The sequence below is a fragment of the Condylostylus longicornis genome, unplaced genomic scaffold, assembly GCF_029603195.1.
Source record: "Condylostylus longicornis isolate FDR11 unplaced genomic scaffold, ASM2960319v2 ptg000027l, whole genome shotgun sequence".
Classification (NCBI taxonomy): domain Eukaryota; kingdom Metazoa; phylum Arthropoda; class Insecta; order Diptera; family Dolichopodidae; genus Condylostylus; species Condylostylus longicornis.
The window spans coordinates 8,753,362-8,897,540 of record NW_026577996.1 but is presented as its reverse complement, the minus strand read 5'-3'; the positions used below and the strand labels follow the sequence as shown (position 1 = coordinate 8,897,540).

General features: G+C 24.6%; 3 protein-coding genes across 5 annotated transcripts in view; 2 read left to right on the top strand and 1 right to left on the bottom strand.

The window, feature by feature from the left end:
• The window catches only part of LOC129607294 (rhythmically expressed gene 5 protein), a 50,583-nt gene extending 4,283 nt beyond the window's left edge, over window positions 1-46,300 (bottom strand). The window contains exons 1-3 of one of the 3 annotated variants that reach the window (XM_055518195.1): window positions 45,823-46,300; window positions 45,411-45,640; window positions 1,628-1,817 (exon numbers count right to left, since the gene is read on the bottom strand). In XM_055518195.1, the coding sequence (XP_055374170.1) occupies window positions 1,628-1,817; window positions 45,411-45,515 (295 nt within the window). In that variant the 5' untranslated portion in view covers window positions 45,516-45,640; window positions 45,823-46,300. Of the gene's footprint in view, window positions 1-1,627; window positions 1,818-45,410 lie in introns of all 3 variants that reach the window. The other 2 variants (XM_055518196.1, XM_055518194.1) reach the window with 2 other exon arrangements.
• A 28,188-nt stretch (window positions 46,301-74,488) lies between these two features.
• Window positions 74,489-75,536, top strand: LOC129607397 (retinol dehydrogenase 13-like). The gene is made up of 3 exons (XM_055518394.1): window positions 74,489-74,752; window positions 74,832-74,988; window positions 75,048-75,536. The coding sequence occupies exons 1-3, from the start codon at window positions 74,496-74,498 to the stop codon at window positions 75,522-75,524; spliced, it is 891 nt and encodes a 296-aa protein (XP_055374369.1). The 5' UTR covers window positions 74,489-74,495; the 3' UTR covers window positions 75,525-75,536.
• A 4,021-nt stretch (window positions 75,537-79,557) lies between these two features.
• On the top strand, window positions 79,558-137,865 carry LOC129607242 (uncharacterized). Its single transcript, XM_055518096.1, has 8 exons — window positions 79,558-79,735; window positions 134,407-135,228; window positions 135,290-136,182; window positions 136,250-136,497; window positions 136,566-136,760; window positions 136,832-137,177; window positions 137,249-137,316; window positions 137,413-137,865. Exons 1-8 carry the CDS (start codon window positions 79,570-79,572, stop codon window positions 137,597-137,599), a joined length of 2,925 nt encoding a protein of 974 aa, XP_055374071.1. The 5' UTR covers window positions 79,558-79,569; the 3' UTR covers window positions 137,600-137,865.
• The last annotated feature ends 6,314 nt before the right edge of the window (window positions 137,866-144,179 follow it).

Genomic DNA, 144,179 nt, shown 5'->3' with positions numbered 1-144,179 from the left:
AATATACTTAAAAAATTATCAAAATTTCAAGTGATTATGTTAAATTTTGCAATTATTTTTAATCAAAAACGTTTTTTTTTAATTTTAATTTTCAACCCACAAAAACCAAATTTATTTTTGTGAATTGAAGATTCTTTTTTCACACCCTATTCAAATGAAATACAGTATGCATATATAGAGAAAATCTTGTTATTTTTAATGTTATTGTACACAATTAAAATAAAAATAATTTTGAAAGTAAAAAAACCTAAACATTAAAATAATGTCTTTGAAAAAGTTCTTGAAAATTGCATTTTTGGAAAGATTATTGATAAATTGTTAGGCATAATACTTAAGTATGGTATAAAATTAATTACTTAATATTTAAGAAAAATTGAAATAAAGAAAAAAATTTGTGTTCGCTTATAGGATGGCGGCCCTACCCATTAATATGGTAATCATATTGAATAAAATGAATAAAAGACCTTCTTAAAATATTGTGTTGGGTACATGTATTTAAAATTATTATATAAATTACTACTTTAATAAAATATTTGAGAAATAAACCATTCTAATATTAGTTTTAGGATGGTTCGAACCCTACATTTTGTTTTCTTAAGATCGATATACAATAGAAATTTATTTAAGAAAATATAATAAAATGCACTATAGAATGTGCAGTAGAACCCACAAAATAACCATCGTTATGTTGCCTCTAATAAATACCTGTAATCAGATAATTTTAATAAATTATTTGAACGAGCATAACATTTTATATTTAATTTAATTTTATAATACCTTGTCAAATATTTTCAATTAAATATACAATGTTAAAACAATGTATCATACTTAAAATACATGACAATTATACTTCAATATTTTATCGCCCACCATATTTCAATTAAATACAATTAAAATCAACTTAAAAGATGTTAATTTTTTTACCGTTATAATCTTAAAAACAATAAAATCATAAAATACTCAAAAATATTAAAATATTTTAAAATATACAAATTTGGCCTCACAAATCTTACTGCATTACAATAAAAACAGAGAAAAAAAAAACCATAAGCATTTTTAAAAAATTTCCCAAAAAAAAATTAAAAGAGATGATGCGCTACAATAAAACACAACAATAACTAATAATTTTTTATATTGACAATAACAAAGTGATTTTCTTTAAAAAAAAACAATTTTGACCATGGACCTCTAAAAAAAAACCAAAAAAACCACGAAATAATAACAAACTCTTGTTGTTAGAAATAAAAAAAACTTATTTGACATTGAATAATTTTTTCGAGTACTTGCGTTTTCTTTGGAATATATACACTACGTATGTATGTTTATATATGTATCAAGTACAGAATGCAACTCTTCTCTAGCAGCTACTCTACAAGAAACAAAGAAATAACAACAAAAAAATTTTTTAGAAGACTCTATGTGCGTAAATCCAAAACAAAACAGGTAAATATTTTGAAAAAGGTAAAGGAAATCACAATAATTAAAATGATTATGTTGGTGTAAAATAAACAGTAACAGAGTTAAAAGGTTGAATATTAAAGAGTTGTTGAAATATAAACACAAATTTTCTATTGAAAAATTACTTTTTAGGTTTTTTTTTGCTGTGTATAGTACAAAAAATACTTACTTAAATCATTAGCACCTCTTTGATATGGATCCAATAAATCTAAATTTGTATCAGGCATTTCTTGTAATTTATCTGATGCATAAGTTAGTAAATCACGTTTACATTGTGCAACTGGTATATTACGAACTTCATAACTTGTTTTACAATAATCACTTACAAGTTTAGCAAATATTGAATATAGATGTGACATCTGTAAGAGAAAGAGAAATAAAATATAGGTATTATAAGCAAATATTTGATTAAGTATGAAAGTTAAAAAATATTAAAAAATATTTAAGTTATATTTCATTTTTTACGAAATTTACTAGAAATTTCGATGGTAATTTAACTTAAACTATTCAATATTTCTAGCCTCTAAAATATATTTGAGAGTCTCTCGACTGTGCTGTTAGCAATAAATTCCAAGAGAGAGGGAGAAAAAAGATTTTATGACTTAAGAGTGTTAAATAAAGTTTAAAAATTCCATCACGTTAGGGACAATGTAAATTTGGCCTAATTCTTGTAAACAATATTTTCCATTACACTATAAAAATTTTTTTAAAAATTTTTTTAAAAATTTAATTTATAAAGCTATATCAGAATAGATTAGATTAAACATGGGGTATAATAAAGTACCGCGACCTAAGATGTGCAAATTCGACTATCTAGTGTGGATCGAGCTTTCTTGCTGCAAGGACGCAACCTCTCAGAACCTTTCATTCACCAAGAAGGTGCATCAAAGTCTCTTTCATTTACCCACAGAATTTGCAAAATCCCTCGCCTTCACGTGACCCTTGAGTGAAAACGAGGGTAGTATTTTGCTAGGACACCCATGATGATTCTAACCTTGCTCCTACCCATTCGTGTTATTTTCATATTTAAGAAGCTACAAAGGTTAAAGATTTCTTTGTCAGATGAGGGTAGTGTGAGTAATTTTAAGAATTTCAAAATAATTAGCCCACGATTACATTAAGTACAAGTAATTTTTTTAATTAGCAAATTATTTATTCTGTAGAATTCAACTTTATATTTTGCTTTAAACAATAACAAATTTCGTAATAATAAAATTTATAATTAAATTAACAAAAAAAAATTATAAAATATCGAATTACGATACTATTGCATTTGATTTAAAATTAATGTAATTAATTCATAACTTTGTATACTCAAAAAAAAATATAACTTTTACTTATAACCTTTTATACTCAGAAATTTTGAGCGACCATATATTATGTATATGGTAGTTTCAGCCTTAAATAAAATTAAATTTAAATTTAAAAGATATTTAATGCTGAATATCCAGTCGTTTATGGTTTCTATAATTGTGTGTATTTTGAAATTTTTATTGTAAAAACAGAACCAAAGTGGTGAACGGCAATGGCCGACGATTCTTCAAATTCATTTAGCATTATTTACAAAATTAGTTGCTAAAAGTGTCATCTCTATAAGTGAAGAAATTTTGAAATTCTTCCCTCTTAAATTTTTTTAAAACATATAATCATAAATATGAGATCAAATCCTCTTAAACTAGACTAAATCTCATGAAATAAAGTTTTTATGATTCATTTAAGAAAATAAATATCTGCACTTTACTGTTATTGTAAAATAAACGGTAATGCCTTAACACTTAATACACATATATACTTATAAATTGAAATCTGTTGCAAATTCCCCCAATATATACTTGTGCCAACAATTAAAATAATTAAAATCTTATAATTTAATGAACCTTAAACAACAATATATTTTATATATTTAATCATAACAAAAACGAGATTCTCTTATACTAAAAAATAAAGAGAATTTAAAATTCTTTAAAAATAATTTTAATAAATGCAGTCAGCCATAATTTTAAAATATATGACGGAATAAATTATACGACAATAGTTAATTTAACCAATAATAAAAATTAAGAAAAACAAAAATGTACTAAAATAATAATAAATTCAATTTGAAAAAGAAAAACCCAAAAAGAGCAAAAGAAAAATATTAATAAAAATTTCCCTCTGGCTATTAATAAATATGTCAAAAAAAAAATTTTTTTTTATATTTTACATATTATTACAATATTTTGACTCTATAAAAATTCGTAATTGTTAATTTACCATCTCATAAAACTTAATGCTTTCATTTGCTCCCCTGCATATTATGTAGCAGGTTGTATATCGCTGTAATATGCATATATAAGGACGTGTTACCACTATATTCAACAACTATGCTCTTCATAATATATTTCGTATTTTAAAGTGCCATATAATATAAAAATATGTAAATGCAATGTGTTCCCGAATACAGAATTCATTAATGAATCTTATAATATCATTTAATATTCAGAGCTATAACACACTTTAAGTACAATATAGTCATATTATACTCAATAACTTCCTCATACAAATTAATAAAGATATGTAAAAGAATACACATTCTATATGTACATACATACAATGTTGTATTAAATAATATTTATGTACAATAAAATATTTAGAGTTTCTATATATACTTTGAAAATGTAGATGATGCACTTTAAATTTTTATATTGCTAACTATATACGAGTGCTCATTTATGAATATTGTTGAAATATATAAGTATACATTATGTATAAGAGAATTTTCAAAGTGTTATACTATAAAATATTATGCTATAAAACACGTACTTTACTTATGCAAGTATTTTTAACGATTTTAAATAGATATGATGGCACCCATAGTGATGTATAAATGAAAATCATAAAGACGATAATGTCTTTTACATATTATGCATACATACATACATATATATTGCATTAAATTTAAATAATGAAGACGAACTTATAATAAAAGTTGAAAACACATATAAAAAAAAAATTAAATATTATAATGGAATGTGATTTGAATTTAATAAACCTTAATAAAAAAAAAAAAATTTTAATTTCTTAAGTAATGCAAAATAATTTCATAAAAAATTATGCAGTGAAAACCTGAAGCGAAAATATGTACCTAAAATAATAAAAAATTAAAATGGATAGAAAACCCGAGACAAAATTTTTTGTAATTATTTTTTAAAATAGTAAAGGTACCTGTTGCGTTATAACGTTAATATTTACAGAAAAAGAAAATGCAAAAAAAAAAAAAAAAATATTTCTAAATTTAGATTTGAAATCCCAACAGAATGCTATTTTTCAGTCATCAAAACAATATACTGTGAACAGATATTAGTAATTGAATATTATTTTACTACATAGAAGTTGATAACTCCTTAAACAGGTGTTTATATCATAATTATTTAATATTTTTTGTGGCACTAAGGCAAAACTGCTGATTTTGTAGAATTTTCAATTCAATTAATAGAAGTAGTTATACGCATATACATATATTCCAGTAGAAAGTCTAAAAACTTTTAAGTTAGTATGTTTTCTTCAAAAGAGCTACTCTTTAGAACTCTAGAGTAGAAACCTCTGCTCACATACGGTTCACATGCCAATAAAAATGTGGCTAAAATACGATCTTACGAAATTGAATGGCCTCTTAGCGATTTCTCGTCTCCTAGCGTCTACACAGGTTACTTCTAGTGGGAAAGCATGCGAAATGGACTAGAACGAAACTATTTTTCATTATTTCAACGATCTCGGCGAAGCAAGACTGGTCACAGGGGTGGGAAAAAGCGTGACGGTACTGGACGTGATATCGAAGATTGTTGTCGGAGAATTATACGGATTGGTCAAGAGAAACGGTTGGCTTAAATAGGCTTCGAAATATAGGTTTACGATGATCTGTAGTTACCACGGCTTGCAAAACAGCACATTTTAGAAGTGCTAATTAGGGTGTGGTACTAATTCCAGAGTTGTTCAGTGGGTTATGTTACGTATTTTTTTAAATGGAAGATAATAAAGCAAAAAATAGTTTTATTGGTTATAACCTGAAATAATTACTGCTACCACAGTAACATAAAAATATTAATACACAAGCTTTTATTTGCGAAGTTCAAACTTAATTTTGTGTTTAAATTTATAAATATAATCCATAATAATTTAAGTCAACAATTCATAATTAAAATTTATTACAAATGATAATTAAATTATAGATTAAAATAATTTAAAAGTTTATATGAAATCGTAATAATAAATTATTTGGTAAATGAACCATATAAAATCAATGTACAATAAATACATATATATCGTTATCAATACAAAACATATAAATATAAATACATATATATCTCAATACAAAAGTGATTTCTACCTTATTCTATACACACACACATAGTATACATATGTATATAAGTAAATTAAGCAATAAAAATTATCTAGAAAATTCACAATTAAATCGATTTGTAATGTAAATTTCGCATGAATAATAACAATAATAATGACATACAAATAATTTAAATCAGATTTAAAATATAAATATGGGTGCTATAACTGTGAACGAAGCAATTAAATAATAAACAAGAAAAAAAAGTGTTTTTTTTTTTTAAATAATTTCACAGTACATTTAACTCTATACAATATTGTTTGAGGAATACAGAATTAATAAAAATGCAATGCAATTTGAATTTTATAATTTCTAAGAAAATGCATTCCTATTATTAACTGTTATAAAAAAATAAAAATAAAAGTTCTCTTTTAATGGAGAGAAATTACAGTATATGCAATCAGAATACAAATTATACAATGAATGAATTTTTAAAGCTATTAAAGTTGACAAAGAAAATAACAGAAATTTTTTGTAAAAAAAAATAAGTGTGACAGTTGCAACTGAATACAAATTATTTTCAATGATAATTGATGGAACAAATTGAAATTGGAACATTATTATTTAAATTATAGTTCTATAAACCAAGTAGAAAATGGCACTTTTAAAACTTATAAGTCGGAGTAGAATAACGCACACAAATTTTCGGCATACTAAACCAATTATCCCGGTAGGTCAGTTTGAAAAAATTAAAAAGTTGCGAGAACTACCCGTTCCCGAATAAATCAAAGTTTTAAATCTCTTATCAAAGCTTCAAACCGGCGCATATATCAAAGATGTTTTAAACCGGCCATCCTTCAACCCATGTTTCAAACCTTCAAAAATTATTGCATATTGTAGTAACATTACAATTTATGAAATCAGATTTTTTAAAAATATTATTATTTTTTATATTATAAATTTAATATACACATTCGTACTGATTTTAGAATTATAATTCGCTAGTAGAAGTTTATAATAACATTTTGTTGTTACCGCCAAATCGTGCGTGACTTTAATCTATGTTATTGCCATCTATATTAATCTGCGAAATATTTTCACATTATTAACATTATAAAATAAAAATATCCCATAATTTTTATTATTCACATAATTTTTAATTCATTGCTCTAAAAAACTAATTCTATATATTTTTTTTTTTGTTTTCTGAAGTTTCTCCTTATGTCGGAATAGTATTCGGAATATAATTATAGTGTATATGTCATTAAATAAAAAAAAATAACAATGCAAAAACCATGCAATTACAATTTTTTTCTCTATTTTATTTTAAAATTAAAATAATAAAACTTTTTAATTTGTAATTCACGCTTTAATTTTTTTATATAAAAAACAAATCTAAAAAGCACGTAGATTTTTCTTTAATTTTAATATTACGATAATAATGAATGCATGAATTTAAAAACATTAAAGCAAATATTTTAAAGCATATAAAAAAAAAAATTGTAATCTAAGTCATTTACTAAACCTACTTACATCGTAGATGAAATAGCCTAAGAAATAATAAAAAAGCGAAAAATTTGAAAACAATTGAAATGAGGAGTTTAATAAAGGAGTGGAAACAATAAAGTAAGGGAATTTCCCAAAAATAACAAAAAAAAAAACATAGTGTGAATTACTCTAAAAAATTTGCATTAAAATTTAATTTAAAATAATTTTTTTTTTTATTTTATTTTTTGGTTTTATCTTTTTGAAACAATAATTCTTCTATCATTAAGCATATAATTGATTATTTCAAGTTTTGATGTAATATATTTTATAAATGAAGGCAAAATTTAATTTTTCCACGGCTTAAAATTTCAACATTATTCAATGTACATATTTCTCTTGAAAAAATTTATTTTGCAGTACTTAGATATTATATAATATGCCAAGTTCGTCATAAATACAACATCCAAGTTCTAAACTTTACTAACATAGAATTGATATTGAATTTCACGCAAAATTATCTAGAAATTCCTAAAATTCTAGCATCAAGTTTTAATATGAAAATATTACAGAAAATCTGGTATAATCGGCATATAAGCGTTCTCATTGTAAAAGTGTTGCACAAAATTTTAAAAATTTCCATTTAATACTTGTTTCAAAATCTATGAAAGGTAATATAACCATGCCTAGTGAAAACTAAATCCAAAGACCCGATATTCCCGAAAAATTGACTTGTTCATTTTTTTAATAACCATAGTTTGCATATTTTTGTTTCTATATAGAAACAAAAATACAATTACAGTCCATAGAGGTTCATTCAGCCTCTGAAATCTGGCATTTATAAAAATTTGGTCAAACCGCCCTTTCCTAAAAGTAAACTCAGATATAAATTTTTGCGACAAAATGTTCAGTCGAACTTAATATGCAGGAGTGCCCAGACTAACCGAAATCTGTCTGAAAATAGTTTATTTACGTGTTAGTTTTTAAAGTAAATCAGTTGGCGTCCGAGCTGAGGCTCCAGTAATTTAAAACTTAATATCATTATGTTTAATGAAAATTTTCAGTAATAAAATTCCATTTGTATAAAAGGGATTCGGTCCACCGCTAAAGTATGTGATTATTAGATCAAGAACTTCGTTTCGCTTCCAAACATGTTCGAAAATTCATTAAACTATTTTGAAAAACAAACAAAAAAACAAAAAATTTTTCTCATATTTCACCTTACAATTTTGAAGCCTTGGATTTGACACAAGAAACGAAAAAATCAAGAATGCAAAATCACAACCTTACCCACTATACATTTTCGGATTATGTTAGAAAGTGGTGGTATGGTATAAACCTCATTATGAACAAAAACAACATTACGGTAGGTAATGTTGTTTGTTTTTAGTTTAAAGACTGAAATTTTCACAACATCTAGCTTTACACAAATATTTATGTTAAATGTATAAAATAATGAAACTGAAGAAAATCATAATGTTTTCCTATATACCTGCTATATTTTTAATGATTGACGTAAGGAAAATGCAAATTTATCGTTTATTTTGTGTGACTTTTTAGTTTTAATATTGTTCACAATAGGTGACGTTAGTATGAATAATGAATAATGGGTATAGCAATCGAAAAATATACGTACTTTTTAATGGAAGGAGCATTAATAGAATATACCTAGCTATATAGATAACAACAGATATAAATATAAATTATTATATAATAATAAAATAGAATTCTGCACATACATTTATACAAGTAGCTGCATATAGTAAGTATTCATTGAAGATCTCATTAAATTATCGATTGTAAATATAATTATTCATATATTGATGAAGAAAATCTCTATTGTATAGTAAATAGGATTTGCATTAAAATTTTAGAATTGAAAATTTGCATAATTTTCTATTAATATTATAAATGTGAATATGTTACATATATACATATATACATATAATATATCATTTGTAAATAAATTATGCAATAAAATTAGGTTTCGTATATTATGCGAAGATCTTCCATTTAAATTGATAAACCAGGATTAAAAAAATTATAAAATATCGTAAAACTTAAGTGATGAGGAACAAAATTTCTAAATGAGAGCTATTAGTCTTCCCAAAATTAAACTTTGGGAAAATAAACTATTATAATATGGAAACGTTGAACCAGAGCTGACGGTTATTGATACATCACGTTGGAAATTAGAAATGGGAATCATTTAAATCGAAATTCTGATATGTTAAGAATTGAAATTTCAATTGTAATCCGTTAATCCCGGGATTGTTCATACAGAACATATGAATAAATATTTTTTAGTAACTACATACATATCTCACGCCGAATGCCTTCACGACAATTTCAACTCATTAATCCAAATATGAAGTAATTATAGAAACAAAATCAGAAATAAATCAAATATTAAAATCATTTGACACATAAGAATTCAAATATTCAAATACCCATAATTAAACCCAAATCAATAAAACTCTTAAAACATATTATTAAAAATGTACAAAAATATTTTATTTGTAATACTGAAAACTCACCATCCTAAACCATTTGAACAACATATACACGTGTTCTATATTTCAGAATGAAACACAATATTTTGAAAATATTCGGAAATATTGTAATATCCTTAATATTCCTAATATTTATTGATCCCAAAAGTTAAAAAGGAATAAATAAAAAAAATATTAAAATTTAAATAAAAAATTTGCTGTCACTTTCAGAAATGTTTTCAATCAACAGCTCACTTGACCTTTTTTCTCTATATTTTTCTTTTTTCTAAAATATTCAATAAATTTTTAAGAAATTTTCAAGTTTTCAAGTCCTCTGTTCCTAATTATATACCCATACATATCAATAGCACATAGAAAATTTTATATTGTTTTCATGTAAGTAGTACGATTCTAACTTATTATTTCTGTACATTATTATTTTTTTTTTTATTGTACATTATAAATTGAATTTTCCATTAAATTGAACATAAAAAAAAAATTAATATTTTTTTCTATTCATTGTGAAGAACTCTTCAAAAAATCATCAATTATAATAGTCATCATCATAAAAACAATAATAATAATAGAAAAAAAAGGATATTACAACATTAGAGTACAAAATATAAATAAAATAATACGAGGACACACATACTCGTACCTGTACGTGGATAAGTTCTCATTGTATGTACGAGTATATTGAAAATTCGACAAAGATTGCATATTGAGTAAGTATAATCAATTCTAAAAGTTGAAATTTGTTTTCTTTTATTTAATCAATTTAATTTTTTGGGTTCGCTTTATTTTCAAAAGACGAGAAGCAGCAGTTTGCAAAATTTAACGCTTATTATACTATACGTATATAGAACGAAAAACTATCGCAAGGATTTGATATTTTTAAGAATATCTATGCCATCTATCGGAGTAAGTGTTCACATTCCAAAACAAACTATTCTAGTCTTGTAAACTACTTTTCTTAATTTTTTTAAATAAAGTTTGGGACAGCTAAAAGTGTTATACATTCATAATTAGAGATGAAATGCGGTAACCTCTTTTAACTTTTTATTAGAAATCCCAAACCATAACATTATATTGTCAGAATATTAATATTTTTCTTCTTATTTTAGGTTAAGTTCAAAATAAAAATGCGAATCAAATCATCATAAATATAGAAACTATACCGAATCTACAAATCTGAGAAAAAATACATGGAAAAATTATGTAATTACAATGCTGTTTTGTAATACTTTGTATTAGGAGTAAAAACTAGCCTGTAAATTTTAATATTGAGGATTTAGTGTCCATGTTTCACAAAGAAATGTAGAGAAACATACCAGAATAAATATGCATAGCTATTCTCTTGAGCTACTCTTTGATATAAACTGATGAAGTTGGGAATTTTACACATACAAAAAATGTTCACAAACAGAAATTGTTAAAATATTCATATTACTTTTAGATTCATATTACTTTTTGAAAATATTTCGTCAGAAATATATATTTTTCGAACATACAACAATTTGTAATTTCATAGACCATAAGTAATATGATATCCAAATAAGAATATTCAATACAAAAAATATATATTTAAATATTTACAGTTTTACATACTTATTAGGTTCATATGTAAAATGAAAGAACACTGAAGTGTCTATTTATATTCCTTCAATTTTGATATTATAATTTATATTATTGGAAGACCTTTGGCTCCTATTGAAATTTATTGTAAGGCATGCATATGTACACAAATACATAAAAAAAAAAGAATTTAGACTAAAGGTTAAAAAAATAATTTGGTTTCTATTTTTTTTTTTATTCTGAAAGTTGAAAAAGATTAATATTTGCATAAAATAAATTTATATAACAATAAATAAATGAAATTATATTGAAAAAAATAATATGTAGAAATTCTATAAAAATTCTCTTGAATTATGTGAAAATTTTTAAAGTTTAAGGGTGAATTCAAGGGTTTGTTACAGTATATTGCATGATTGGAAAGAGATATGATAGTGTTGAGGATCAAAATGTTGTGTTATTGAAAAAACAAAGATGAAATCCTGAGTAAAAAGCAGTTAAGAAAAGAAACTCCACCAGAAATTAAACAGTTTGTTAAATCTTTGTAATTTTGAATGTTCTAATACCTAACACAATAAAATTTATTAGGAATTTAATTTCCAATTTATTATCATTCAAAACAATGTATGTGTGTATTTTAATAGGTAGTGCTTACATAGTAATAAAATTCAATACAATATTTAACACAACAGTGCCCTCATTCAATATAACAGTATGCTTTCATTCAATACAATAAATTAACAGTCAAACAGTAAAACAATATTCTCTTTTTAATTTCTTAATAAACTGTTATGAGAGAAAGTGTATATATTTAAAAATCATTTAACATCAGAACAAACGACAGCATATATTCAAGCTCGTATATCTGAACATGCTTTGTAAATATCAATGAACATCTTCTCACATTTTTTGTATATTGAAAGAGGCAAATAATACATGCTAATTAAGTAACAAATATTTTAAAATAATATTAACTATTTATGCAGTACTATTTTAAAGAATATAGCAATAAAAAGAGAAAGAAAAAATTAAATTCGAGGTATATTGTAGATAATAAAATTTTTCTACAAAAATAAAATTAAAATGGTAAACAAAATTTTATATTATTTTTGTTACTTTTTGTCTAGTTCGTTGCTACTTTAAATTCCGATGTGTCAAAGTTTTCATAACAGTTATACACAGTTTTATAACTCTATAGAGTACACAATTTTTTTTTCTCTCATTCAAATTATTTGTAAAATTAAATAAGGTAAAAATTTTTAACAAATAATGTCAAAATAAAATTTCATAATAATTTTTGTAGAAGAGAAATACAGACATTTCTTTTATAACAATCAAACAAACAAATAAATAAACAAACAAACAATGTTACCATATAATTTCGTAAAAAAATTATTTTCGGTACATACGTGTTTTCTTTTTTTATTTTTCAAATAATTGTAATGGTTACTTAAATATACGTGAAATGAAAACAGTTAACTATTGTTATATTATATACTAAATTCGTAAAATGTCCATAACATACATAAATAAAATTATATTTTACTAAACATTTTTTTTTATATTTTTTGGCTTTAAATGCAAACAAGTTGCCAAAAAATAATTAATGCCAACTGGTATGTAACAATACAATATGATCAAAATATAAAAGAATATACTTTTATATATGAATACTTGACTTAAAACAAAATATATGAAAAAATTAAGTCATCAACACCATTATTAAATCATGTGATTATTATAATGTTAATCTCATCCTCATAATTCGGGCATTAAAATAGTTGTTAATATAGTTGTAATAATTTTTTAAAGAATATTATAAGCATAACTTGTCATAAGCTTATTAGTTAGATAAAAATTATAAAATATGATCAATAGAAGCTACTGGTTTTTTTTCATAATAATAAGTATAACATAATTTATAATAACATAATTTACAATTAGAAATTATAAGGTTCTAAATTTTGTGTTCAAGAAGTCAGGAGGCATTTTATAGACACTTGTCACTTAAATATTAATCTATATATTAAGTTCAGAAGTATTTATGCAATTTAGATTTTTATATTAAAAAATTTTTAAAAAATAATTTAATTTTAGTCATTTTAAGATGGTTATACATACTGTTATACATTTAGTGTTATACGTTAATTGTTATACATAATATTATTCAAACTGTTATACATACTGTTACACATTTACTGTTATACATTTAGAGTTATACGTTAATTGTTATAAATACTGTTATTCAAATTGTTATACATACTGTTACACATTTACTGTTATACATTTACTGTTATACGTACTGTTAAACATATTGTTATACATATTCGTTTCATTCATCGTACTTGCCTTATAAATTTCTACAAATTTACTCAAATTTCAAATAGTACAATAACCTGTTATATAAATTCAATACATATTCTTATTTAAAAATAATCAAGAATTTTAACACCTGTTCAATAAAATTACTATTTCAAAAATTTTCACAATTATTAATATTAAATCACACCTCCAAAATTCATTTTTAATTAGTCATTTTAGACACAAACCTAAAATAAAATATGATTTTCTAATTATTAATATCAAATGAGAAAGGAATGAATATCAAATGAATATCTCACAAAAAAAATAGTGAATCATAGTCACATATCTTTATTCGTGAATCATTTTTCATTTTATAAATCAAAATTTGGCGAATCAAAAAAAAAAAAATAATTTCTACTTTGTTTTACGAAATTCCATATAAGGAAAATTATCAATTTACACCTTTTCTTATCTTAATAAATTTGAATTTCATATTTCACTAAAATGTGTAATGTGAGCACAGTTGCAAAAAAAAATTTGTATATCATCAAGTACAAAGTCTACACTGCAAATTTACACTATATAGGGGTGTGCTTTGCATTGTTATCACAAATAACTCATCTTATGAAAAATGAATAATTATATTGAAATTATTTTTTTATTTTCTGTGAATATTTCATGCATAACAAATTAATTTTCATGAAAAAAAATTGTGTAGTAAAAGTAATTTTTTCTGCAGATATATTGGAAGCTAAACATATGAATATGGCAAAAAATCAGAAGGTGTGTGATAGTTTCAACATAAAAGCATTATGAAAAATATTTAAGGTTTGAATATCATTAATAGAGAGGCAAAAATATAGATAACTTCCTTTTTCTATTGTTTGTAATCCTTAAAAATATTAACAATATCGTTCGAGAGAAAATTTTTCAATTTTAATTTAAAACATTATCAAAATATTAAAAAATTAATATTATAAAATATGAAATAGATTTACATAAAACCATGACTAGCCACAATTACTGAAAATAGATAATTATTTAAAATTATATAAGATAATTTTCCAAATATTTTGATCCTATTGGTAAGCAAACTTCAATCATTTGCCTCAGATTGTAACCTTGAGTAAACTTTGCAAATGATAAAGAAAAATTTTGTAATTTCTCTATATTTATTATTTTGGATATAAACCAATTTTTTTGGAAGCAAATTGCCATATATGAATGAATCTGATTTAAAAGTGAGCTGTGATTGCATATTTCTCATATACTGTACGATAACACTTATACAGATTCTGCCAAAAATTTTAGAATAAGAAAATTCAATTGATTCAAAGAGCCATGGATCCTTACACGTTTCCTCTTCTAAAAAGCACAATAAATTTTTTTTTTGTTTTGAATTTTTTTGTCAGTAATTAATTAATTAAATATTATTTTGTATATAAAATATAAGAAAGTAAACGATTCACACCTTTAACATGAATTAATAATTGAAGGAGAAACAAAGAAATAAAAAAATTAACTGAATATAATTGCGTTTATGAACTTTGAACTCTTTTACATTTTACTGTTATGCTATTCGCGTATACAAATTTCTTATATTTTTCATCTTCAATGCAATATTTTTCTCATTTTTAATGAATAATAATGAAATGTTACATTAAATGAACGTCTAATAAAAAATTTACATTTCCTTAAATTTTCTATATGTATAACAATTTTTAATGTAAATTAAATATTGTATTTTTTTTTCTTCAATACTTTGTTATTGTTTATTTAAAATAGCGTGAAAAAAAAATAATTTTTTGTATTATTTAAATTATTTTTTTTTTCGCATCTAAATTTTTTAATTTATTGCAAATATTACAAGTCGTTTACATGACGTTAGATTTTTCATCATTTTCAGCATTTTATTTTAAACTAGATGGTTTTTTTATTTATTATTATAGACTAAATGATTCAAAAAAATCTCCATTTTCTTTTTTTCTAATTTCCTACCGGAAACAGCCTTTGTACAGAGCAAAAGTACTTGAGTGAAAACATCTTTTCTTTTTTCTTTGTCGTTTCTGTTTTGTTTATTTTTTGTTTGATTAATCTGTAATATGTTTATTGTGTTTTGTTTTGATTAATTGAAATTTGTTTATTATTGTATTTTGAATAGGAAACTCACTGTCAGTCATTATTTTCTGTTTTTACAAAAAAAAAAAATTTAAATTAAACTATAATTACATTTCTTATTTCAATTGTTTATTAAATTGTGTGAAAAAAAAATTAGTTTTATTTTATGTCTCCCTTTAAACTAAATTTCTTTAATATTATATTTATTAGGATGTACCGATTTTGTATACAATATTCCAATTAATTAAAAAATTAAATTTATTATTCTTGTTTTGTTTTAAAAGTGAATCTTCTCAATTGTTGCATAAATATTTAAGAAAATAATGTGTTGCCATCTTAAGTTTTCATTAAATTTGACATTATTATACAATGTTGAAGTGTCATGCGTGTATATTTTATATTATCCTTTCTTATAATTTCAATTGTTTACTAAAAAAATTATAAAAGCATTTTTAAAAAATTGTTAAATATTTATTCAAGCATAATACCTTCTATATAAAATATGAGATTTCTAAAAGTTTTGCAGGTAATATTTCACCGGAAAATGCTCGGTTAAGAAGCCAGTAGTAGTACGAACCCGATTACGATCCATCCCAAATAGTTCTGAAGAAAACTTCCTAGAGAAGTTTACGAAATGACAGGAACAAGATTACGTGATGGGATTTCTCAGTATAGCTGCTCAGCGAATATTTGATTCGGCCCCAAACAGAACGTTAAGTGCGCCATTAATGGTAGTCATTGCTAGTCATCAGAAGGAAACGGCCCGCATAAAAAAGAATTCAAATTCCCCCACGATAACGCGTTAGTACGTAAACGAGCGTTGCTCTGTTTCTTAATACCAGTTGCACTAGTGCGAGCTCCAAAATAGTTTAGGCGTAATCTGAACCAATTGGAGAACCAATAACGTCGCCCTACTGTCTGAGAGCACACAGTTGGTACGATTTTTATATTCTCTTTTTTGATTCACTCTCACGCAGATATTTCATGTATTTTAGCTTAAAGCTCTAAGTAATATATACCTAAATATATTTTCAAAACGAGTGGTAATAATTTGAAGACATCTTACAAAGCTAACGTCATTATAACAAAAAATAAATTTAAAAAAAAAAATTACTATTATGATCAGTGTGTTCAATGTTATTACGTAATAATATTTTTTTTGTAATTCTAAGAAACTTATTTTAGAAACCTTCTGTCAAATCGAAGAGAAAATGTCATATTAATAAAAAAAAAAGTGATGATATTCCAGGGAGTTAATTATTAACGACTTTGGGAAGCTTATAATATCAAAAAAAAAAAATAATTTTATATTCTATAAAGAATTTTAGAATTTCAGAATTTCAATAGAATAATTAAAAGAAATCTTAATACAAAATACTTAAATCTTTTGTGTTTGAGGACTATATAGAAATATTAATAGATAATTATGCGATATTAATGACCAAAAAATCAAAGAGTTGCCACCTGTGGTTTTTAAATAAATTATTAATGGTGTTTTTTTTAATGATCTTATCTTTCTCTTATATACAAAATATACAAATTTGCTAATAGGTAGACACATAAAATGACAAAAATAACTTTGATTCTTCTACGTTTTTGCTTAAACAACAATATTTTATGAGTACAAGAACTTTATTTCTAACCATATTAATTTATTAATTATATAGATAATACGCATTACCTTTATAAATCTAAAATCTGAAATTTTTTAAATATCTCCAATTAGAAAATCTTTTTATAAATAAACTATTTTAATAATACCCAAAAATATTTTGAATTTATCATAAATTTTTTGTTCAGTTTTTTAAATCTTAAATTATTATAATGATTTTTGTAAAATCACCCACATATATGGGGAGTTTTTTATTCACGTCATTTATTTACGTACATATGCGATAGTTTGTATGTATTCCTTTGTATTTAATGGTATTTAAAGTTAATTTATAATATTTTTTTACTGTGTTTATATTTTTCAGTTTTCTTTATTATTTTCTCTATATTTAATGATTAATTTATTTTTTTTAACTTAATATAATCATTAAAACAGAAGCTTACAATATTTAAAGATGATATCATCTTCTATATATTTTGTTTATTAACAAACTTCAATTTTTTATATAAAAAAATTACAAAAAAAAAAAAAAAACCATCAGAAATTCAAGATCACAAGGTGCCTTTTTATACTTGTAATATTTTAAATAAAATATTTAAAACAATGCTCTGTACACTCTTAAATAAAGAACGTTTATAATAGTTCTTAAATAATCAATCGTATAGCATGTGACTGCCTAAGGCAAATCATATTATTCTTGAATTCTTATGCTTTATTTTAATTAACATAATAATGAATTTTCAGTACTATAAGATCGGTCTAATGTTACTTATACTTATAATAACAAAACAATTATTCTTTAATGAAATTAATTTAATCCATCCTATATTTTTTATCTTAGATACTAATTTTTTTTTTCATAATTGCGAAAAATTTCAATTAAATTTTAAAGCATTTATTATATACATATGTACCTAGAGACAGCTATAAAAAGTGAAGAAAAAATTAAAATTTTATTGCGTCTAAAAAAAAAAATATATAAAACTTTCAAAATATAAATTAAATTCTGTAATCATTTATGTCAAATCTTTATTATTTATGATTCAGTAAAATAAAAACCAAAAATTTAAATACTTTGTTAAAAACGTGAGGTAAATAACAAAAGGGATTTTCAATTGAAATTTTTAAAAAACCTCAAATTTAATTAATTTTAAATAATATATTCGCGATTGATAGCAGATAATAATAATATTGAAAAGTATATACATATTTAAATGTAGTAAATTATGATTTGTCATTAATTTAATTGCAGAATAATTTTAGAAACAAATTTAACCCTAACATTCTCACCACACTATTTACTCATCATCGCTATAATTGTACTTTTAAATTTTTATTTATAATTTATTAATGACTAAATGTCAAAATGGAATTATCATTTCTGTGAGGGTTAATTTTATTTATTTCAAAATTAGGTGGTTTACAATCGAAATTATTGAGTTCATTATTGCTTTTTTCTAATGTGCTTTCAAAATCGTTATGATTCCACGAGCAAGTCATTTGCCTTTAGCAATTTTAATTATATATTTAAATTTCAATCCAAATCCATATAATACTAATATAAGTATAACAAATTTCCTAGAAACTAATTATAATTATTCAAAATGTTAATTAATAATTTTATTTAAATAATTTAATTAAGATGAATGCATTTTACGTTGCTATAGATGCATCAGTTAATTTTATTATTGAATTATTACAAATATTAATTAATGACATATAATATTTCTGTTATAAGTATAATACAAAAATATAATCAATTATTAAAAATTGTCATAAAATATAGAAAATTTTGTATCAGATATTCCTTATTAAAACCTTATTAAAATACCTTATACGGATGATTACATAAATATTTTAATGATTATATTTTAAAAATAGTAGGTATAATAAGGCTTTGCATGAAGGTGAATCTAATTATTATTTGAATGCACGTACATACATTATATTTTTATATTAGAGATAGTAATGGAAAATTATTTAATGATTCACCATTTTAAAAAAAAGTTTATGAAAATATAAAACTAATTTTCCTTGACATATCACAGTATGCCGTGCATAAAAATAAACATATATGTATGTATGTGTTTTTAATGAGATGAATGAAGGTGATTTATGTAAATAATAAGTGAACAAGATTAACTATTAAAAGAATGGAAATTATAATTATAATTAGCTTATTTGTATGTCATAATAAAATTTTATAAAAAAAATTTATACAAATTTGTAATTAAAATATTAATGAAAATTTAAAAAAAAAGTATTTGTCATGCCTTAATTAACATTTTTTAATACAACATTTTTTTACTTGAATTAACCTAATCGTAAACCCGTGTTAAATTTAAACTATGTTAAATTTTTCACTTTAAATTTACAGGATTTTCAAATCGAATGTATAGGTAGCTCCTTAACAGCAGCACCAATAATATTGTCTTATAATATTGTGCTCGCCAATATCACAAAATATTCCTACATATTACGTAACAATACAGGACACATAAAATATTTATGCGGACGTACGTACGCATACAAATATTCAAGCATACGCGTAAGTATGTACCTAAGTATTAAAAAAACTGTTCTACCACCATAAAAATTACTACTACAGAAATAAGCACATTATATGTATATTATGCTCACTCAATTCAAACATTAAAAGTAAAAAAAATATTAAAATTTCACCTAAATCAAACTTTTCCAATAACCGTGCTGAGCCGTGCTGAGCTGTATATGGATTTTGTATTGGAAGTAAATAAATTATTTTCTCACAAAGTTAAGTTGTAAAACAAAAACACAAACCAAAAATGGCTATATTACGTTAATTATAAAAGAAAAGGCAATCTGTAGACCTATCTGTACAATACGTACATACATATGTGTTTTTATACACGTACATACATTGCTGATTATCGATAAATTGAATGTAAGGCATACCAAAATCCATAAACTAAAAAAATTTTTACTCTCAAGAGATGAAAAACCACAAATCAAAACTTAAAGCATGTTAAGAAAAAATGTTGAACATTTACACACATTAACTTATAACTTGTAACCAACAAAAATATGCAGTGACATGACATAGTAAAGTGGCAGAAAAACAAAAGCAAAACAGAAAAACTGAAACCAAAAAAAAAAAATAAAAGGCAAGACAAAAACTTTCACTTTTCTCCGAATAATCGCGACGTTTTTATTTTTTTATTAATTTTTTTTTTTTTTTGTTTTCGATTAAAATTTTTGCTTTCTTTGAATTTTTTCTCTTTCTCCTTTTACAATTTTTGTTTTTTTTTCGTGTACAACATTGAAATAACACCGTTATTTACTATATACTAACTGTATAAATAACAGCACACACACACACACAATATAAAATAATTTTTATAGCGCCACGTTGAGAAAATACCGAAAATAAAAAAAAAACAGTTACAAAAAATAAAAGAGAAAAAAAATCATTTAATTAAGCGGTATTTTTAGACATCTAGTTAATCAAACAAAAAACAAAACAGCATCACAAAATAAAACAAAAAAAACGCCAAAATTATTGAAAATAAAATCAGTGAAAACCGAAGGCGCACAACCATCAACTCTCATACAAAATGGAAAAAAATTGGATTCAATTCGAATCGATTGATTTTTCATACTCAATGTATCAAACTTTGGTCAAAATTTAATTTTTTAAAGTTTTTATTAAATCTGTAATACTCGTAATGTTGTACCCCAACCGCAAGATTAAGCTATAACTAAATTTTACTATATTAGCTATGTTATATAGATCTCTTTGATTTTGTAAATAAATAATATTAATAATAGTAATTCACAAAAATAGATCTACTTATACATTTAATTCTCGTCACCAAAATGCTGAACAGTCTATAGTTATGCTAACTACTGCAAACCTAATCCCATTCTGATAAATTTGACAATGTACATGTATAATTTGTGATTATCAACGATCTACAGCAGCTCAACTACTCTAAATTCAATGATCGCTTTGATTTTAGTCCTTCAATTAATTCTTTATATAGTTTAGCTTTTGATTTTAAGGCTTGAATTAATGAACTCTGATTTGAAATTTGATTTTCAATTAAGCAATCAAGCCCTTAATTTCAAAAGTTCCACAATGAAGTTAATAGTATTTTAATCCAAAAGCCTTATGAAACTCATCTAAGAATTCAAGAGCATTATGAATCCCATCTCAACACTAATTATGAAGCTAATAAATCTTAAAATCAACACTTTTTAAATTCGAGAGTGCGAATAATTCAAAAAATTAAAAGAAATCGAATGTATGTAAGTATGTAGATGTGTATATATTATTAATAAAAAATTTAAATAAATATTTTTAATGTTAATGCTATTTAATCTTTTGTTGAATGTTAAAAAAAAAATCGGATGTAAAACCAAAAAAATAAAATAAATAACAAAAATAAAAAACAAAAAAAACAACGAATCGGAAATGAAAATTTTAATCAAATTTTATTCGGTTATTGTGGCAATCTTTTAAAAATTATTTTTAAACTCAACTTAAATTTTTGTTCTTAAATTATTATTTATAAACTACGTTAATGGCCTCTATTAATTACAAAAATTAAAGTAAAGGTATAGAAACTGAGAAAGTTAAAATGAAATGTGTGTACTTCTAATTAAGAGGTGTGTATGTGTGTGTTAAAAATTATGACAAAAGAATATTTTTCTTGCTTTTCTCACTCTCGAATTATATTTGACTTTGAAAACTAGAAAAGTTTTTGTTTTCAAGGTCATAATTTTTGCCGGCATTTTAAAGAACTTGTTTTTACTTTTTTTGTTTTTTTTTTAACACTAAATTTTATTAAGAAATTCTATAAATTTTTGATATTAATTCAAATATTAAGATATAGGCGCATTTTTATTGTAACCGGCTACCAACACATCAATGAACCTTTTAAAATAAGGATGCCTAGTGGCTTATATAGAGTTTACATCCCGTTTATTGAACATAAATATAAAATATATTGAACAGTTTAAAATTCATTTTTTATTATGTAATTTGTTTCGGCAAAGTGTATGTGAGTTGAAGAGTATATAAGTCGGGTTCCTGCTAATGTAATAATAAGAGAGATGAATTCAATATCTGCTTTTACAGAATTTGAAAGAGAAATTCCTTTTTGTAACCTAATTCTGATTAGGTTAAAAGTTAACCAAAAGTTGAAAAGTAAACCAAATAGAACTTTTCGAACGCTAGTAATCGTAACCTTTTATCTGTTTTAAAAGTTTTTTGAGGTAAAATTATTTATTTACATTTTTTACAAGTAAAAGCTATAAGAGACAGACAATGATATTTCAAAAGGCTTACATATAAATACAGAAAGTAAATATGTATATATAATTAAAATTCATATATTGATCTTAAACCATTAAAATTCAACATTTAATATTTTCAAATATTATGTCATACCCACGTACATGTATCTTTTAATCATTCACAAGTTAATATTTAACCAGACTTTTTAAATTTTTATAATTGAAAATATTGTACCTATGTATACTTTTTAAGAAACCCAATACAGGAGATTCCAAAAATAATAATAAACTATCAACAAAAAGATGTACGATAATATTTAATCAAGCATTTATATTGTAGGCATATTTTCATTTCATTGCATAACATTTAAAAATTTATCTTTAAATAAAAAGTGGTTTTTTAAAAAATAAATAATAAAATGAAAATATTTTCACTTCCTATAACAAAAATATTTAATTTTTCTTTTTTTTTTTTTTTTGAAAATTTAAATTAAACATGAAGATGAATAATTTTGTATGTCCATAAATAATGACTTAACAATTTCATTTTTACTTTAACATTTAAATTATGCAATTGTAAATTATTAATCCTTTAGTTTATAATGTGAAGTCCTCAATTATAATTCAAGAAACGTTGTGTAGTTTCGAAAAAACTTCAATGCATTCGGTTATTGCTGAATTTTGTGTAAAATTACATAATGTTTAAATTAACAACTATACATAAATACATTAAAAAATTTATTATAAAAAAACGTGAATTTGAAGGCGTGTATTGTAAAAAGCATGATTTTTTTGAATCTCCTTAAAAAATGTATATCCTTAATAAATTATTAGTTGTAGGAGAATTAAATCAGGAGCATGTACTTCCTTGGATTAATAAATTTAGCATTGTTCACCGTTTTGAATTGTAGAATAAAATAAACTATTGCCAACAATATTCAGATACAATTCGATTCGGGAAAATAAGCGGTCTCAGTTAAAAACTTCTAATATATTCGTACAAAATACATGATAAAAGTGGCATTTCCAGCTTAAATTTAATACAAAAGTAAATAGCATGAAGATTAAATTTCTGTTTTTTAAATTTTTTAACAGTATTGGTCCTCTTCACCTCAACTAAACTCTGTCACCTGTTGCTTCTCATAATTACTTATTAATACTAATAAAATGTCCTGTATTATAAGAAAAATTCTTACCAGGGTAGCAGGTAACCTTATATTATCACAAAATAAATTTGATTATATTCACCTGGAAAGAAATAAAAAAGATTTTTAAAAATTAATTTCCTTCAACTTTTATTGTCAATTTTAAATAACAAAAATATTTATTTTAACAAATTTTATTAAAACTACAGCACTATTGCTTATCTTATTATTGATTTCATTTTAAAATTCAACCTTATTCATTAGAATTTTATAATTATTTTATGCATATGTACATCACTTACGAAATTTTTATGTAAAATAAACCACTAAAGACAAAAATTTCAAATAACTATTTATGTAGGCATTCTCCTTCTCGAAATACCCATAAATTCTATTTAGACGTGACATAATCTTCAATTAAATTTTATTCATTGTATACATAACTATACACAACTATAAAATGAGGGTTAAAAATTTTAACGCAATTCACATATTATGGTTACATAGCACATCATTAATACTTTACGGGATTCTATTAAATTTTATTTTCAGTTCACCACAATTTGTAGGACATGTACTCGTATATCTATAAAATTTGGTTATTACAAAAAGTGATCTACTAAACGTTTTTTTTCAAAACCCACAAATTAACATTGAAAAGTTTATGAAAAAAAAAACTAAAACTTTGAAAATATTGCATAATTTGCTTAAACATGATAAAAATCATGTCTTCATTTTTATAATATGCAAAATTTCAATTGAAATTCCTGTTAATATTGAATTTTACTACATTTTTGTATTAAAAATTGTTGCAGTACTGACATTACTTTGAATTATTTACTTTTAATGTACACAATTTATTTGTAAAACTAAAAAACTATTAAAACTTAAAAGACCTCATACAAACATACAAATACTTTAATTACAGTTTTTTACTGATTAAGTACAATGTTGGACTTGTATTGAAGATTTCGGTTCAAGCAACTGAATCCAAATAGGTTTTAATGAATAAATTTTAACTTATGTAAGTGAGTAGTGAAGTCCTAATTTATGCCGATGGTATTACAATTTTTTAAAAGATTTCTTTAAATGACCGGTATAAAAGCTACTTATTGGCTGAAAGAATAAACAAATAGCTGAAAGAGTTTATTGATTCCCACACATTATGATATCTTTACCCTTGTTTTCTACGCCCACATTTTGAAAAAGAGTCGCAGAATCTCCAATTAACAATGTTTACAATAATTGAATTAAAGGTATATTCAAAAAGCTTTAAGATTCGCTGTACGTCACTTTCTTTGGAAAAATTCAATAATTTTACCCCCTCATTAATGTATTATAAAGCTCATTGAAATGCCCACCTTGACACAAGACGGGAATTCGCTTATGTAAAGTTCATTTTTAAAACGGATAGCTTTAAGTCTCATATCCTTCCAAGAAAAAATTTATTCTTCAGAAATGATTTTTCCTTTAATATATACATAAATCGTCTTCCCCTAATCTTGTACCTTTTAACATATTATGTTAAACCCTAACAAATTTAAGAAAAAACAACAACAAATTAGGAAAATCAATTTCTAAACAGGTGCAAATATAAACCGATTAAAAACAGATTAATTTTATCTTACTAAATATATGTACTTATATGTATGTACATTAATTCTAACACTTGTTGAATTTTAACACCATTTTAACGCACCGTTTTTCATTAATTACTCATTAAAGCTAAAATGTTTATGTGTATAGAACAGCCTATTTGTCTAATGAAATTACTTTGCGGGTAGTAAAGTAAAGTAAAACAATTATTTTTAGGCTTTTTTCCCCTTTTAACTATTTTGATGTTCTGAAATTTTTGAGGTTTAATGTAATTATTTTAATATCTGTGGGTAAGCAAAGCAAATTTAAAATTGTTACTTTATACACAACGGTTACAAATAAGTAGTAAGTGGCATATAACTTACTATTAAATTTGTTTTTAAAATTAAAATAGTTTTGTTGTGTCAGATGATACTTTTTTTACCTTTATAACTTTTCGTATTTTATCTTGGATGTTCAACGTGTTTTCCATTACACTGCAAATCGACGTAATTTGGTTTACCATTCCATCATACGGAAGGATTGAAACCTAAACCTTCCTTTTAAATTATTCAGATTAACAATCAGTACTCGGTAAATAATAATTTCAATTTCTTAACAACTTGCCGATATCATACAATTTGAAACCTGAAGCTTCTTTTATTTTTCTGGTTTTAAAGTGTCTTACAGATACCAACCATTCGGTATAGCTTTTGTGGAATTCAGCTTTGAAAAACAATATTGAGCGTGTGCCGCCATTAATGATATTTTGATCGAAAAATAATATAAAAAGATATTTTCCATAACTGTGGTCTTCGACTGCACCATATAAAACATATAGACTTCCGCACTATATTAATTAACAAGCCAAATTATTGATATGTTTTTAAAAACTCTGACGCTATGACTGTTGGTAGCGGTGTAAAGAATTTTTTCGTGTAATATCATTTAATAGAGCTGTATGTGCAATTCATGTACCATGTAATATATATAAAAACCCACTAACTAGTGCATATTTTGACATCGAACAATTTGTCCGTTCACAATATGCCACTTTGACAAATTTTCAGGAATGCCAGAAGTATTTTTTGTCTAACTATATTTGTATATAAATTTAAGATATTTTCATTTTGTGATTTTAGAAATGGTTGCTTGTGGCAGAGTTTTGCATTTGGCTGCGTTGGGGGTAAATTTTTTATTCCTTTTAAACGAGTGTTACTTATAAACATGTTGCATATATAAATATCCGACGTATACAAAAAGGTAATTATAACATCTATGTAACATGCGCAATTGCTTAAATAAAAATTGAAATTAACCGTTGGAAATTTCATAATAGAAGCCATCTACAGTTTTTGAAAGGCACATACCATTTGTTATAATTACAAAACTACCAGTTTTCTATGCAAATAAATGTTACTTAGTCATAGATTATATTTTAATGATAGACACTATACGCTTGTTGTACAATATACCAGAGAGTGTCTAAAAATACATTCATCCATCTCAATTATTAAAAATAATTCAAAATTTTTGCCAGTTTTTATCAATTAATTAAATATGTACACTTCGAAAAAATTTGAACCATTATTTATCAACCAATTAATAGGTGAATTATTTATTTTAAATTTTAATTTTATTTAAACAAAAACTAAATAAATTAATTAGAGTTTTTTTTTTCAATAAAAGGAAATTTTTTTTGTGACAACAGATATTGCCATAATACACATAATACTCATATATATAAAAAAACCAAAATGTCAAGTAACTGTCAAACAATAAGTTGTGAATAATATTTATTAACAGTAAAAGTGTATAAATATTACATTAACGAATTGTGAATATTTTGCCCTTCAAATTTATTTTCAACCAATAAAACAAAATATACAAAAGAAAATTTCGCTTTAATAATTAATTTAATAAAATTTAAAATCATGTATGTATAATTTATTCAATTTTACAATATGTATAATTTATAAAATATAAAAATAAATTAATAAACTATTAATTAAAGTTAAATTAGTAAAATTATTATTAAAAAAATTCATATTTAATAGTAAAAAAATTTTTTCTTTTTGTCTTTATTTCATTCATTTTATTTAAATTCATCCGTTTTTATTTCATTCATATGCGACTTTAATCGGATTAATAATTTATAATGAAAAATATATATTTTTATAAGAATAACGAAACAACGTCATTCTCCTGTTTTATCTCAAATTCATTTCGGTAACAATCGTGTATATAACTTCTTCGAGGAAAATACAAATCGGTTAATAAATTTGATACAAATAGTGAAATTGTCAATAAGTATTTGGCAGGAACTTCAAATGTCTTTCTTCTCCGACAAGTGGATTATACCGTTTTATCTTAAGATGCAATAATTAAAGTGTTTTAATTGAAAGAGTAAAAACTAACCTATTATTTTAAATGCCCAAAACATTTATTTTCCAAAATGTTGTGCTATCTACCGGAATTATTGCAAGTGCTATTCCTTAAATCATAAAGAACTGCTTGGTGCACACAGGTGGGCCATTAACTTTTAGTTGCTTTATTCCTTTTACAGGAATATAACACTATCGTGAAACACTTGAAAATGTAAAAATCCCTAACTAGACCGTGTAAAGGAGTAGATGAAAAGGGTAGTTAAGTGTGTATATGAAGAATAACCGTCGAATATAGTCAGTAGTATAAGAAGCTAGTGTTTTTATGTTATTGTTTTAAACGCCTATAATGTATAATACACTTGCAGTAATCAAAGATCCCTTCAAAAACCAACCGGGAAAATCATAAAGAAAAATACAAAATAAACTGTGCTTCAATATAATATTTTGATGCATAGTGTCACTAATAATGTGTCAATTCATTTCCTCAATATCGTAAAATACTTTTGATATTAATTTTTTAAATTTTCATGACAATAATATAATCAAAAGAAAAAATACTATATTAATCAATTTACTGTTATTGAAATTCATTTTAACTTCTTTTATTTTTATTTTTTTTGATTAAATAAATCGATGTAATAAAATAAAAAATCAACCAAACAACAAAAATTTTATATTGCAGTCAAATATTAACATAAAAAAAAAACCAAAATTAAAATACTAATGATTATTGATAAAAGTTTTAATTAATTCAAAAATATTGAAAAAGATGAAATGATATAAAAATTAGTATTTATTACAGATTTATATTAGTTTTTACCGTAGATTGGTTATCAAATTTTGGCATTAGCTTTATATTTTTTAAAATAAAATAATTAAATGTTCGTCATTGATCTAATGAATTTTGCTATTAAAAAAAATTAGCTTGTAGGTTTTTCTTAAAATGTTAAAAAATGTTTGGGATTTTTATTTAATGAATTTTTGATTTTTATTAAACAAGAAAGCTAAAATTAAAATTAAAAATGCAAAATATAATTTATGTAGAAAAAAAAATATTAATTATACTGAAATTCTTTGAACATTTTCTAAATCTTTTATTAATTCAATATTTTTCAAAATTTTTTAATTATTTTTATAACTATATTTAATTTTATATTAAATATGATTTATACATATTTCTATGTACATATACAAATATGTATACGTACTAAATAAAATCAAAGAAATTTTCCTATTTATAATGACATTATTTGTAGTACCATTAGTTTATTTCCCGAATTGTGTTACTAATTTCCTATTCGGCACATATTTCTAAACCAAATAATAAGGCGCACAAAATTAAATCCCGGACAGTTCTACAATTTCGGAACAATAAATATTTGTCGCTGCAAGATGCGATGACAATTTAATGTAAATATAAAATATGCGAGAAAAACGATTCCAAAAATAAAAAATAAAAAGAAGGCAATGCAAACTAAATCATTGCCTTCTTTTAACTTAAAGGAGAAGAAATTAAAAAATTAATGCAGTTTTTTTAGATTGTTTTTGATTAAATTATTGTCGTTATGGCTGCCAATATATGTAAACTGAATTGCAGCAATGACATTTTTGTGACACCTCGTAAAACTCTCTCTGTCGCAGTGTCGCATCAATCTGAACAGCGGCGCATTAGCTAAAAACATTTTTTTCAAATACAGTTAATAAAATAACAATATCATTTATTTCAAACGCAATTAGGACAACTGTGCTAGAAAGTTCAAAATGTTTGGCATTGCTAGCTTATAAATACATGCTTATAAGAGAACTTTCAAAATATATGATGTGCCCAGCGTTCCCACTTGGATACAATTGTATCCATTTGGATACATTTTTTGATTTATATTTAACTTGGATACAAAGATACTCAAATTTGCTAAAATGCCGAAAATGGCTACATTTCAAAATTTTGCTGAAATATGGATACACTTATTTCTCAAACACTAAATAAATGTTACAAAACTGTAAAATGCTGCTAATATTAAAACGCGAAATTGCTTTATCTTTAAAAAGTGTTATTTGCTGGCCTTTCTAAACAGGTTTCCGAGTTTACTAGAAGAAAGTAAGAAATCTGCTTTATTAAATGAGTACTGCCTCTTCCTGTATTCAAATTTAGAACATTTAGACAAGAACGTACCAGAAATATTTTGGTGTAAGCTAGTTGTAATATAGAAAATGCATTGGCTGTACATATTTTTTAAAATTTTTCCGTTTTAATGGTGAATTGTCTTTGGCACATAATTCAACTACTACAGAAGGCATATATGCATATGTTTTTTCTGACCTTAACTTTCACATTAAAAATATAATAGAAGTTGTATATGATTTCTTAAAGAATTTTTTAATTTACTATAAATAAAAAAACCAACAATAGGACGGCTTGGTATAAAAATTATACTTAATGAGTTTGGATACACTATGGATACATTTTTTCCTTGAAATTGGATACATTTTGTTTTTACCAAGTGGGAACACTGGATGTGCCTCTACCCTTGACATTACAAAAATCAGTCAGCCGTGGTCTCTACAGATGTCTCGTTTGACAAATTTTTGCTATTTTACTGAACATTTTTTTTGTTGTTTTTGCTAAAAATTTGCATCGACTGTATTCTTAAAAATATTAAATTTATAATAAAACATAATTCGGCAATTAATGTTCTAAATTATAAAATCATAATATTTCCCTTGATGAGTACATATAAAACTTGAAATAAGCTGTCAACGTGTCTAATTAATTAAGTATTTTTTGTGATTTTAAAATATTTTACCTTAAAACGAACATTATATAGTCAATAAGTATGTATAAACAATAATATTTTTTGAAAAACGGAAAGTTTTCATTAAAATCTTCAAAATCACAAAAAATAATAAAAACATTTTATATGTTCAACGAAAGAGGTCACGACTTATGCTATAATAATAATATTAAATACATAAGTCATATATGTATGTATGTAGATATTGTCAAAGAATTCATACCGAATTGCCGTTGTCTAATTCAATTTATAACAGTTGTTTTCTTATTTGATTTTTCTTTTAACACCATACTTATTAAGAATATTAAAAAAAAATACCTACATAATATTGTATGAGGTTTAAAACCTTAATTTTTGGCCTTCCTTGCTACTCACAAAGAATACTTTATAAATTTATATTTTTTTTTCAAAAACGCTATTTTCCTCTTATTATACAATCTATACTACTAATTAGAAATCAGTTAGGTGTGTACCTAAAATATTAACATTTATACATAAATATATTAAATTTTTATGTGTAGGTATGTATGATTAGACATATATATAACATAAATACATTCATGCATTCATTCATACATGTGTATATTATCTATTTTTTAAAAAGAGTACGATTTACATACGAAAGGTGAAAAAAAAGGTGAAAAAAAGCCAAAAGTTGAAAAAGTAAAGGCAGCATAAAAAAAGAAAATTTTTTGTGGTAGCGTTAATGAAAACAAATAACCGTGATTTAAACAAAACTTTTAGGATAATTGAATAACGTTTACAATATCATTACAAAAAAATTATAACAAAGTTATAAAACTTCGACTACACAAATCCAACACTGTTTTGTTCGATTTATGACGAACTCTAAGCCGCATTTACCAAATTTGGGAATAGGACGCGGGTTGATTTCAAATAAATGATTATTCTTCCCTTTTACGCTGTTCTTATACAATATTTTAACGTTCTTACAAAATTTTTTGAGGATTTTCCAGAGTATCGAACAAGGTGACTTCTATTAGCAGCATTATTGTTTACACACAATCATTTTTATTACATTAATCATTCAATTTGGATTTCAATTACCCTGTGAATGTAAAGGTAAGTTTTAAAGTATATTGAAGAAAAAAAAATTTTTTTAAACACGTGCTGCGATCTACCTGTGTACCTGTTTATTTATTTATATCGATAATTCAATCAAAAAAAAAACAAATTTATTATAGTAAATTTGTCAATCTAAAATTTTTAATTATTGTAGTTATGAATTATTACTCAAACATGTATATTTATACTTAAATGTGTAAGTTATCAATAAAAACTTGTTAATTATAAAAAAATTAATATATTTTTATAACTGATTTTTTATGTATTTTTACATATTTTTTTTTTATATTTTAGTTCCGTTCAGTTCCGTTTTATCTGGCATCTTTTTGATCTCCTTGCCCTTCCAATTTGTTCAATTTGTCAAAAAATTATTGTATTATTTTTTTTTTCAATATTTTTTTTTCGTTTTAGAGAAAAAACAAAGAATTATAGCGTGCCAGGTTAATCAACGATGCATATAGCTGTTATTTCCGATATGGTTTCCAATTTTTATCAGATTTGGTGTATTTTCTGCCACACCATAATTTATTAGTTTAAAATATTTTTTATATATAATACAAGTTCATTTACACGATTATCTACGTAATTATGAAGCTATATATACAAAAACTATATGGAATATGATCGTGTATATCAGTGATGTGCAACCGTTTTTTAAATTGGGCTAAATGAGAAAAAGCAATCGTTTCCCGGGCCGCAGTTATAGCAAATTTATTTTCTGGTTTCAGTAATAAGTAATTTCAAGCATTTTGTAGTTATTTTTAAATGTTTATTGAATGTATCTTAGATATTATAATTATTTTCTTAAACTTAAACATATTATTATAAAAATAGTGATTGAAAAATTATAATAAGAAAAAATAAAAATAAGTATTAAAAGTTTGAATGAGAAATTTGACTCTTCTGTTTCCTGTCGAAAAGTTTAGAAATATTTGCGGGTGTATTAGAAACTGTGACACGTACCTTTCCAACCTTTCATCATTCAGTCGATTTGGAGATGATTTTTTGATAATTTTCATTTTTGAAAAAAGCTGTTCGCAAAAATATGTACTTCCGAAGAGACAACCCATCTTTCTTACATGATCAGATAATATCGGGAATTTCTCGGCGGGGAACTGCGAAAAGCCAACATTTAACCAAAAAAAAAATATTGTCTTTGGGAAATTTTTTTTTTAATCAATAAGTAAATAAGTGAATAGGTGAAACAAGCTTAATTTTTTTTTAAGTCGCAAAAAAACATTTGTCGGGCCGCAAAAAAACTTCAGTCGAGCCGCAGGCGGCCCGCGGACCGCTAGTTGCTTATCACTGGTGTATATAGAGAAGGCTATAAAAATATATTTAATAGTAAATAAAATTGTTATTTGAATCAAAGAGCGCAGACTGTAATTTTAACAATTATTTGTTTTTTTTTTTTAATTTTTTATTATTTTTTTAGTTAAAATTATTAAACGTTATAATTATGATTTTTTGAATTGTTCATGTTTGTTTTGTTTGTTTGTTTTTTTTACGTTCAATTAAAATTATCACCAAAAATATCATAGTTATCTGGCGTGGTTAGATTAATTAATCGGAAGTAAATTTAAAAAGAAAAAAAAAACAATTTTTTTTTTATTGTGGTTTTTGTATTTAAAGTTTGTTTTTATTTTGTGCAGGTGTATATTTGCATGCGTTTTATATTTATATAAGTATGTTTGTATATACATATATAGAAAATAGAAGGTAATAACAATAATAATTATTAAAAAAAAAAAATTTTCTCTTACCTACTCTTTTTATTTTTTTCGGAAACACAAATTATAAGTATGTATTTGAATAGTCATACAGTTATAAAGTAATTAAAAATATTGCATGAATTTAGTATTTAATTGTTTAGTTATGTATGCGTATGTATGAATAACAATATAATGATCATTAAATTTCCATAATAAGAATTTTAAAGGTTAAAAAAGACTTTTAAGATTTTGTATAAAGATTTTTGATTTTTTAAAATTAAAAAAAAATTATAAATTGAAAATTAAGTTCTTTATTATTATATTTTGTGGGTTACATGCATATACATACATAATATAGCGTTGTATGTACATACCATTAAATTATAAATTGAAATTTAATTTCAAGCAGAAAAATTAATTTAATTGAGGAATTACATTTTAACCTTAAAATTGTTTACTTAGAAATTTTCAAGTGTTATTTTCAAAAATTTTTCATATAATTAAATTATAATACCCTAATATTATGTGAACAACTCATTTCAAAATAATGCAAAATTCGAATTATTTTAAAATATTTTAATTTAAAAATTTTTGTCTTTAGGCTCTTTACGAAAGGAAGCTGCAAATTGTTAAAACCACAAATCTATTTGCGTATCACATTTGTAGGTATTACTAGATACGTATTACTAGATAGTATGTATAAGTATTTCTATTACTATTATACCCGTAAAATATGCTAAACAAATTTAACACATTCAAGTTATTCTAAAAATTATTGCAAGCTTTATAGACTAATTATGAAAACGAATAAAATGAACCGCAATAAAATTTCATATTATATTTTATCGAATTTTTATATTTAGCATATTATTACGGTATTTTATATATATGAAAATAATTTAAATATTCCCAAATATAAAAGCATTTTAATACCTTACCTATACAAATAATTCGTTGTGGTATTATTTATATTAGATTTTATTTATTTATAATGCAACCGTAGACTCTCACTTTTTGCATTTTATCACCATTTTGTTTTTTTTTTTATTATTTTTGTGTTTCATATATAAACCATGCAAAATTTTAAATAAAACTTTAATATAATATTATAATTTATTCTATATATTATCTTCATTTAATGCCACAAATGTATAACAGTAAACGAAAAATTATATAATAACATTGAATATTATAATCGGTCTTAATTACATATATTTATAAAATAATAAACGTAAATTAGAAAAAAAAAATAATTTATTAAATAATATGCAAATTTAATCAATTAACAAGTTATTGTTAGATGGTATTTATTAATATAAATACTACACGCTATATCATACACAATTATGATTTAGTTATAATCATGTCGAACTTCCATTGTGTGAGAATATAGTACTTAACTTCATCAATATGCTCTAAAATAATAAGTAAATATTCATTATTCTCTGTGCTGAAAGCAATGCAACACAATTCTTTAATTTACCGTTTTATGGATTACAATGCAACCCGTAATTAAGATTATATTTCGTTAACATATAAATGGTATGATTCAAACAGTGTGATAATCAAACAGTATGATACTGTTGCAAACACCTGGTCTAAATTCTATTTTATTAATATTAATTTAAAACAGAAAATAAATAAAATCTGAAGCATAACAAAAACCTATTAAAAATTTAATTTTTGAATAAATATCGTAAATATTTCTGATAATTATGGAAAATTAATATAATCATTATAGCAACAAAAAAAATAATTTTTTAGACCCATAAATTTTTATATATACAAAAATTTGTTTGACAATATTTTAGTCAAACCTCTTGGGTTCAATTGTTTTTAATTTACTTTTTCTGAAAGTTCCAGTCAATAATTTGTAGAAACCTGAGAATTTTGCTTATATGTATTTAGTCAAATATAGCATACATTTAAAATTTGTGCATTAAATTATTTCATAAATGTTAATATAATGAGAGAACAATATTGTTACGACCCATATTTGAACCTTTTGCAGGTCTCGTATTTTACTACTTTTGTTAAAGTCCAAAATTCGGAAAATTTTATTTTTAAATGATTATTACCCAATTAATTAATTGATTATTGCAAAAAAAAATTATCAATTAAATTTACAGATGTACAAAAAATTTTTTAATTAAATTTTTACATCATCTTCGTGTAACAGTAATGTACAGAGTATATTGAATAAAAAGTAAATTTTCAAAATTTTCTTGTGAATTTTCTAGAACAATGATTTCTTTTTCTTAATATTATTAAATTTACAAACTAAAAACGTTACTATTTTCTCATAATTTAAAAATCTAATCTAATTTTTTTAAGATACCTTCTTTACAATCTTTTATTTTAAGTTTGCAAAACTACTTACATGAGAAAAATGTAAGTACATATGTATGTACACGTACATGTAATGAAAATTTATTTGAACATCTTTATTTTGCAATATGAAATATATGGCAATATATTACAAATTTTTTGTTTATAATCAAAAATCAATTCGAATCGAAAATTTAAATAGAACTTATCTTTTAAAGTATATCTTTTAACCATTATAAACCTTCAGGGTTAAACCGCTACTATTTTCTTTTGTTTTAAGGTTTTTAAATTGTTCAAATAATCTAGATCAAATATTTCGTGTTTAGATATAAATTATTCAAGAAGATTTGTTTTTTTTTTTCAATAAAATATTTTCAGTATTTCACAGTATAACTACTATAAATTTGTAACTAATGATCCACATATTTTTCTATTGTTAATCAACAATTGAAATCGGAATTTTTGCATTATTTAAAAATATTTTTATCTAGTTCTACCTTTCTTAATATAATATACCTATATGAATAGGTATAAGGTGTGTTCATTTTGTGTCTAAATAAATTTCTTAATGGGAACATATTTGTTAACAGCAAAAACGAGAGTAGATTTAAGAATAAAAGAAGAGAAACTAAAATATGTTGGAATTGATGGAAAAAATATTGGTACAATAAAATATTGAATGGCTTTGTAAATGTAATATTTAAGTACTCTTACTATTTTTGTATATTCAAGTGAAGCAAAGAATTTCAAAAGTTTAATAATCCCTTGCAAAATTTGTCTATCGATTTAAAAATCTGAATCTCCTTCTGTATGCTACATTTATTAACAAAATTTTAAATAACATACCAAATCTAGAAAACAAAAATACCTTGAAAATAATAATTAAGGTATTAAAGTGCATTTATTATGCAAACTACTTGTTTATTTCTAATTTATAAAATAATATTATTAAAAACAATATTATAAAATTTTTTATAACTTCCTAATGAATTTTACCTTATACGAAAAACAGAAAGGTCATTAACTTATAATCAATAAAATTATTATGTAAGTCAATCTCTTATTAAGTTTTATTAATAAAAAAATTTTTTTGCGCCAGACTATATTATTCATATTTCATGATTATTTTATTATTCACATTGTAAATAAAATTAAATTAAAATCACGTACTAATATGCAACCCTCATAATTGAAAATAATTTCTATATTGCTTCGACAGACCTTTTTTTTTTATTAAAATATTAATTATGAATTCCAAATGAATCTTTTACAATGCAATAAATCATTAAAGCAAAAACTGCAATCACATGCATATTAAGAAATTTATTTCTTAATATGCATGTCATAAAATTTTCTTAAACATTTCATGTGCAGTCAACACATTTGACAAGTAAATAAATTTTCTAAAATTTTTTCTTCATACTTTTTGATCAGCATATGCAACATATTTTTTTTTCATACAACATAATTAACGGGTGATTTTTTCTGTTGTTTAGTATGTTATAACAGCGCTTCCAGATTAGTACTTAACAATATTAATTAAGAATTTGTTCGATATATGAATTGACGACCAAAATTATACTATTTGACGTCTTTAGAATGTTTACTTGAAAAATTCTTGAAATATTTTGTTAATATTGACCATCCGACATATGCAGTCGAACATGTTTAATTGCAATACGAATGTAAGCAAAACTTTCTTATATGCATTGCAATTTTCACCAATATGTAATTTTTCTACTGAAATATAGATTGCAGCTCTTTTTAAAGTTATATGCTCAGTATAATTGATGAAATTGAGCTGAAACATACTAAAAAGTATAGTTGTTCAAATGAACCACCAAACGGTTTATTCTTGGCCAACAAATCTACAATATAGATTATAGGTTTGTAGATCGGCAGCGGTCATTCTTAGACTAATTGTAAAATCCTACCATTTATGAAGCGCCAGCTGGGCCCTATAATCTTCGCGTTATTACAAATTCTTCTAAGCGCAACCTCCCACTTCGCCGCAATCCAATCACCTCCTGGACAATGCTTCATTCTACTGAAATTTTATAGCAAATTGAAATTATACTAGTGATTTGCTTTAAATTTAAAAATTATCATTACTTAGCTTGTTACAGCCATTACACATCTACAACATCATTTAAATCACATTTATGTGTTTTTATATCTACTCATTTTTTATAATTTTATTATAATTGTTTCATTAAAATTTTAAATTGCTTTCTTTATTCCATAAAAATGTTGTCGTATATAGTCAATAAATTTAAAGTAGTGAGAAAAATTACTTAGGTGCATACCATGAAACATGATACAATTTTCTTTTTAATTAATAAGCAAGTATTCTTGCATTATATTTTGTGCATATATGCGTTTATTTAGTTATTTTATATATGTAATCAATTATTATTAATGTGGCGCAAAAATATATTTAAAAATATTAGTAAAACGCTATAATAAAATCGTAACCTACAACACAAACATGCATACATAGTTTGTGTGCATAAAACGTGAAACAAAAACTTCATATAACAATTTTGTATGTATAGTTGCAAATTTTCAAACATATGAATATGAAACATGGAGTCTACGACCTTCCATAAAGTCAATATCACTTATAATCGTTATAACTTTTATAATATAATATAAAAAATAAGTATAGTATAACTGAAAACCACACATATAAACATAAGTATTTTAATATAAAAAATAGTTGATTTGCAAAGAAAATATAGGAAAAAACACAATAAATTCATTTTTAAATATGAATAACCACTAATGTACACTGATTTATGTAGGTATGAAAATAATGTTGAACCACAATATTCACATTCATACACACTTAGCTATACTGGACATACAAAGTGCTTAATGTTTAATATCTACTTTGTTAAAAATTAAAGTCTAGCTTAATATTTATTGCTTCATCCCATAGTATATACAGCATCGTACACGTCCATAAGTATACACACCTGTATACATTTGCTTACATACATACTTGAGCATAAGCAAGCAGCAATAGTCTGATTGATACTATCGCACGATCATCTTTTTCTATTTTCATGTTTATTTTTTGTTGTTTTTCCACAATTTTGTTTCATTCAAACTAAATTTTTACAATATAACCTCTATATTTACATATTATATTGTATATTAAGAAATTCGATGTATGTAAACAGTATGAGTCACAAAATATTTATAGGAAAAAATCAGTTTTAAAAATTCCTGCTTATACATACGTACACATGATTTCGTATTCATGTATATACTAATGTGCTTTTCTTTATCGAAATTATGTTAAAACTTTAGAAATAATGGCTTACAATGCAGTTATAAAATATAAAGAAAAAGTCTATTCTTAGAATAATTTCAATAAGAATCAATGTAACTCATTCCGACCGTCCGTCTGAACGTCTGTTTTCAAAACCTGTACATCCCTATAGACAGGAAATTGAAATTTTAAACAAAAATAGATCTTTGCTAAACATCTACTTTTCTATACGACATACAAAATAATCTTTGAAATTAGGTCTTATCTTGAATCCAAACCATATTTGTTAGAAAAAAATTTTATTATATTATCTTTCTATCAAATATAGCTAAATTTAAATTTTGGCCAACCAATTTCGTTAAAACTATAAGCTTTTCCTCCTAAAGGTATGCTATAATACGATAGATTATTATGTATTATAACCTAAGAAGAATAATTTTAATAAAAAACAACTTTTGTAAACAAAATGTTTTTGATAGTTTAAGGAGAATGTGCTATTTTGCGAACCATTGGTTTCATTAGAATTTGAAATAGTTGATTTCAAATGTAGATAAAATTATTTACTACTGCTTATATGCATGTTAACAAGGAGATTATACGTATAATGTGACAGTTGAAATTTCAAGTTGGTGTAGGACTAAGCTACAGAAATGTTTTTTAAGAACATTTTGATGTTTATGAGACTATTAAAATAATCTTTTAAAATACTGCTTGCCATATTAAGAAGAAATAGTTTTATGGCCCCCCAACAATCAAATTACCCAACATTTACCAACCATTTTGAATGCTTTTTGGAGCGAATTTTAATAAAATTAATGTTGCGATTTAATATAAAATTAAATGAATAATGAAGGTTCAATTCAACTATGTGGTGTTCTCAGATTCCTCAAAGGCTAGTATAACATGTGGATCAAATAGAAATAATTACAATAAGCCAACATGCAATTAACAAAACTTAGTGATTATTCTTTCATTTACCTCCACTCCAACTGGATAATCTCAGTTTCCTATCTTTATAAATTTATTTTTTGCTTCCTCTTCAATAGACGCAGGATAATTTTTAAAAGCTTTTTATTTTAAATTTATTCACTTTTCATATTTACAATTGATTTTATTTTATATTAATTGAGATTCAATAATAGTAAAAATAGATGAAATCCATAAAACTAGACTCATTAAATTTAAGAGATTTTTTATTACATATGTATGTACATACTCAAATATTTTAAGAGATAGCAAAACATTAAGTCGCCAAAGTGATGAAGTTTTTAGTTACAAGTTTTTATTTTTGTTTATAAATAATGAAAAATAATAAAAAAGCAAATATCTAGCAGAGAAAAATAAAAATGCAATTGTAATTTTTTAAAATACTAAAACAGGAAGATTTTATTTCTTATATACGATATGTTAAGGTCTCAAATATACGAGGCATAATTTTAATTTTAAATTATAAGTATAAGTAATATGAATAACAAATAAATATTCATAGAGATTTAAAACCGGTTTAATTCATTATAAATATTTGCAATTTTAGAGGATTTTTTCGTATAGTTTTGATTTTAGTTTTAAAATTTAAATAAAATATAATTTTATATATGTATATATATGCAAAAAGCACAATAAACTATATATTTACAACCATTAATATGCAATAAATATATTAAATACAATGTTATTATACTACTTATTTAATTGAAGTAAATTTACAAAACTGCGAATTGTAGTAATTGTTTATGGTAATGTGAACGAGGAGAGCGGAATATAAGACCGAGCTCTGCGAGTAGTATCTGAAGATAAGGATAGAAAATCAAGAAACTAAATTAAATAAGTCTTATGGTGCAAATTTCCAAAAGTAATCGAAAAAAGAAAATTTTTGATTTAAAACAAGTGGAAACAATACGTTCAGCTTTTTCGGAAAAATGACGAATTTATTTACAGCGAGTTCAGAAAAAAACCCCCAACTCTTATTGAACGAGAGTCATTTACAAGTACATTTGATATAGAAAATAATGCTAAATCAGATCTTTATGATCTGCAAGGTCTATTCAATTAGTATCTGAATATAAGTACCAAAAACACATTTATAAGTATGTTTTCAACCGAAGGGCGTAAAATAAAAAATATCATGTTACTCTATTTGCACTTTTTACCTCATTACATTCAGTTCTAAGTCCTGCATTTGTGTCATACGACAAATTACGAATTGAAAATCAAATTTTGTTAACAAAAATTTTAAATATTCGTGATTCATGCAGCAAAATTCAAAATAAATTTTCGCACTAACTTCTTTGTAACTTCTATCAAATCACAATAGAGCAAAATCCTAAAATTATTGAAAAATTCCATTGTTGACTTAATCCCACAAGTCTATATAATTAATACTTAAAATTTTTGAAATTACTTTTAAAAATTCCCTTTCAGAGAAAATCTTAAAAAATCTCAGTTTTTAGAGAAATTTACTTTTCAACTTTACAATACTTTTAGGATAGCATTTTTAATATTTTCAAAATTTCCAATTTATTTAAATCCAGAGTGATACTGAAAATATCAAAATCAATAAATAAATAAAAAATCATCAATTCAAATATAAATACCCAACTTAAAGTCAAAATAAATCGATTTCTTTATACTTATATAAATTTCACTTTAAACTGTTATATTGTATAATCAAGCACATATGTACGCATATGTATATTATGTATAAATATTTGACTGTACATAAATTGTATTGTGAATAAAATCAATATGAAATCATTTTATATATGTAAACATTAAACCAAAGTCCACTTTGGTATTAATATACTAGTGAGTGTGATCAACGTCGTCTATTCTTTATATGAAATAAAATATTTTATAGTATATATGTAAGTAGATACTCGCATAGTATTGTATACAGCATAATATTCACAATAATGACTATTCAAACATAAAAATAGTATAGGTTAAACTTTTAGTAAATTTGTCCAATAAATTTTGTATTGTGATTTCTATTTTTTTCCGAAACTCATGGTATTAATGTTTATACAATTGAGTTGCATGCATATATATACTTAGTTTTGTATAGCTTAGTCTCATTCGTCCATAAAATTAAATTCATTTTTATATTATATTAACTATATATATATATACATATATGACATAAAACCACTATATGACCAAATGATACACTATATTGTGTAGACCCATAGTATTTGCCAATATATTTTAGTATTAATAGGATTTGTTCATAGAAATTGTAGGTAATCATTTCACATTTACGTACTACATACTAGTATAGTAAGAATATACTTTTTGTTTCCATTTTGACCAATTGTTAGAATATTGATATATTCGTTTGATTTAAAGTGAAATATTTTTTGGAAAAAAATGTAAAAACGGCCATATAACAGTTTCTTGCATAATATTCTGTAAAAAATTTTAGATGAGGTATATAATATTAATTCAAATATGAAGAGAGTCTACAATATAAAGATTTTATAACAGTCATATATTTGCAATTTAGTAATAAAATATTAGGATTTCTTGACAAAGTTCCTCTAAAATTAAATTCTTCAAAATTTCAATTTTTGGAAAATTAACAGGGTTAAGGATCAGGCAGATATGAAATTTTTAGTTTTGCAACTGTTGTATTGCTAATTTGTACTCCATAGGTTTGTTTTTAAGCGCACACACAGACAACTCTATGACCGTATGCAATTAAACAATCAAACAGTTTGTAATTTAAACTGTGAGGTAACGGTATTCAAGAATTTTGAGCTATAAATTTTCTTTAATTGTAATATTTTTTACAATTAACCCCCGTGCATTTTTTTTAAACAAGTTGCACGTTAAGATTCAGAGCTTACTTGCAAAACAGTTTTTTTATAAAAGTTTCGGCCGATGTAATTTTGAAGCCAAGATTTTTCAACAGGTCTCTCTGATTTCTAATTCGGTTTTTTAGTCCGTAAACTAAATTTCAATTTCTACCAATATAAAAACTAAAAAAAAAGAAAGAAGAGAATAAAAAGAAAATTCATATCATAAATCTTCTGATAAAACGATTCTTAAATGATTCCCAATAAATTTTTATAAACACACACACACACATGATACAACACAGATCTTATATCGAAATCAGTATTTGAAAGTTTTTTTTTTGTATATTTTTAAAGGTTCTTATTTCAATTCAATTTAAAAGTGTTATGACTGTAAATGTTTGCTTGTATATATATATTTAAAAAGAACGACTAGCTATTATACAACAAGTGATTTCGATTTTTATAAAGAACCTCATCCGGTTTAAATATTTATGAACATTGATACATAAATATTTATATAAAAAAAATATCAATTTATCATCTTTAAGAACTTTTTGTTTCATATATAAATGTACATGGTTATATATAAAGAATTTTATATTAACGGTATTAGAAAAGAATATTATACGATACAGGTATATAACAATATAAAATGTACCTACATATATGCAATATTTTCAGATTATTAAGGAAAACAAGAATCATAACAGCCAAAAAGATTAAATTTATTGATTATACTACTTATATATAAACAGAGTTGTGATATTATTATATCATCATCATCATAATCATAATCAATAGCAACATAATCATTATTATTGTGATCTGGTAGCCCAATAAATTAATGTATTCATATGCAAATATGTATTTTATTGATAAAATGAAACGAAACGTGTATTATGAGTAAATTCCCAGTATAACATTATCGAATCAAATTTTGAAATACGCTTTTATATTGTATAATATTTTAAAAAATAAATTTAAATTATTTATTTGAAAAATTTTTTAAATAAATAAAATGAATGAGTTTTCAAAACTTTAATAATAAATTGTAAATATTTTACTGTAATCTATATACTTAAATACTTAAAAAATTTTGAATATAACAAGACTACTACATATGTATACTACAACATAGTATATAAACTATTTATATTATATATAAATTTAAAAATTTGAGTGAATGTTAGGGAAATTTCTTTTGTACTTAATTTAAAATCAAATTGTTGCTCTATAGCAGTAAGCAGGTACAAAAAAAATTTAATGTACCTACTAAAAATTAATCATAATCCCAAGCCTTATAATAGTTAGAAATTTAAGTATAACAATTATTTTCGGTGTGCTTTATCTATGTAAGTCTAAATATAAATATAAACTCAAAATGTGTCTTAGACTAAACCAAAATATATGAATTCAATAATTTGGAAATATAGAGTTGGGGTCTTACTATGCAATTCGATTTTAATATTCGCAAAAATAGTATGGTAGTACTAATCAATTTGTATGTTGGGTAGGTACTACCTTTCGATTATTGCAAATACGAATTATTTAATAAGGCCCCCTACCCTGTATACTTATTTAGTATAAAACAATTATTTGAAAATATGATAAACTATACTATTGTGTATATTTAAGGTTTTTAAAACTTCTAAAACTAATAACATGCTTAAAAATTATTAGAATCTGCAATAATGGATACTACTAAAATCATCACTGTATATGCGTGATATACTAAAATTGTCAAAATATGATTCAGAATTATATTTATATTATAAAAAAAATATTTACATACATACATACATACATACCCATTTAATATTTCAAGATCAAAAATAAAAAATTCCAGTTTTTAAAATAAAATTTCTTGCTTTCTTATTCGCAATTATAAATTGAAAACTTCTTAAATAAAAAAAACCAGTTATAGAAAATTACGATCTATACTTCGGATACTATACAGTTATATACTTGTATGTATGTATGTATGTTATTTATGTTATTTAAATAATATTTGAATAGTAAAATTTTTTTTACATACATACATAGGTACATATAGAGTTTTATATTTTTGCAATATTCTTAATTATATTTAGTGCGAAATTAAACAATTATTTAATATTGTTTTCAAATAAATATTTTTTTTTTTGAAAATAAGTATATGAAATTCAAATTAGAAGTAAACAATTTATACTTAAGTACACTTATATGTAGAATGAATTTAAAATATTTTCGCTTTAGTATTCGAAATCATCTCTTCAGTATAACATTATTTTTATATCATCATTATCAATATTATTAGTATACCATCGTCTGCTGATGGTAACCCCATTTCTAGTTCAAATTAATATTATTACATAATGCGAAAATTTATGCCTATGTAGGTACGATTATTCAATTATTGAGTTCTAAGTTGTAGTAAGAAATTAATATAGAATTTTTAATATACATAAATATTAGTAAAATTTAAATTTCAAAAATAATTTTTCCATTACAGTGTTATTTTCTCATATATAAGCTATAGTGCACTCTTTAATTAATTTATAACTTAATCTTCAATTCTCTTAATATTGTAAAAAGGGTCTATTATAATATTATTTGCCAATTTCTTATATCAATGCAATATACTTAGTATTTTGTAAATTTTAATTAAAAAAAAATTATCGAAATTTACTGCTTACCTTTTCATTACGACTTAAAAATTCCCACATTGGAATTGCTGAACCATAACATAATTGTGTTATTGTTAATGTTAACATTAAACAAATTAAAATTTTACTAGCCATGATTAAATTGAATTTTTTTTTTAAATTTTTATAAAAAAATAAAAATGAAAATGTTATTTAACCAAAACACTTTTTTTTTTTTAAAGAAAATTCGTGTAACGTGAAAATTTTTCCACTTAAAATCCCTAAAATTCAAAAAAAAATAAAAAAAAATAATTTCACTTCATGTAATAGAAAAAAAAAAGTTTTCTAATATTTTTTTTCTTCTTTTTTAATTTCTTTTTATCTTCCTTTAATTTTCACTAAAAACCAAAATTCCTTTATTTTTTTTTTTATTAATTTTCTTAATTAACTTTTCTTTATTTACTTTTACCTGTACGTACTACGTACACAGACAGCACCTTTCAAATTACACAATTTATTAGCGTTTGATTTCGCGATTTTAATTTTTGTTTTTCTCTTTCTTTCTTTCTATTTTCTTGTTCAATTTGACTTGCAACTTTCTTATATTGCACGCGCTTAATTTTCTTTAATTATTGTTAGTGTATTTTTTTTTTCTTTACTTAAAAATCTTATCTCGAAAGTTAAAAATCAAAAAGAAAAAAAAAATTAAGCCTTTCTAACAGTTAATGAATTTTTCTTTTCACCTGTTTGTTTTTTTTTTTTCTTTATGTTTTTCTTTTCTTCTGCTAAGTATATACCTTTCTTTTCACTTTCTCAATATTTAAATTAAAATATCAAAAATTATTTTCTTTTAAATTTAAGAAAATTCAAAAAGCAAAACAAAAAAATAAAAGCTGCGAAATTATTAAAAAAAAACAAATTTTTTTAACTACCACAATGTTTAAAATCTCAATACGAAATGAGCTGAAGATCGCACCGGACATTGCATTATATATGAATAAAAGATCGCAAATAATGTAGAAGAATATAAATTGTAAACAAGAGAAAGACAGAGAGACAGAGAGAGATTGAGAGCGCCCACAGTGAATTTTTTTTTTTCCCTATTTATTATAATTTTGTTAGTATTACTGAATTATTATTTTAACAGTATATTTTACTACATTTTAAGATTATAATAGGCGCAAAGTAATTTCTCTTTTAAATTTTTTTTTATTTTGTGAGTGTTTGGCTCATTTATAAATTTGTAAATGATTTTAAATTAATTTCATAATTATTTTAATTCTATATTGGCATAGACACGATAATAATCAAGAATTCTCTCATTAGTTTATATTTTTTTTTCTCCTTCTTCACTCTTACGAGGAGTATAGGGCTAGTGCATGGTATCTATCATACCCTAGTTTCTATAGTCATAGAGAGTTAGCTAGGTAGGTGACTAGCCTACCGTAGTTTTTATTTATATTAAATATTTCAGTTTATTAATATTTACTGTTTATTTTTCTTAGTCTTTAGTATCGAATATTATGAATATTTGGAAATTACTTGTATAATATTTATTAGTATTGCGTATTAAGTTATATAATATTGAATATAATTTTTATAGTGACCTGACCGGGGTTTGAACCCGAGAGCCTTCGATTAAAGGGCCGGTGCCATGACAACTGCACCAATGGTCAGATGATTTAGTTTATATAAAACCTTTGAAATTAATATTCAAAAGTACAAACTCTTATTGGGTTATAGCAATGACATTATAGACATTACAGTAATTATTATGTCTTTGATTATAGATTAACAAATTTTTTAGTAAAACCCGATTGAATTTTTTTAATTTTATTGGGCGCAATGCTCAAGATGCTTCCATGTTGTAAGAATTTATCATACGAATGTAAAAATCAACTAGTAATAATTAATCAATATGTTAATTTATTCTTTAATTAATACTATGTGCATAACCATAAAAACGGCAACACTAAACTTAATTAAGTAAATCGTAAAACATATTTCATTAATATTTTCGTTTGTCAGTTCATTCAATTCAAAAAGAGAAATATCAAAGAGTTTTTAATGATTTTATATTTTGTTATTTGTTTACAAAAATATTCTATGACGTCATTAATTCCTTTAATATTATTTTAAGTTTTTTTTAAAGCTTCTCTTTTTTTAATTACATTTTTTTATTTATTTTTTATTTTTATGGTTTTTAATTATTTTCTCTTTCTATTATTTTGCCGCTCTCTTTCTCTTTGGAAATATTTTTAGTAGCATAATAATATAGTGATGGTTAATTAACGAATTATAATAAGTAACTGTTATACTACTAGTATTACTCCCTATAGTTGATGATAGAAAAATATTTGGTAATTTGATAGTTTTTAAAGTTTTATAATATTAAATTTTCATTTTGTTGGGAAATTTATTTTCAATTAGTTAAGCACGATTATTCATTATTTTTAAATGAATATTCTTTTTTTTTTTCTTCCTTACTCCTCTTTGAAACATATAGGACTTTCAGTTGACTTCTCCATCTCGTGCTATTATTTGCTATTTGCTTGACTTTACTCCATGTTAGATCCGATTTTTCTAGTTCCGCAAAATTATCTGATTTTCTTAGTTCTTGGGTGTTCGAGTCTTCTTGAATCTTGTGAGTTTCACTCAAAACTCACTCTAGAGATATTATTAGCAGGTTTTTTTTAGACTGTTTTTCCGTTCCATCTTCTCATTTTTTGCTCCATATTTGTCTTCTGATAGGTTCCTCGCCTGTTATTATCCATAGGTCTACGTTGCTTTTATATATCGAACATCATATTCAGACTAACAAATTTTGATGTTAGTCAAGTTTCGAACCATTTCTACACAAAAACAGAATATTCGTAGTTGAATCGCTTTGAATATTTATCTTCCTCGACCACGTCATAAGGGATTATGACCATACCCAAGTAGCAGAACTTATTGAAGAATTCTATTTGTTGGCCATTGAGTTCCAGACTGACTGTGCAAATGAAGTTTATTTTCGTTACCTTAGTTTTGTTTTTGTTTATTGTCATATGTTGTCTGTCTGTGAGAGCAGAGGCGAAAGTGGGTAGCCTTGTTTGACTCCTGATTGAATGGTGAATGGCTCGTTTATCAATGGCTCCAATCATGCAGACTATTTTGTCTGGGGTTACAATGCCTTTTGGTGCTTTCCATATAATGCATTGCGCTCAATTATTTTTAAAGCCTTCTTGGAGTCTATGAAGTACATATAATAAAGTGGTGTTCTGTAGTCTAATTGTAGTAATTGACTGTTCAACTATTATTCGAATTGTGTTCGCTTGATCAACAATTAGTTTGATTGTATTTAATTTTCATATTGAATACAAGTTCCGAAATATTCAAATTTAAAATCGAATATTATATGGATTAATTTTATATTAATTTTATAGTATACTGTATATTAAGCTGTTAGCGAATATAATTTTTATAGTAACCTGACGTGAGTAGGTCAGGATTTGAAGACCGTTCGGTTGACGAAGCCACTGCAACATTGCACCATTGGCCAGATCACATACGTACATATATACTTAAGCATACCTACATAAATATCTTTATTGTGGGTGAATTTCACATGTACCAGTATGGGATTATCTTATAATCAACCAAATCACAGATCACCCTACTTTAAAATATTAGCTATAAAATTCAAAATTATTTATAACCTATATAAGAACGATCTGTGAATACAACCTATCAAAATAATTTTTTTATCTAAATAGATTTGTCATCGATATTTAATGAATGACATATAACCATTTCATTTGTAATCAAAACCGGCGGGCGCCACCATTACTTAGTAAAATGATCGTATATATTCTGTATGAAAAAAACAATACTTTTCCAATTTGGAAAATTATTTTAATATTTTAAGAAGGAATTTATATTATATAAAATAAACATAAAATTCAATAAATTACAAAATACTTTAAAAAAAAAATTTATTTATTTAAAAACAAAAAAAAAACAACAATAATGAGATTTTTATCATTTCAAATAAAGAATTTACATTAATAATCACCATATTTGGTATTTTGGACTTGGTGGCATATTGATATATTCTGGCGCCAAAACTACCCAAAATTGTAGGTACACAAAAACTTTTTTACAACTCTTTTATGTCAAATAACTTTCTAAAGATCTTTAATCAAATTTTTTTTTTTGAAAATAAAAGATAAAAATCTAATTGAAATTAAATATTAAAATTTTTTTTTTTTTAATATTTTCGCAAAATATTTAAGAATTTTATTGAAAAATAAAAAAAAAAAAAACAGTATAAATTATTAATAACATATACGCTATTTTAAAATTAATATTAGAGAAAATAATGGCCATGAACTTAAAACTTTGATGACTCCGACCAGAAAATGCCAAAAACAACAGCTATACAAAGAACATAAATGAAGCTTATCAGTAAAAGCGTATCTAAACTTAAATTAAAAAAAATTTTACAAACAAACAAACCATTTGTTTTTTTTTGTGTTTTTTTTTTAATAAGGTAACCTATACCCACTCTGACATGCTGCCAAATTAACAACTTTTTATATAGGTACAAAATACAACCAAACAAAGAGAAAAAATTTATAAAGAAGAAAATTTTTAATTTAAATTTCTAATTCCAAATTTAAAAATTAAAAAAAAAAAAAAAAGGAAAAATAATATATTAATTAATTAATATTTTAGGAAGTTAAAAAATTACCCAAGGTGTTCACAAAAAACACCAACCATACACAGCGAGTAAAAAAAAAAAGAAAAATTAAACAACAAGAAGTACCTTTAAAGTTTACGAACTATTAACCTTGATATTTTAACCTGAATTTTATATTAGTTAAAAAAAAAAAATGAAATAAAGAGCCGATGTTTTTTTTTTTTATAAAAATTTTTTCGAACCAATATGATAAATAACAAATTGTCGCATATTTCATTTAATGAATATTTTTTAAGTATTTAAATTTTAATTTTTTACAAAAAAGGATTTTTTGTATTTTTTTTTGTTTTTCTTCAGTTCTCAAAAGTTCCTTAAAATTCAAGCAAGAAACATCAGCTGGTGTATTTATTATTAATTTTTAAAAATTTATACTGTTTTCACATACTTAATTTATAATTAAACATAAATTTTAAAATTGTTAAAATAAATTTTCATTAAATTTTTTTATACAAAAAAACAAAATTAGAATGTCAACACATTGTTTTCTTATAAAAAAAAAAACAAAACCAGGAACTTGAAACCGGCATTTTGAAATTTATTTGTAAACAAAAAGAAGATCAGAGAGACATCTCACATCTGAAATTTAAATTAAAACAATAATATCAGAGAAATTGCTTTGAGTCGAACATCAACTTTCATATAAGGTTTGCAGTTTTTTTAGTTCGCAGTTCTAAAAAAGAATTGCAATGGTAGCATGTTTTTATAGTTGGCTGCAAAATGCATTCCCCTTTTGTTATTCGAAAAATATCTTCTGTCAAATCGTCAGCATAAAATATTTTTCTGCTTTTATAGCCATAACCTCAATTAGTAGAGAATATTAATTAAAATTTTTGATACCAGAGTTTTTCTTTGCAGCACTGCTTTATTTGTTGCTATTGCAGTCTTAACAAATATGATCTGTCGCAGTCAGAAGTGTAAATGCGAATTTAACTCAAACAAGATTGTCATCAAAGTCGTCATCATTTAATGAAGAAAGAAAAGAAAGATAGTGAGTTTATTAGTGTGTATGTGGAAGACAAAAAAATATAATTGTTTATTTTTTTTTTTTTTCATTTTTTAAAGCAAGGAAGAGGCTAGTCACAACCCGAACTACTGCCATATAATCTATAATTTAAATTTTTAGAAAGAATACAAATCTAAGTGCGCATTCATAAAGAATAAAACGACTAGAATGAGACATAGTAGGAATGAATCTTATTAATTGGCTCATTCTTACTATAATCCGTATTATGATAACGAATATTGAAGATGTCTACCGTTTTTAAATTGAAGGTCTACCGTTGAGACTTAAGGTCTACATGTTCCAACCAAAAAAGGCAAAATTTCTCGAAAACTTTTTAAAAATTTTACTAAAAAATTGCTTTGATTGAATTCTTTTAAAATAATTAAAGTTATTTACGAGACGGTTTAAACGAAACCTTGTCTGAGGCTCTCTATATGACAGAGAGATTCAATACTGAACTTCTCATTTGCAATTCCAAACTGCCAAAGAAGTCTACATATACATGTAGACTAAGATGAAGAATAAGAACTAACCAATTTAGTTTTGAAATTAAATCTAAATATTGAATTTTTTTTCAGGTTTTCCTTAAATTCGTAGAATTATTCTGAATTTAGAATTAACACCAATCTAATACAATTAATCTAACACTAAACCAAAATAACTTTAGCACTTAATTTTTTACAATTTCGAAAAAAAATTTTCCTAATCTTTTATCAAGCTAAATTGTGTGTTTATGGTAATTTCAAAATCACTATTCAATATTGTGCATCACACATGCACACACATGAGATCTAAAGCTAATTCCTAAAAAAGGTCAAATCATTTATTAATTTTGTTTTACACTTTAACTATCAAGTCATTAAAAATTTAACAAGCAACAGGACATTTTTTTTTGTTTTTGTAAATGAAAACTATCGCGTTAAAATGACAAATTATTTGTGCGAAATTTCCAAAGTGTTAAAATTTTATCGGAAAAAAAAATTTTGTTTTTTTTTTTTTTGTTTTCTGGCTTTTAATCAAAAACCAATTTATTTTCGTTTCGTCTCCCGTTAACACAGTACAAACCAAAGAAAAAAACACAATTTAAAGGATTCTATAAATCTTTTTTTTTTAAAGGATTTCCATAAAATTTGAAATATTGCTAAAAGGCGCAAATGCTGTGCATTTTTTAATGACGCCTGAAATGATTGCGAATTCATTCGTTTTGCTTTTATTGTAATTTTATTTTTAATTGTGATGACCGAAAAAAAAAGAAATTGTTGTTTACAATATTTATTTTTTTTTACCCTCCCCTCCCTATCATTCACCTATCAATATTGTTTACAAAAATCTACATAAAATATTTAAATTCAGACGAATCCCTGCTGTTTATTTTATGAACGTATTTTGATTGTAGGTTGAAAATTGGGAGAGCGGGTTGAAATAAAGATTATATGGCGTTCATATTGTAAATAAATGCAAATATTTTCTAAATACGGTGAAAATAAAGTCATATTAACTGAGAATTTATTTACGTTTCAGAAATTTCAACTTTAATAATTTTGTTGAAAATTTAATGACTGAACATTTTAATTTGATCATAAAAAAAAATAATAATTTTCATATTATATGAAGGTATGTACCAGATAAAAATTTAATGATTATTTTGGTAAAAATTATTAATTTTAAGAATACACAATAGAATCATTTCGAATATATTGTTTTTTTATTACTTAAATCTCCAATAAGAATCATCGCTTTATTTAATAATAATCTTAAGTGAGTGATCGTTTTTAAAGGATCATTCACTTTTTATGGATCAATTAAAAGGTAATTGACAATAGAAAATTTTCACTTCTGAATTTGGGATATTTGTTTTTTTTTTGAAAAAACGATCGGCTATTGTTAACACAATTTTTAAGAGTTGACATAAAATTTTTATACAATGTCATTATTACTCACTTTGTTTGTTTAATTTTCGCATGTTTTTATATAAAAAAACGACAAAAAAATAGAGTTGATCATGTTAACTTTGCGATACCCACACGATCATGTTAGAAAAAAGTAGTAACAGTATTCTATGACTTAACCAAAGCCTTTGATTCAGTTGATAGGAATATCTTATTAAAAGTTTTATATGGCATCGGCGTAAAGGGGAACTCACATAAATGGTTCAGAAGTTACTTAACGAATAAAACCCAATTTACAGAGTTGGAAAACTTAAAAAGTGACATTAAAAACGTGGACTTTGGAGTAGTCCAAGGCAGCTCATTAGGTCCCACCTTATTTCTTATTTATACAAATGAAACAGCTAACTTACAAACTTATGGTAGGATATTTATGTATGCTGATGATCTGGCCATTGTTTACGCTGAAGATGATTTTATCGAATTGGAAAAAAAAATAAATTTAGAGAACGAAAATATAATAAATATAATAACAAAGTATAAATTAACTATCAATGTAGAAAAAACCAAATATATGATTATCAAAGCTCCTGAACATATAAATTTAAATATAATTTATAACAATATAGAAAAATAGCAAAGGTTGATAATTATAAATATCTGGGAATCACAGTCGATCAAGAACTTAATTGGAATCTACATGTAAATGAAATCCATAAAAAGTGTAGAAGAGTTGCTGGGATATTTAGAAAAATATCAAGTATCATTCCAATGAAGGAGAAAAGATCAATTTATTACAGCCTGTTTCATAGCAATATTATATATGGTCAAATTGTCTAGGCATCAACAACAAGGCAAAATATAAATAAATTACAAATTTTGCAAAACAAAGCCATAAAAAACCTGTATAATCTGGATATAAGGACCTCGACAGATAGTTTGTACAAAGATTATAATATTATGAAAATAGACAAACAATATAAACTGTTAAGCAAGCTAGTCATATATACAAAATAGTAAACAATTTAATCAGAACTAATTCAACACTGCGCCAAGGAACTGACCTGACATACATCAATACAACTCTAGAAATGCCGAAGAATTTAGAACTTCGAGCGAAATACCTAACATATATAGTAACTCCATAAAAGTTTTCAATGAAGTACCACCAGCTATTAAAGAACAAAATTATAAAACATTAAAAAAAAAATATCAAAATGTATTAGCTTAAAAATTCAAAATCAAATTTGTATTCCTTCTTTTTCCTGTTTTAAAAATTAAATTCATCTCATATTAAACTAACACAATAACTTTTTGAAAAATATTAAATATGCTTGTATTAACATTCGCTACAATTAACAAAATTTTTCTTTTTTGTATTCACTCTTTATGAGCTAACGCTCTTTTCTGAGTTTATAACTAATAAATAAATAAATAGAAAAAATAAAATTCTATGGTCGAAAAATATACCGTAGCTGCCTATCGGTAAGACTATTTCTTTAATTACGGTGATTTGGTTTAACAAGAAATGAAATTTAATTATCTATATGGTATTGAAACATTTGTATTCGGCTGTATTCGAAAATATGTTCACACGGAAATAATAGTGTTGCCGTATTACACATAACAGCCCAAATAATATAATTCTTTGCCCGAAATTTTGTGACATACGTTCGAACTAGTATAATAATATATTACAAAAAAGTTATTTAACCAATTTCTATAAAAAACTAATCGAAAATTTGTACTTAGATTCAAAAAATTACTGAATTCGCAATTGTACGAGTAAAATTGCTAAACATTTCTCCATAATACCTACTCATATAGAAATTTTTAAAAAATTTTAGTCTTAATACCATTAAGATTAACTCTTAAGCAAAGTACATTCACAAAAAAATTAATGAATGCCATGAAATTAGGTAATAGTGGTAGCAGTAAGTGTTACTGATCCTTTTAGTATTACAAATTTAGAAAATTTTGATTTAAGCTCGAATTCCGAGAATGATTCCGAATAATTCCGTCTCCGATTTCTACACGAAATCTTAGCTTCACTATAAACCTAACCTAACCCCGACTCTGTCCGACTACTATCATAACTTCGATTCGAAACACTACATCATACAGATGAATTTTAAAAATTCAATTTTTTTACTTCGCGACTAAAACAAAAATTTGATAACTTTGTAAGTCTAAGATCAAAAACTGTGAACATCTCAAAGTCCATACCGTTGAAACTTGGGCTCCGGTGCTTGCATTTTTTTTTAAATTTTAAAATTGTTTGCCTAAAAATATGCAGTCATTTTTTACATATTAACGTATTATATGAAACATTGGCAATTATCAATTCTTGTTCAAATATCGGTAATCGTTATAAGTAAGGGTTATAAGTATGTGAACATAGAACATTAAATATAAATTCCACAATCGATACACTACTTTTTTATATGCATAGGTACATAAGATTTAAATTCGATAGGCGCTATTTTTATAATTTTTAATCGAAAAAATTGTAATTTAAATTTTATTACTTTAAAAGAATTTTTACAACTTGTTTAGAATTACAAATAGAAATCTTCTTATATGACTAATATTCTTAATTTTAGGTTATCTACTTAGTTTTTGCGATTTTTGGGGGATTTTCGGCGCCACAATATTTATTTTCTTTTAATTTGTATCATACCTTTCTTTTGACACTATTTATTCGCTTTTCTCTTTATTTCTCCATAATACTGCTTATGGTCATTCCACTATATCGTATATCTGTTTACTATATCGTATGTATGTGCGTACAAAAACAACATAATAAAAATAAACATAAAAAATGAAAGCATATCATTATTATTGTGTTGAAAAAAAATTAAACCACATCGTAAAATATTTGGCAAAAATTACAAAAAAAAGAAAAAAATTCCATAAAAAAACAAGCGACATAAACAAAATCATCAAGCAATGAGAATACGAGTATTAATGGAAACAAATTTAATCTGACAGCTTTAGAGCCGAAGAAAAAAAAACTAAATTAAAAACAAAAAAGAAAAAACTCTGAATTAGCGTGTTTAGTAGCTATTGATGACTGATTATACTCATTCCCATATTTTGATTCTTCCACTTGTCTCACCTCACTGACCCCTTTTCAGCCCTCTCTTGTTCGTTCAAACAAATTATTGATTTTCTTTTTTATTAGTTTTGATTATTGTTTTTTTCTGGGTGCTCTTGCCTCCGCATATAATACAGAAATTACGATTTTGATTGTAAAAGATTCCAAGAAAAAAAATCGTATGAATGGATCCGAAAATAAAAGCAAACAATATTGTAAAGATTTAGATCTTAAGACATCCGTTTGCCACACAAGTTGGTTGTTATTTAGGAAAAGAAATGCTTTTCTACCATTTGTCTATATTTGTTTTTGCTATCAATTTCATATCGTATTTTTTTTTTGTTTTTCTAATTTTTTTTTTTTTGTTTTTGTTGCGTGATCTTAGAATTTTTCTTTGTATTTTTCTTTTTTTGAGGAATTCCAATAATATCCGGGTTCTGATAATGAATTTTTTGAAAGGAAAGCGAAAAACAAACAAAAAAAAAACAAATGTTTGTAAGGAAAAAAAATTTTATAATTGATTTGAGGTTTTTCTGTAGGTTTTTTTTTTTGCAACCAGCAAAATTTAATGAAACGGAACTAATGTGAAAATTTTGAATTAAAAGTTAAAAGTGGTAGTTCTAATTTCTATATTGCTAATTTCTTAATTTTAAAGATTAAGATTATACCTAATTTAGGTTGATCATTTATAATTTTGATGTGCTAATTTCTTTTTTGTTTTTTTGGATTTATGATTTGCTGCTTTCATTTTATTTATGATTTATAGTTTTCCTAACATACTAGCGTGCGGCATGTGCGAATTCAAGATGCATAAGATATTCTACAGAAACTTTTAAGGTCATCTACTGAAATAAATGTGTGCAACTATTTCCCCTCAACTATTATGTAGGCACAAATGTGGAATATGTTCGATAATATGTTCGGAATATTATACGAATCAAAAGAAACTTGAAGTCCTAGAATATTGGATCATATTATGAGTATCAAATTACTAATAACTGATAGTGATAATTATCGTAAAAAGTTCGATATTATTATTGCGAAGACAAAATCAATTCATACAAATGATTCGTGTCTATAATAAAGTTTTTGAAACTTTTACGATAATATTATCAATATCAGTTAGTGATTCGAGAAACAGGATGTAGGATTCCTTTATTATATTATTATAAATTTTTAAAATCATATCATTTGGTTAACATTGAATAAAGTTAACAAACTTCAAAACTAAAAAAAAAATGCATGTAGTTTAAATACGATCATGAGCAAAATTTACGATTATGAGCAAAAATTACGGTCATGAGCAAAAATTACGATCATGAGCAAAAATTACGATCATGAGGAAAAATTCTTATCATGTAGTAAAATTACGATAATAAGCCGTTATATTTGTTATTTGAGATATTTAGGCTATTTCTGAGTATAAAGTTAACTCTGATAACAATATTTATCGTAAAAATTTTGAAAACTTCATCAGAGACACAAACCCAAAAGAAATAATAAGGTCTGTGCCTAAAACTGTAATATCAAATTTTTACGATAAAAATCACTTTCTGTTTGTAATTCACGTTTAAGAATAAACTTCATCATTTATTTTTCTGAAAATGCTGTTGTGAAAAGAATGAAATGTCGAAATTTCTTATTAATTAAGATAACATGATCATTTTAAATTTAATTAAAAGTATTATTGTTCAAGGTTATTATAATTTTAATTCATGTATTTACCACAAATTAAATTAATTATTTTCATTAATAATAAAAACAAAAAGGCAAATTTAATCATCAAGAAGAAGACAAATTTCAAATGAACTTCACAACTTTTAACAACTTAATAACAATAAATAATGTTAAATTCATTTTAAAACTCTTTGAATGAAAAATCATCGAAAAGAAATTTATTAGTGAGGCAACCATAAACACCATATGCAACTTTTTTAATTATGAATAATTATCGTAAAAATGTGTGCGACATTTTCATATAAAAAATCATGTAAAAACAATAAAAATTTTGTTTAAAAATTAAAAAATTTAAAAAAAATTAAAAAATTTCACAAAGCAGATAGGAACAAGAAAATAAAACAAGAAATAACATCTTCTTAAAATATAAGGCGGCTTGTAAGTTCTTATACGCCACACCATACAAGTTCTTATAAAACACTAATTTTAAAGGTGTGCTTGTGTAATTAAAAATTTAAAATGGTAATTAAGAAGCGAAAAATAATAATAAGAAAATAAAATATTTATTTTTCTTAAATTTTGTTATTATAAATCATTTTGCGATATTTTAATGTTTGAATAAACAAAATTCCTTTCAAAATCACAGACAGACAAAAACAAACCACATCTGATGTAAAAAATAAATATGAAGAATGAATAATGGCAACTTAAAACGGAAATAATTAAAGAGTAAAGGTGAAATGTGGGTGAATTTAATATTTACTGTAGTAATAATGCTTATGTACTGTACTCGTACATATCCTCAATCACATTTTTTGTATTAGGAAAGAATTCTAACCTACACCATTAATTTTTTCCAACTATTCTTCTTAGGTTTCTTTCTTTCAACAAGTTTTCTTGGAGTACTTAAATTTTGTTTGGAAATAACTTACATACATATGTATTGGAAATAACTTACATACATATGCTTACTGTAAGCCGTCCACATACCACTTATACTAACCTGGTCTCGAGCAAAATTTTTTATTAATTATATAATTCAATATGTCTAAAGAGAATTACATAGCAGATTCTAATTCTAAGACTTTATGGTATCAAATTTGCGAATTTATAATGTAATAAAAAAAAATATACCCGGAGATGTCTCCCTAGGAGTTAGACGTGAGATCCTCAACACTAAGAAAGCCAATACCCAAATCATCTGCGACTCCTTAAGCCTTAGTCATTATGTGAGGGCAACTGAAGTGCAATTTTGTTAAAGAAGGTCAGAGATCGTGTTCTCAAATTTTCCCCGGACGACAAAAACCATATTAGCAGCGTTGCCTCACACCATTGCCCAAAGACTCTGAGGGCAATGATCAAGTCATCTACCACAATTGAACATAGGAAAAACCCTGTCCTGTGGATACCCTTTTGCAGCGGAGATAAAGTGTCATCAATTATGGTGGACTTAATAATCCTATCTTGTAGCATACGTGGGCTTCTAAAATTGATTTCCATTGCATCTTCCCGAACATATTAATAAACAACCTGTATATACACACGTATGTAATTATTTTTACTGCCCGTAGAATATTGTAAAAATTTTATACAAATTTATTTGCTTTTTTAAATATTTTTAAATAACGAAATACCATCAGCTTATTTTTTTCACATTCTCATATATTTTCTTAAATACTTTTGTCGGCAATTTTAAATTTAATTAAAAATAATTTATTGAGTGTTATTTCTAATAGATTTATATATAGAATAGTATTGCCGTAATATGTTAATATTCAAGAAATTTTGCCAAAACTCGATAACTCAAATTTTGATCAATTTTTGATAAACAATTAAAAGAGAGAACGAACTATTAAATATTTAATATGTGACCCGGTGAATTTAGCATGAAAAGTTTTTATTTATAAAACAGCATTAAAAACATCGTGCGACGACTGCTCTGATCTTGGGAAATCAGGTGGGTTCCTGGCGATGTTTCGGAGGGATATTGCCTGCCTGACGGCAATCTACACAGGACACTGGTGGTTGGGGGAGCTGGCGGCTTTGCTGGAATGGCCTTTCAGGGTCGCAGCTGCCGGTACAAAAAGAAAACTATTTTTCGCTATGTCTGCGGGTGAGCATCTTTGAGCATAGCCAGATTGGTTATGATAGAGCCTAAGCGAGATGTCAAAGATTAACATCGGGGATTTGTTAAATTCCTTAAAAGAATCGATTGGCTTAGATAGGTCACATATAACCGTACGCTCAATGACGGCCCTAGTGGGCAGTGGCTGGATTAAAAAATTAAAATTACAATTTGGCAATAATTTTGCCCTCTTAGACATAAACTCGTTAAGAAAGTAGAAAAGAAATTAAAAAAGAGGCAAAAAAAATAATTAGCACAATTTATGCAAAAAAAAAAATAAAGAATGTTTTGCAGGAATTTCAAGAAAATATCAAAAAAAAAAAATTACCATTATAAAAACAATCATGATGTCACAATAATAAAATAGTAAAAAAGAAAAAAAAAATAATAATTTATTTTCCCAAAGAATTTCTTTAGAAACTTTTACCAAGCGCTTTTAAGAAAACCCAAAAAAACAAAAAAAAACATTCCGCCAATTATGAAAGTTTTTTATTTAATAAAAAGGCACCGACCCAAATGATCGCGTTAAAAACCAAATTAGAGCAAAGAATTTCTTTCACTTTACAAGCAAATTGGCGACCAAAGAGCATTCAATTTTTTTTTCCTTCATTTTTATTAATATTTTGTTTTTGTCTGATAAAATTGGCGCCGGTAAGACGATCTCTACCTGCCTATTAAAATGTTTTACTACTTTTTTTTGTTTTCGTCTGCCGTTTTAACTACGTTTGTTTGTTTGTGCGTATATGTAAATATTTTTTCTTTTAATTAATTCGCGAAGCAAATTAATAAAGATGTGAAATTTTGCGACAAATCCGTTATTTTGTGTGTATCGATTTGATTAAGGAAAACACTGAGGGCGAGAGAGAACAAAAACGAAAAAATAAATTCTTAAAATATTTTTATATTTTAAAATTCCAAAGTGAATTTTAGAATTTTAATATTCTTTCGGCGTTTTTTTTTTTGTTTTTTCAAATTATTAGTAGAATTTATTGGAATTCCTAGATTTTTTCCATGATGGAAATATTGATTTTTTTTCTTTTTATTAAAAAAAAGCTTTAAAACTATTTAGCACCCCATTTTTTTTAATTTTTTTAGCACCTATGCAACAAATCGATAGGTTCTTCGTGAAAGTAACTGGCTACATTTAACTAAACATGATTTCGATCAGAAATTTTATTTAAATCCAAAGATACGAGTATAAGACCTGAATATGCTGTGTCATCGGATTTTCACCTTCTATATCAAAGTTTATTGAAAGTTTTCTAATTGCATATATTTAGGGGCTCATATGAATAGCAGAATCATATTACTACCTGTTGAATTGAATTTAATATTGTCCAAAAAATTCTTCATTATTTTATGAAATTCCTTCCACTTACAAATCAAATAAAATCAATAAAAATAAGGTATGGTAAACAGCACATTCAAAATATGATTAGAGGCAATATTGTCATTTTAATAGACAATCAGTGTTATCATGATTTGACAATGACATGGAGTGTGATTTGACAATGATAAATTCTTTAAAGTATTTGAAATTAAACAAGAATTTTCGAGTAATTGCCATTTTGAAAATTCAAAGAATATAGTAAATTTCTATTTATACCATTTTTATAACCTAGTTTAAAATTATATTTCCTTTGACATTTTGAAAATTAGCTAGGAACGTCATTGTAAAACCAAAGCTATAAATTTAAAATTATTTTTAAATATTTTAATTATTTCATTAATTGTAAAATTAATTATCTATTAATTTTATTTGAAATTAATTAATTAAAATCTTTTTATAGAAAAATCAATGACAGTTTAAGAACATTGATATAATCAAGGTTATTTGTTCTGATGACACATACTGCAAACAGGGTATCTCGTATCTAAGTGCACTTCTATCAATATATCATTGAGTAAATCCTACTGAGTAGGCAAAGCTTTTGAATGCATGAGGGCGATGTCCACAACACAACAGGTTCCGAGTTTTTATAGTTATAAACCGTTCAGATTTGGGAATCACATGACTTTAAAATTTGAGAAATTTTAAGTTTTAGCTTTTCATTTTTAAAAATATTAATTTTTTAGGTGACGTACCATTAGAGCTTTCCCTAATTTTAGCACAGATGGCAGCCCTGTTAGCTGAACTTTAATTTGGTATAAGAGTCATATTCTTCGCTGTAATAGCTTAAGTATACTATTAAGACACCCTGTATATATACATATATTAATACAGTACATTAAAATATAATACTTATTATGTATGTAAATTTAATTTTGTAAAAAATTCTAACAAATCATCATTTTTCCACAAAATGATAATCAATTTTTACTACATCAATACAGATGTCATGTTAGCTAAAATGTCATGCTCAATTTTAATGTCAATGTCAATATTGACCATAGAATTTATTTTTTTTTTGAAGTTTTACTATTTAATATTCTTTTTCTACTTTTTACAAGCAAAATACATAAATGTAAAATTATTCATCTATTTTTATTCTTAATAAAAATTAATTATTTTTATAATTATTTGAATTTAAAATTAATAAATAGTACACTTGAAAAGGTAATTGATTATTAATTTACAAATTTGTATTGGGATGCGTTGGTCGCGTTGAATTTTTTTATGTTAAACATAATTATTTACAAACCTATTCAATGAATTTTTTCATCTTCACCATATTATACAAACAATTTTGGTATTTTTAATTTAGCATTGAAACGTAATTTGAAATTTAATTAATTCAATAGGAAAACCAAAAAATGAAGAAGAATATTGTAAGCTATTATTCATTCTAATTTACACAATTGGTAATGAGATCCATGAAATTATTCTAAAATTTTATGAAATTAGCAAGAATATTAAAAATTCAATAAATGCGGAAATTTTTCATAAAGAATTCATATATTAAAGAAAATAAGTAAAAATTTTTACTAGTAGTGACACAATACTATGGATATGCCGTTCATTCCGATGTTTAAATATGCGAAGATCATTCGTATTTCGGTATGTGAGGCTAGTAAATATTTATCTCTAAAATATCTTTAAAAATAATAGCTACAGCTTGAGAAATCATCCTCTGGGCTCAGTTTGTTTGTCACTCAAGGAATTTGCAAATATTTTTATTTATTTAGGCGGCTCCGTAAAGCACAATGGATCGTTTTACACGCGAATTAATTCTAATGTGCGTCGGAGTTCTAATCGCATAGCTGCGCTCCAATAGTATTCAATAAGATTTTTAATTGCTCTGTTCTGTATTCTTTGAAGAGGTGCTTTATTGTAGATATTTCCACTTATTTGAATTGAATACTTTGTCGGAGCATGGAAAATATTGAGACATGGAGTATATTGTAGTACAGTGGAATTTTCATACAGTACTTTTTGTTAACAATTTTGAATATTATTGCAATTTTTCTCGCCTTTTTCCTTCATGATTCTTTATTATTATTCTCAATTTCGACATAATTGCACTCGATTTCCAAATTATCAGGAGGTTTGGCTTAAAATAATATGTTTGGTTTTTGCTGGTATATAACTGTTAATTTATGTTTAGAAAACGGAGCTGTTATCAATATTTAATAGATCGCATCATGGCATATTAGCTGACGTGTCGACGGAACATTTTCTCGGGGGTCAAATGGCCAAACATCTAAGAATTAAACTAACAGAATATGTCTTTTGGCATTATGGAAATATTGTGATGGTGAGTAGAAAATAAGGTCATTTAATAAAAATCATATCATTTTTGATATTTTTGGTCACGCGGGATTATACTTATGTGTTATAATAACTATAATTAAAGCTTTTCAAGTATTGGATTACAAATAATTAATTAATATCCAATAAACAATAATTAAATTTTTGAAAATAATAAAATTTAAACAATAATTTAAACTGAAAAAAACAAAAATTAAAATAAATACAACCACAAAAATGTCAATAAATTATTTAAAAATTATTGTTATATTTTTGTTAGACTGATCACAAATGAGATTTCTTAACATTTTATTATACTACCTAAGTACCATTATTTAAGAGTATTTAAATAATAAATTTCTTTATGGTTATTATTTAAAAAAAAAAAATTAATAAATGTCAAAAAATGATGTTCGCTCTTTGTCTTTATTTTTCGCGAACAATATTTTTTTGCAATTTATATTTTACTTATGTTATACAAAATCTTATCTGCCCCATGATGACTTTCATAAATTAAACTGCTCAACTTGACAGAAATGCTCAAAAAAAAAAAGAGTAACACAAAAAAAAAAAAATAAATTCCATTTTATGAAAATTCTTCCAAAACTACAAAAGCCAAAATATTGTTGTAAGTTTTTTTTTGTTTTAATATTTTTTAAAATAAATTTGTTATTTTGTTATATCATAAATCCCGGAAATAATGCTTATTATACACATATCCTAAATTTGATTTCACCCAGCAGTTAAAGTGAACTCTAACGCTGCTCCACATTAATATTAGAAAGATGAGAATTTCAATAGCTTCTCTCTGTAGAGAGAACCATTTCCAGATTCTCTCTGTAATGAGCCATTAAATTGATTGGCTCTCTGTAAATTTACACCGGAATTAATCTGTCAAAAAAAAAAAAAATTATCTCTCACATATGCATTTTATATGAACATTACCAATATTGTGTCGTAGCAACCGTAAGTTCCTCGACTTCCGATAAAATATTAAATTTTTTCTCAGATTTTTGATGTTTTATTTAAATGTCAATTTGACAAGAGTGCGACTACGTTGTTTAAAAATTCATAAGGTCTAATGGACGACATTGACTTCGAAACATGTGTCAAAAAAAAAGAAAAAGCTTGATCAAAAAGAGCTTGTTAATATTACTCCTTTTATCTCCCTGAAAAGGTCAGATTCCTTAAAAATGGCAATTTCTATTAATCATCCAGCATATATTCTGTTGTAAGTTTTTAGATCATGTGCTATATCCAAATGGTCATGGCATTGCGGAAGTCGATTGTTAGAAATTCCAAATTACCGCTGTGATGTGTCGAAATGGTGACAGAAGGCCATGTTGATTTTTATGTATGATTTGACATAATATTGTATGATTGACGTTTCTACAAAAAGTCCAATATAACGGTTTGTATTAGCGGTAAACTCGAATATAAAACCTAAAATGGAAAAATTTGAATTTTTTTCTTATAATTATTTTAGAAATTCTCTTAAACTTCAAAAAATCCAATAATTTTGGAAGTACAACAATTATTTTGCTTGTAGGGTGTAAAAGAGTGGCCGTCTTGTTTATTTTTTTCCCCAATTTTTTGTGCGTCAATCTTTAACGTTATTGTTATCATTTTTTTTTTTCTGTAATTACATGCTTTACTTTTGTTTTAATCTGTAATAAATTTTTCTCTTTAAATTGTCGAGCCTTTCCCAAAAATATATAAAGCTAAGTAGGTATAATAATTTTTTGTTTATATTTTGAAATTATTGAACTTTGGAATAAAAATTCCAAATTTTTTTTTTTCAAAATTAAATGTAAAGAACATGATTTTATTTTTAAATGATTGAAAAAATATCAGAGATAGTCATAAATTCTTTTATCAAAAATTACACTTAAAATATTTAAAGAATCAAAAAAAATTACAAAATTTTAATGGTAACAAAAAAAAAAAAAAACAAAATGACGAAGACTCTTGTGAATTGGATTAATTTATTATAGGATATGAAAACTTCAGGGTAGATGGAATAAATTCTTGGTAGATGATGCGGGACTGTACAGTTAATGATTTTTTTGAGAAATTCCCATAAATGGAAAATAAAGTTTAAAAATTCGCGATAATGGTTTCTTCTTTTTTTTTTGTATTTAATAATTTACCATTTAAGAATATTATTTTGCAGAATGAAATACGTCAGGAATATAAGAAATTGATAGGATCGTTTTAATAACAAGCCAAATAATTTATCAAAAATGAACGCACCATTTATATTATAAATTAAAATAATAAGCTCTCGTGTCATTGATCTCATTTTAATTACCAGTTTAATTTGGATTTCTTTTCAACATAATTGATTTTAATTGCGGCATTCTTTTAGTCAAACAGTCTTGAATGCGACCACAAATGCACCATATTTAAAGGAAAAGAAGTACTAGAAAGTTCTGGTACAAAGAACAATTTGAAGGCAAGAAGTGTGAGAGAAGAATATGATTAGGCTGGCAAATTAAACAAATTTTTCAAAATAGAGAAAGCTGAAAAGGAATATAACATGCCCCAAGTGAAATTTTAAAATCCAGTTGAACGAAAACCAATTAAAATATTTGATTCTATTGAAAAAACGACTACTTATTTTCTTAAAATACGCACTTAATACCACTAAATATAATGTGGTGAATTATTAAAGAGGTGAATTATTAGAGGTGAATTTAAGATGTTAATATTCAGACCATTTTATCAGAATTCTGTCATCATGACTTAATTATGCTAAATTCTGCGCATCTAAACTATTTCTGCAATCATATTCAAATTTTGTAATTACTCTCTCTCTTCTCAATTTCTAAAGAACTCTCTTTGAGCATAACACCCCAAATATATGCAATTTTTTTTTTGGTTGTTATTCTCTACCACATCGTTCTATGTAGTTACAAAATTTCGCTCATTTTAAACGATAAGCGTGTAATTAAGCAAAAAAAATTAAAAAAGAAATACAGCCTTAGGGCAGAATCCAAATTTTAGTTCATCTAGAGACAAAATAACATCAAAAGATTTATTAATTTTGTAATTTGAAGTATTTGTTCTTTAGGGAATAAAAAAAAAAATTATTAAATTATTAAAAATGCTTACACGTTTTATTTTTCTTTCTCGTTTGTTTGTTTTAAATGGTCACGATTTTATTTAAATTTATTGAAGATGTTCGAAAAAAAAAATTGATTTGTTTTTGCAGTAAAAATTTTCTTAAAAAATTTATTATAAAATTTTAGGGAATAAATTTTGTCATTTCATTTTAATTGTTTGAGTTTTGGAAAATTTTAAAAAGTCACTGACTGCTGTTTTTTCAGCGTGTGTAAATATCGAATTGCCGGCATTCATTATATTTTTTAATTAATTAAAATAAATGTTAAATTTAAGCTTAAGGCCTTTAAAAATTTATTTAATTAAAAATTATGAAAATTATGCCATAATGATTTCGGGGTTCCCGGCTTATTATATAAATTATTAGTACCTGCTTACAAAATTAAATTTTTCACTTGGAGCTCTGCTTAAAATGCTCTCCATATTATAAAATTACATGAGCCTGTGTATTTTAAAGTGTCACAATTGCAACTGCAAAATGCCATAAACTTAAATTAAATTTTGCATGGCTTGAGCAAACAGAAACTTCAAGTGTAAATGTAAAATTTTAAAAAACACAAAATTTTTTTCAAAAAAAATTTTTTTTTTCTTTTTATTTTTTTGGTTTCTTAAACAGTTTTTAAATATGAATGAATAATATACATAAAACAGGAATATTATCAGTAGCGGCGGCAGATTAATTTCATAATTACCTTAGCAAACACTAGACGAGTTTGCTATTTCTGTTTTTAGCATTGTATTGCTTGAATTGCTGCTGTAAGCTAGTCACCTATCTAGTCAAAACTCTATGACGCAATGAAACTGGGGAATGACTATGTATAATATAATGCACTAGCCCTATCTTCCTCCTAGGTGTGAAGAAGGAAATATTGCATGAAATATATTACATAATTATAACTTAAATATACTAACTGACGAATTTACACTAAAAAATTTTTCATAAAATTGCTTTAATTTGAAATTTTTTATTTCGTAAATGCAATCACAATAATATAAGGAATGGTTAATTACTCTATGTATAAGGAACAAATTGCATAATGCAAAACAACGTAGATTCCTTTATTTTAATCCTTAACCTTATTCCTTTATTATAATTTTTAAGATGAAATTTTTTAAAATAATCATCGAGATGGTAGTAATTATTAGACCATTCTTTCAATTTCTCCGTAATTGTTTTCCGGACGATAACAATATTAATACTGAGTAAGAGTGCATTAAACGGTGCGTGAAGCTACAGAAAATAAGAAACTGTAACAAAGCAGTATAAAGGCAAAGATAGCAATTCAATAGCACGTGAGAACTTTTTAATTATTTATGTCTCTTACTTCATTATACCACTTCGTTAGTACCACCTCGTCGATTAAAATCAAAGATATCACATTTAAAAATTGAAAATTTAAAAAATTACTTGTCTAAAACAAACACACTGGATGCCACCACTGTATGCATTAATTTATATTTACTTATCGAACATAAAATTCATGCACATTATACACAATTCATACATACTCAGAAACTCACATTACACACACACATAAAACATAAAATAATTCGCATTCAAAATTTTTTAATCAAATTCAAGATCAAGTTCACCTCTTAAGTCTTTTGTATTTTTTTTTTTGATTTTTTAAATAATAATCACTAACAAAAATTATCGAATTTTAAAATAAAAAAAAAAAAAAAAATCAATTTTTTTTGCGGTTCTTTATTAAAAAATATTTTTGTTTTTTTTTTTTCTAATAAATTTCAAAGTACCGTTATTTAAAATATCACAGTATTTTTTTTGCATAAAATCATTAAACTATTTATTCGAAATGCCGCTCTTTTAAATTTATTTTACGCCATAATCGAAAAACAAAAAAAAAATATTTTTGTACCGTAAAATAAAATTTCGATATTGCAAAAAATGAAAAAAAAAAAAAATTTTTAAATTGTATAGAGTTTATTTGACCAAATTTAACCAAAATATTTATTCAAAATAAATTTAATAGTAATAAATTCTATTTAATACCGTGACCTAGGCAAATACAATTTTTTCTCTACTAAAACACTACTAAAAATTTTTTTATCTTTTATATGATTGTATACACTCAGAAAAAAATATTTTTATATAGTTGCTATAGTTTTGCATACTCCTAGCGATTAAACTGGTAAAAAACGGGATAGTGAAAAAAAAAATTAAAATTTTCTATACCGCCATGTTTTATTGCCACTGCATCTTATGCTGTTAAAAGATTCAAGTCGATTTTCGTTACTCAAAGCGAATATATTATTGCGGATGCAGTATAATATTTTTATGTTTAAGCATTTATTTATTTCAGTCAAGACTATGTAAATTGACTCAAGCAATTTGTTGCCATATCTATATAAATTGGCCAAATTGTCAGCATATACGAGTATTTTAGCTTTCAACTTAAAGCACAAACAAAAAAACATTACAGAAGTTGTAAGTTAACATGTGCGGTTGCAGAAGCATTTATAATATTCAGTAAAATTTTCCAATGTTATTCAGTAGTTTTAGAAATGTTTCGTTTGTCATGTACACATGAAGAATTTGACCACAAGGTCAAATGAAAATTTTATTTATCTACCAAAATAGTGAATATTTTTTTCAGTGTATTTGATATTTTATCGGAAATAATTAAATAAATTATTATGAATTTGTGGGCCTATATTTTTGTCAAAAAAATAAAATCTATTTTTGGAACAACTTACAATAATATCAAAAATTTTTGTTTACTTTAATAATAAATTAGAGAAGAGTTCTTTGCGTATATAGAAGGGAAGAGCAAAAAATAAAAAAAAATTTTTAAGTTCAAAAACCGTGTAAATTTTTTTTTTTTTTTCAAAATTCCTGTTTTGGTTGATTTTTTTCTTTATTTTGTTTTTATGTTTAAGTTTTTAATGTTTTTGGTATTTTATTTTTAATTTAATTATTTTTAAGATTTTTATCATATAATTTTGTGGTGAAAGTCTTTTTTATTATTATTGTTTTCTTCTAAAGAATTTTCATAAATTCCAAAAAAGCAAAATCACAAGATTTTTTTTTTTTTTGGCAAAAATTACATTTCCATAAAATATTTAAAATATTTTATTTAAAAAATAATTTTTCTTGTTTTTTTTTTTTGAAATTCTAGAATCATAAAAATTAAAATATATTTAAGGAGAATCGGCGCATTAAATGACAGTATGGTGATATTTTTATTGATGTTTAATAAATTTTTTAATATTTAATGCTTCATTCATAAGAATAAAAATATTTAAAGAATTGTAAAATTAAAAATAAGGCAAAAATATTTAGAGTTGTTCATGTCAACTTTGTGATATCGGTACAAATGAATTATTTCATGTGACATCTTGTTATTTAAATGACCACATAGAGCTCATTACCATCTCAAAAATTTTTTTACTGTAAATAATGACTATAATATCATATTGGTTTACGCAAAATTTCAATATTGTATACCTTAAGTAGTTTCCATGATATATTACCAAATTATTATTGATGTTGTATGAACTAGCTACTGCAACAAGAATGAAGAAATTTTTATTTTATAACAGTCACAATAATATATTTGCTTGTTCGAATTCGATATTATAGTTTAATAACATATGTTTAACAGTTGTAAGGTAGCTGTACCGGTATCACTATCCCGATCACATACAATTGAAATCATTTGTGAAAATTTTAATTCTATTAGGAGTTGAATTCATGGGGCTCAGAAGCAAAATGGCCTAAAAAATGTTTACTTTTATATTAGAAATTTATATAAAATGAGGTCCCAAATTTAATTTTATCGACAAAAAAGTCAAATATTTTTTAACCTAAAACCAAAATTTAATATTTTCCAGTGCAGAAGTGCTTCAACCCACATAACGTATTGTAATAAAAAATTGTTGAAATGAGGGTTAGCCCAGACTTTGTTTCTGAGCCTCTTAATTATGATTGGGACGAAAAGATATACTCAAATCGAAAATCACAATTCAAAACTATTCAAAAACATATACTTGAGTCAACCTATTGTTTCCAAAAACTTACAAATGAAAAGGCAAGTTCATGATACCTTTGAAACATGCCGATTTAATAAAAATTTACTAAATTAGTAATTTTATTACGGTGTCAGGTTTTAAAAAACAAAAACAAAAAAGAATATGGCCTAAAAATATTTATTTTTATTTTGTTTTTATTACGCACACTATTAATTAGTATAATAATTCGGAAAAGAAAAGGAATACCAAAATAAATTTAAAATATTCAAATTTCCCAAAAAAGGGAATTTTTTGTTTTTTATATTACAAATTTTAAAATTAATTTTTTTTGCAAATATTCAATTTCAAATACAAAATATAGATCCCGTATATGTGAATTCAAGTAATATGATGAAAAATCCGAATTCGGAGTTATTTAATTTGCAATTTCTTTTTTATTATTATTAAAATAAATGAACATAGGACAAACAGTAGGATATCAAATGAAACACCTAAAAAATTATTGTTTTAAATTTTAATATTTGTTTTTAATATTTTAAAATGGTCCCGTTTTTGGACATTGACTGCAACTCTAAATTTTAAAATTTCCCTAAAAAATAAAAAAATGAGTTTCAATGTGTCAAATTTATGATACCTAGCAAAAAAAAGTATTTAAGAATAATATGACAGTTAAAAAATTTATGGCTAAATTATTTTTTTTAAAATTTGTAACCCGGTCTACATTACACTTGTGTCTACATTCCGTAAAGGAATTCCACGGTAGTGTTGTCTCAGCACTTAACGTTAAATTGAGAAGTCTCGTTCGTTGCACTATTTCTGTCTTATTCATCTTTTCTACATGTTGAAATGCCCTATATGTCTGGTGGGAAAGTTCCTTATTTCATCACTTAGCTCGAGGACACCAAAATCCCTCTGAATATCACTATTCCGTATACAAATCCAGAGAGCACTTACCGTATTACAATTGATCTTGTTATGAAAAATTTGTATTTGTCTGATATGTGTTTGCTTAGTACTACCCTATAGTTGTACATCATGTAGATTTCATTTTTTTAGCTATATATGTGTCAACACTTTATTGTATATTACCAATTTAAAGCTAAGACATATAGGTGCCAATAGCTTTCTTAACATTTGTTTTCTAATTTTTGATATGATCTTGATATTTTTTCTTCTTTCCATCTGAACTTGACATCCAAAAATCATGCTTTGAAACTTTGCTATATTTTGGATTGATACTCTGTTATATTTTTATTTTGCCCATTTATTTATTTTATTAATTGCTTCCTGTAATTTTATTGCATTGATTCTTCAAAATTAGATCCCTATTGCCAATATTGCTATATTGTCGGCAAATGTAGCTACAATTACATTCTTCTATTCTGGCAAATCGCTTAAGTAAAGTGTATATATAATATAGGAGCCAGAATACTGCCTTGGGCCACATCTTAAATTTAAAAACTCATATTCGTATCAATTAAAAAGTTATAATTGCATTCCCAGTCTCTATATGATTGCAGTTGTATTTCTAAAATTATTCGAAAATTTCTTTTTCCTAAATTCGAAAATTTTATTTAATAACATATTCACAATAATTACTCACCATTTTTAATATGTGATTTTTATTCAATTTGATTTAATTGTGAATTATTTAAATCGCTCTCAAATCGATCACAAATAATTTTTTTTTGTAAAATAACACTTAAATTAGATTTTGATGTGAAATTTAAATTTAAAATTATTTTACAAACATAAATAATTTTTAAAACTCGTTCTCTGCATTTCATTATTATTTTAATAACGTGATAATATTTAATTTAATCATGATTTTGACTAATAAATAACACCATTAAACTTGCATTGAAATGTTGATTTTACAGTTTGATTTTTGAAAGAAGCAAAAAAAAAAACCTGCCCAATCGAAATTATTAATTTGTGTTTTTGCTCTTTTCGTTCATATTATAATTATTAATCTAAAACACATTAATTAAATTTTAAATTTTTCGATATAATTATGTATGTATGTATGTATTCATTTATAGAAGAATTAAGAGAAAAAAAAAACGTGTAATAAAACGAACTTTTACGCATTCAAACATAACCATAGATCGTGTTTATTATTTGTGTGATGTATTATAGATGAAGGTTAAATCGGGTCAATGGCAGATCATTATGCTATATGTATGTATATAATATGTATGTGTTATACATATAAAAATGTACATTATATATATACGCATAATACAAGTTTATTCTTTATTATTTTATAAAATCAATTTACAAATTAAAAATTAAATTTTATTTTAAATTATTTTAAAGTTCATTTGCATTCGATACTCTAATTTGATTCTAACACTAACTAAATAATTTATTGCGTCAACTAGGAAAATTCTTAAATATTTGCTAGAATGAAGGGATAAAATTTAAAGCTATTAAAATTATATTGTGGAATAAGTGAAATTTTTAGTGAACAGGCGGCGCTTGCATAGAAATTTATGTATAAACAATTTAAATACTTAATTGACAACTGAATCAATTATTTACTTAAAACACAAGACTACTTTCAGAATATAGTAAATACGAATATAAAAACTTACCTCAGAAAATAAAATAAATTTATAATATTATGGAGGCGTCTTTATTCGTGCATTGCAAATCTTATTAATTACCGTTAACTATAGTTTTACCGTAAATTTTTCATTGCTTCTGTGTGAAATCAAAAGCATAGTTGATGAGTTCGTAAAATTCTCAAAAATTTCGAAATTTAATTTAATAGTAATTTCTTTTAAGAGTAACTAGCGACATCTATTTTTTAATGGAGAAAAACTAATATAATTTTTGGTGTTGAAAAAGGAATTTAGAACAATCGCAGAATCTTTGTATATTTTGGTTTTTTTTTATTTAATTAAAATTGTATTTAAAAGCCTATATGTGAAATATTAAATTGGATTATAATTAACCGTGAGAGTTTCTGAATAAGTACCTATTATTAATAATTTACACAATTATAAATGACAATAGTTTTTTAAACTTTCAGTAAAAACTCTTGTTAACCAATTTTTTTGCGTAATTATTGGTGGAAAAGTTTGATAACTAGTAATTTGGCAGTTATCCCTGCAGCGCACATGGAGTTTTTAATTTTACAATTGTTTTGTTGTTGATTTGCCTTGCATTTGTTTATAATAATGCTGCAAGACATTGTGTGCAGGTCTAAGTAAATGAATTTAATTTTTTGAATACATGAAAATTAAAGTAATGTCAGAACAAGTTGCAGACATTTTAAACATGAATTGTAAAAATTAATACAATTTTAATTGAATTCTGTTGAATGGGTTAAATTACAATATGCTATGTCAAATAAAAAGTAAAAAAATAAAAAACTTTTTCGAAAATGTACTAAAATTTCGAAATTTCAAATGTGACATTTAAAAAGATTTTCTCTTAATAAATAATAACAATATCAACAATTGACAGCCGGTTTTTGACAGTTTTACATAATTTGTTCTAATTTTTCATTTTTTTTTCTTCGTTGTTGCTATTTTGTTCAATTATTGATGTTTTAACATAAATATTTTTAATATTATTAAATAAAAATTTATTTTTAAAGTTTTTATTATTTAATTACCAATACAAAAATTTCAAAATAAAAACAATGTTCTCATTTCTAAAATCGAAACCTATTATTATTATGAGCTCACTTGGTGGTGCTATTGGTTTAGGATGTTTACTAAAGTAAATTGTGATAATTTAATATAAACGTGTACTAATTAATTAAATTAAAATTTTCAATATAACCAAGGGATCATATGCAAGGTGGTCAATTCCGTGATAAAATATCAGCTGAGGGTAAAGTTTGTATTGTAACTGGTTCAAATACTGGAATTGGAAAAGAAACCGTTCATGAATTAGCAAGACGTGGAGCTCAGATTTATATGGCATGCAGAGATATGGAAAAATGCGAAGAAGCTAGAAAAGAAATTGTATTAGATACAAAAAACAAATATATTTATTGCAGGGAATGTGATCTTTCTTCTTTTGAATCGATTCGAAACTTTGTCAAAACGTAAAATTATCATTTATACATTCCCAAATTTATAAATATGCATATTATGTAAAATTATATCCAACTTATTTAATTTTAGATTTAAAGCTGAACAAAATCGTTTAGATATTTTGATAAATAATGCAGGAGTAATGAGATGTCCAAGATCATTAACTAAAGAAGGTATAGAACTACAATTAGGTGTTAATCACATGGGTCATTTCTTATTGACCGGTTTACTTTTAGATTTATTAAAAGTAAGAAAAATCTTATCAAACCCGATTACTCCCTATATTAAATAATTTTCATTTTGTAGAGTTCCGCGCCAAGTAGAATTGTAGTTGTTTCAAGTTTAGCTCATACAAGAGGAGATATAAATGTTACAGATTTAAATAGTGAGAAATCATATGATGAAGGTCAAGCATATAGTCAAAGTAAATTAGCTAATATATTATTTACAAGAGAATTAGCTAAAAAATTGAAAGGAACTGGTGTTACAGTAAATGCATTACATCCTGGTATTGTTGATACAGAATTATTTAGGCATATGGGATTTTTTAATAGTTTTTTGGCAAAAATCTTTGTACGTCCATTAGTATGGCCATTCATAAAAACACCGAAATCTGGTGCTCAAACAACATTATACGTTGCATTAGATAAAGAATTAAATGATGTTTCCGGTGAATATTTTAGTGATTGTGCTCTTAAAGAGACAAGTGAACAGGCTAAAAATGATAATCTAAGTAAATGGTTGTGGGCCGTTAGTGAAAAATGGACTCAAATTAAATACTAACTTTTAATATTATTTTGTTTTTAACTAAATAAAATATAAAAAAAAAAAAGCATTTTATTTATTAAGCAATAAATTATGTTATTGTTAAATTATATTAAAATGGAAAAAATATATTATTTTATAGAAAATTTAATTTTTTACCTTTTCATTTAATTAAAATATATAAGTCAATTGCAGAATTTTTACAATTAGATGAAAATGTTTGTAATGTTCTGCATGAAAAGCCAAGGTAAAGAAATTTTAGTGGTTTGAATAAATCCTTTTAGCATAAGTAGCGGCATCTACACACGAAGAGCTAATATAATTTTGATGGTAAAAGACATGTAATTATTTGTATTATTGACTTACGAAAAGGATTTGAGCAAATTTGAACAATATGTAGTTTATTTTAGTAAAAAAAAATTTTGTTATTATAAAAAAAAAATTATTCCAAATAACTAATTTAATTTTATTTATAAATGTATCTTAATTATTCCATGTTTCTTACTAAAATAAATTTGTACATAATTCTATATGTGTAAACACTCATACATCAGATCTAGAAAGTCCAACGTGTTTTTGATGATTTTCTCAGAAAGTTAAATAAAAACTTCAAGTTTCCGAATAAGGGCTAAAATAGATATTTATTTTTACAATTTCTTTTAATTTCTTGGTTATAAAATAATGCTTATATTATTATTTTTACCTGTTAACTAAATATGGTGTGTAAGCAAAATAAATTTTTAAGCACGTGATATTATTAATGTATACATTTCAAGTATATGTATGTAAGTAATCAGTAATCATACTAATAATATATTTAATTCTAAATTATTTTATACAAAACTGATAATAAAATAATTTTAGTGACTATTAAATTTTTACTATTTTCAATAAAATAATCAAAATATTTTCTTATAATCAAATTTAATATTGTAAATGCAAATAAATATGTCAAAATTAGAAACGATTACTTTTTCACCTTGACGCGCTTCTTTTATTATCTATCAATTTTAAAACATTCATTCGTGGTATCTTTTTTTCTAAAATGAAAAAAAAAAAATAAAAAAATCCACCTTGTTTGCTTTTTCGAATTCATTTTTTTTTTTTACTAGTGGAGTTGTGGCTTTCATATCATCATCTTTAAATCAGAATTATTTTTGTGTGAAAAAATTTTTTTTAGTTTTTCGTTTTTTAAATAAAAAATCTAAAGTTAACCTTTATTTTTAATTAATTTCTTTTATTACGATTTTTTTATTCGAAATTTTATTTTGTTTTTTTTTTTCAATATCATAAATAAATTTTAATGGACGAAAATATTTACTTAAATTTGGTTATTATAAATATTAAAGAAATTAATTTAGTGTATAAATTAATAGAAATTTAGATCATCGTCGTGAAATATTAAAAAAAAATAAAAAATAAAAAAAAGTGAGGTAAAAAAAAAACAGAAAAGAAAAAAAAATAAAATTCCAACATTTTTTCATCTCATTTTTATTTTGTCACCATCACCACATTGCTGTTCGTTTCGTTCGTTTGTCAGTCAGTCAAAAAAAAAAATTCAGCAATATTAAAAGTTGAAAAAAAAAAAATTTATTATATGGTGGGGAAAACATTTATTAAAATCAAAAAAGCAAAAAAAAAAAAATAAAATTTTTGTTATTGGTGAAAAACTTCAAAAAATTCAACATACCTAGAAAAAAAATTTTAAAATAATATTAAAATAAAATTCAACATATCAACATTGTGCTTTTACGTCTTCTTATTTATTGCTGCATATACCCCTTTGGATTTCCGTTTTCGAAAATCGAAATTAAAAAAAGAGAAAGAACGAAAAGCAAAAATAAAACACCAACCAAACAAGTTTTTCTTTTTCGTTTTTTTCGTTTTTTATTATTATTTTTGTTTCACAACATTTTGACAATACTCAGCTGATCTATTTGAAATTTCAGTCAAAGATTGTTTTTTTTTTGTTTTTTTACCTGGTCTGATTTTTTTTTTTAAACAAAAATAATCTCATTTTGTTTTTGTTTTTCATTTTTCTCTTAGTTTGAATTTGACATTTACCGTGAACGGTAACGGGAAGAAAATATTTTTGTGGTGGAATTTTCGCGGACACATTCAATTCTCATTTCATTTGTACAAAATATAAATTTGCCATTTGGAATTTTTTTTTTTTTTTATAACAAGGAATAAAACAAATGAAATAAGAAATAAAAAAAAATCACCAACCAGAAAATTGTAAATTCGCATAAAGGTGGATAAAAGAATAATAAATATATCTACATATGTACATACAATACGTTCATACAAAAATTGTATGTATTTCTTTGGTTTCTATGTCAGGTGCTGTTTGCTATTATACAAATTGAATATCTACCTACATACCTATATTTTTTAAAAATACCTTAACCTGTTTTATTTTATTTTTTTTTTTTAATACAAATTCAAAATATCAGAATTTTATTATTGGATTAAAAACAAATTTTGTTATTAATTTTTGGTTTGAATTTTAATTTTTAATATTTTCTAAGAGTAAAAATATAATTAATTTGGAAATATATTCAAATTATATAAAAAAAATATATAAATTTAATTAAAATAATTAAAATAAAAATCGAATTCGAAAGCAAAAAAATTTTTATTAACCTCAAAAATTGCATAATTTTTTTTAGCAAAAACAAAATTTTTATTAATTTCTTTGATTATTTCTTTTCTTTATAATTATTTTTTATTGTGTAAAGTTCATACTTATAATAATAGGAATAAATATACCTACATCTCTATATATCTCTATTTTTAATATAAAAAAATAACAAAATAGAAAAAAAAGTGAAATATAAATTTTATAAATGAATAAAATATAAAAGTGATAAAATAACAGCAACAACAACAACAACAAGCAAAAAACATAAAATATAATAAAAAATTAATAATACTTTAGTGTGTGAAAATAAATTCAATTTAATTTCGGTTGTCGACACAAAATCATAACAAAACCTTTTCTTCTACATCCTTACATACTAATGTAATAGCATAGCATCTAATATTGAACATTTTTCTATCTTAAATTTTTTTTGCATCTTGAATAATTTATTAAAGGCATAAGAAATAAAAAATAAGCAAAACGGAATAACAAAACAACAAAAACAACAACAAAATAATTTTCCTGTACGTTTTCTTCTAGGACGTTTTACATACAGCATAGATTTCCAAATTCAATTGGCATACGGAGTATATTTACCTAACCTTAAAAAAAATTACAATACATAAGAGTACAATTTTGGTGAGAAGGATTCAGAAAATAAACCAAGAAACCAAGATAATATGATATTGTAAAATATTAAAGGAAATCAAATTATTTTTTTTATTTTTTTTGGTTCCGAAATTTGTGAGACTATTGGTGGTCATTTTGGTTTTAACAAAAAAAATCTAAAATATTAGATTATGCACTTAAAATAACAAAAATCAAGGAAAATAATCAAAAAAGGAGAAGAAACAATTTTTTAAATGAAGATCACCACACATTATTGAATCTATCAGTAGAGAGAGAATCCGAAAAAAAAAGAAAAGAAGAAATTTTTGGTTGTCATTTTGTTTGTTACCTTTATTTTTTTTTTTTTTTTGTTAACATTTTATTTGATTTGCTTTTGTTTTCTTGATTGCTTTCAATTTTTGGAATCTACATTAAGTATTGAGAAATAAAGCATTTTCATTCAAAAAACGTACAACAATATTATTAAATATTTAAAATATTTACAAAAAAAAAATCTTTAATTCAATTTACATACGTAAATTTTGTATTCGTATACAAAATAGAGAAATCATCAACAGAATACAACATTCATAGCATCCAATATAATTATATATACTTACATACCTGTTCATCATCTACATTGCAGATTAGAAACACAACGTTTCATCATTTCAGAATAAAATTTATTCTAAATATCTTAATTGGAAAATTAAATATTTACATTTAGATATTCGATTGTTCGATTTTTTTGTTATTTGTATTTGCATTTGAATACAAGAGAAGGAGTGATACAAAAAAAAATAAAACACAATGGAATCAATGGAATATGAGATGGCTAGAAATATGACACTATTATTCTTTTTAGAAAGATTATTAGATAAAGGTGAACCAAGAACAGTACATGATTTATCATGTCAATTTGGTGCAAAAGGTTTTACCAAAGAAATGAGACAAATAGCTGGTGGTAGTCAATCAGGTAAGGAATACCTACATATGTATTTTTTTTTTTTAAATTATAATTAATTATACAAATATTGTAATATAGGCATCTAAATTGTTTAGAATTCGGGTAGCTTACTCGTATAATATGTTTATGTATAAAAATTTAATTATCACATTGAATATTTTTTCTTTTTAGAATTTTAACAAAAAAAATGAAAAAAGAATTGTTTGGAAAATCAATTTTATGTGTGTACACAAGAAATCTAAATATTTTTCAATTCTATTGTATAAGGTCTGAAAAGGTTATACTTTCTGGTATATTTTGTTCACTAGGATATTCGGCAGTATGTGCTTTTTATTAATTTCTAAGAAATTGTTTAATATTAAAAATATTAGACATTATTGTTGCTTAGATCAAGAAGATTTAGCAATAATATACCAAAGAGGTAGAATGAAATATCATCGATATTGTTCCCAAATCAGAAATTGCAAATTTAATTTATAATCAGAATCAGAAATTGCAAATTTAATTAAGTAATATTTTAATAATTTATCGGAACAAGAAGATTATAAGTTAATTATTTAAAATGGAAGAGAGTGATAAGACAAATTTAGTATATGAAAAAAAAATAATGAATACAAGAATTAGAACAATTAAGAAATCACAAGATTATCTTGAAATGTGTTGAAAAAAACAACCCGGCTATAATATTTTGTGAGATAAGAGTACCATTATCAATATAATAGGATTAAAATAATATTAAAAAGCTAGAGTTCCATATAACATGAAATCTTTGTGACAGATTCATTCTTACCGTAATCAATACTGAAATAGCAAGTATCAAATATTTTAAAAGGCCTCAAGTTTGTTATGAATATTACTGAGAGAATTAATTACTCTTCAATACATATCTGATATATAATGAACAAATTTGAATTGAATAACAAGATAAAAAAAAATGTACTCTACATTCTACAGTATCAAAAATTTTAAGTACTTAAGGCAATTAATTATTTGCATAAACTTAAATTAGGAATATTTTAAAATTATAAGTAGAATATAATTGTAATCAAATCATAAAAATAGAATTCTGTAATTATAATTGATCTTTTGTTGTAAGATTTTAGGAGATTTACTTTATTAAAGTCTTCTTTTCCAAGCCAAGCCCCAATTTAATGTGTTGATTACTAAAATAGTACTGTTGAGTTTTAAAAATAGTAGTTATTCAATTATGACTTTGTAATATGAAAATTCAAAAATTTTCTTCATAAATTCATTTAAAATATAATTTCCGTGTTTTTTTTAAAATTATAATTTTTAGTTTCATGTAGTTATTTACTAGTTACTTACTAGTTTTCCATTTAGATGAAAGAATGTGTTGTAATAAAAGTAAACTCGTGATGAAAAAAACATGTTTTGCATAATACTGGTATCAATGATATTCTCTTGAATTTAACCATCAATTACTTAAATAAATATTTGAATTTTATTTATATTTTGAAGCTTGTGTTGTCACTGAAAGAGTTTAACCTAAAATATCTTAGTATTTATGTATTGGAATTTATCATTTTATTGTCTCTAATTACTTATTTAACTGGTATTTTCCAAAGAATATAATTTAAACATTCACTTGTTATAACTGCTTATGTTTAGATATTTATTGTCATTATGAGTAAATACTGAAGAAATTTATAATGAAATTTTAGTAATTTAAATAAAATTTTAATAATTTTCTTATATGATTACTTTAAATACTGAACTCTATTTAGTTTTAATATTCTGATTAAGTATATTGGAGCTTCGAATTTTGAATTAATTTTGAATTTTTTTTATTCAATTGAATTTTATTTTATAAATTCTTATATTTCAAGTAAACAATTATTAATAATTATTGTTATTGAAATTTAAAATATGATTTTTATTGAATAAGTACTTACTTACTTGTAATTGACATGGTTGGTCTATCAGAATTTTATTAAAATATTGAATTACTTATTTAACTTGAATTAACTACTTAATTATTTTATATATAAATAAATTGAATTTACATCATAATTATTTATTTTAAAAATATTTAATTACTTAAACATATCATTTAATATTTCTCTATCAGTTACCATCAATTATTTATTAAAAAATTAAGTACTTACCTATTGAAATTTGATATTTTTGAGTACTTAGTTTGTTATATTTGAATAACTCAGTCATTGAATTCATGGAATCTGCATGATATAGGTATATATACAGTTAGGTGGTTGTGTGGTTAATAATTTTATGAATGGAATGTATGGTTGGTAATATAAAATATATATATATATATATTATTTCAAATTAAAATAATTAATCACTTATTCATTGTACATATTCTATGTTTATTAATTGATTTTTTTTCATTTTTAGCATAAAAATGTCATGTATAAATTTAGATTTGTCACATAGTGACAAGACAATATAGAAATGTGTATAGAAGTAGAAATATTATGGGAGTACTTGCATACCAAATTTATATGCATTGAGGAGTAGAAGCCCCCCCTCATCTCTTAAGAGTTTTCCTTTAAGTTTTAATTAAAAAATTATTCTTATTAAATTCTCTCTTGAATTTTTATAATTTCAATAATTTTTTTTGTATGTTGGGGCAAGTGCTTATCTTTTATAATTTTTTACAATCCTATTACACTAATTCATAAATTATAGCTTTTACATTTGAATAAGTAAGTGTGTTCAAATTTTCATTAAGAATTTTTAATTAAGACTTAGCAAATTTCTTTTTTCCGGTCCAATTATTTAATACTCTCCTTATATAAAATAAATGCGAATGAATTAATTAATATTCTCTTTTTAGGACAAAATTATTTGTAATTAAGTATTATTAGGTACGCACGAAATGCATTTTAAATCAAACATTATGAGGGCCTTAAATCTTGAATTTAAATGGAATTCTTGTAGTATTTAATAAAACATTATAGCCAATCTTGTTTGTAACAAATTATCGCATCTATATAAAATCAAAATATATACATACTTACTTACTGTATAAACAATGTTAAGTTAATTTTTTACATTCTCATTTAACTAAACGATATCTAAATTATAGTTAACATGCAACGCAATATCTCATTTTATTATTTTCAATTCATTCCCTTTTCTAATTAAAATTCATATACTCGTAGTTTTGAGGCGAAAAGAGTAAAAAATACATTCTGTTTTTTGTTTTTTTTTTTGTGTGAAAAACAAAAATCATTTCACTTTTTCAATTAATACACGCGGTACTTGTTAGAGTAGGTATATATATGCAATAAAATCGTGCAGTGTGATGCAACCAACATAATTTGTAAACAAAAAACTAAAAATAAAGGCAATGTGCATCACGTCAAAAATAGAAAAACGAAAATAAACAAAAAACCCTTTGTAATAAACAAAACCCTCTGTAGTCTTTATTTTAATATTCAAGTATAATTTTTATATTTTTTACACTTTCAACATAAAAGTGAGAAATAAAAAAAAAATTTCCTTCTGATTTTTCACTTTTTACACCTTAAAACAATGAGTTGGTACATAATGTGTGTGTGTGTGATTGTAAATGGAAATTGTAATCAATTCTCTTGATTTTGTATCATTCATGTTAAACAGGAAAAAATTTCAATACTAAATGGGAAAAAGGAAACGAATGAGTGAATTCAAAAAAAAAAAAAAGGTGTGTGAGAAAATTGTAACCTTTTTTTTTCTCTGTGTCTTAAATCAAATATTAAAGAGTTTTTCACAATTTGAGTGAATAAAAAAATATTGCAGTAAACTATTGTTTAATGGTAATATCATGAAAGAAAATAATTAAATAATCGACAATTATTATTTAATTAATTAATCAGCTTTAAGATGCTACATATGCTAAAGAAATAGAGATAAGTTTAATGATAATTTTTATAAGTTCATTGACAGTTCAACTTTCAATTTTATTACGTTTAAATAAAGTGAGGTTACGTAGTTAAGACCAATTACCCTTATTATAATTGGTGAAGCGAATGAACTATTCGAATTGAATGACATTTCAAATTATGATTAGCAAATAATTTTGTTCGCCAGGTTTAAAACTTTGCTAGGTCAAGCCATTAAAAAATGACATTATGGTAACTTAAAAATAGATAAGATGTTTAAAAAAAAAGCTTGTCATACAGAATTGTCATTCGGGAATTTTGACAGCTTATCATTCGCTTAAAATTTTGGTGATATTAAAAATTCATATTCGGCAGAAAAATGCTATTCGTTGCGCCCATTATATACATAATATGGGTAAATAAGTAATATGTTATTAATTGCTGTTATAATAGTTATATAACATTTGTTAATTTCTGTTACAATACTTCGATAACATGTCAAAAATAATATTAGAGTCGCGTATGAATTATATAGGTGTCCCATAAGTAGATAGATTACAGTTTGAGCTCTTCATACGCCTCAAAATAGAACTAGTTGAAAGTTACACTGTAGTGAACCCATCCTATCATTGACTCTCGGACATCCTGAATATTTCGTCGCTAACAATTTATAAAAATTTTCATGATATACTTACTTACATTTTCAATATTTAACAATGTTACATAATTTCAATAATTATTTCATGAATTCAATTCAACATTGGAAACGATGGCTTCTAAAATAGCTCTTTTGAAATACTTTATAAAAAATCCAATTAATTTGGTTATCTTAATTATCATTAACCCTTTAAAATATGACGTCCTAAAAAATTTAAGAAAAATATTAAGGTCATTTATATGTATACCAAGTATTTACTTATATAATTGAATTTACTCTAAGATTTTTTGAAATTTTTAAGCTAACTATACAAAAAATAAATTACACATACTTGAGTATTTGAACTTTAGTGTTAATTCTCGAACATATTAGATAAATATTTCAATATTTTATATAATAAAATTTTAATATTGAAAAATAACAATCTAAAGAGGTTAATTACCATGTTTGAGTTGAATTTACAGAAAAAAAAACGAAGCTTGTAAATTGTTACACGATTAAATACAAACTTACATTATATGAGGTACAAAATCCACAACCTTGTAAATCGAGGAAAACAAAAAAAAAATATTTGTACGTTTGTGATCTAAAAACCAAAAACACCTTTTCAATTTATCAAACTCTTTTTTTTTTATTTTACTTGCATACTTCGTTTTCGTTACTAAAAAAAATTTTCTAATAAATATTTTGTTGCCGGTCACTGCATAATGTTACAAAAAAAAATTCAAGGACTTTAATATTTTTTTAATTTATAATTTTTTATTATCTACTTATTAATTTTTTCTTTAGCCAAAAATAGACAAAAAAAATGAAACAAACGCACCCCAAATTTAGCAAAAATGCGAATTAATTTTTTGAATTCGTAAGTGGCACCGACATTACACTCTATGAATTTATTAAAATTTAAAATGCATTCAAAACACATTCATAAGTCAACTTTGTTATTTAACGGAAGCTGACCATGTTCTCATTGATGAAAGCATTTTCAATATTTCATAAAAATAATTTGCAGTTTGTCTATTAAAATTTCAAATTTTTTAATTCGAAAATTGTTCAGTACAAATAGATGATCTATGTATATTGTACCTTCCAACAGTGCAGCACAACAAGATAACAGCGTGGAAGACAGTCTCTTGATAGCGTGAAAGATAGTCTGTGAATCAAAGATTGAAGAAGGTTCGTCAGCTTTTCTTTAAAACTCACGTTTAATCAACTAGTGCTTTTGTACTTATTTTCTTATCAACAGATTTATAAAGAATTTGATTTGGTTTTCACCCGAGACAATCATCTTTCTGTTATGCCTTTCGTCATTATTACCCAAAGAATTGCTCGACTTAACTTAAAAATTTAAAAAATTTAGATGACATAAGAGATTTTTTTGTATAAATGCTTATAAGTACTTGTAACAAAGTTCAAAAGTTTCGAATTTTGGTAGTTTTCTTAGTTAAAGAATTTAATATTTAAATAATTAGCTCTCGCTTAAATATTTCAATTATATTTTGATAGTCTAATTATATTGACGAAATTTTATGTATTTCAAATGCAATACTATTTCTGACAACCCATTGATTATTGTCAAAATTGTAATTGTAATCAAAATTCTAGTATTCAGGTACTTATACAAACTATACTTACGTTACTCATAAATTACTTTGATTACCCAATAAAACTTTTTCCAAATTCTGTTCAGTGAAAGTAAATTATTGGGTATAAAATTTCTTGTACGATTATTCACTTAAGTATATGAGAGTGAAAATGCCAAATTTTCAGTAAGAGCCTCTTAAATAAATACTTAATTCTTTTGAACCCATTCATTCTTCTATTTCTACTTTATACCTACATACATTCATATTATTAATTTATAGCTAAGGCAATAAACTCAATTAATTAGCTAGATCTATGCCCCTCCATATTTATAACTATATTTATAGATCATAAAACTCAAATTCAATTGATACATAAGCTATTCATTTAAAAAAATATTTTGAGTGTAGTTACGCGGCTTTAAACTTTTTTTTTTATTATATTTTATAGACAAAAACAAGAGACCAAAAAAAAAAATAAATAATAAATTAGTGATTAATTATCATAGCTTTTAAATACAATTTAATAAAAAAAAAAAACAAAGGGGGTCATTTGATAATTTCAAAACACATGCTTACGTACTCATATGTACGTACATAAGCAGTTGTGTGTATAAAAATATTGTTTTACGTGGACGTAAGTGTTTTTTATGATTTTTTTTTTCATTGAAGACGAGTAGCTAATTTCAATTAAAAAATAATATTTGTGCGCCTTCATCATTCATGGTTAACATAGTTGTATATAAATTGTTTCATATGTACGAGTAGTTTCAGCTACACAACACATAAGTATAGTAATTGGCGCTATATGTGTATTAAAACAAATTTAATATACTAGTAGAGTGTTACATGTGAGTGTATTTGTATTTAAATTCTTTTTGTTTTAAAACAAAAATTGCATTGATCATTTTTAGAGCAAAATAAGTGTTGGCGAAAATTTCAATCATGGTAATTTTTGGAATAATTTTGATATTGATGAATTTCGCAGAAGACCTCAATTACAGAAATTATTTTTAATTTGTTAATACAAAGCAAGGGTTAAAAATTATTGTCAATGTTAGGTAACAATAGGAAGTAATTTGTCTTCTTTTTAAGGCAAGTGATCATCAGAAATATTGAAATTTTGTAAAAAAGATTCAACATTTTCACATTTGAAAGATGGTTCCTTCTATTTTATATTGTGACACAATACTTTCTTTTATTGGTTTTACCATAAAACTGAGGTTAGCTCATAAAACTGAGAAAAATCCTCAATACCTGTGTACTAGATTTGCAAATGTAAAGAGGAATTCCGGCAGCATTGCTGACAAGAGGAAATTTTTGCTGGATTGTTTTTTTGCCAAGTTCCCTAACGAATACTTTTTCAAGTTCTTCAACAAAATTATCGATGTTCTGATTATATCAAGGATAAAATAACTAGTACTTAGCAATTATTTTAAGTCGCCGATGGTTGTTACTACACCATATTCCTGCCGGAAAGGAAATTGCTTTGGAAAGCGATTTCTTTGCTTTGGAATTGTCTTTCTATCCCATTAGGCGTAAGGTTCAAGGTCGCCGTCGTGATTGAATGTTCAAACACATAATCTTTTGAGGGGAATTGCCAATCTGTTTTATTTTTCTCTCATAGTTTGATAATAATAGAAATTTGGCATACCCTTTTTAACAAATGTACTTACTCGAAACACCTTGAATAAAATCTCGCCAAAAAAAATTTTTATCCATATAGCAAGTTCTGTTAAAATGTACTTACGTTGATTAGATACACACAATTTCGTTTTTGTGTCACTTGTTTATTACTTGCCCCAAATAACCTTTTATTGAGAACAAACTTGTATTCTCAGTTCTTTCTTAATTTAAAATTTATTTCTAAAACGAAGTCTAATAAATCAAGTTTAATTCTTTGGACACAATATACTTAAGTATTTTAAACTACAAAATTAGTGAAATTCTCAAAAAAAATTTCGGCACTCCTCTTTAAATTGTAATGGTAATTAAATAGAACAAATTTGACAAGTTACTAATGATTTCTGCTGATAAAATTTAGTATAGTAAATGCCTAATTAAATAAGTAGTCAAAAAATTATTTTAAAAAAGAAATTGTTATCTTTATAAAAATTATTTATTCCTTTATAATTTTCAACCATTATGTTAAATTTGTATAACATATTTACTAACTACTTAGTTAGTTCTTTTTTTTTTCATTCTAAACTTTCCATTTATTAAGTCGCACAATATAAGAATCTAAAAACTGCGAAGAATAAAAAAAAAATTTGTTTGTATAAGTAAGAATTAGCTTGGCTATTCTTAATAAGTATACAAAATGTTAAAAAACAAAATTTCATATTCAAGATGGGCAATACACCTTGCTTGATGACGTTTGCTATTTTAATTTGGCTAATATTTTGTATACTGTCTATATTATAAGCTCGAAAAAATTTCTTATGAATTATTCATTTCCAAATATTTTAGAATTCATTAATTAAATGCTTACTTTAGAAATTTTTTTAATAGTTAAAATTAAAAATTTTTAGTATTAGTATAAGAGTGGTCTAGAATACTTAAGTTATAGAAATTGTATAAAAATTCAAAATTGAGAAATTTAATGCTTATATGGCATTTTAAATCTACTTGCTCCAAATATTTTTGTCTAATTTTTTGCCAAATTTAAATGATAATTAAGTTTTCATATATACATACATAAAAATGCAAACATTGGTATCTTTCAAAAGTTCGAATTATTTTTTACACCCATTTAGTAAAACTGTCATTTTTGGAAATGTCTGTGACTCATTTGATCTATAGCTAATTGCTTAATTTAGAAAATAATGAATGATTTTTGGAAATGAACGAAATAATTTTTTTCTAAAAAAATTGACGTCGGGTAGTAGGAAGTACTAATTCCTCATATGAGTGATTTTATTATACAGAGTGTGTCGTCTTACACATGTATAATGTAAGCAGTTTTTCTTATCCCATATTTTATCAATTAAGGTACTTAGGATTTAATAGGAAAATAATAATATTACTTAGTACTTATTTGTGCTGATCGGGGAATTTTGAGAAAAATATCATAATGTCAATGTCAATTTTGAGAAAAATGTCAAAGAACTGTCAAATTCTCATAATTATTTGCATTCTTATTGATTCAGTTATGTTAATTTTATTAAATATTTGATGATATACGCCTTTTGACAATGTTTTTATAAAAATATTGTAATTATTTTAACAAGAATAAATATTTCAATATCGAATTTCAGTGTCGTGGACCCGTCGTTTAAAAAAATTAGTATTTTCTTTGAAATAAAATTATAAAAAACCATAATTACAATTCACAATGGTTTAAGTAATTTTAATTATTTAATAATAATAATGATTCATTCTTTTGTCCATCATCTTTGTTATCTATATGTAAGTATACATATGTATATGATGTATGTGGCCATGTATATATTTAAATAAATTTTTGCAAATTATAATTTGCATTCCATTGTGAATTTTAAAATCATTATTTTCCGTCTTTTCTAAATATTTTACAAAACGGTTTATTAATTGTTTATTACCAAAAATGTCTCTTAACTATAACATATCCACATACATGAGTACTTACGTTTACAAAAGTTGTCAATGGAAAATTGCAATATTTTATTTACATACCTCCATTACGTACTCGTATAATAGTTATGTACTTGCTGATTGTCATTTATGATGACTATACCGTAAAATGATTTGATTATTATATAAATTTTGATATTCCATAATTTATCTATTTACGATATATTCACAATGAGTTGGTTAGTTGTGTTTAAATGCTAGCTTGCTTGTGTATATCTACGTATGTATGAATGTATGAATATTGTACAAAATAATGTTCCGAAAAAGCAATTAACGTGACTTTACTTAATAATATAACAACTATGTATATAAGTAGGGTAAAAAAAATATATTATGGCATCGTACTATTTATTGATTTATATACATATGTATAGCATATTAGAGTATGGGTGTATGAATAGTAAAGTAGATGACGAAAAATGAAATTTGAAGTTACAAAAATATTTTTTTATGATTTTTATTTTTGTTTTATTAGTTTTGTTTTATGGTTATTTTTAGATGGATGATGCGTCAAAAATATTTTGGTCTCACCTTTTAATAAATTTATTATAAAATATAATATTTTTCTACTTATTTGTTATACTTATTTACAATATAATGTAGCAGTAGAATAAGTAAAAACAAAAATCAAAATCTTTTCATATACAAAAATATGAAAAAATTTAGTTATACTTAGCTAATAATGTAGATTGTAGACCGTGTATGCACACATAAATATCTAAGTATAACACATTATGATAAGTTATTATTACTGTTATAATTTCTAGCAGTGACAGAAATTTGTTAATTTTGAAATATTATTTACATACAAAAATATTCGGAATAATTTTTGTAATTTATATTTCCGATTCGGAATAATTTTGTTGACATTCGGAATAATATTGTTGACATATTTCGGATTCGGAATAATATTGTTGACATATTTCGGATTTTAAATGAATTTAATTATTTCAACAACTAATTTAATTTAATTTAATTTAATCAAAAAAAATATTTTAAACACTTAAATGACAATTGTACGCTCCTGTTTAATTATTAATAATGAACTCAATACTTAAGTATAACACTTTAACATTACTGAAATATTGAATGACATCGATATACTTATGATCAAGTATGTATTTCTGAATTAAATTTTAATTGAATTTCAAAAGAATTGCAAAAATATAATTTGTCCATTTCGTCAATTTACTCAATTTTTTTTTTCTGGTGTTTTCTCTTTTTAAGATGAGAGCATTTTATTTAAGTTGTGGTGTGCAACAATTAGGTATTATTCAACATTACTTACATATTCCACATGCCCACACTATAAAATACATTGAAAGCTTTAAAAAAACCGGTTTTTTATTTATTTTATAAAAATATTAAAATTATTTTTTAAACTATATTTGGTCAAATCTTTTTAAATTTTTTATTACAAATTAAATATAAAATTTAAGTTTTTTTTTTTTTTAAAGAAATTTATTAAAATTTTACAATTTCATTTCATTTAATTAATTGAAGTCGATAAAAGGAAAGATATTGCATGGAATACATAAAAATTTGTGTGAGCACAGGTGGCCAATACTAATTTTCAAATAAGCGCTTATTCGTGCAGGCTAGCATGTTTCAATATATATATATATATAGAACACAAGATTTTTGTTTACCGTAATTGACAATTATAGCATTTTATATATTAACACTTTATCGAAAGATTGTGGTTGAGGCTGCCACTCAGTAAGTACCGGGTAAGTCGCGCCCGAATTTATTCCCAGTACTGGCTAAATTTTCACTCTGCATTGTGTTGTGCTTAGTATTTTTGTTACAAAAATTTATAAAGAGAGCAACCCACTAACAAAAACAGTTGATAACCAAAAGCTGATTAATAGGCTACCGGCCAATAATCGCTGGCAATCGAAAAGCCGATAATTAGACTACCGGTCGATAAAGTGTTAAGTATTTACGCGTTTTTTTCACATTTGCGAAATATACGAATGGACAAATGAGTATTTAATAGCATTTTACTATTTCCATGTTTTTCCTCCGTCTACATACTTACATACATACGTATTTGTATATACAAATAATTTTCTTTCGATTATTGTAAAAATGGAAATTCAAAAACGTGGTGAAAAAAGTAAAAATGTTTTATTTTTCTCTATTCTTTTTATTTTTGCACTCAAGTCTAGTCTTTTAGTATAAAATGGCCTAGATTTTCACGTTTTCTTTCTTTCTTTTTTATTGAAGTTTTCTTTTTTTTTTAGTTTCCTATTTATTTCAACATTTTTTTTTTATATTATTATTGTTGTAATTAATCGAAAAGCTTTGCGATTTCTTTTGAATGTTTTCGCTTTTTACATTTTTTTTCCTATTCATACTTGCTTACTAATTTCGAAGCTTTGTTTGAGCTGAATGGAATACAAAAATTTGTAATAACAAAACAAAATGTGATATGAGTTCATAAATTTCTGTATAGTATGTATGTTATGTATGTGCGTCCGTTTTCTGTAATAATGATTCGTGGTAAATTATGATTACTTTAATTTTTTTTTCGGATTCTCTTGTATTTTTTTCTCTTTTCCAAGTTTGAGCGAATAAAGTATGAAAAAAGAACGGTAATTTTTCTTGAATATTTTCTAAATTAGTAAAATAATTTCATATGCATATGTACATATGTATGTATATATGTATACTTAAGCATTCATTGATTTATATGTATGTATAAATGTATGGAACCACTACACACATGTAAATCCAGTGATTTATTTTTTAAATGTAGACTTACTAAAGCTGCATTAATTTTAATTCAAGGGAAACCGTTTAAACTACTTGCAGAAAAATCGTGAACAACAATATACTTAAATAAGTAATTTAATTTTACTGCAACTAATAAAATATAAATACAGAGACATACTCTTTGTAGGAACCACGTGAACAAAACCGTACTACATAATGTAAGTAATTAATAACAATTTCGGTTCGAATGTTTTTGAAAGATGGAATACCTCTGCATTATGTTAATTTTTATAACTAGGCGCATTCATGATAGTTTGAAGGGAATATGGAATATAGAACGTGAATAAATCGCAAATTACATACTTACATATTAGAAAATTAGTATAAAAGTGAGTAGGAAAACAAAATCTACCTTGAACTTTTTCATAGGCAAATTGAAAATAAAAAGAATAAAAAATAGGAAAAATAAGAGAATGGTATATGGTTTGGTAAATTATAATTGAACGCCAATACACACATACAAATAAAATATCTATATTTAAGCGTATACATATGTGTATATGTATAAATTTCTGTTGGTATGTACATATGTATATACGTACAGATGTGTACAAGTATGAATTTTTAAATTGAGTACGTATGTATGTGGTACTTATTAACTAAAAATATTATAGGTACATGTGCTGAATAAATTTACGGTATTTTTTGTATTACTGTTATACTAAATTCGTTAAAATACATACATACCTAAATTATTTTTTTTATATAGGTGGTATATTTTTCCTAATTTACTTAAGTTTGCTAAATATTTTCATTATTAAAACATAATCGTTCCTAAATAAATTTTGAAGAGAAATTATGTATGGTGAATTTTGAAATTAGTTTGCTATACCTATTTACTGTTAATGGAATCAAGAAACAATTCAATATGAATTTATAATTTTAAATATTATCGCATTTTCTAACAAATTTTAGCCTAATGGTCTTACAAATTATTAATTAAATAAGTTTTAAATACTTAGTTTTTATTTGAATTCTAATTCGATTTCGGATTCGGTAGTGATTTCGATTCTGAAGCTAATGACTGCAAATAAATTTAAAAAATTAATTTTTATTAAAAATAAGCTATCAACTCGAACCCTCATTCTAACATATCGTCGACACTCCGAATACAATATTTATTTATTTATATCGTTTTCCATGGGAAGGCTTAAAATTAGTTCAACTTAATTGAATAGTTTCAATAAACTGAACACTTAAAATAGCTTTCTAATTCCTTTTAGTTAGTTCAGTGTTCATTGCAAGTAAGTAATTCTCTCTACTTAAGCAACTTACATAGGTACCTATTTATTTTAAAAAATTAAGACTATTTTGACTTGTAACCATTATAAACTTTAAAATACTCTTTCAAATCACAAAATCTTAAAGATTCTTATGATATAATCGACTTCTGCTTTCCGACTGAAACTAGAGTTTAATTTTTTTATGCAAGCTTTGTTCTTACTCATGTTTTTTAATAGTGTTAATTTATAATTTATCTATAAGATTCATGTGTGCACAATACATACAAATTTAAATAAAATATACAAACTTAAACTTTTACTTGTATGGTACAATTAATAATAAAGCAAAAATTGTTAAACAAGTAAATAAAAAAATAAAGAAATATTCATTTTAATTTACTTGTTTACTGTAAACTTTACTGCCGTATAATTGAAATATATTTATATTTTACGTAAATATTTTTATGTTAATGTAGAAATTGGCAAAGTCATTCAATTATTAAGTTAATATAAATTCAATGTTCTATAATAGTGAAATTTAATAACATTTAATCATGTTTTATTCATTTCTGAAATTCTATTATTCCTACATTATTTTCAATTCATATACAAAACTGTAAGTTTTTAACTTGTATAACAGTTATTGATTTTGTAATGTATAACAGTTATTATCAAAAAAATATTATAATTAAATTTTATATTTTTATATTGGTATTAAGTTCTTTGACATCAGTTCATAAGATTTTACACAACTCATTTAAAATTAGATTTTCTAGCAAAAGTTGAGTTTGATATAGCCAAATGGTGTAATCTAATTTTTAGTATTAGCCTCATTAAATTATAAATGGTGCAAATCAAGCACATCAATTGATTTTATAAGGATGATCTGCAACGTGACTGTCAATTACCCACACGATAATTGTTAAGTATGGCAAATAAGTTTTCCGAATCCGTTATAAAAATTATTGATATGGTACACCTAAAAATTAATATGCGTACTTATGTTAAAATATATTTTGAAAGATATTCTACAAGAATATTTGTTACCTTATTATAGCTAAATCATTTTGGAATTTGGTTAATCCTGTGACTAGCCAACGCATAAATAATGAGAACATGGCCAAACTGGTTTTCATAATTAACGAACTTTGAAGATATTTCGGAATATCCGAAAAAACGGAGACACTGGAGTACTTTTACTGTCATACTTTGTTTAATAGTTTCTGCCCTAGACAGAATAGACAGGCGATCGTCAATATTTTCAAGAATTGGTCTCCTTTTAAATGAAAAACATAGCCGAAAATGTATATAAGTATATATTAACTGAACTACTCTGTAAAATAAAATTTATTATTTTTAAATTGAAATTCAGTAAACAAATGTAGTATTTTACATAAGTATAAATCAATTAGATTAGTCCAAAATATTTTCGATATTCTATCACCCCTATTCAACAATATTTATAATTCTTATTCAAATATAATAATTTTCAATCTGTGTCACTTTCTTATAATTTACTTAAAGCAAGTAAAAATATAACCATGCCATAAGTCACTACTCCACCTTTACTATTAAATATAAATTTTTTTTTTGCAAAATCGACATTTTACGCTCTATAATATTTTACAACTTTTCCTTCCTTCCCAAAAATTTATATACATAATATATAAGTAAGAAAATGATAAAATATATTCTAAAAATCTAGAAAGGAAGTAATTTGTAAATTTGTGCCAAACCAAACTGAACCAAACCAGGGAAAAAAAGACACAAATATTATTGTCAGTATTAAGTACCATTGTTTACCTTTATTTACTTATGTTGGATTTTTCTACTGTCTTTTGCTTTCCCACTACATACTTATGTATGTATATATATATACAAAAGTTCTTGGAATAAGCCAAAGTTCCTCAATTTGAATGTAAACAAAATAAAATGAAAACAAAAGGTAACCAAATGAAAAGAATGTGTGAAACCGAACGAGAAATAAACGAAAACAAAAAATGGGGAGCTGAAAAAAAAAAAATTCGTCCCTAAACACGCATTTTTCTATTTACTTTTTTTTTTCTCTCCCTCTTTATTTTTATTTTTCCGCAATGCAAAACAAAAGAAGTGAAGGAAAAATTTTTTTGTGATAATAAAAATTACTACCAGCATAAGTAAAACAGTAAAAAAAGGAAAAAATAAGTAAAACGTCAACAACATACTGGCTACACGTAAAATGTTGCTATTTCGCAAAATATAACAACAAATACAACAGGGATGTTGCCATTATGCCTCAAAGGATAATAATTTCCTATAATATATCAGTTTTATAATATGAGAACGGAAATATCTTTATATTTTATTTTAAAATTTTTTTTATTTTGTGGGGGAAAATACTCGTAAATATAATTGCAACACAATTTTATTTTTTTACTTCGTTAATATTGATATATCAAAATAGTGTCATAACAGTGTCATCATTAGTTGATTAAATTTTTAAAATTCCTATACTAGTGTATATTTGTAACCTTTTGTTGAAACCAGCTTGATTAAATTAAAATATTAGTAAAATTTAACCCATTACGGGCCCCGTTTGCTTTATAAATTCAATTCTAGCAGTTATTATGATTGTTACTCATTTATTACAAATGCCGAATAAGGAATTACGCTAGCTCTAGGTGAGCTACAGACTTAAAATGAAATGGTTTAGCTTGAAAAACTCCAGAAAATTGTTCCATTGGATTTGAGTCTGAAATAATTCTCCAAGGCACTTTTGGTTATATATTTGACGGTCATCGAATATATTCATGTTCGGGGGTTTTGGTGAGAAGTTTACGAAGTGCTCTGGATATTTTTTTGAGTGCTTTTTCGAAAAGATATTGCAAAGTTTTACAACAATTACAACATTTACAAAAATTTCCCTTATGTTCAGGTAAATTTCAGACTCCGAATATGATTTTACGACATGCTAATTTTTTTAATTTTCAGTAATTTTGTGCCTATTTAAGCTTCTTATATCTCAGGACCTACGCTCAACAAAGGATGAGCATATGTTTTAAATAAATTAAAATTGAATTCATTGAATATTGTTAAAAGTCTAAAAATTTGGCCCTGACTAATAATAACAACAAAAACTAATAACACACCAACTATAATTTGCAGTATTTTTTTTTTTTTTTTTGAACAAAAACAGTGAGCCGCACTAAAACATATTTCTTAAAAAAATAAAGTCCTAAACTTTTATTATACCAAAGTATATACGTACCTATATCGTAGGATAAAAAGTGGTATCATACCCACAAAATTATACTCTTATTTAGCATATAAAGGAAAGATTTTAACCTTTATTTTTGTATCCTTTCTTTTTGCCTCATATAAGTAGATATCTAAAGACGAGTGGATTGCACACAGATATAGAATATTTGAGAAATAAAAAGTAAAAAGAAGAAAATAAATTAAATTGTAATGTAAAAATATGTCCAGGATATTTAGGATGTTATCTTTATTCCGAAAGGATAATAATAATTTTTTTTTTGTTCGTTTTCAACAGTTTTGTTATTTTGTTTACTTTACCATCTTTTCAATGACTTACTTACGACTTTTACCTTTTTTTCTTTCCTTCTTAATTTTATTTCTGATTTTTGAATTTTAGGACATGAACTCTATGGTATGAAAATCTTACGTTCATTGAATACGTAAATATTATTTGTTTGTTTTTGTTTTCTTGCTTGTCAAAAGGTATATGTACTTATATATGTTAAGTATACTTTGGTGTTTGGCTCTCACTTGGGTTGAGGAGGAAAAACGGAAAATGGGATCATATTATAAAATAAAACAAACCAACTGTAGAGAGAAAACTGAATAAGTAAAATAAAACACAAAAGGAGAAAAAAAATTAGGTAAGAGAAAAATATTGAAATTTTTATGCCGGTGTTGAAGTAGATAATATTCAGTGAACATAAATTTGGAAAGGTGATGATATACATAATATGAGCATTATATACGTATAAACGTGTTACATATGTACATGTTGTATTATGTGTGCTCCATAATGTGTAGGTTACACTTACATAAGGAAGAATTTCTCAATCTGTTTTTCAAATGCTTAATGAATTACATTCTGGACGTTCAGTTTTTTGGATGCTGTTGGTCGTATGTTAAGAAGAATGTGAACAATACTAGCTATGAACGTGTTAGGAGTTTGTTTGCTGCTATGCTCTAATGTCAAATATTTGAATTTGGACACTTGGTAGGAAACCATTAGTTGACAAGCAAATTCACTTACTTTGTTGCCACATTTTAATTAGAATAATCTGCTTATTCTAGCTTCTTACATGTTACGTAACCTTAAGTTATTGAAATGAAATCTCATTTGAGTTAACGTTTTTCGGAGTTAGCCTTACCTTATATGTATAGCAATTTTTCTTCTTAACAATCCCGTTTTAGGATAAATTGAACATAAATTGACCTCCAAAACAAAAAAAAAATTTGAAAACAATAAACGATTTTCAACGATTTTCAAAGTAATTTTGGTCAATTTGTTGAAATGCCGATTTTTTTAACATAAAAGTGTTCGAATATCAGCATTACATAGCTCGCTCTCGTTGCTTTTTAAAATTGTCAAAGCTCATTTTCTGAAAACTATTTGATTGTTAAAATTCGCAAAGCTAATTTTTCAAAGACGCAAACCAATCATTTTAAAAATTTTTTGAAAAGCCCATAGTGGTAAATCTATGAGTATGTTGCGCTGAATGAAAGCTATACAGTGGATTTGAAGTTTGAAAAACACTTTTATGCATAGAATGGCAAATTATTTTTTTAAGAAAAACTTATGCTCGTAGGTGTATAAAACTATAATGAAGAAAAAGTTGTGTACAAACACAATAAATGTATAGTGAATATTAAATTATAAACCTACATACTTAGTTATAGGTATAGTTACATAAAATTTTAAGAAAATTTTATTTTGTAAGGGCATATTCACTACTGTTATTTAGTATATTATAAACTTATAGTTATGTGTAACTAGTAAGCACATGTATGCTTATTTAAGATAATAAAGGAAAAAAAATTTTAACTCTTGCTCTAATATTCTTATACTCTATGGTATGAGCTAGTATAAAAAAAAAAGTATATTTTAATGTTATATAGATACACTTAGGATTTACGTACATGTCTTAAATTAGGGATTACCTAAGATATTTTTTTACCATTGTCAATTTTTATAAAAATTACTTAACTAAATATGGTTATTTGCTTGTATATGGATAGAAAAATTTGTGTTATTTGCGTGTTTTGAAATTGAAACCCTTTTCATTTTTTTTTTCGTCTTATTTTTTCTTCATTGTTATTTTAGCCCTTGTCCATGTTGAGGGGTTACATTTTCATTAATTTATATATTTACTCTACAATTTTTTCTTCCATAAAGTCCCTTGATTATTGAAAGAATTTCATATACTTACATTATTTTTAAGAATAAGTACATTAATTTATTTGTTTTTCTTATTACACTTATTTGTACTTGTATATGCAGGGTGTTTCGGTATTACCTCCAAATATTTTATATAAGGTTAAAGAGATGATTTCATTTACGTATTAGTGCTTTTACGGTTTTTGAGCGAACTGATCGTGGTTTGTATTAGGAATATGCAAAAAATACTTGTTTGCTGTCCCGTTTTTATTAAAACCCGTCATCCAGGCCAACGAGAAAGTTCATGGGTAACACTCAAATCAAACATTCGACAAACCCGCATGATATCGAACCTCTTCAGGTTAGAAGTGAAATTTCGAAACCACCTACCGAAACCAATTAATATCTTTAGTGAACATATACTCAAGATCCACGCTAAAAATACCGCCGATATATCTTCCAAACCGTCTTGAAAGAAAGTCCTTAATTATGAGCGCTTTACACCAGAAACGGACAAGCACAAAGATCATGTTTCACGCTCTCCACCTCTACAGTATCCTGACATTCTCGAAAGATATCTGTTGTAGTGACTGCTATTCTCTTAAATATTTTCTCCCAGAAATGAGACAATTTGTAAGACAAACTTAGAGTGAGACAATTTGTAAGTATACACATTTTATATTTCTCATATATTATGTTCAAATTTCCTGGCCGAAATAGTTTGTATTCAAGATTCTTATTCTATTCCTCAAATTCTATATTCTAATCCTATGTTTCTATATAAGATCATAAAAGGGTCACAAGACGTATCGATAATATAAAAAAATGCACGAAGACGTGATATCGTTGTCGCGTCAAATTTCTTATTTTTACTCGCAAGCAAATAAGTAGAGATAAGTAATTAAACATGTATTCTTTGCAGTTGTACATTACTTATCTACTATTATATACACAAATACATGCAGTTATATAAGACATAATTACAAAAGTCATGCAATATCTATAATAGCATAATAAATTTTTCTTAGAAAATAAGAAAATACTTTTTTTTTTTAATTGTATTTTAACTGTACACTATGGTACCTTTTAGTTAATTTGCCAATTGCTCATATAATATCGTATAAAAGAATTTTATAGAGGTTTTTTTTTTTAATTGCATGAAAATTATCCACAAATAATTTGGGAATTGGTTGCTTACTACAAGTACTAAGCAAATATGTGTGGGTATGTACAACTTCAGATCAGATCAGAGTGAAAATTTCTTTACAAATTTTTTATGTGTATGTCGTCTTATACTTGAGCAATTATATAAGGAGTTAATAAATTTATTTTGTTTTTATATTCTGAGGTATTCTTGTATTCCACTTACTAGAACACATGCATTATAAGGTAATTATTATCTTTTGATCTAAAATTAATTTTGTTTTTATTGGATGTAAGCTCTTAAGTACTGGGATAAATTTGTGTATTGAATTTTAACAATATAATTGTAATTTTCTAACATAACCTTAAATTTAATTTTGAAATTGAGATGTAAAATTTTGTTTTATTATATTAAATGTTTAAGGTTTTTAAAATGAGGCGTTGTAGAGCTATGAAATTTTGAAATTGATGCAAAATGGCATTTCTGAAAGCGGATTTCCACTCAATGTCCGGACGTCCAGACAAAATTTTCAACCAATCAGAAACCTTCATTTTACTAACACATAGGCAATACTAAAATAACTTGACAGTTCGTTCATCCAATTTTTTGAGTTAAAAAATATTTAACTTCTGGCTGAAGGCTGAAGCAGAAACACACACTCAATAGTAAACGTCAGTCCATTAGAAATGTCAGTTCTTCGGGAGTAGTGGAAATCAACCTTTTTACGTTCATGATATTTGCATGTGCTAGTATCTTCTTAACAGTGTAAAAAAATTTACTATTTTGTGAATGTATGTTAGAACGGGCGCGTTTATTATTCGCAATTTATCTATTAAAAGAAATTAAATCAAATTTTATTTTTACATTTCACTTATTTTACGCTTACAATATCTAAATTTTTCTTCTATCATTATTGTTACTCAATTACGTATACGTAGATATTTTTAATATAAAAATTTATTTTACATAAAATTTCACTCAAAAAACAAAATATTTATTTTATTATTATTGCTTTTATTTTAAAAGATCACCACCTACACTTTCCTAACAAACATTCAAAATATCATAAAAATTAATTTATTATGGTTGTTATAAATTGAAAATAAATTTTGTGTGAACGTGTGTAATTATACTGTCTAATTTTTTTATATCTATAAATGGCAAATTTTAATTTGAAAAAATTTATTATAGAGTTACCAGATTATTTTTTTATTGTTAGCTCTATTATTAGCCGCCAAAATTATAAGATATTTTACTGCTACTGAATATTATTTTAAATTGCATTTCTGGAATATCACTTGCCTAGAATATCATTGAAATTAAAGTAGTACTTTATAATTATAACCTATAACTTTAAATTAAAACTACCCTTTCCTTTACTTTTTTCAATAATGTATTTATGAAAGAGCTTGTAGTTTGTAGAGTGCAGATTAAGGTAATGTCGCACCAAGATCTACAATATAGTTCAATAGCTTCAGTTTTTTCTCCTCGATTTCGTTTCTTAGCACCTCATGGATTTTGTTTGGTCCAATCCAGGAAGAGGGCTCCGGCCCAACAAAACAGGAATAGGATTCGTCTTCGCCAGCATATTTGCTTCTTAATTTCCTCTTATATCAATATATCCTTCTACGCAGTGCAACATGGCTCGATTTTTTCAACCGATCGAACTTGTTGAAATAATCAAAAACCATTCGGGAGGAAATTTGGTAAGAATACAGAGCCCTTATGGTATTGTCGGACATTGCTATGTCGCACCCGCAATAACCCCTATCCAAGTCAAATTGGACGCACTTTTCTATAGCGTGTATTTCTACCTGCAAGATACTTAGAAACATCCCCAATTAGACAATTATTTAAACCTTGTAGCTACAGTAAATATTATTATTTTGAAAATTTATACTTAACAGTAGTTTATTAATACACGTACGTATAAGTACGTATGGGTTATTTAAGGGTAATTTATCAAAATTACGTATTTATAATTTCTTCAAAATTTTTTGTACATTTGTGAATATTTACAGTTTACTGCCGAACAGGTTCAGTACAGGTAGTCGATGCAATTAGTTATTTATTTAAGAGATTACAGCCGAAAAATTACATGTTTTAGAGTTTATATGTTTGCAATAATTCATGTAGAATAAGTTAGAATATTTTCAACATAAATTTCTATACATAAGTAAGATTTTAAAACCGATAATATTGTTGGAAATGTTTAATAGGCAATTATCTTCATAACCCGAATTAAAAGTTTTTATTCATTGGTAACACTAGCAAACATTTTATATTATGTTTTATTGTTAATATACTTCCAAACGTATACTACACACTTAAGTACCTATCGTATACAAAGTAAATCGTTAAAAGTTAAAAGAAAATTTAGCAAAAAAAAAAACTTAATTATGTACTTAAATTTTATTGTTAAACACATATACTTACTTATTAAACATATATGTGTGTATATATGTAAGTAGACATAATATATATATACGAAGGCATGTTTAAACATGTTTTAAAATAGGAAATCATAAATAGGAATAGGTGAAATAATAATAATGCATATTAAATATAATAAAAATTATGAGATCTGAATTCAGTCAGGAACACAAAAAATTATGGAATGCTTACCAAACATAATTAAAGCTACCTGAGAAAGGGAAATTATTATTATGCATTATGGAACAATTCAAAAGATAAAATTTAAGTTTGTTTGTTTTTCGAAAAAAACAAAAAAATCATAAATTTTTATAATGAGATTTTTTGTTTAAATATTGTGAATAAAGTTTATAATATGAGTAGTTGCTTGTGTTATTTTGATTACAATGCAGATGATTATATTGTCGTACTTACAACCGCATAGGATTACATACATATGTATATCATTGACTTTATTTAAAATTTTTTTTATAACAATATGCAATTAACTAAATTTTTCTTCTATTATAAATGCAAAAATATCTAATTTTATTCTAGTAATTTCTTATGTAATACACGATTTTTTTTCGCATATATGAATCTTAAGTACAATGATTTTAAGGTGTATATTGCACATACGCACATATACATACGAACTCAATTGGCATTTCTAATAATTTCTAATAATAAGTACATACATACGTGTATGCAAGTATAAACAAAAAAATCACAGTATAAAATCTTATTGTTCTTCTATTGTAATTTGTTCGCTCATTCATTCATAACAATCTCTTTAATAATTTTTTATTTATTTTTTTTTTTTTTTGCTTGACATGCATAAATTTATCTATTTCTATTTATCAAAGTTATTTATCTATTTTATCTATTTGTTTTTTCTGTTGATATTTTTTGTATATGTTTGAATGTATTTATGTAAATGTATTAGAGTAAGTGAATATATGTACCTATATATATTTACATCTTAATTAAATTTATAAGAAAATATTTATGTGTGTATGGCTCTAGCAAGTGTTTAGAAATTTATTCAAATTACTTTACTTCCAATATTTTATTTAGTGAAAAGTTTGATTTTGCAGAAGGGTTGTTTTTTTTGCAAGATACTTACAGTAAGTTTCATATAATAAAAATAGTGTTAACTAAGGCGAAGTATTCCGTGACTTCAATAATGCTTTAAAAAAGATTTAAGTACTGTATTAATACGGTGGTAGCACCGTCTCACACCTTTCAATACCTTTACGTTGTAGAAAAAACTACTAAAGCTTTTCGTACATTTTGGAATACAATTTTTACCATATCAATACAACTTTGACGTTTATTTGAAAATTTCAATTTCAAATGTTCATTTTTATAAAACGTTACCACATCATTAAAAACATAGCATTTTTATGCTGAATTTTGATTAAAAAAAAAATGGAAATCAAAAACTTTATTGCTAAAAATATATTATGCTAGTTTATTTTATCGGTTATATCTGGTAACAGTTGTGTGACAAGAAAAGCGTGCTCGATTTTTTCGATACCCAATTTACTTTTATTTTACGTCTTCACTACGTATAAAACGCATTTAGGAAAAGTATACAATGTTAAGAGCTTTTACTAAACTTTTTGGAACTTGATACTTTATAAAATTTACGTCGTGAGCGCATTATTGAAGTCACGAATTGTCTTCCATATTTTGTTTTTGTAGAAATTTTGAATAATCATTTAATTTCACGTTGTTTATAAACTTTTTTCAATGTGCTGCCCATTCTTCAAAACTAGTCGCAAGAAGTTTGGCAGTGTTGTGCCCAATTATAGATCAGGTATGTTCGTGAAGTTTTTATATAATGGTTTGATAGGTTCGAGTAACTGTCATTCATCTATGAAAGCTAATAATTTCATGTGATGTTTACTAAGTTACATACGAGTATGCACGAAATTCAATTGTATATACTTCCGCGCAACCAAATATTCCCAGATTTCGAACTGAACTAATAAAAAGTATAAGTATATACATACAGGTAAAATGTTACTAAATAATTACATTTATAAATATATACCGCATCTCGACTTCAATGTGTTGTCACCAGATTGCCAACAGGTTAAGTTTCAAATTCTTAACCATATTTATTTGCTTTGGATCTTATTACATAGCATCAATCAATATACTCAAATATTTAAAAAAAAAAAAAATAAATTTTATTTTTTTAAATCGGTTAAATTCTCTTGTTTATTTATTTATTTTCAATATGTCAATTTTAAATGAAAAAACAAAAAGCTATACGAGAGCGGCCATAAGTATTCGAACACATGACATAATGTGTACATATAGATAAATAAAGTAAATATAATTATGTAGGTATATGTACATGTATGTAGAAAACTTTGTGTTCAAAAGCACACACTAAACTAACTTAAAAAATATTCCCATATGTAAAATGTCATTGAAATTGTTTTGTCTTATTATAATAGACAGAGTATTCTAAGTTTAACAAATTATACACGTTCAGATATGGTACATACTAAACATATATGTATAAGTAACATATATGATATTTGAATAAATTTATAATTGTAAATTGTGTGTGTTTGTGCGTTCCTAATCATTTTAAATTTAAAATGATCTTTGATTGACGATATTTTGTTTTACAATTTTAAAGTTTTCTGCGCATTTTATATTCAAACATTTGATATTCTAAAGGTAAAAAATCACACTTAATGCTTAGTGTGTGTAAGTTTTTCATTTCGGTTTTCTCATTTTTGGATTCAATACAAATACAATAGTACGAAAAAATGTGACCATAATGTATGGGTCATATGTCAAATTTTTAGGTTTGCCGCACAAAAAACTAAACTTTAAAATTGATTATTCAAAGATTGTTAAGTAAATAAGTTATGTGAGTACATACTTGTACACATATTCACTTTTTTGGTATTATTAGTATTAAACTTTTAACAGAAATTTAAAAGAAAAATTATTTTCTCAGTCGCAGCAGGTTTTTAAATTAAAGGTGCTTTATTTCGCATACACATTAATTATTTTAAAATATTTGAACCCAAAAAATTAACACTAACTTGATTTATGTATAAATTATGAATGTATGTACATATGTATGTATATGTATATACATATAAATCAATAAGTATTAAGAAAAAATGTGATAAATTTGATATGCGCGGTATTTAATATCTAATACTAAATATTATACGGCCTAAAATGGCTATTAATTAATTTAATAGTTAAATATTTTATTTTTTTAAATAAATATGTGAGAATTGATTAATTAAATTTGAAAGATTTGAAAAATTGATAAAAATTTTTTTTGATTTTACGGATGCCATCATTAATTTTATTGGGATGCCTAAAATTGTAAAATGAATTTTATGAATGAAATTTACGAAAAACAAAAAAAATTCGGAAATCAAAAATTTGATGAATTAAAATTTTAGATTTATTGTGATCAAATAAATTAATAATTTGTTTCTTAAGTATATGCTGTAAAAAGTGTTGAATGTAGTAGGTGTATATAAGAAAAAAATTTACAACAATTGATTTTTCGAATTTTTTACATGTTGTTAGATTTCAAGTCAATCAAAATCTTTAAATATTTTATTTTTATTGTTTTAATTTTATTGGAAATTATTAAAAATTTAAGTAATTAAAATATATTACAGTTTTTATTTGGGTATGTTCTTTCTAAGAGTATCTTATATATTATATTCGATCAAGCATATAACACTTATATTTTTACACCAGTCTTTCTACAATTAATAATGAAGACGGTCAGGTACGCACATTTATTCTCACAGTCGAAATAATTATTTTTACAAAATTCTAAGATATTTCACTTTGTATAACTGTTTTTACTACTGTATAACAGTAAATTTCCTATTATAAAATGAACACAGTTATTTCTCTTAATAATAAATAAAATAACAAAATATCTACAGGAAATCTACAATTAAGTTTATATATACATTATAATACTTATGGTAATATCCTTTTCATTTAATACGTAACTGTTATAAATGATATAATAAATTATTAGGCCACACCAGAATGAAACATAAACAACTTCAATGTTGAATGAACATATTTTATAATATATTTATAATAAATATAACACTTAATTTTTCAAAACATTTTAAAACCATAAATAATAGAAACAATATTTTTAGTATAACAAATTTTCTAAAAATTTATTTTAATAGTAGCATAGCAATTTGTAGACCTATTTAAAGTTGGCAAATTTTCAATATTTTTGTTATCTTTTTTAAAGAATAAAATCCATTTGTTTCTGCAAAAATTATAATATATAAGTGACAAGTGGATAGATATTTGATGAATACAAAACAAACAAAATGAAAGAAAAAGTATTAAAAACTTTGCTCTTGAGTTCATCAAATCAATTCAATTTGCATTTTAAAAGCAGATTATCTTGTTTATTTCCGTTGCCTTGCTTTTTAATTGTTTTATACTTACTTACTATATGGTTGTTAAAATAAAATTACAGTATTAAATAAGTATATAAAATTTGAGGCCATATTGAAAAAAATAATATGATTATCATAATAATTAAATGATTTTCTTGTATACTTAAGTATTTTAAATTGGTTTAGCTTTAAACGGTAATCAAAAATTCAATAAATCATCTTTTATTTAAAATTTTATTTTAAAACAGTTTGCAATTTATTATGTAAAAATCAAATGTTCATAAATTCATTTTGACGTTTTTTCAATCCATCTATCTGTGACAGAGAAAAATAAATGAATTTTTGAAGCTTGTAAGCGTTTATAATGCAATTATTTGATGAACTGTTTTATTTTACTTACATTTACTGTACATGTGTGTTGCATATATGATAGCATACAAAATATGCTTATTGTGGTAAATTAAAACAACTTCTACATGTAAAAATTTTTGTATACCAAGGAACCTATAGACAATAACGATTAAGTATACTGTAAGTACTTACTTTTTTTTTACTGTGATTACATTAAAATTTAATACAAAAATTTTTCTATATAAATAAATAAAAGTACCTTTTCGTCCTAAATAATGAAGTCGTTTTTCTTATAACAGTGCTTTACGATCTTTAAACTAAATTTCGTGTTTAAATTTAAGAAAATTTTATTGTCCTTTATAGGAAGACATACCATGCTAAGAACACAAGTCCCGAATGTATGCCATTCAGCATACCATTCACGGTTCGTAAGATCGTTGTCCTCGGTAGCCCAACACATGGTTCCGACCCAATGAAAAAAATTGCCACTTCCCTTCTCCGGCGAGACTATTATTATATTTTCTCATTTCCGGCACATTAAAGTTACATTGTTGTACATACCCCGGACGTTAAGGGCATTAACCCATTCTCCTAGCAGTTTAGGTCCCATTACATCAAAATGATGTAATCCGCAATGTAATTTGCTGTAGTCGTGTGAGAGCGACCCGTCGTCTGTTCGGCCTTCTGCTATCATATGACAGAATTTTACAATCGACAACTTCACCAAGATGGGCTCCCCCCTTTAGTCGCTGATCCAGCATCATTCCGAGATACTGGAATTCCTTGGGAAAAGGCTCAATAATTGTGCCCCAAAGAACACCGGACGTACACTAACTGCTTTGTCAGGGTAATGCCAAGACTCTCGAATGCTATTCAGAACCCCTGCATCAACTACTACGACGTCATCACCACTCATAACAACAAATAAATCATTTGCGTGGCACTGTACTTTTTATTTTCTGACGGGTAGCTTGTTCATAAAGATGCATACTATATCCTAAAAGTTAAAATAAGTGTTTTTAAAGGAATTTCAAATAAATTTAACAAAGTTACCATTAAATGAAGCCACCTTTGCTTATAGAAATTTATAGTCCCCTTACTTCGGCTCTAAGTGACGCTTGATTCTTTTCAGCTTTCATGCTTATTGTTTCCGTAAATAGTGCTAAATGCCAGGGCCAAACTGAATATCTCGGTATAAAATAAGTTTAAGGCAAAGAACGTCACCGGTTTTTTACACTTATATTCACTTAGAATATTTATTCTTGTATTGCGAAGAATTCTTGTATGTAGGGGTATGTGTTCAATAATGCTATGATCCTTTTTATGTGTATAATACGAAACTAGAAAACATTTCTTCCCACCTACGACGAAAAAAAGTTTTTATCAAAGATTTAAAGCCTTTTTTTAATATTATTAATTTCACTGCTTAAGTCATAAAAGAAAAAGGCAGCAACAATTGAAAAACAAAAAAGCAGAGGAAAAAAGACAATCTAAGTGTTTGCTCATCAAAATTATGTCAGCATAATCAGTTATTAAAGTATACTTAAAGAATAAAATGGGGTTTCTTTAATGTTTAATGCTTAACAAGCGTCCTTATACACACTTAAAAACATACCGATGCATAGAAAAATGTTACATAATATTTTATGTTCTTAATTCATCCTATACATTTAAATATGTATGTAGACGCATCCACATTTGAATTAAGAGTCCCTGTAAAAGGTGGAGAGGATGGAAAAGATTTCTTGTCTATCGGTGCCATGTTTTCGATCAGAAGATGAAAAATACCAATTCACATTTCAATCAATCATCTTTCCGTTCTGATTTATAAAATTTTTATAAGATTTTCTTCTTCGTTATAAGACATTAAAAGTACATGAAAATCAGAGAATAAATTGTCACTGGCACCTAATTTTGACTAAAAAGGAAGAAATTTATGTAAGTTATTTTGAGTTTTAAGTCTGTGAATGGTTATTTTATATTAAATGCATTAATATTTCGTAAATTTAAAAATATTTTTAATAATTTTATGGATTGAACTTGGGAGATAATATTTGATTCTAAAGTTTTTATAAAATTCCAACATGAGTCCAAATTCGTGATTTGACAAGGAATGTTTGCATTATGAGTTTTGTAAAAAATTCTAAAATGCTTAAAAATTTAGAATGAAAAATCTAGGTTTTCTTAATCTACGGACGATAAGTAACTAGCGGTCACGGCTTGGATTGTTAAAATGAAAGCTGCTTTGTGAAAAAACATAAATTAAAGCGACTGGTTCCGGTTTATATTATTATTCACAGCACGATGGACTCAGGCACCTTTTACAATTTCTGATACTTTTTTCCATAAGTATACGGGTTCCCTGACATCTCATCATACGAGACATTTCATCATTGTAACATTTCATCTTTGTAACATTTCATCATTATAGCAATTCATCATTATTGTATTTCATCACCATAATATTTCATCATTGTATAAAGTGCATTTTACAAACATAAGTACATGTAGGTGTAATTAAGTAATTAACATATTGAGCAATTTTGGCAACATGTTGAAGCAGTTTGCAGTGTACTATCTGCTCAGTCGACTTCTTATAATTTTGTTAGTGCTTATTCTTATTAAATTTTCTTAAAATGAAAGAAAATATAAATTGTTATTTGTATTTCTACATATTATAGCAAAGCTAGTTTGTTATAATAAAATATTCCCCAACTGCTGCAATATAAAGAATTTTATTATAATTATTAAACAAAAGTCTAAAAGTTGTTTTAAGCTTATAACATAAACGTATAGCTAAAAAAATACAGAATAAGTAATTGAACATACCCGTATAGTTGTAGAATTATTTTCGTATATATATGTACATATGTATATGTACGTTCAACGTTCATTATTGTGTAAATTAATATTTCTTTTCACATTTGCTTTGAAAGTTCATAGACAATATTTTGTCAAGGTTTTGATCTGATTTAATTTGCAGATATATGTACGTACATAATGTCGCAATATTTTGCTTCAATAGAATAATTATTCTATAGCAGGCATATGCAATAATAGCAGAGGAATACGGGCCGTATCAGAAAGTTCAATAATTAAGTACGTGAGTTAGAGTTCTTTAGGTTAAGTACATAAAATATGTCTGAACAAATTTTTTGTGATTTATAACAAATCAATGTTCGTGAAAATAGCCAAACCAATAAAATGATATTTAGGGAAAATTGTTTTAAGTTAGTAACGGATTAGACTCATCGGTGGTTGGAAAATATGTCGTAGTACGAAGGTTACACATACCTGATCTATAGTCAGCTTTAGTTCTGGTATTTACACGCTCATTTTTTTTTTGTCTAAAATAAGTAAGTACATAATATGTATGTAAACAGTGCTTATTGAATCTTAAATATTCTTAATGTACTAAAATATACAAACACACATACTTGAATAAGAGTATTTTTTAAGGCTATATTAATGGTGCTTGATAGTTTTGAACTTTGTCATTTTTGTTTTACTAAGTCGGCATTTTACGTTCAAATTTACTTCATATATACATCATACATGTATAAGAACATACATAAATGAATATAACATGATATAAAGTAGCACTTAATGGTATATAACTACACTGTAGTACAAAATGGTTAATGGAATTTTAATGTGACCTGAAAATCCTTTTATTTAACAAACTGCACACAAGCATTTTGGGTATGTTTGTATGTGTATAAATTTAATAATATAATTTTCAATATTATGCACTAAGTAGCATTAGTTATCATTGAATAAAATTATAATGTATATGTGTGTATGTGCATAATATGAACATCTTAACAAACAACCTAAGAAGAAACTATAAACTAAATAATATTTTGTACTTATGGTATTTTTTTTTTTTAAATTGGGTACACAAACTTACGCTTTTTATGTTCTTAATTTGTAAATTGAAATGTCAATTATATGTGTATATATGTATAGATAAATAGAAAGAAGAGCAAGTAAGTAACTAAGCAAGCGAACAAGGAAAAAAATTTAATCAGAGTGTGGAATAGACAATATAATACTTATTTTATAATTTATATAACACTCTTATGTGCTTAGAGCATCATCAAAACATACCCACATTATAAGTACATACATAAGTATTATTTATTTAATAATATTTAAGCCCTATATTTTTACGTAGGTTTTTACTAAAACAGATGGCATCCAATTAGAAATAATTAAATATGAATAGATTTTACAGCTTTTGCATGCCATTTTTAGGTTCTTACATGTTATGAAAAATTAAAAAAAAACTATGCGCGTTTACTAAGAGGTGTGTACTTTTGTGTATTCGGCGACAAAATTTAACATTACTTAATTAATTGGCTACTTAATATTTTTAGATTAAATATAATAATAATAATAAAAACTAAAAAGGATTGAACAAGTCAGACATGCGGCAATTATAATGTTATGAAAATTAAAGCAAAAATTTTAATATTTAATTTTGTTACACATTGGTCGTAAATTTTAAATAAAAATTTCGAAAGAAGAATTTATGAATGAGAGTTGCCTTAAAACTTAAAAACAAACTTGTAAAAGTCACTTGTCCTGTCAAGATACCGTAATATGAATTATCAAATGTGCACTTTGAACTTTGATCGACTATAGATAATAAAAAATTCAAAATTATTTTGCTTAATGACGCATACGTACGTAAGAAGTGGCTGATCACATTCACATATTACAAAATAATTTTAATAGTTTGCGCACAACAAAAGCATATCTTTTAACTTATTGGGCATACCAAAAATCAATTGGAATTTCCCATTATCTTATCAGGTTGAAATTATTTTCAACATTTTATATCTAACTCATTAACTATCACTGAAGAAACAAGTATATTACGCAATATATAATGTATAATAATCTGTGGCATTAAGGCAAAACTGCTTAAGTTGATTTATGAATTTTTCTTATATACTTATAGTTTGAGGAAAAATTTGATTATTAGAAATTGGAAACCTGTTCTAAATTTGGAGTCTTAATTCGAAATTACAGCTCGTTTCGAATTATTCTTGATTTATTGTTTTTTCCGAAATAATTGCTGAGACCATTTCAAGTAAACTAAATATAGACGAACACTTTGAAATACAATTAAATTCTGAGCAAGAATACGTTTTATTATGTGGGTACGGGAGTACTTTGTTTTTGGTATTTTATATACAATATAGGTCGTCACATGCGAAATATGCCCATTATGTCACATTGTGGTTGGTATTAACATTAGGTGAAATTTAATGAACTTCGTTTAGGTTAGAAACTTTTTTATTTTTTAAATGTTAGAACCTTAATTTAGATTTTATAACCAATTCTAATTATAATTATAAATCCGCCTTTTTGCCCCAATTTTTATTTTTGTATTTTAAGTAAACATTATTACTTGCCCTATGCATTTACCCTAATTAATTTAGATTTCCATTACTAAGTACACAAATTTCCCCTATATTGTTCATTTAAAGCTTCTTATGTATCGCTTTAATTTTCAAATGAAAATCTTTAAAATAACTAAGTATAAGGCAAAAATAAGTAAAAATGAAAGAAAAAATAATTTCATTTAACATTTTTAAACTTTATTTATTTTTAAGCTTTAGAATTTAATATTATTACACACCTACAATAGTTCACCTTTTTTTCTAAAAAAAGTGTTTTTATTCGAAGCTTTGCGGCAAAATGTGATTCATTTTATAAGAATCTTATTTTTGGTTTTGTTTTTGTATAGATTATTTAAATAGTTTTTTTTTACGGTCTTATATTTATTTAAGTAATTATGTTTTTAATGAACTTTAAATACACCTGCTAAAAAAAAAACAAAAAATATTTTTAATCATCTTATTAAGGAATAACAATTTTTAAAGAATTTCTGCTATTATGAGCTTTGTTTTTCATAATATTTAAAAATAAATTAAGTAATTAAAATTTTTGGCGGCACAAAACAGCTAAGTAAAAGTAAGCACACAGCTTAAATTTGTCTACTATTTCTTGTAACCATAGATATAATTTGGGTGAACATTACAGAATTCATATAGGTATTCCGAGCTTACTGAGAATATATAGTATGCTGGTGCCTTTCACTGAACACTGCCACTCGTTTCATCAGATGAACCATTAGATAGATAGACAAGGCGCACAGTAAAATTTGCCATCTCTACTGGAAGAGATCGAAATATTAGAGCACTTATTGCGGGATCGTGAAGCAGTAGCTCGATTACGACTAACATGCTTTGAAGGGGACTTTGTAGCCTCGGTGAATGTCCGGCAGCTTAACATTCACCGAGGCTACAATTTGGCAGGAGCCTGTAGTGCTAATGTAGGTGGCGATGGTAATCCAATGGGTCAACATGAGAAGGGTATAAGAACCTCGGTTTCCTATAAGAGGAAAAAGAAGAAAAGAGTCGGTTCATTGTGTATGTATATGTTCCAATCGAAAGATGCAATAAACCCCTGTAACGCAAGCTTGCGTAAAATGAAATTTATCATAACACGAAATGTTTTCTTGTGTATTAATAAATTTTTTCCTTTTCCAAACCCCATAACTCGAATTCGCTCTACATATAACACAAATAAATTTTGTTGCAAAATAGTGATCTGCGTTATAGATGTCCGACTGTATATATACAATATTCTCGAAATAAACACTGTAATTATAATATAACAATAATTTAAAAATTATATATAAATAATCGTATGTATTTGTTTTATTTTTGCTAAATTTGCTTAAAAAATTTACATACATAGACGAAACAGATTAATCAAAATTTTAATACTGAACAACGACATTTGACATTTCATATTACACATGTACTTTATACATATTAATATTAACCATTAACTGTACGCATACTATTACTTTTACTTACATTCATTCGTAATAATAAAAGTGCGTTTGTATTTGCAGTTTGGAAAAATTGAGTAAGCAGCAAACAAATAATTAATCTTCTCACTTAAATACTTGCATAAATTTGATAAAAATGCTCGAATATTAAAAATATGCTGAAGGTGATTTGAATAGAATTAAAAGTGAAGCATCTTGCACTCTGCTCTAATTTAAGAAATTTCAGCATTATAACTGAAAATATATTTTTAGTTTGAGTGCATTGTTAAGTAATTACAAAATATATTTATTAAGGTTTATTTGTAATGCTTTTAATAAATTAGACAATTAGGCAATAAAAGCAATTTCCAAACTATGTGTGTGTGCTAAAATTAAATTCATAAGCTTTTTTCCCAAATATTTTAATGGATCCCCTTATTTTTTTATTACGATTAGCAGTAAGAGAAGGTGTCAGCTTTATACATAAAAAAATATTAAATTATTTAAAAAGCAAAATAATTGTGCATGCATGATACAACCCTGATTGTTCATAAAAATACGAGGGAAGACATCACTTTAATTAGAATTCATTCCCTTAAAAAATTTTTCTTACTCTTAAAAATTTTTTTGTTAACTCTTATTGTGTTAATTTAAATTTAAAAAGTTTTTTTTGGAATTTGTCAAGTGAACGGAAATAAAAAGTGCAGTGGATTCAACCTATAGTTTAAACATGTTAATTTATAGACATGTTCTTTGTGCCTGTTCGCCTTTGATGTGGAAGAGAAGGCGTGTCCTAAGGGTTTTCTTTTGTGATGGCTTTGAGGACCTGCCCGGGGACTCTTTCGCACTGCTTTTGAGATTTGCCAAAGACGTTGGTTAGTTCAGGTGGGTGGTCTTTTGAATTGGATTACATAGGGGTTGTGGAATGTTAGTTTGAGGGCTGCTGATGGGCCTTCTTGTTGATCTAGTGCATGTACTTCGCATCCGTAGTCCGATGGGGCCCCCACTCTTTTACTACTACTAGTTAGTTTCTAAAATAAAGCACTTATCCGTAAAATAATTTTTAGACTCTGAAGGTTTAAAACTTGTCCAAGTGACCGTTTTTACAAATAAATAGTTATAAATGACTATAAAAAATTATAGCAAACTCCGTTTAAGGTACTTATTAATTTTAAGACGCCCAGTATAGATAATCCGATAATTGCCCATGATTGTTTACAAGCATCGAATAATTTAAAGATTATCCATATTTATTTTTTAAACCCTTTCATTTCTATATGGTTTTTGAAGACCCACAAAATATCAAGACGGAGGAATTATGCATTTTTTTTTTGTTTATTTGCCTTAAAAATATTTCTGCCTTCTATCCTTAAAAGCATATAAAATTTTTCTAAATTACTGAATGACAGATAGGCGGGCAGACAGAATGCATCTAGATTCATTTTTTTCAATATCCTGTACAAATATATCAAAAACAGGGTACATATAAATGATCATAAAATTTATATTTTACCTGCACCGCAAATTAAAAAAACCGGGGAAAATCCTTAAAAATTTAATGTCAATAAAATGATCCGCTGAAATTTATTCCCGTATTGTTTTTATTGCATTTTGTCCTTCGACATCTCCTTTATATTAACATTAAAATAAAACCATTCATACTTGCTATACATAAACAATAAAATAATAATGAAACAAAATTTTTTACACCATGATCTTGCATATAATACGTACTTATAAGTTCATATACCAATATATTCGTACAAGATATTCCATTATAAATTCCATATCCTTTGACACAAATTATATGTACATATGTTTGTACGTAATTTACATTTATAGTGCGGAGAACAAAAACCTCGTATAATAACAAACAAATAAAATTGCATCCTTTTTTATGTTTTTTAAAAAAATTTTTTTCAAAATATCCCAACTTAAGTATTAAAAATATTTGAATATACATACATAAAATATTAGTACGTCTTATCCTTATATTATGCAATGTGTTGGTGTGTTAGCATGTATGTATGCAGTTTATTAGCTTTTAAAAATTGAAAACATAAAAAAAACTGCCTCTTGTTGTTCTTATTCTTGGTTTTTTTAATGTTAAAAACAAATAACAAGTATAAATAACACAAAATACTTACTGTTTAAAATTACAAAAAAAAAAAAAGAAAATTTCAAAATTTATGTAAAATACAATATCCTTTTTATTTCAAATTTATTATACATGAACTTATATAGATGTATAAATCCAGTGCCGGATCTACTGTATATGCAAAGAAAGCATTTGTAATGGGCGCCAGGAACCGCAGGCGCCATTGAAAGTTTTAAAAAAAATAACAAAATTTTCAAATGCAAAAATTATTTTGTCAAGCAGTGACAAAAAAAAAAACGCAGGTAGTTTAATTCAAAGCTTTAAATCTATGATTATTTTGGCATGTATCATGATAAAGTTGCAGAAAATATTTTATTATGAAGAATGTGCATTGTTTATGGTAATATTCATGGTAATGGGTAATATTCATTGATATGAAAACGGAAGCGGGGAAGGAACACTTTTAAGCGACCGCGTAAGTTACCAAACAAGCGAGGACCAGGTTTCGCGAATCTCCACAGAACATTAATGCATATTGTATTTATATATAATGGTGTATACTTTCATTTATGAAGGTATGTGTGTATTTGCTTAATATAATCCGTAATATATAGCACATATATCCATTGTTTATTCTTATATGTTTGTATTTTATACTTGTGCTTATTTAAAATTAAGAGAAGAAAAAACAGAAAACAATAGTATTTGTGATCCTTATTCAGTCAAGATGAAAATTAAGTGCATAAATATAAAACATTGAAACCAAAAATCTTAAAATAATAAATTTAAAGTAAAATATTGCAAACACATATATGGCTATATAAAAAACATAAGAAAAATTTTCTGCTTAAATGAAAAATTTTGAAAATTGTGAATTCAATCAAATTTTTTATATTTACTAGGGTGATTTTTCCTTTTGTAGGGGTCCAAAATAAATAAAATGGGATTGAGGGTTAAAATTTTCAACTTAACAGAAACACTTAACGTAGTCCATGTAAAATTTTGAATTTATTTTAAATCTTGCTTAAGCTAGCAATTTTTACTATTACTAAACTTCTTGTACCTGATTCCCGGGTAAAAAACATCAATTTGCAGATTTAAAGTTTAAAATTTAATTTTTTATGATTATTTATGCGCTTTCTTTAGCATTTACGAGTAATTTAGAAAACTGAAAACTGTTCGCAAGTTGATGATTTAAAAAAATTTGTAGTCTAAAATAAGTTCTCAGGAAGAGAAGATTCTAAATTTTAATTTTTTTATAATTTCATTTTCTATACTACTTTTAATAAGACTCCTTGCTTATTAAGAATCTGAATTACAGACTACAGTATACTTGGTCGTTAGTTTTTTATTCTTGAACTAAAATTTGATAAAAAAATTTTTCATTTTATTTTGAATTCGCTGAAGCTGTGCTATAATTTTGATTAAAATTTTCTGTTACCTCCGGTTGAAATTATAAATTTTTTTGTTAACTACTATTTTTGCCTTTGTTAAATTTTCATTAATTTTACTTGTTTTTTTTGTGGAATCGTCGGTGATTTCACTAGATTCGTAAACAATACACATGAGCATTCTTTCTTTGTCTTAAATAATCTTGCAAATATTTGTTCAGTAAGCATTCTAGATTATAAATTTGTAATATAGAAAAGCATTCGAGTGGAAATGCAACAAAAAACAAAATTATTTACTCAGCATCATAAAATAGTAATGCCTCCCTATTATAAACTTCTCCACTATTCAAAATATTAACAACAAAAATCTATATGAAAGAAAATATTAAGAACATTTTGTTTAAAACAACACTCAGAAATATGAAAATTTCATAAGTCGAAAAGGATGTAGAAATGAAGAGGATATAGGAGGGAAGCTAAGGGTAATTGTGTAAGGAGTGAAATTTTGCTTTCTCTTAATATTGCAGTATTTTAATTTTTTTGTATTGCATTGAATTTAAAGAAACCTATAATAAGAAAAACAATAATAATGAAAATTGCAAACGAAGAGAAAATATAAACATTTAAAATGCATTTCCGGTTTTTGTTATGTAAGGATAAGAAAAAAACTTTCGAAAATCTTTCATTTCTCTTTTTATCATCTTTTTTATTTTTGCTTCGTAAGTGCTTGTTTGAAAGTTTGTGTATATGAATCAACAAATTTATTCGATTTTTTACTCTTTTACAAATTAAAAATAAAAAAATAAGAAAATAAAATATTTATATTTGTTGTTTTTCTCTTTTCCAGACATGTCCTTTTGAAAATAATGTTTTGCAATTCTAAAAATATTAAAAGATGTGGTAGTGTAAAAAAATTCTTACTTATTTCTTTATATTTTCCTGGTTATGCTTACACAAAAACTGATTTTGGATGAACAAGATACAAATACTTTTTGAATTCAATTTGAGTTGCCATTATGTTTACTTCGAGCTGTAACAGGAAAAGCACTAAAAGTTTGGATTTAAGCATACCAAAATGAAAACCAAATCGCAATGCTATTTTTCTTTTCTTTAAAATTGCAATTATACTAAATTATCACTCAATTCAGCGTATAAATTCTAATTGCTGAGTTGTGTAAAACAGGAATTTAACGAAATGCCGACGTCCAGTTCTATTAATATATAATTCAGCAATTAGCAAACATAAGCTGAATTTTGAAGACATACTGTATATTGCTACTATTAATGTCTTAAAAATGAGATCTAGAAATTTAACTCCCAAGCTAAATGAGAGTTAATTTTAAGCCATAAACTCTTGGAACAACGTTAGGTTTTCAATTTTATCTTAAGTTTGTAAGTGTTACACAGGTTTTTAATGGCAATTTTACGGTAGTTGTTTAGGTTTCCGACAATTTTATGACAGGTGGTAAGGGTTGATATGCAAATATCATAAAAATTCTTCAAATTCATTGTGCCTACTACAAGTTCCAACATTTAAATATTAAGCATGTTAATACGTAGAATGCCTTCTGGATTCCTGCTCTTTCGACTATACTTTTACTCTTTTAAATTAATTCAAAACAAAGAGGAGATAGAAACTGATATAGAAGAGGATGCTATGTCATTCCACGTCTGCTATTAAATAACTTAGTAAAAATCTATAATGGATTTGATTATTCGTGTTTTATGATTGAGGCAAACACTATAAAAATATTTTGAATTTTCCAACTTTATTCAAGCTTCAAAAATCCTTCATCTTAATAAATTCATAATGCAGTTGCATACTTTTAGGGGTTTTGAATTTTTATATGATTTTTTTTTATTTAAACGTTAATAATTTTTTAATGTAATTTAAAAAGTTCAATACACTGATGGTGACAAAAAGTTTAATGACATTTTTTATTCTCTTCTTTCTTTTTCTATCTTGTACAAGTAGAGGCGTATATTTTTATTTTTTTAATAAAAAAGTTTGACGTGTAAAGAATTTAAAGAATTTTTTTAATAAAACTTCACTTAAAAAAGAAATACTTTTTAAGTTCGAGTACACAATTCTACTTTGAACGAAATTCTTTAAAGATTTTCCATTACACAATCATTAATAAGTTGCGCTTTTCCATATATAGTGAGTATAACAATTTTTTTCTATATAGGGAGTATAACTTTGAGGGCCTTGCTACCAATTAAGTTTTCTTCTTTAAAATATGGCGAAAAAGAAAGGATAAAATTTAAGTTTTTTTTTTTTATAAATTTAAATGAAATTTCAAGGATTTGTTTTTTGTAATAAGTACAGGAAATCATTAAAATAATTTTGGTGAATTTGTTTTTTCTCTCATACTGCTTATTTTATTTAAACCTTGAATATTTTTATGCAAAGATTATGATTAAATATATAAAAGTAAATAGGGGTATATACATAGTAATTTATTAAATACATTTAAAGCATTATGTTCTTTGAGTATGTTTACATAAAGTCATTCAAATAATATAAAAATTTTTAAAGGACTATAAAAATGATTTCTGCATTTATGCGAGTGTTTTTGATGAGAAAATTGCAAAGTAAAAATTTAAAAGACAATTATAGAGCTCCAAAAACATAATGAGAAAATTATTTTTTCTCAATTTTTTTAGTCAACGTGATAATGTTGACAATGTCGAATAAAATTCTGAGAAATTTCGAATTACGTTTTGCTTGTGAGAATTTGATCGGTTCAATTGATTGTACTAAAAAAAAATTCGAAAGGCTTGTTGGATCGAAAATTAAGCCAAAATAGCACGAATATTTCGTTTAAATGTTAAAAATTTAGCCATATTCTTGAAATTGCATAAATGCAATTTATTTTACTTTATGTTTTGTAGTGTTTTTTTTCCAAAACTTTGGAGAAAATCAGGACTGCGGATGCCTAGATCGCGAAATTGATCGTCAGAAGAAGGAAAATTTTCGGAAATTTACTTGTACTACGAAGGCAATAAAATAATTAACCAACTCCAAATTAGCATCAATCTCTAAATTTACGATTTACGTCTATTACGACAAAACCCAAAATGAAATTATTTCAGAATTTTTAATGTTATTGTTAAATATTCACTAATTACCACTCAATAATTAAAATAATGTATACAAATATTTATTCAAAGCCCAACAGTTTCCATTCTTAACCATATTTATTCAATATTCTTATAAAAATGGCAATTATTTTAACAAATTTCTATTTTGAAATCTAAATAAAAACACACATACAATATAAACACTCTCAAATAGTAAAGTAACACACACATTCTCTTGAATTTCTCCTTAAGCATTTGAGGAATAAAATAAATTCTTCTCTTCTAATTTCAAAATTTAATATCGGAATGAAAATTTAATATTCTTGTAAACCAATAAAATTTTATTAAGATTTTTAAATTTTTTTTTTTTTTCACAAAATAACTTTAATATCCACAATATGGCTAGTGTAAAATTATGCGTGTAATAAATACGCACATTAAAAGTACTTTTAAATAAATCCTTATAAGTGTAAATGTAATTTTTAGGAATTGGATTTTAAAACTGAGTTGGGGTGAGGGTTAAAGAAAAATATCTATAATCTTATATTATACAAGTATATTAAAAATGAGAGAGAGTGGGAGAGCAAAATGCTATAATTTGTAAAAAAGAAAAATAAAATAATAAATTTTTTTTTTCTTCTGTGTAAGTACTTACTTATTTAAGTACTTTAAATTGACGTTTATTGCTAACGTTTAAATACATAGAGTTCTTATTTCTTTTTGAAAGTGTAGCAGATACTGTTTTACTTAAGTAAAGGAAATTATTTTTAAATATGGGATTTTTGTGTTACACCATAATTAATTGCATTTAATAGCGATAAAAATTTGTTGCTTTGTTATTGTGGAGGATTTCTTTTGGGGGTTTTCTATCGAAATAAATGATTTAAAATTTAAAATAAATAATTGCTATAGGGTTGGTAACATCTGTAATAAAGTATTTATAGAGTATAGATTATTTTGTAATTTTCTTAAATTGATTGATAATTTATTGTGAAAAAAAAAAACAAATTAATGAGAGAAGATTTTTTAAAGTATTTTCATTGTATTTAATTTATTTATTAGAAATCAATGTAATTTTTTTAATAAAAAATTTATTTGTATATTATTGAATTCATTTTAAGTTAACGACAATGATGCGACAATAAATAAGAGTCGAACGGTGAAGGTTTGTTTTGTGTATAACACTTTCGAATAGCTGTAATGTGATAATGAAAGGATAAACATAAAACTATGGGAACTAGACCTTTAGACGCAGTTATTTACCAAGAAATTATTACAAAAAAAAAACTCGTTTTCGAGTAATTTTTTGAGTGTATTTTTTGAGTGTTTTTTTTGAGTGACTTTTGAGTAGGAAATTTCAACAAGAATTTTGAGTGAAATTTTTTGAGTAATTTTTTGAGTTTTTTTAAGCAATTTTTTTGGCAAGTCGTCTATGGCCGAAAATTTGAGTACCATTCCTGAGCAATTTAAATAATAAAATATTTCAGTAATTTCTGGAATAACATTTTGATTTTCAGAAAAACACTCATTTTTTTTTCTCAAATTATTGAAATGGAGTTCAAAGTAACTCAATCGGCCACCAGATCTGTTTCAATCAACACGGAATGTACACTCAATATAGGTCACAATCGATTTTGGTTAACGTGCGAGAGGTTATTTGACACCGATACAACGGTTTATTGCTAGTGTTATAATAATACACTCTTTTCAACTTAATCAAGAGAAAATAGAGAAAATAAATTAAGAGAATAAAGAGAACCTTCTCCGTATATTATGACTATAACTGCTGACAGATCTGTGTTTCTGTTGGTTGAAACAGTAATTTTCATCAAAGTTTCAGGAAAGTTTGCTTTTGCAAAGGTTTTAGTGCACATCCCAGGACAGTGATGACGAATGTTTTAACTAATTTAAAAAATATTTTTATACTCATTTCAGGTGAGAAATCAATGTAGGCATAAATAATGAATATATTAAAGTCTTTCTGTACACGATAAATGTTATACTTGTATAAATTCTCTTGAAACTTCAAATATTTATTTAAAATCAATAAATATATCGTTTTCGTCTTCCATTTCAATATGAAATCGTACGTTTATTTATGAATTCTTTATAATATGAAACATAAATTTCTAGAATATCTTATTGAATTGAATTTCTTATATGAGTCTAAAAGTATATGCATTAAAATATTCTTGTAAATGTAGCAAAAAAATTGTCTTCTCTTTTTCTTTTTTGTACAAATAAATATCCTTTTTTCGAAATTTATATGTGTATGTAATTTAAAAAGAAAAAAAGACCTTGTTATATATATGACATGCCTGAAAGGATTATGAAGATTACGTTATTTTCTCTCGTATTCCTATTTTTTTTAATTTAACCATCATTCCACTTTTTTTTTTTTACTTTGAAAATGAAGTTTTTCGATTCACTTGCAGAAGGCAAAAATATTCGCAGAAAAAAAAAATTTATATATATGTGATTGCTTATATTTTATTTTCGATCATAGAACGAGAACGGATTCTAAAGGATTGATTCAAAAACATACCGTTCCATAAAATACAATTTTTACAAAATTCTGTTCATGACGATTTCACTTAAGAAAATTGGTCACGTTTAATAGTATAAAAGTGTATAATATGTTTTATATAAGTAGAAGTATAAGTAAACAATATCGTTTTTCTTATTATCCCTCAAGTATAAAATTTGTTATTCGATAGAAAATGAAAATTATGAATCTATCTGGAATATTCCCATACCTCTTTCTAGTATAATATGCATATATGTACATATTTTCTATATATAACGATTATGTACACTATTTTCTTAAAGAATTTAATCAAATGTTTAACATGGCTGAAGTTTCTTTCTTCTTTCTTTAATTAAAATTGTTCGAAAGTCCGAAACCGAAAATAATCGAAACTAAGCCGAACTGCAACTAATCGAAAATCAAATTGAAAATAATTGTATGTATAACATTATTTGTGTTTTTTAATTCAAAGAGAGAGTAGAAGAGAGCATTAATACAATTTTTTAAAGCCATCAATCGGAATTTTTATTCGATTAGCGTAGAAGTTATGTATTTTCGTGAATAAGCTATATTCAAATTCGGGAAAATTAGTGGAAATAAATGTTTAACTTAATTAATATAATTGTTAGGTCTTTTTAATTACATTTTGTGCGAAATTGCCCATGTTCAATTGAAAAAGTTTAAAATTTTTAATGTCGGAAGTCGGAACATCAAATTTGCTTTTCAAACAAGTGTGAAAGTCGTTTTCGTTCCACAACGTATGAAGATATAATGATCCACAACTCGTTTTAGATTTCGAATTGGGATGTTTTAATGAAAATTTCCTTAAAATTTTAAGAAAAAAGGAAAATTTCCCAAAGAGAAATAAAATCATAAATTCCGAAGGAAAATTATGCTTTTTATGTGTAAATTGTTAACCATGGATTTAGTGGAGAATCGTTTGGTACAACTCGTTCGAAAATTTCTAAGATATCGTTAAATCGGTGTTAATTTTCATTAAGAGCAGAGTGTATTTTTGTATGTTCTAGACTTATAGTGCCTAATTATTGTAATGAAAAATAACCCATCAAGTGAAAAATTTTTCAAATTGGGCTCTATTCTTTTAAACAGTAGTGTATTTATTAAATGTACATTAAAGTATAGAATTAAATATGTACGTTCAAATTGAAAAATAATAATAACAGTAAAGTATTTTGTTGTATATGGAAAATTTTTTTTTGGTAAAGTTTGAATTTTCTTCGAAAGGGAATATATTTCAAAGATTAAAATATAAATAACTAATTTTTTGCCACATATTTTTTCTTATACAAAAATTTTAATTCAAGAGTAAGTCATTCATATTTATTGAAATTGAAAAAAAAAAAATTAAATATTTTAACCTTATTTTTCTTATTGGAAAAAATTTCCATTTTTTTTCCCATCATACGTATGAAACTAAAGGAAAACTCATAATCCAATAACTATAAACTTTTATAAAAAAAAAAAAAGAAGTTTGTAAATGTATTAGGAAAACTTTAATTGAAGTAGGTTAAAAGATTAAACAATCAAGTTTTTAATGGTTTCTATATCAAAATTTCAAGGGAATAATTTTAAGGTTAAAATATTAAGAGAATTGTTTATTATCAAATTACAAAAGTTTAATTAAATTTTGCAAAAATTTTCGTATTTCAACTAGAATATTACAGCAAAAGAATATTATTTAAATGCTAAACTAATTAAGAGGAAGTTTTAATATATGGAAGGTAAAGGATGTTAATTAGAAATTAAGAAAAAGTAGAACTGAATATTAACTTAAGAATAAGGGTAAGGATAGGAATTAATTCTTAAAAACATGTTTAGTATTGAAATTACTTCCGTCTATTAAGAAAATTTTTTAAGTTTATAATTCAAATGTGTTAGAATATTAGTATGCATAGTTCGGGATTTTCGCATATAGGATGGCTGTAGAAGCCCTGATAAAAATTCTTTGATTTTGTGGTAATACAAGAAACAACACTAGTTTACTATATGGAATTTGCTTCTATTAAAATTCAATTTTATTTATTGTAGTTTTGAAATTCACAATATTGTGTATTTTATATACGTACCGTAGCTCCCCAAAAGTAGATATTATTTGTATTCTAACTTGGAGAAGTATAAGATAGAATAAAAATATTTTCACTTCTAATTAATCTTTTAATCCGTTTTCTTAAAGTTAGCTTGACTCCTCGAATCTATCTCCTTGTATTCTTATGAGTTTAATTTATAAAATTTGTAAACGATTAAAATACATTTTGTTTCGAAACTAATCCAATGGTTCTATTGAACGTTTTGAAATAAATTACAAATTTTCGAGAATTTTCATATTTTCCCGCAGTATTCCTTAAAAAATTCAATTCATATTGACTGTATTCGAATTGAAAAGACTTACTGGAAATCTTAACAATTTTCTAATTGGATAGAATGATAATTTTTATAATTGTCTGTAAAATAGCAACCTCACAATCATTTTATTTTCCTTCATTAAATTCTTAAAGAAATTCTTTTGGCAAAATGATTAAAAGACCTGAATTAACATTTTTATTATAAATTATATTTTCAATGTAAATGTGTGTATGTTTCCAAGAAATACAATTACACTTACTTAAGTATATTTTCTAATTTTCTTATCGCATTTACATGGAATATGCACGCGTTTTATATGTACCCTTTACACATTAGTATATTCACGCGAATAACATGCTCTTACCAATAAATATTTTGTCCGATATATTTAAAATAGAAAAAAGAAAACAATCAAATCTTTTAGACTAGACGGATAATATTTAGTATTAATTAGGATAAAACATTGTCATATTCGACATTTTATTTAATGGGGTTAAAGAAAAAAAGAAAATCTACTTAAAATATTTCGTGCCACATGTGCTACACACAAGTCATTTTATAAAGACAATATTGTGTGGCAATATTCATGTGTTGTTAAACTTTTTCAATTCCTATTTTAAGAATACAAAAAATTCAATACTTTTCAAGTATATTGTAACAAATTATCGTAAACAATTTAAAATATACTTGGTAAAATTATTGAATGTTACCACACATTTTAAATAATGAAAACAAAATTGGTGTAATACTAATTATTTAAAAGTTGTATAAAGTGAAAATCCAAGGAAAACCAATAAAATCAATAATATTAACATTTTGCTTAAATATGCAAAAATTGAAATTTGTTTTTTTTTTGCATTTTTCCCTCAAAACAAAACCTAACAAGAATTTCTTTAAATACAATTTTAAAATTCTTATCTTTACCAAGTACTTAAAATTATTATTATTTTTTTTTGTTTTATTTTACTAAAGTGCGGAAAATTATAAACAAGGAAAAATAGAGAGAAAAAAAAATTGTATAAATGAAAAATAACACTTAGACAACGTGAAGAAGCCATTAAATTTCAAGTCTCACCTGTTCTACATTGGAATATAAAAAAAAAAGAAATAAAAAAAGAAGAAAAAAAATTCACGCATAAAAAACAAGTAGTGTAACCTTTACAGTAAATTCCCGACAATATTTATGGTCCAATTCTCTAAATTTTGGAATTTTGATTATGAGTAAAAAATATCGAAATATTTTATTATTATTCAATCAATCCGTGGCCTTGATTAATCCGTTGAAAAACGAGAAAAAAATAGAGTTAATCATGGGAACTCTGTGATACCCAGCACGAACTAATCATCCCATGAGCGAATAAATATTCTATAACTGTCTATAGGACACATGACTTTACTTACGCTGGTTTTGTTTTACAAGAAACGAAATAAATCATCGACGTGGTATTGAGCCTATTATATTCGGTATTTATTTGGGAAATAAGAGAAAAAAAATCACTGGGTGGCGAATTTTAAAAACCGTGTGAACATACGTTCATGCATGGGTATTCGTGGATGTTATGAAATTTTTGTGACTATTTTCTGGGTTTTTCAGTAACGCCCAATAATCATTGAATATTAAGATGCCCTCACTTAATTTAATTTGATTTTTCGAACTATATTGGACATACATATTTGTGGTTCACTGTATTTTTTCAAGAACATACCATCAGGGAAATAAAAAAAAAATAATAATAACTATAATAATATTTAATGGCCGAAAGGTGAAAATATAAACCAAAATTCTTGTTACCAAGTTTTGTTCTTCTTCATTAATAAATTCAAAAAAAAAAAAAAAACAATAACAATAAGCCCCACAATATTAAAAACTTATCAGCTTTTGGTTGCTATTGAAAATATTCTTAAGCTTCTTCTTTTCAAATGTTTTTGAATTGTGTTTTTTTTTTTGTTTTTTTTTATAATTCGTAAGCAAATTTATGACAAAAAATTTTTGTAGTTCAAAAACCTATCCAAATATACTCGTAAACTTAAAATGTGTGTAAGCCCTAGTATGAATTATGAACCGAAAAACAAAAAATATTTTTTTTTTAATACCTGTGTGTGGTAGTGGTATATGTTTTACTTATACATACCCACATACATACATTCGTAACAATAAAACTCGATATGGATTTTTAAAGCAAAGCTAAGTATGTCGAATAATATGACGGAGCCAGCATAATAAATTTATGTTTTTTTCTATTATGATTGTGATTTTTTTGAATAGCATGGATTTTGAAATTCCGGAAAATCTTTTTCTTTTTTGTCTGCTCTTCATTTCTATTTTTCTTTTATATTTTCTTGTTGTTTTCAGCATTTTTTTTTTTTTTTGTTGTTGTATTTTAATGTTCTAAAATCACGAAAATTTCTTTTTTATCTATAGTCTACACACATACACAAACATACTTATATGTTCTTAAAATTGATAATAAAAATTTGTTAAGTCGATTTTTTTCAATTTCGAGATTTCAATACAAACACAATTAAATACAAATTTTTGTTTTGAATATGGCCTATAATTCTGTACATAAGATATTGAATAGCAATTATTGGGGCATTATTGAATTGAATTGAAAAGTTTTTGTTTATTTAAAAAAAAAATTTTGAAAGGGAGAAATTTGTATTTTTTTTTTTTCGAAATTTATTCGAACTTTGAAGATTTTCGGACGCTTAAGTAATATGGTAAAATAAATGTATTTAATTTAATCTGTTTCTTTGAAATTCAACAATAAAATCATCTTCATTCTCAGTAAAAATATTCAAGGGAGTTGAGACTGAGAGAGTTTTTGAGCATGAACATACTATTTTAACTCGTTTATTATAAATTAACACTGGAACACATTTTGTATTAATACAATCTATTTGTTAAGAAATGAGATTTCTAAGATTCCGGTTTTCCTCTTTAGAAAGAGTCTCTAAAAATCAAATTCTAAAATGTAAAATTTATAATTCTCTAAAATTAAGTAAATTTTTTTTGGATATTCTCAAATTCTCATTCAACTTTCTTAGACAATAAAATTTTATGTTAAACTACGAGTATTATTGTAATTTAAATTTTTTAAAGGAGTAAGTTTGTAGGGTAAATTAAAATATTTTTTAAAATAAATTTTGTTAAGAATTATAGGATAAATACGACCATTTTGTACGAAAATTTAAATCTCTATAAATACTTCAATAGGCCTAATAAATGGTATAGAAAATAGTTAGAGGATATTTAGAGATAGCTAGAAATTGCGGTAGTTAGAAATTCAACTATAAATAAAAAATCGTATTTTATTTTTATTTATTAATAGATACACAATACCCTAACGTGGAATGGCCCAACTAAATTTTTCCTGATTATATTCAAATATAATTTTAATTCTCGGTTAAAATATTAAAAATTTATGGAATTTAAAGTATGCATTTATTAAATTTATATATATATATACATATATACAGAAATGTAGGTATTTCTATAAAGCAGAAAACAATAAAAAATTTTATTTTATATTTTTCCATTTACACTCATACATACATATAATAAGTTGAAATCTTAAGAAAGAATGCATCAAAATACTTGGGTGACATTCTTGTAATATTTCAAATTTTCGTTTCTTATGTGATTTATATGAAAGGTCAAAAGATTTTGGATTAAAGTGAATTAAAATTCGGTACTTAAAGGGTTTTTAGAAAAATTTTGAATAAATTCATAAAACGATTGACGGGATTTTGGGCAAAAATTTTTTTATATTTGTACAATATTTGGGAGTAATAAATTTTAAAAATTAAATAATAAATTCTATTTAGAAAAATTGTTAATGATTTTGTTTGTGTTTCAAATTCTTAAGTAATACATAATTTTATTTTATAAAGAAATTTTTAATTAAACATTGAGAACAAACTCTGAACCAATTTAAAATTTATTAATAAACAAATCATTTTTGTAATGTAATGATTATAGTTCGATATAGTTTCGATGTTGATTTTACGGAGCCCAATTAAATTAATCTTATTTTGAATTTCGGAGAATTTTCTAAAACAATTGAAATATTAAATTTCATATTAAATCAATGAACTTATTTAAATGGAAGTGTTTAAATCGAAATTAGAAATTTTATTTAGCTTCTGTTCAGACAATTATTAACGTTTTTATATATGTAAGTAGTACAGTAAGAATTACAGTAACAGTAACGTATATTAACAGTTAAAGTTCATATTTTGATTAGAAAATCGATTTCATGAACTTAAATAAAAATTGTTTTTTTTTTTTTTGTATTGCACTAATTTTTAAAGCAGCTCCTTTATACATTTACGTACAGAAGCATTCAAAAATACTCATACTCATATATATACGAGTATGTACTTATATGTATATAAGAAATTTATTATACTTAATGTACGTGTTCCCAATAAAATATTTTTATTAGATTGGGAATATTTTCGTTGAAAAATAAATTTAGGGTAAAGAAATAGAAATCGATTTTCAATTTACAATTTAGTTTTTTTTCTTTTTTTATTCAATTCATAAGTATACATACTTGCATACATCGCTAAATTTTGAATTTTTCTTTTTAGTTTTTTTCATATTTCACTTAAATGAAATGAAAATTATTTCAATTTTTTTATATATTATCTTGTTTGCTTACATACGATCCATGATATTTCTTACAATAATTGCAATTCTAAAAACTATATAGTTATTATTTTTAAAGGTAAATAATTTTAAAAATATTATTTTTATTCCATTTAGTGAAGTATTTTCGGTTTTTCATTAGGAATTAAAATAAAATTTATTTTAGTTTTTAACCTATTTAACACGTACTTATTTAGTATAAACATTAAATTTATTGTTATTTATTTCAAAATGCTGTTGGAAAACTCATTTTCAGGCTTTCGGAGACCTTGTATTTGTAAATTGTTTTAGAAATTCTGATTTTATTTCCCTCAATTTTTAATTACATTATTTTAAGAATATCATAACTATAGTCTATTTGAGTAGTACTTTATTAAAAATAACATTTCCAAATTTAACACGCCTTAAATCTAATATTTTTTTTACACTGAACTGAATCTACTAAAATCTAAATCTTAATCTAAGATAAAATCTCGCATAAATATACGCACATTATAAGACTAGTATGGAAATTTTATAATGCTGAAGGTGTTACTTTATTACCGAATTAATGCTTGCAACTCACAGTACTATATTTGCTTAATAAGTAATATCTTTTTGAAATGCCTGCGTTAACAATATTTTCAAAATAAGGATCTAGAATCTAGCGAAGAAAGTATAATTCATTTAAGTGTAATTTAAGCTTTATTTTGTTCAATTGAATAGTTTGACAACACTTATATAAGCTATACCTATCACCTATACCGAGTCATAAATTAAATCACTAAAAATTATTAAATAAATTCAAAAAAATTTTATTGAAATTCGATGCATCAACAATTTTCTTTTTTTAATTTAAAAAGCTAGAAATTAAAATTTTTTATCAAAATAGTTTGTTTTGTATTTTATTAAAAAATTCACTAAACATACAAATTACAAAAAAAAAATAAAATGGTAATTAAATTTTTTTTTTTGTTCATTATGAGCCTACAAATTTTTAATTATTTACCATAAACCACACTAAATTCACGATGCGAAACAAAGAACAAACGCAAAACGGCAAAAAAACACAAAATTGTTTACCTTGCAATAATCCTAAAACGGTAAATACATAATATTTATGTCATTTAATTTTCCTCTTTGTCATGCATTACTCAAACATATATACACACATACATATACACATATAATATGTTGAGATTTAAATGCATTCTAACAAAATTATTTAAAATGACAACTGAGATATTTTTAATTAAAACTCATTTGTTTTATGTACAGTGAGCTTGAAGCATTTTATTTGCTCTTTTTTGTTTTGTTTTTTAATATTTTATGTAAAAATAATTTTCACCCTCTCATATATTTATGTACAATATGTGATATTTCTGTAAAGTAAGTAAATTGTACATGTATACATGTATGTACATATGTATATAAATTTTATGCATAGATTAATTTATTTATCTAGGTTCTACAGTAAATAAAATTACAATTTTTTTTTGCTTTATTTTCATACTTTATTGCAAGATTCGACTTTGTACTTAGTAGAATTTAATTGTAGAATATAAATTATTTAAACTACGTAAATTCACCACGCATTTACGTAGTGTAAGCATGTCGCTACATATCCGATATTCTAACGAATATTGTCGATAACCAAGAGGAAATTTGCTTAATTAATAATTTACAGCCTAAAATAAATAGCCTACCTTACTTATAGCAATTTTGTAAAGATGAAGCACTAAAATTTAACAATTCAGCTAAAACAAATTTACAAATTTATTTTTGCGGCAAATATTTTTCCAAGTATTTAAAGAGAACGTTGTCAAATTTTTATTCAAATTCAATTTTAAATTTCAATAAAGTTGGGTCAAACCAATGGTTTGTATTGTAGCACTTTTCCCTTCAACAAGTGAAAATACTGCTTTTAAAAACAGTCTATGTATATCCACCACACTATTAAAATTATTTTCATTTATAAACGAAACTATTTCTAGGATTGCATATATTTAGGATGAACCATTTATGCAGTCTTTGAAATAAAGCAAAATTTAATATAAACAGGGGTTAACATAATCCTCGATTTTAAGGGTTAATTGTGTGAGTTAAGAAAAATAATTATATTTTTTAATGTCATAGAATTTACCGTTAACTTTTTGCGTTTATAGAAATTTGAAAAAACTTGCGGTTTCAGAAATATAAGGTGTCAAAAATGCAAATTTTACAAATTTCAAGAGGCCATAACTTGAGAGGGGGTGGAGATGGAAAAAAATTTTCTTCTAACGAAATGAACTACTTGTTAATGTCTAAAAGCCCCTAAAATTTCAAGCTTCTACAGGCTGGGGTCTAGAAGAAAAACGACATCAAAAATTTGGAAAAAAAGGACTTTAGATAACGGTAAATTTGAACGGCCATTTTGTTTTTCTAAAGTTTAACTATAGTATACCGCGATAGGGGAAGCCAGCCACTGCCTTTCTGCGTTTGCAAAATTTCAAAAATGCTTATGGTTTCATTGCAACAAATAGTTAAAATAGGCCATTTTTAGTGCTTTGGGGGGGTATAAATTCTAGAGGGGGGGAGATAGGTAAAAATTTTGTTCTACGAAAATAAGTTTCTAGTAAAGATCTATGTATGTATTAAATTTCAGCTTTCTATCTTTAAGAATGTAGAAGTTTTGTAAACAGACACACGGACGGACGGACGGACGGACGGACGGACAGAGTGAAACTAATAAGCACTTTTTTTCAAAAAATTTTTGGAAAAGTGCTAAAAACTTAGGTATTGATATTATTAAGTTAGATTTCGATTTAAATACGGCGAATTCACGTACTATACTATGCATAAACTTTTCTGTAAACCTTCAAAAATAGTTTTGAGCTCAATTTAAATATGAAGAAGTAATGAGTTTCAGTTTTAGAAATAAATTTATTAACTGCTTACAAGTATTAGAGAAGTTACTGGCCTACTTATTTGATTCTACATTTAATTCTCGCATTCCTAAATTATACTAGAAATTATAGCCTCATATTTTTCGTATATAAAACCGTAAAATAGCAATTAAAATTTTAAAGTACATTTAAAACATTAATTTATGGATTTATTCACGTTTAATTAATATAAACACATTCATACATACTTACATATAATATTATATTTTATTCATTTGCATTTCTCAACCATATAAAGTTGAGCAATGAGCCCTCCTAACCGAATCATATAATTTTTTAGAAGAGCATTATTAAGTATAAAAGAGAATATTATGCTTGTTGCTCTTTTTATTTTATTGTTATTATTCTCTCTACAATGTAATTGTTGCCATTTTTACGTGAAATTAATCAGGCATAAATTCCACATAAATAACTTCAAAAGATATCTTAAGCCTTCTCTATATTTTTTTCGTCGTCTTCTTCTTCTTTTTCTCTTACATTGTTAAATATTTGATATACATAGAATATAATAGGCTTTTGAAAATGTTAATGAATAAGGATAATACATGCATTTTTTTCTTACGCTAAATTACACTTCCATGGCCGTTCCATATAATGTTTTCCTCAAAAAAAAAAAAAAATGAAAAACTTTGAAATAATCATAGATGCAGTTTTATCTTTTAGAAAATATATTTGTACATGCATTTATTTGAATTCAAAGTAGGGATAGAAAAAATGCATCCTTATTAATTAATATTTCTTGTATATGACAAGGAAATTGAATTCATGTGAGCTGTATTCCATTTTTGTGTTTTCATCTGTAATAATTAAAAATTTTGAAAAACGCATAATTTTTATGGATAGGACAGGATGAATAAAGGATTTTATTAATTTCTTTGATTGAAGATGAAATTGTCAAATTTGTGAATAAATTTGTGAGTTTTTGGCACTTTTGGCAATACTTAATAAATTCTAGCAAGGCCAACTTACGAGTTTACAGAATTTGTCATTGTCAAACTTACATATGATCAAAAATTTGTCAATTTAACTAAAATATAAATTTACTATTTAAACTACAGAGAGAAATTTTCATAAAATCCTATAGTTACCTTGTTCAAAATAATCAATAGTTTTGCTATGAAATTTCTAAAACAGATACACACAATTTTGTATTTTATTTTTAAAAAATTGTTATACAACTTGCATTTGAATGCAAGCATTTAATTAAATTATTTATGTTGATAGTCATTGAGTTTAATTAAATTTTTATATACATACGAACGTGCTATAATTTCAAAATGTAATTGCTAACAATTTTAATATTAAATTTAATGACAATTTTTATTTATTTTTTTTTTCTTTTTCTACTTTTCAGGTTTAAAAAAATTTCTTGGTCAATATCCGGCATTATTTCAAATTAGTGGTGATTATGTTCAAGTAAATTGTTATCAAGCTGCAAATCCAAATGATCCAACTGGTGTTTATGGTGGTAGAAGAGATTATATACAAGAAGCAAAAGATTATTTTAAACATAAAATGCGTCAATATGGTATTGGAACCGAAGTTCCAATAAGAAGTTTATTAGGACATCGTAGTCAAGCATCACCACAAGTACGTCATATATCTGGTCAACATATTAGAGAATTTACTGAATTTCTTGTTAAACATCCAGATACATTTAAAGTAATTGATGATCATGTTGTATTAGTTGGTTGCGATGATTTAGAAGAATTACCACCATCAGAACGTTTACATTTACCACAAACAACAATTGATACAGAAGCTACACAACAGTTATTAGATTTTTTTGCTCAATGTATACAAGTAAAAGGTCCGGTACTAGTCGATCAATTATTTCATTTGGTAACATCAAAATTTCCACAAGAACAATGGTTTAAAATGTTTAAAACACCAAATGATTTAACAACATTTTTACGTATTTTTTCTGATTGTTTTCATATACAAGCGAATCTAGTCACATTATTGCAAAAACCAAAATTATCTGATTCTCATATACAACAGGCTCAAGCAAAATCTCGTGAACAATATAATGCTATTAATAATAAATTAAATAATAATAATATTTCATCAAATAATAATATAAATAATAATTGTAATAATGTTAATAATCAACAAAATAATAAAATACAACAGCAGATTGGAAATTATAAGGATAATAGTGGTAATAACAATAATGGTAAACAAATTTTGTAGCATTTTGAATATTTCTCTTAATATTAATTAATTTTTATTTTTAGCTGGTAACACTAATAATAATGTTGTAACACCTGACTTCAAAATAAATGAACCAGTTTCTAATATTTCATCAAATATAAGTGGAAATCAACAATATAATAATAAGAGTGAACCGAATAGCGGTTTCGACAGTTATATTTCTCCTTTAGATTTTAAAATGGAAAATTTATGTGAAAGGAATTGTCCCAGCCCATCGATTAGTTCATATTATAATAATCAAAATCAACAGCAACAAAATCAACAGCAAACTCTTAATAATGCAATAAATCAACAACAACAAACGGTAACAACTCCAATACCACATGGGGCACCAGAACGTATGAAAAATCAAACATTAAAACAACGAATTAATAGTTTAGTTATGAAAACTTTAGCCGAAAATCTTGAAAAAGATAAACATATTATGATGGTACAGAATGCATGTAGCGGCGGTGGTCAATCTCCATTACAAAATTCAAGCCCAGTTCATAATGCTAATTCCACAAATAGCGGAAATTCTTTAATAAATACAACAAATAATTTCTTTGTTGGTGATACATGGAAAATTAGAATATTTCAGAGTACACGAGTTATATCAACAATTAGAGAAAGTATATTTGTCACAGAAGCTATAATGAAATTTGCTGAAAATGATAAACAGGTTGTGATCTCACTTGACTGTGAAGGAATTAATTTAGGTATTAAAGGTGAAATAACTTTAATTGAAATTGGTACTACACAAGGTGAAGCATTTATATTCGATATTCTAACATGTCCACAATTGGTACATGATGGTGGCCTAAAAAAATTATTGGAACATGAAAATGTTATTAAAGTTATTCATGATTGTAGAAATGATTCAGTAAATTTATTTCAGCAATTTGGTATTATATTGAAGAACGTTTTTGATACTCAGGTTTGTAAAAGAATTTAAAAGTAACTTTCTAGATTAATTACATAAATCCATTTATTATGAATTTTAGGCTGCTCATGCCGTTTTACAATTTCAAGAGCAAGGAAAGCAAGTTTATAAAGCAAAATATGTATCATTAAATACATTATGTGAAATTTATAATGCTCCTGTTAATCCAATGAAAGATCAATTAAGGAATGTTTATCGACGAGATCAAAAGTATTGGGCAAAACGACCATTAACACGTGATATGTTATTATATGCTGCGGGTGATGTTTTAGTTTTGATTAATGATCAATTATATGCAAATATGGCCAAGTAAAATATTCTTTACACAAAATTATTAAAAAATACTTTAAATATCATTAATATTAATCTTTTTCTAGACTTATTAAACCGGAATATCGACAACTTTTCTCTGAATTGTGTACAGAACAAATATTAATGTTAATTAAACCAAACGAAGTTAAAATTCGTAAGAAACAACGTAAGGTTGCCACAGAAGTTTCTGATTTAAAACAAAAATTGTCACAAACTAGTAAAAGTATAGTACTAAGTAATAGGGAAATTAGATTATTAAGGTAAAATTCATATATAGCAAAATAAATTTAATAGCAAAATTTATAATATCAAAAAATAATTTTTTTTAAAGATATATGGATTTGACTGAAGACGAAAAAGAACGCTTAAAAGGTTTCTATAAGGTAGCTAAAAAATTAGAAAAAATGGATGGTGGAGGTGGTAATCAAGATAAAGATGGTAGTGATTCTGATGATGAACAAGAACAAACAGAACCAGATAATTTTCCAAGTTTGGATAGTGTGCCATCAGATAATTCATTAGGTGGTAATTTTTCACCAAGAAATTCTGAACCACCAAGTTTAATTGAATCAATGCAATTATTGGATGAGATATTAGTCGATACAACAATGGATCGTATGGAACGTATAGATAAATTAGAAGCTATATTATCAGCTGCAACACAACTTGAGGATCAGGTATTAATCATAATGAAATAATATTGTGTTAAAGCGTTGAACTAATTAATTTTTTTTACATAATTTAATAGGAATATCCTTCTGATCAATATGATGCAAAAGCAGAAACTATACAGAATGCTAAAGAGAAGGCAAGAAAGTGAGTACATAATTTTGTTTTTTTTTTTTCTTGATCAACCTTCTAAAAATTTTATTCAAAATAAATTAATATCATTCCATTTTTTGTTATTTTTAGCTTAAAAAATTGCAATTGTAATTGTCATAATGCAATTAATCGACGTACACCACCAATTATTGTAAAAAAGCAGGAAGTAGCGTCACAAACATTAAGTACTGGTGATATTACAATTATTAAAGTGCATTTCGATGATGAAAAAACAAAATCACAGGAAAAAGTTCTTGCTTCGTCACCAAGACGTTAATAATTTGTATAATATACAAATAAAACGATGAAATTAAAATTAAATATCAATATTTCGTTAAATGGAATTAAATTCCTAGAAATATTCGAATACTTTAATTATAAAAAAAAAAAAAACAAAAAATTGTAAAATAAACATAAAGAAAATTTTTGTTTTTTTAACATTTAGAACAATTTAATCAAATATATCTGACCAATATTTTCATTAAATCTCAAAAAAAAAAACATATCCCAGTTCGATCTATTTATGTATTAACGTAAATGAAAGTATTTGGTTCAGATTGAAGATTTAAATTTAAAAAATATGATATGTTTTTTTTTTTCCTTCCTGTGTTTACACACTTTATTTTTTTTTTTTTTTATATTTAAATTTTTAAAAATAACTTTTAGATTTATATAAATTCAGACTTTAAAAATTTGAAATTTTTTTTACTTATTCACAAAATAATAAAATAATTTTGAAAAAAAAAATAAAAGAAATAAGAAGTGTGAAATTACAAGAATTATTCAATAAATTTTCAAAAATGTTTCAAAAATGTTTGAAATTAAAAAAAAATTAATAAATGAGAATTGAACAGTTTCATTAAAATGTTAAAATATTAAAAAATAATTTGCATTTCCATAATATTAACGTAATATTTTTTTGAAGAACATAATAAGACTAATTAAAAATGTTTCATATCCGAATATGGTAGCTATTGTTTTTACAGAATAAAAATCTTTTTAATTATATTTTCATAATTAAAATATTCGATAAAAATGAAAAATATTATAATATGTATAGAAAATAAATTGAAAGAAATGTTTAGCCACACTCTACCCTTAAAAAAGTCTGATTTATTTATTTCAAAATAAAATTAATTAATTAAAAATTTAATATTTTTTTTTTTATAATATTATATTAGGAATAATATTAAAATTCTTAAATTTTATTTTTTTTTAGTTGTTTTTAGTTGTTAATTTTAAGTAAATGAAAGATTATATATAAAATATTTTATAGTGAATCTATAATTGTAAAATTATTGTTTAACATAATTAATTATTCATAAGAATTAAAATAAAGTGAAAAATGATTTTGTTTTTGATTTTTTTTTTTTTAATATAATTTTGATAACACCATATTTTTTTTTTTTGTACCTACTAGGTTGTGTATTTTAAAAATTTAATTCTTACAAGAACAAGAAACAGTTGTTTAATATAAGAAAAATTTATAATTATAAATAATATTGGTGTATTTAATTTGGTTAAAAATCGGATCGATTCTGATAAAAATTTGCAATTTAAAAAAATTTGATATCTTACCCAGCATTTACACGTACAAGTTACTTGCAAGAAAGTTGCAATACATACAAAAATTTTACTAACACATTGAAATATTTCTACTTGCTTGTTTACTTGCACTTCAACTTGCAAGAAAATTTTGCTGCCAGTAATTTGAGCAAGTAATTTGACATATTGAGAAATTCAAAAAAAAAAATTTGTTGTTTTGATTTTTTTTTTTTTTTTAATTTAAAATTTTTGAATTTTGTTTTGAAAAAATTAAACTTAGCAAACTTATGGTTTCTAAAATTTATAAACAATTATATATATTGCTAGTTGTTTTCTTCTCAAAGACATTTTCAAAAATTAACTTGCTAAACGCCTACGTCATAATAGCAAGTAATTTGATATTTCGAAAAACTAATTGACAATTAATATTATACAAACTTGCATGCAAGTAACTTGTATGTGTAAATGCTGGGTTAATTATAAGATGACACCGTTAGATGACATTTACAAAACATAATAATCAATATTTTTTTTTCTCAACAGATGTCGTCACATTGAAATGATTAAAATTTTTTCTTATAATTTTAATTTTATTATGTACTTTTTACTTACATATTTTATTTGTAATAATAAATATAATTATTGAAAATTGTAAATAATCAAATAAATAACATTATAATTGTTTCAATTAATTCATATTATTGAATTATATATAAAATTAATAAATAAATTTTTAAATAATATTGTCATAAATTTTTCGCAAAAAACAAAAAAAAAAAGGAATTATAAAATTTATAAATAAGTAAATATTTTTATGTTAAACAAGAAATAAAAAAGACACATAAAAAATTAAAAAAATAATTTAAAAGAAAATATGAAATGAATTATAAATATATTTTTATTTTTGATTCAGATGAAAATTCATAAATAAAATTTGTATGTATTTGTGTTTTTTGCATTTTCATTTAATATTTCTTTAATTTTAAAAATTATTTAAATTGTAAAATTGTATAGAATTTTAATTTCATATTTAAATATTAAAAATGAATTAATTAAGTAAAAAAATCAAAAAAAAAAAAAAATAAGATTATAATTATGAAACATATCTTCTTTTTAAACGATTACTGCCTTAAAAGACGATACATACATTATAATAAATGTGAAAATAATAATTTTATCTGAATTAAACTTATCTTTTTTTTTATACTTAAAATATACTCAATAAATTTTGGTATTTTTAATAACTTTAATCATCGAAGGATTTAATATTGTCACATTTTTTGGTTTTTTATTTTATTTATATACTGCAAAAACAATGAAATCATTTAAAATGATAATGAAATTTAATTTCATATGGAAAAATAAAAAAAACACATAATAAATATTGATTAAATTTACAAAGATTCATTATAAAGAAACAATGGTGCCTAGAATTAGAAGAATTGAATGTAAGATATTGAAAAAAAAAAACAAATTATAACAAAAAAAAAAAAACACAATTGTATATTTAAAATGTGTAATTATTTATTACAATTCAATATGAAATCAAATTAATTATAAAATATAATTTATATAATAAACATTTATATGAATTCCATTTCGTTATAATAATTGTTAACATACATATACTAATTAAAAAAAAAAAAAGAAGGAAAATATTACTTGAATCTTAATTGGAATTCATTAAATTTAATCATTTAATATAATTTTTTCTTTTTGTTTATTTAAATTTTATAGAAAAAACAAAAAACATCTGTAAATAATATGTTAATTCATATTATGATATTTGTTTTGAATATAAAAAAACATAACTAAAAAAAAAATTTCAATATAAAAATCAAAAATTAATTATTTCATTTTATGAGTATCAACATTATATCATGTATAACAAGAAAATATCAGCCATAATTATATAAAAAAAAAAATAATAAAAATATAAATAAAACTATTACTTAAAATATTACAAGAAAAGCAATGAAAATTTTATGAAAAATTGTAAAAAAAAATTACGAAATAATAATAATAATAATAAAAAAAAATTGTAAATATAATTTTATCATACGTCTTTTTCTTTATAATTTTTTATTTTATAGCTAATTTATTTTTCTTGTTTTTTTATAAATTAAAGTACTAAATTTGAAGACAAGTTCTTCTAAACTCAATTCGTCGAATTTGTTCTCATTCTATTTTATATTATTTTTCTTTTAAATAAAACTCAAATTAAATTAAATAAAATTTTTAAAAGGAATTTAGAAAATAAAATTGCGTATCTTATAAATTATAACCAAAATTTATTATTTTTATCAGTTTATCAGTTTGAGTTAAACCATAGAATGCTATGAGGATTCAAATATTGAATTAAAAAAATTAAAAACAATTATTTTGTCATTTGTTTCGTAACATTTAGAATTTCAGTTTTTTTATTCATGAATATTGCAATTATAATTAGAAAATAACAAAAATTTTAAATTTGAATTGTTTCACTTGACCAAAATTACATTTAAAATCAATAAAATATTTAGTCTCTTTAAGTTTTCTTAAATAGATTTTTTTTTGCAATTTATGTAGTAATATTGCAAATATATGTATTAATAATTATCTACCTACTCACCACTACCTATATTGTTAAATAACAATTTACTTAGTAACCATTTAATTATTTTTGCTTTAATTTATATTTAATTAATTAAAAAATTTTATGTAATATTAAACTTTCAAGTGTTAAAACTAAAGTAAAATCTTATAGAATGAAACTGAATAATAAAAATTAAATAAATTTTTATATAAAATTTCAAATTAAATGGACAAGTAAAGTAAGTGCCTTTACTAATTATTTAATATGCTTCCGGCTTTTTAATTAATTACAATTTATTTTATATATTTAAAAGTTTTCCATCAAGATCTATATTTTTTTTTTAAATATACACATTCACTCATGTATTTTTACCGACCGTATTGTGTAAACAATAGGTAGGTTATGTGATGGCAACAAATTTTGCATATCGAGTTTTCGGTGGGAACGTACTTCTCTTCATAGTAGGGAAGTGTAAATAAACTATTTTTAGCAACCTGTCGGTCTGTCGGTCTGTGTGTGCACGCGTGTATCTCAAGTTCGGCTGAACCGATTTTGATGAAATTTTATATGTAAGTTTGTTTCCACCATGGCACGGATCGATCAACTTTTGGTATATATCAACCTCGGGAACTGCACTTTTTACCGGGTCTGTTTTACATTTTTGAACATTTTGAAGAAAATATTCAACCGATTTACTTGAAATTTTATATATAAGCTCAGCTCGATCGTCCGCAAAAATTCGTATGTTTTGGAAGAAATCAGGTACCAGCAACTGGGCGTTTACTACGGGCCAAATATACATTTTTGTGTATATAAAGAGAAATAATCAACAGATTTCATTGAAATTTAATATATGAATTCCCCGTATTAAAACAATGAACATGTAAATTTTTTGGAAAGATCAGGCGTCGGCTACTAGACGTTTACTACGGGCCAAACATACACTTTTGTGTATATAAAGAGAAATAATCAACCGATTTCATTGAAATTTAATATATGAATTCCTCATATTAAAGCAATGAACATATAACTTTTTTGGAAAGATCAGGGCTCGAGAACTGATTTGCGGGCCGATTTTACATTTTTCACCATATCCACAGAACAAATTGATGGAATTTCTTGAAATTTAATATTTGAGTTCTGGTTGTTACCGAAACTAACTGGCGAGCATTTCAGGGAAATCGGGTAGCACAAAGCGAAACTCTACTAAGAGCCAAATTTACATTTTTCTAAGTATGTTAACTATAAGCTTACTAATGTCCTAAAAATTGGAAAGAAGTATTTAACAGACATTTTTATAATATTCTGTAACACTTTCATTTAACTAGACAATACACAATGCGGTCGGTTATGTGCTGACCACATCAGATTTTTTTTATTTGTTTTAGTTTTTGCCTAAATTTTACTATTGAAATTATAAGTTTTTTTTTAAAATTTGTTTTGGTAATAAATTTGATTTTGGCATTAATTTTATTATTAAAAATAGCATTAAAATTTCAATTTCAAATAAAAAATATTATTGTGAAAATTATTAATAAAAAAACAAAAAAAAACATGTAATTATAAAGTTTTTTGCAAAAATATTTTATAATAATATATATATATGTACACATATTAATTAAAATCTCATTTATTAAAACCAAAAAAAAAAAAGCACACTTAAATAAATAAAAAATTATAAAATTAGTAGAGCTTAAATTTAAATCAATAAAATTTGCGCTTTCAGATTTATAAAAAAAAAAAAAAATTAATAAATAAATAAAAGAATTTATTAACAAAACCCAAAATTCACTGTACTAAAATTATATTTAGTATTAAATGTACAATCATATTTACAAAATTAAAAAATAAAAACACCATTTTTTTTTTTTTTAGTAATATTATTAGCTCGCAATTATTTATTAAATATTAACTATTTTATATTATGTATTTAAATATATAAAAAAAAAACATTGAATATTTGTATATATATAAATGTGTATATAAATACTAAATATATATATATTTAATTTATTAATTTAAGTATTTAGTATAATCTTTGTGCTCACCAATTAAATAGAATTTTTAAAAATTACATAATAAAAAATTTCATGTAATTTTCAATGAATTAATAATAATTGGATAATTAGAATGAAGTATTTAAAAAGTAATATGTATACACATGTGTAAAGGAAAAGTGAATCTAATATAAAATATAATATTTATTTTAAAATTAAAATATGAAATTTATTTTACTAATTGAAATTAATTTAAAATTTGCTTACTTTTAATTTTTAAGTAAATCGAATATTGTTTTTATTTATTTAATTTGTTAATTGATTAAACTATTACCGAAGATTTCTGGATTTTAAAATTGAGGTGCTCGTGTTGGAAATTTTAACAAGTAAGTATACAAAACAATTTTTTCATAATCATAAAAAATGTTATATATAAATTATTATAAATGCAAATAAAGTATTATAAATAAGGGCTGTATTCAATAACTAATAATAGTAACCCTCTCTACAATTCTTAAATTGATTCTACTATATTAAGATTATTACCAGAAATTTCAACGTTCCTTAATTTTACCTCCTAGACAATTGTTTGAATTTAATGATGAAATGCACTTATCTTGTAAAAATACCTACAATTTGTTTTATTTTCCATTAAAATCTCTCATTTCTTATCACTTAAAATCTCATTTATGGTCTTAATTATTTATATATTCCAAAATTATCGTATATAAATAATTAAT

Coding starts and splice junctions, on each gene's coding strand:
- LOC129607397 (XM_055518394.1), top strand. CDS start 74,496: ATGCAAGGTGGTCAATTCCGTGATAAAATATCAGCTGAGGGTAAAGTT. Junction 74,753..74,831: donor ATTCGAAACTTTGTCAAAAC/GTAAAATTATCA, acceptor ATTTAATTTTAG/ATTTAAAGCTGAACAAAATC. Junction 74,989..75,047: donor TACTTTTAGATTTATTAAAA/GTAAGAAAAATC, acceptor TTCATTTTGTAG/AGTTCCGCGCCAAGTAGAAT.
- LOC129607242 (XM_055518096.1), top strand. CDS start 79,570: ATGGAATCAATGGAATATGAGATGGCTAGAAATATGACACTATTATTC. Junction 136,761..136,831: donor AGGGAAATTAGATTATTAAG/GTAAAATTCATA, acceptor TTTTTTTTAAAG/ATATATGGATTTGACTGAAG. Junction 137,178..137,248: donor CAACACAACTTGAGGATCAG/GTATTAATCATA, acceptor ATAATTTAATAG/GAATATCCTTCTGATCAATA.